Genomic DNA, 144,179 nt, shown 5'->3' with positions numbered 1-144,179 from the left:
AACTGAGGCTGAGATTAAGTGACTTGTCAAGGATCTCACAGCTAGTGACTGTCTAAGGGTGGATTTGAACTCATTTTCTTGATTACAGGTCTGATGCTATTGTTGATGCCCTTCTCTTAACACTCTATATTCTTTATTGTGAGTGTGAGCTCATCTTTTTAGATAGTTTCAATTATTACCTCTATGCAGATCACGTTCAATTCAATATTGCTGTTCTCAACATCTATCTAAAGCTAAGGTTCTGCTTTTTCAAAGATGTCTGCTTTAGATATCTCTACCTAGATGAGGAGGAGGATTGATAAGGGGAAGGGGCAGGGGCTCTCCTCCAGATTTAGAAGAAGCTTAGGAAAGGGTTAAGAAAGGAGAAAGGGGAGAAATGGTTTGTGTTAGGCAGGAAGGAGATGGCAGAACTGAAGAGAAGTCAGAGAGTAATTTGGTATAGTGAGAGGAATCAGAGAGCCAGAGTTTAATCTAGTGTCTGTTGGGTTTGATAGAATAAGTAAATGGGAGGGAGGGAGGCAGCTGGGTGGGTCAGTGGATTGAGAGCCAGGCTTAGAGATGGGAGATGCTGGGTTGAAATGTGGCCTCAGACACTTCCTAGCTGTGTGACCCGGACAAGTCACTTAACCCTCATTGCCTAGTTGTGACCTCTCTTCTGAGATTCTAAGATTGGAAGGTAAGGATTTTTTAAAATAAAGAAACAGACAAATAAATAAATGGGAGGAGAGAATGAAGGTGACTCTGAATGGAGAAAGCAAGGAGAATGGAGGAACCCAAGGAAGAAAGCACAGGACATTGGAAGCACCAAGAAGGAAAAACCTCCTCTCTTTAGGTGATATGGGAATGTACTTTATAAGTGCTTTGGGATCACTGGAAGCAAATACATAAGGATGATTTGGAGAGGGCAGGTGAGGTTTCAGAGCTGAGAAAAGTGAGGCAGAGGTACTTCGAAAACCTTGATGACTTGATGCCTTTTTTTAAACTGTCAGACAATTGATGTCTATGGTCAAACTTGTCAAAATTCACACATCCATCCATGTATTGAATGTCTTCTCTTTTGGACAAGACCAAGGATTGGTGGTAAATGTTCGCATATCTCAACATGTCTGGGCATATGTTCTCTTTTCTATGATTCTGTTATAAATGTGACCACTAGGTTTCTTTCACAATAGAAGCAAGTCAGAAGTTAACACAAGTAGGATTAATATTTAGGTTTACTATGAAGATAAACTATTTCCAGTCAAGGCTCTACACTAGTTTAATGGGCTACTTGGAGAGGCAGAGAAAGATGCTAGATGACCACTTACTGGATATGTTGTAACGGAGATGCTTTATTTTTTTTTAAACCCTGACCTTCCATCTTGTAATCAATACTGTATATTGGTTCCAAGGCAGAAGAGTGGTATGGGCTAGGCAATGGGGGTCAAGTGACTTGCCCAGGGTCACACAGCTGGGAAGTGTCTGAGGCCAGATTTGAACCTAGGACCTCCCACCTCTAGGCCTGGCTCTCAATCCACTGAGCTACCCAGCTGCCCCCAGGAGATGCTTTATTTTGGAGGGGACAGGACTAGATGGAGGACACTGAGAGTCTTTTCCAACCCTAAAACTCTGAAAAAAATTCAAGGATGTGCCTTTTTTATGGCTGGAGTTTAATTTGGTTTTAAACTTTATTTAAACATGTAATTAATCATTACTAGCCATAAAATCACATTTAACCTCATTTTCCTGGGTGCACAAGATAATGCAAAATGAATTATTTGAAAATTGCTGATCTTTCCCTCATTTTTATTAGGGTACCAGCAAATATCTTTTTTTAATCATTTAAATTCATTAATTCATAAATTCATTCATTAACTTTACTCCTTCTTCAACTAATACTCATAAGGCTTTTAGAGGGTAGGAAAGGGCTCTGATAATATTTGACCTGGATACATCAGAAGGTTATTGTGACAGTCCAATGAGATTGAGATAATGGATATAAAAGCACTTTAAATGTTTACAAGAATCTATAAATGTAAAGTCTTTATGTCTATGCCCTGAGGTTGCCTGCTAACCTACACTTTCTGAATCTGAGGTAAGGGCAAGGGGCAAAGCTAGGAACAGCTGTAATGAGATTTCTTGGAAACTCTGCCATATACGCCTAGAAACAGTTATCAGAGATGACCCCTATAGCACTTTCTTCAGAGAATTACTTTATTTTTTTTTTCATTCTTGTTATCACTAGCCCTCCACAGATTTGGAGGAGAATTCACTAATCCCCTTCATTCTCCAGGCCTGGTCAGCAACAGATTCTGTTCAACCTGATAAGGGTTAAATAGGTTGGCTGGAGGATTAGGGAGAAAAATAAAACAAAACTTTCCATTGCCTTGTTTGGGAAGATTAGCTCCCAATCCTTCCTTAGGAATGATAGAATAATGAACATGAGGAGAATCAGGATAGAATGATAGATTAGAATTGGAAGGGATACTAGAGATCATGCAGTCCAACTCTCTTATGGAAGAGAAAGGTAAAACCTAGAAAAATTAAGTGACTTGTCCAAGATCATACAGATAAAGTGGTGACAGAAGCTAGATCCAAACCAGAAGTTGAAAACTGGGGGTAGCAAGGTAGCTTAGTGGATTGAGAGCCAGGCCTAGAGACAGGAGGTCCTAGGTTCAAATCTGATCTCAGATACTTCCTAGCTGAGTGACCCTGGACAAGTCACTTAACCACTATTACCTAGCCCTCACCACTCTTCTGTCTTAGAACCAATACACAGTATTGATTCTAAGGTAGAAGGTAAGAGTTAAAAAAAAAGTCAAGGACACCAATCAAATACCCCTATCAAGCTACCTTCCAATAAGAACCATCACATATATTTATTGATGGTGTCCTTTCTGTATTCAAGAGGCAATTTAACCAATTGGATAGAATTCTCACATCAAGAAGATAATGAGTTTCCAATTCTGCTTCTGACACTTAATATCTATTTAACACTGGATAAATTGTAATTTTTTTGTGACACAAACAACTCTCTAGAATTTAACTATGAAATTTTAGGTGGGATGTGCTCTGGTTTGATGAAAGAAGTTTCCACACTGGAAGTTCTTCACAATGACAAAATCACATGATGTTCATGAATTCCAATGCCTAGTAGAGCCAGTCCTTCATGGACTAATGAACGGACCATCCCTGGGCTGCCCTCAGGGCTTTTCCAGCTTGGTAAGGCTTTGCAGAGCTTATACTCTGCTGGAGAGATCAGCTCTTCCTCAGTGAGGTCTTTGTGACATGTCCATACATTTTTGAATTATCGTTTTCTGACAGTTTTCCATCTGTGTTATCTCCCTCCCTCCTCCTCCCCCCAAGATGGCAGGTAATGTGATCTAGGTTGTATATATGTTATCATACAATCCAGATCTCCATGTTCATCATGTTATGAAAAAAGAAGACATATCACTTACTAAAGAAAAATGTATGGAGAAAATAAAGTAAAAAATGGTATGCATCCATCTGCACTTGGACTCCCTCTGTTCCTTTTAGGGTGATGGATTTCCCTTTTTGTCGTGAATCCCTAGACCCTTGCATTGCTAATAATAGTTTGATCATTTTACATTATTGCTGTTACTTCGTACAATATTCCCCTGTTTCTTATTACTTCATATTAGTCCTTAGAAGCATAATTTTTCACTTTTTAATTTTTCTTGTTTTTTTTTTTTACAACATAGATTTCACACATATAAGTGATAACTCATTTCTTGTCTTCACAATGGGTGGGGGAGAGGTGGAGTGGGAGGAAGAAAATTCAGAACTCAAAATCTCTGTTGAATGAATGTTAAAAATACATTTTAAAATGCAATTGGAAAAAATGTCATTGAGATGAATGACTAGTAAAAACCTCCAGGATATAGGAATATAATGCATATTTTGTGAAGTAAGAATGAATGAATAAGAAGAATTCAGAGAAACATTGGAAAATTTGTATCAACTGACCTAAGATAAAATAAGCAAAACCAAGAAAACAATATACCAAACGACTACAATAATGTAAATTAAATGATCACGAAGAGAGATGAACCCTGGGCAAAAACAACAACAACAAAAACAGTAAAAGTCCTGGAGAAGAGATAATTAAATCTATCTCTTCTCTTTTAGCAGAGCACTGGGGGACTACCAGAACAGAATATTAGTACATGTACATATGTATATGTATATATATATACATACATACATACACACACATCACCATCATCAAGTACGGCCCCTGTACAAGATGTATTTTGCTCACATGTTATTCTTTATCTCAATGGCTTCCCAACACCTCCAAAGCAGAAGTATAGTAATGGCTAGTCAATGGGGGCTAAGTGATTTGCCTAGAGTCACACAGCTAGGAAGTGTCTGAGGCCGCATTTGAACCCAGGATCTCCCCTTAGACCTGGCTCCCTATCCACCTGAGCCAGCATGACTTTATCTCAAACAAGTCATTCTTGTTCATTTCCTGTTTCCGCAGTTTCTACAATGGCAGATTCACAAACACTTGAGTTCTATTTTTCTCAATTTGAAAAGCATTTGATAAAATCTCTCATGTAACTCTTGTGGAGAAGAAAGAGAATTCTAGATTAGATAATAATACAATTAGATGGGTTGTATTATTCATCTAGGTGAAGGGCTGGCTGACTGGATTTTATTGCTTGTGGATTGTATTATTCAAATGGTTGAATCACTGGATTAATAGAAAAGTCATTAATGATTTGATGTTGAGATGAGGTCTCTAGAGAGGTGTCCCAGGGATCTGTCTTTGGCTCTGTGTTATTTAACTTTTTTTTTTCACTCTCAAATTAGGGTGTCAATAGCATACTAATCTAATTTGCAAATTGGCAATGTTAAGGGGAACAGATAACATGCTGGGTGACAATCAGGACTCAAAAAGACAATGAGTTAAAATATAAAATTTGAGATCTTTTGGGGCAACGTCGTGTATTGTTTTTGTCTTTATATCCCCAGGGAGGAAAGATGGACAAGAAGGGCACAGGATGAGAAGGCATTCCTGGATGGATTGCTGGCAGTTTTACTCACACTGGTGAGATCACAAACCCACTAAAGTAGGGGACTATTCCACATAGGGTATCCGTTATTTAGAAGCACCCCCCCCCCAAATCTAACAAGGGACAATTTAATGGAGATATTTGGGTTAGATCTTAAACTTTTGTTCAGAAATTCCATTTCCTAAGTAGAAAACAGGTAAATGTGGCCAGAGAGCAATCTTCTGCAAAGGATTTAGGGTTTTAACCATATGAGTCAATATGGCAGCCAAAAAGCTAATGCAATTTCAGGAAGCCTTAAAAGCTGTGGGACTCCAGGCAAGTCATTTATCTCCTCAGTTTTCAGTTCCCTCCTTTGTGAAGGGTCCAGGGCTAAGTTAAGTAGGAAGGAAGCTCCTTTCCTTCCTAGCAGATCATGTCTGGAATAACATGCAAGGCACTATATTTTCCAAAGAATTCCATTAAGTTAGAAAATACCCAGGGAAAAGAAAAGAGGATAGTCAAGGACCTAAAGACCATGCCATATGAGGCTCCGTTTTAGGTGCTGGGGATGTTGGTCTTGAAAAAAAGAAAGATAAGGAATCTGGGTTTAAGTATACGAGAGTCTATGCTGGAAATAGGAATCATGTTCTGTTCTGGTTGGCCAGCATAGGACAGAATTAGGACCAGTGGGTGAAAGTTGCTGGGAGGCTAATTTAAGATTAATGTGAGAAAAATTTTTCTTAACAATTTAATCTACTGAAAAGTAGAATGGGATATCTCTGAGGTAGGTTCTCCCTCAGTGTAAAAGCTGGATAGGGAGGGAGGATGTTGTAGTGAGGATTCTTTGAGGTGCATGGGTTGGACTAGACCTCTTCCCACTCTTAAATTTTGTGATTCTATTTCTGTGCATAAGATCACAAGGTGGTGCCATAGTGCCTAGGCATGGAATCAGGAGGACTTATCTTCCTGAGTTCAAATCTGACTTCAGATACTTACCAGCTGTGGGACTCCAGAGGAATAAGTGCATTTGTCCAAGCCTTAATGGGCTGCTTGGATAATCAGAAGAGATAATATGTGTAAGGCATGTTATCTGAGGGCAGTTGGATGGCATAGGGGATAGAGTTCCTGGCCTGGAGTCAGGAGGACCCAGGTTCAAATCTGACCTCAGATACTTCCTAGCTGTGTGACCCTGAGCAAGCCACTTAACTTCATTTGCCTAGCCCTTGTGTTTCTGTCTTAGAGTTGTTACTAAGACAACATATAAGAATTATTTTTAAAAGTACGTTGCCAATTAAAAAATCCATATAAACATTAGGTATTATCTCGAACTCATTACTCATCATTTCTCACCTTCAGTTGCCTTATCTGTAAAATGGAAATATTTAATAACAATTGTACTATCTACCAATAGAGTTGTGGATAAGAGGTTTTATGAATTGAAAAGTAAAATATAAACGTGAGGTAGACTCATATGGAGGGGATAGAGAGGACACACAGATACATGGGGACAGACATGGAAAGGATAGACAGACATATGGTGGGGACAGCCTATGGGAATTGGACCAAGCATTTCCTAAGTCCCTACTATGTACCAGGCACTATTCTAGGAATTTTACAAAAATTCTCCTTTGCTTCTCACAATAACCTTGAGATAGGTGTTATTATTATTCCCGTTTATAATTATTGATAGTTTTTTTGCTGCCCAGTGGGATGGACAGAGAAGAGAAAGACAAATGGATTTGGGTACAATCATACATGGAGAAAATAGACAGACAGATAGACACATGAGGAGAGCAGGAAGACATGGAGAGGCAACTGGGTGTCTCAGTGGCTAGAGCACTGGCCCTCGAGTCAGGAAGTTATGAGTTCAAATCTAATCTCAGGCAATTACTAGCTTTGTGACCCTGGACCACTTAACTTCTGCCTGCCTCAGTTTCCTCTTATACAAAAGGAGCATTTATTGGACACCCACAATGTAGTAGATATGGTGCTAAGCACTTTACAAATATCTTATTAAATGAGATAAAAATGAGGATCCTAATAACACCAATCCACCAGGTTGCTATGAGAATCAAATAAGATAATATTTACAACGAGCTTTGCAAACTTTAAAGTGCTATATAAGTGTAGCTATTATTTTTAGACAAAATATATCATGTATTACCTTTATGTCATGAATCGTTTCTTCAAAAAAAGACTCAATAGTCAATGAATATGTCAAGAACTGAATAGCATCACCAAAAATGAAATTAATTCTATTTTAACAAGACAGGAAATGATTCTTACTGATGTGGGTGTCATTGCTGAATCAGCTGTACAGTCAGACCGATGACTTCTTAGAGCAAAGATCAGAATTAGCAAAAAGCTAGAAGAAAGAATAATGATGGGGAAAGACACGACTTGCAATTGAAATAACTCAATCCTGAGCTATTTGAACATGTTAGTGCTCAGGAAAAATGGGTAATTGACAACATAAATGATATCAACATTGATTATAATAACTTCATGCAGAAGTTTAACCAATATGAATCAATCTGCCATAAAAAAGGAGATCAGAAGTGCCTAAAAAGTGCCCTCATCAGCAAACACTTGGCTCACTTGCTGAGCAGGGAGAAATGAAGGCCAAAGGCAACACTGGTTTAGAATATAAATGAATGTAAACTTGTTTGTAAAGTCTCATGGAGAAGGATGATGGATGGTCATAAGCAGCATGGCCTCATAAATCAGAGCGAAGCAGTAGAGGGGAAAAGCAGCTTAAAGAAAGCTTGGCAGGAGGCTCAAATAGGCAGAGTCATCTTTGATGGCATTTAAACATGAAAGTGAAAAGGAGACAACAAATAGTGGAAAATGGGAAGAGATCTACAAAGATTTAAAAAAAAAAACAACAAATTATTTTGACTGTCAAGGATAGTTGAACCATAACACTTGTATTCCTCCTTCATGAATATTAACATAGACAAGAGTCCCACAGGATGGGCAGGCATGGATGATGGTACCACTGAACATCATTAGAAAAAACATCCAAATCAATGAGATTACAGATGAACTTAAAAATTGGAGGGATTTTGAACAAAGAAAGGAAATTTGGAGGATGCCTTTCTTCTACCTCTTCTACCTTTGGGGGAGCAGGGGAGAGGCATGGAAGGAGGTGAAGAAGGAATAAAAAAATTCATTTTCTTGCATTCAGATTTCCCCAACCACATAGGTCAGAGCAAAGGACTAATTGAGCAAATGGTTTCTGCTCAGAACTGGAAAACTGAGTGGGTAGGTGCTACTCACTACTGGTTTGCTTGGTTGTGCTCATTCAAGAGTTGGACCAGTCTCTAGGTCATGGAGACCAAAACTGCCCTTTTCTGTGGACCAGAGAGTAAAGGTTTGAGAAGTCTATCAGTCCTTTGACCTCAGACATCTTCACCAACCAACACGCTCCCTAGGACCTGCACTTCTGTGTTGGATTATCTACTCCTCTCTTTTCTTTAGGCTGTACATGGTGTTTGAGAAAGGGAGTGCACTGAAGAGATAGATGGAACAGGAAGAAGAGGGGCCTGATGCTTTGGAAACAAAGTCAACCCTCTGCAAAACTAAAGAAGTCATAGCTTTAAAGCCACTCTTTCATCTCCTGGGAGAAAGGGAATCTAATCAGCATTCACAGTAAGATTAAATAGCTGATTTTTAACATACTACCTAAAAGTTTTCAAAGTGCTATCCATGGAATAAGTGCCTGGAAATTGTTATCATTCCCATTTTACAGGTGGAGAGGAGTAGGACCACAGAGTTATTAAGTTATGAAACCTACGTTTTAATGAACTGGATCTGAGACCAGTACCATTGGCAGCTAGGTACACTGGATAGTGCTGCGCCCAGAGTTCAGGAAGTTCTAAATTTAAGTCCAACTTTGCAATGTGATCTTGGGCAAGTCACTGAGCCTTTATCTACCCCAGCCTCCTCTACCATAAAATAAGGATTGTAATAGTACCTACCTCCCAGGGGAGTTGTAAAAATCAAATAAGAGATAATATTTGTAAAGCTCCCAACACCTTATAGGTATTTAATGCTGCTTTATTTTGCTTCCGATTAAGATTAAAATATTACTCATACCAAGAGTTTTTTTGCATAATGGAAGAGAAAGTTTATTTCTTAATAAATGAGTATGTAATGGTGGAATTTCAGGCATTTATTGGTGGGAAATTTTAAGGCAGAGGAATCTTTCTGAGTACCTCAAGTTTAATCTTAAAGGCAACATTTAGGGCAACTAGATAGCTCAGTGGATAGAAAGGTAGGTCTTGGGTTCAAATCTCACCACAGCCACTTCATAGATATGTGACCTAGGGCAAATCACTGAACCCCAATTACCTAGACCTTACTGCTCTTCTGCCTTGAAACCAATACTTAGTTTCAATTCAAAGACAGAAGATAATGGTTTAAAAATTTTGTTTAAAGCAAAACAAAACAATAAAGGCATCCTTCTACTTGACTTAACTGCCTGAACAGTTCTATCTCAAACTTCTATTCATCAGAATTCATTCAAACTTCATTCATCAGAAAGTAGTTTATATCATTTTCCCCTCTCTCCCTTAGGATAGAGGACTAAGTGTGGGGACTGGGGAGATCTTGATGCCAGCAGTTTGTCCCCCTGCTTAGCTGCTGAAGTGTAGGAAAAGATATGACCAATTTTCATCTTTTTCTCTGTCTGTCTCTAGCTCATGCATGTCTCTAGGGGTCCCCAAAGAAGCTTGGATTCATCCTAAGTACCCAGATCCTCAGGGCCTCCTCCCTTTCCTCCTGAAGATCAGCCCTTAGCTCCAAGATCAGAACCAGGGGACTCTAGCCAGCATCAATTGTTCTCTGGATCCATCCTTTCCCAGAATCCTGTGCTTGAAGTCCCTTCTCTCTGCCTGGTTAATTTAATTACTTTATCAGACTCCTTCAGTCAGGCTGAAGGTAATAGACTCTTTTCCCACACAGAGACTCAGGCCAAGCCTTTATCTGATCATTTAATTAGCTCATCCTAGCCTCCTGTGAGGGCTCCTCAGACTCTCAGATGAGCTCCTAGGTGGGATTAGGGGCAATGCATTGATCTTCAAGGACATTTCTTTGGGGGTGGAGGGAGTGCAGAATTTATGCTGAGGGTATGGTCCTGATTATACAGAGTTAGAGAAGGGTAGTCCTGGAAGTTTTTAAAATTAAAGAAAGGATTCTCACCCCACCCCACCCCATCTTCTTCTTAGCCTGCCCTAACTGGATAGAAAAAAAAAATTGGTCATAGACTTAGAATTAGGAAGGAATTTAGAGGTTCTCTGGACCAACCCTCTCATTCTACAGATAGGGAAACTGAGACCAAGGGAGGTTAAATTACTTGCCCAAAGCTGCAAAGGTAAGTAAATAGTGGTAGACCCAGTTGGAGTCTTTGGACTCTACATTCAGCACTTATTCTAATGCCCTGGCCTTTGGATGATGGAGGTGGGGAAGGAAGTACTAGGCACCTGGGATAAGAAACACAACCTCAGAAAGGTAGGACTCTCAGAATTTCAGTGTAGTTCCCCCTCCAGGGCCACTTCCTCAATTTTTTCTCTGAATTGATGGACTGAGTCTCCCGAGGACAGCTGCTATTGCTGCCCTCAATGTTCTAGGAGTAACCCTGAAGACCTGGTATTTCTAGTCCTGTCACTCAAAAGCCCCGCCAGTGTTTGCCACTGATTATTAGCCAGGGTCTTAATGAACTTCTAGAAAAGTATGTTTACTGAAGTGGAACAGTAAGAAGGTTTAGAACAAAACATCCCCTCCAAAGCAGGGAAGCATTATTATTAGAGCAATCTCTAATTTAAGGTTCAAAGGCAATGAGGCACACATTTTGGTAAAAGGTTTGGCAAAGATGTTCTTCAAAAGTTCTAACGCTGGGCCTTCTCCCTTTGTAGAGTCTTTAAGAAGTTCATCTTAGGTATAGTTCTTTACTAAATTCTTAATGATCTGTACTTTTCTAGAGTCCATAGCAGACATTCTTTCCATTACAGGGACTGCTTTCCCCCATGAGTGGGCATTGTCCCATATTTTTCTTTGTTTGTCCTTGATATATTTCTCTCCACTCCCAGTTTGTGTATTATCTCCAACTGGTCCCTTTTCTCCAATAATATGATCTAATGAAGGAGGGGTGGAGGGAGGAAGGGAGAAATTCTTCTCTTCTGAAAAAGTGTTCCCTCTCGGGAATCCTTTACCACTATATTTAACAGCCACACAACTAAGTGACTTCCAAACTGGCTCGCCATTTTTATACACAGCCTCATGGGTCATGACTGATTTGTCTTTTACTAATCACAGGATGTTTTCTGTGTAGAGTGATCTGCTTTCATTCAATGACTTAAAGTCTCTTGTCCTCTCAAATTAATTAAAAACTCATTTAAATTCAGTTATTTTGATTTATTGATTTAATATAGATGGCTAAGCATTATGGGATTGAGGGTTGGAATAGACTTCCAATCTTACAAAAGAAAATTTTTCTTTAAAAAATTTTTTTTCTTTTCAGTTAAAAATTTTCTCCCTCCCTCCACCACTTCCCCTACCTATTGGGAAGGTAAGAAATGCAATATCACTTATACATATGAAATCATGCAAGACATATTTCAGCATTATTCATACTCCCCCCCCAAAAAAAGGAAGGAAAAAATATGCTTCAATCTGTATTCTGAGTCCACCAGTTCTCTGGCGTTGAAAGCATTTTTCAGCATTAGTCCTTTGGAGTTTTGGTGAATCATTGTTTACTAAATCTTTCCTAGTTGTTTATCTTTATGATACTGCCATTACTATGTACATTTTTGTACTATGTACATTACATGTATTCCTGGTTCTCCTCATTTTACCTTGCATCAGTTCATATAACCCTTACCAGTTTTTCTCTGAAATCATCCCCTTCTTCATTTCTTATAGCACAATAGTATTCCATCACATTCATATACCATAATTGGTTCAGCCATTCCTTAGTTGATGAGGATTCCTTAAGTTTCCAATTCTTTGCCACTACAAGAAAGAACTGCTATAAATACTCTTGTACCTACAGGTCCTTCCTTCCTTTCTTTCATCTCCTTGGAATATAGAACTAGTAGTGGCATTGCTGAGTCAAAGGGTATGAATAGTTTCATAGTCCTTGAGGCATAATTCCAAATTTTTCTCTAAAATATTTGAACCAGTTCACAGCTCTACCAACTGTTCATTAGTGACCTATTTTCCATATCCCTTCCAGAATTTGTCATTCACTTTTTCTGTCATTTTAGCTAATCTGAAAGGTACCTCAGAGTTGTTTTAATGTGTATTTCTTTAATAAGTAGTGATTTATAGCATTTCTCATATGACTATAACTTTGATTTCTTCCTCTGAAAACTGCCTGCTCATATCCTTTGACCACTTATCAGATGGGGAATGGCTCTTTTAAAAAATAAATTTGGCTCAGTTCCCTATACTTTGAGAAATGAGACCTTTATCCAAGAAATTTGCTGTAAATTTCCCTCCTCATTTCCTGCTTTTCTTCTAATTGAACAGATAATTTTTCATTTTTAAATGACTAAATGATGGTACTCTTTTCTTTCTTTCCCTCCTGCAACCAATTTGCTGTGGGTGGAAAGAAGAAAAAGAAATCTTCCCTCCTCTTCCCAACCCCTTTCTTTCTAGACTTCAAGGTTCATAAAGTGCTGGCCAAGAGTCTCCACCAAAGGAGGGCCCCAAGGAAAAATTTGAACTTCAGATCCTGAAGAAAATGAAATATCTGCCAGATATAGAGTCTGAGGTTAGGGTTCAATGATTCCCCCTACCACTTAACACCTCTGTGATTTTGGACAAGTCACGTCCTTTCTTTCATCTACATGAGCCAGACTTGATGAACATTGAGTTCCCTTTGAGTTCTTAATTTATGATCCTGTAACAATGATTGTTAAAAAATCTATTCTCTTCACTTTACAGTTTTAAAAATATTTTAACATGTGCTCATTTTTCTTTCTTCTGATCAGAGATAGGACATGGATTATCTTCTAGATTTTGTATATTTTTTAAAATCCCCAACATCGAATGATGCTTAGAGACTTTATAAGATTCCCTCCTTTCCCCCATAGTAAATGGCAAGAATGAAACTAGAAATCTAGGGTATCCAATTCTTATTTTCATGATCTTTTCTCTGTACCCCACTCTCTTTCTGGGAAGTAGGATCGTGCTGGAGCCAGCTTGGACAGGTTCCAGAGAGACAATTGTTCAATTTTCAGTGTAAGCATTTACACAAAAGCTACAGATCAAAACTTGATTTAAGGTTTTGTTGGTTGTCTAGACTTTCAGAAGTGATGGAGAAAATGTTAATGATGTGGTACTAGTAATCTTTAAAAGTTGTTATGGGCATAAATTTATAGTATATACACATATTTGTGTAAACATGTATACATACCTTCCTCTCTCCCTTCAACAAAAGTAAATCTTCACTCTTATCCTTCCCATGACTTTCCCTTCCCTCCCTCCTTTCTAGGGTGTCCATTCCCTCCCCTTCCCTTAGTTGAGAGGGAGGAATCCTCCCAGTATTACCTTCTCTCCAGGTGACTTCCCTGGATACTAGAAGGTTTGATTTCATTTTTGCCCAGTAGCCTCTGAGGACCCTTCCAACTCCCATCTCTATCCACTATGGGAACTTTTTACCTACTACATAACTGCACCAAATATAATTGCATGTATTATTGATATATCATGAATATTTACATAATATAAGCAAATATACATATATTTATATGCTTATATATGTGTATATAAATGTGTTGCTAGTTATATTGCTACACTATATCATATTATATTGTATTTTTACGTTACATTGTATTATATCACATTTCATATATTATATTATGTCATGCCAAGCCATATCTCATCATATCACAGTATAACATATCACACCACATCACATTACCTCATATCATATCATATCATATCATAATCCTCCCCATCAAATCTGGTTGTTAAATATTTTCCAGTATACCCCAGTGGGAAAGAACTCTAGAGTTCATCTAATCCAACTCTTATCTGAAGTGTATATCAATCATATCCATAAAATTCCCCAGAAAATGGTCACAGAATCTTAAGAGGTCCAGTGACCAGAGATTTATGCTCTCAAAAGGCAGCCCACTCCTTTTTTGGACAGCTCTTATCATAAACTATTTCCCTCTACTCAAAATCTGTGTGCCTGTAACTTTCACCCATTGATTAAATTCTTTCCTTTAGGAATAAGCAGAATGAGGTGAATCCTTCTATGGGAAGAACTTTCATTACCTCTCATTCTAAACAGTATACTATTTAGGTATTTCAAAGTCTAAGAGAATTGTTTCTGGCCACATACTCATACTAAAAGCAGGAGTTTGGAAAAAATAATTCAAGACACAGAGCTATAATCTCAATACTGCTTCATGTAGCTTTTTTTGGTTATGTATTTCCATGTCCATTGGGAGACCTTGAGGATCTTAACATTGTAGGGAAAACTACCATGCTTAACAATCTTACAATTCTTGTGATATTTCTTTGGCAGAGTTCACCTCCTCCCCCATAATAGATTTCAAAAGCATAAGGTCATCATTAGGAACCATCCAGGTAACATGGAATTACTAATTCTAAGTCAGATATTGTAAGGAACAATGGGTAACATTTCAGCTCTAGATACTGGAGATTTGAAAGATAGGGGTGAAAGGGGCAGCTTCATATATACATGACTATAAATATGTTATATCATATTATATTATACATATCAACTGGTTTGCCTTAGTTTCTCCATCTATAAAATGAGCTGGAAAAGGAAATGGCAAATCACTCCAGTATCTTTGCTGAGAAAGCTGCCCCCCACCAAACAGGGTCACAAAAAGAAGGACACACCTGAAACAACTGAACATCAGATCTATAGAGTACCTTGAACTTAGATATGTGGACCTATGTGCAAAAGCAGATATCCCAGGATACAATATCCCTTTAATTTGGTCATTCACTGAAAAAGACTGGAAATAGAATCCATAGTTTACTATTGTGCCTTGAAACAACTTCTCTACCTAATTACCTGATGGAAGCCTAGATGGAAAAGGTTCAGGGGCAGGGAACAAAGTTATTGTTTAGGGGTGAGGATAGTGTATAGTTCAAATAACCCCACAGTGTAATTAGTACACATTTTATTTCCCAAAGTGTTATTATTTTACAGATTGAGAGGTGAAATGATTTGCCCAATGTTGTTGTTGATGAATTTTGTCATATTCTTTATGACTTCATTTGGGGTTTTCTTGGCAAAGATACTGGAATAGTTTGCCATTTCCTTTTCCAGCTCATTTTACAAGTGAGGAAACTGAGGCAAACAAAGTGAAGTGCTTTGCCCATGATCACATAGCTAGTAAGTGTCTGAGGCTGCTTCTGGTGTCTCAAGTTCATAAATTTAGCATTATCCTAGATTTGTCACTCTTCTTCCCCCCCCCCCAATATTCCCCATTGTTTGCCAGATCTCTCGGTTTCTAGCTTTACAGCATCCCTCATCTCAAATCCATTCTCTCTACTCACACAATTATCATGTTAGTTTATCACTTTTTATCTAGATGAATGGAGCCACCTCTTAATTGGTCTCCTAGCATCAAAAGAAGATTGAAGAATCTCTCCTCCCACTCCAATTCATTTTACTTGCTGCTACTACCAAAGTAATTTTCCCAAGTATAAATTTGGTCATGTGACTCCTCTACTCATCCAACCCCTGTTGCCTCTGGAATAAAATATAAACTCTTCTGTTTAGCTCTTAAAACTATATATAGGGGCCAGGACTCTATATGATCTGGCACTATCTTTCCTTTCTATCTTCATTGGGCATTACTCTCCCTCTTCCCCCAACACTGAAATCTAGCCAAACTGGCCTTTTCCTTGATCCTCACTCATGACACTCTATCTGATGGTCTTTGTGTTGGCCATCATCATACCTGGAATTCACTCCCACTTTATCGCTATCTCAAAGAGTCCGTTTTTTCCCTTTAATATGCAATTCAAGCATTATTTTCTTCATGAAACCTTTCCTGATCTCCCTAACTTCCAATACCTTCCCTTCTGCTCTATCTTGTATTTGACCACTTTGTATATGTAATCTAAGTCCCAAAGCCTCTCTCTACCAATATGAAGATTCTGAAGTGTCCTGAGCCTGCCTGAGGGGACAAGGCAGACAGAACTGGTGAGAGTGGGAGAGAGGAAGGGTGCTTCAGTCTTCTTTGAGTCTCCATATTTGGGCTCTGCATTGGCTTCAGATACTTCTGACTAACAGCTTTAAGAGACATGATGGAAAATGGCAACTCCACTTCAGCTTGCTGAAGGAAAGGACTCTGGGAGGAAGCCAACAAGAGAGGAGGTAGAAGCCTCCCTCATGGCCCTGTCCCTAGCTCATTACTCTAGAGACTTTGGAGAACTTCCTCTTGGATGTGATTTAAGACTCTCTCTTGTTTGAGATGAGTTATCTCTTTCAAAGTAAGAGAGCTCCCTTGCTTTTTATTGGCTAGTATATATTCCTCTATATTTCTCTAAATTCTGTTTTGCTTTGACTTGGATAAATGAATTTCTTTGCTAATTACTATGGGTGTCCATTTTGAAACTGGTATTTTTTCTGAGAAGGGAGTCAACTTGGGATATAAAACTTGAGATCCTGCTTAATAGCTAGGTGACTCAGTGAATTGAGAGCCAGGCTTAGGGATGGGGGGTCCTGGGTTCAAATGTGACCTTGGGCACTTCCTAGCTATGTGACCTTGGGCAAGTCATTTAATTCCATTGCCTAGTCCTTACCACTCTTCTGCCTTGAAACCGATACCTAGTATTAATTATAAGATGGAAGGAAAGGGTTTTTTTTTTTTAAGTTAGCTTGAAACTTTTAAAATCACATCTCCTAGAATAACAATATTTAAGGAAGCAGATAGATATAATCCCAGTCTTGTACCCTCTCTCTCTGATGAGAAAAAAAAGCCACTAGACCCAACTTCAGCTTCCCTTCCTGGAAGTAATTAATCACCCTTGGTGAAAGGTGGGAGAAGAAGGGGCTAGAGCTGTCTATTCTGCCACTCTCTGAGCTTCAGTCTTCATGGAATAAATTGTTCTCATCTGCCCATTCCACCAGAGGAAGTCTTCACATGACAGAGGTAGAAACCCATGTAACTCATCAATGGGTTGAGGCCTTTGGGTTACTCTCAGCCTGGTTTGACCCTTCTGCAGATATGGTTTACTGAAGTGTGACCACTGCTCATGCTACAGCTTCTTAGAGTCATAGGTGAAAGCTGGGTGGCAGGTGAATACCAAATGTGAAAAGCAGCCCCCAAAAAGGGCTAAACAAGCCCTCATTTCAGAGGTACTCATCTTCCCTGAAGACTCTGTATACCCCATAGAAGCAAGATATACTCAATGAATAATTAATTGATCATTTCTGCAAGCAGGTTTTTCCCCCCTCTAATTATACTGCTGGATTACAGCCTGTATCTATATAAGTAAGTACAAGGTAACTTATGGGAGAAGAAAATACTAACAACTGGTGGGGTGGGTGGAGAAATATCAAGGCTTACCATAAGAAGGGGCACCTGAGTTGAGCCTTTAAAAATAACTAAGGAATCTGAGAGGCGGAGATGTGGAGGAAAAGCATTCCAGGCATGGGGGACAGCCTTGGAAGAGGAATGGGCCCAGGAGATGGAATGTCAAGTTCTGAGAATAGCTGGTCGTCTAGGTTGGCAAGAACATAAAGGGGGTGTAATATGAAATAAATCTAGGAAGATAACTTGGAAATAAGATATCGAGGGTTTTAAATGCCATGCTGATTTCATATTTTATACTAGAGACAAAATGAGAGGCACGGAAGATTTTTGAGCAAAAGAATGACATTCAATTCAACAAACCTTTCTGAAGTACTTAGTGTGTGTAAGGAATTATGGTAGAAACTGCAGATGCAAAGATTAAGGAGAAGTCCTTGCCCTCAACAAGCTTACTTTCTCTTAGAGGAATGGGACTCAACTTTCGAGCTATGCTCCAATGACCCTAAGACAGAAGATAGGGTTTATGGGAATACTCAAAAGGGGAAGGAATTTCAGGAAGATACAGGAGAGGAGGGGGCTGCATGATAGAGGCAGGATTTGAGAGTTAGCTCTTTCATTTATTTTTTATTTTTTAATTGAAAATTTTGATTTAATTAGCTAATTTAGAATATTTCCCCATGGTTACAAGATTCATGTTCTTTCCCTCCCTTCCCCCCAACCCCTTCCTGTAGCTGATGCACAATTCCACTGGGTTTAACATGTGTCATTGATCAAGACCTATTTCCATATTATTGATATTTGCACTTGGAGTCTATATTCCCAATCATATCCCCATCGACCCATGTGATCAAGCAGTTGTTTTTCTTCAGCGTTTCTACTCCCACAGGTCTTTCTCTAGATGTGGATAGTGTTCTTCCTCAAAAGTCCCTCCAAATTATCATAGATCATTGCATTGCTGCTAGTAGAGAAGTCCATTACTTTCGATTGTACCATCTGTCTCTGTGTATAAGGTTTTGCTCCTTTCACTCTGCATCAATTCTTGAAGGTCATTCCAGTTCACATGGAATTCCTCCAGTTTATTATTCTATTGAACACAATAATATTCCAGCACCAACATACACCACAATTTGTTCAGCCCTTCCCTAATCAAAGGGCATCCCCTCATTTTCCAATTTTTTGCTACCACAAAGAGTGTGGCTATAAATATTTTTGTACAAATCTTTTTTCCTTATGATCTCTTTGGGGTATAAACCCAACAGTAGTATGTCTGGATCAAAGGGCAGGCAGTCTTTTAGCACCCTTTGGGCATAGTTCAAAATTGCCATCCAGAATGGTTGGATCAATTCACAACTCCACCAGCAATGCATTATTGTCCCAATTTTGCCACACACCCTCCGATATTTATGACTTTCCTTTGCTGTCATTTTAGCCAATCTGCTAGGTGTGAAGTGATACCTTAGAGTTGTCTTGATTTGCATTTCTCTAATTATAAAAGATTTAGAACACTTTCTTCATGTGCTTATTGATAGTTTTGATTTTTTTAAACTGAAAATTGCCTATTCCTTTCCCTTGCTCATTTATCAATTGGGGAATGGCTTGGTTTTTTGTACAATTGATTTAGCTCTTTATAAATTTGAGTAATTGGACCTTTGTCACAGCTTTTTGTTATAAATATTTTTCCAATTTGTTGCTTTCCTTCTAATTTTGGTTGCATTGGTTTTGTTTGTACAAACTTTTTAATTTAATGTAATCAAAATTATTTACTTATATTTTCCTTCTTTATATTCAAGTCATTCACCCATTCTGGATTTATCTTGGTGTAGGGTGTGAGATGTTGATCAAAACCCAATCTCATCCATACTGTTTTCCAATTTTCCCAGGAGTTTTTGTCAAAAGTGGATTTTTGTCCCCAAAGCTAGGATCTTTGGGTTTATCTTAGGCTGTCTTGCTGAGGTCACTTACCCCAAGTCTATTCCACTGGTCCTCCCTTCTGTCCCTTAGCCAGTACCATATTGTTTTGATGACCACTGCTTTATAGTATAGTTTAAGATCTAGTACTTCTAGGTCACCTTTCTTCACATTTTTTTCATTATTTCCCTTGATATTCTTTCTCTTTTGTTCTTCCAAATGAACTTTGTTATGTTTTTTTCTAATTCAGTAAAAAAAAAGTTTCTTGGTAGTTTGATGGGTATGACACTAAATAAGTAAATTAATTTGGGTAGAATGGTCATTTTTATTATATTAGCTCATCCCACTCATGAGCAATTAATGTTTTTCCAATTGTTTAGATCTAGTTTTAATTGTGTGGAAAGTGTTTTGTAGTTGTGTTTGTAAAACTCCTGGATTTGTCTCAGCAGATAGATTCCTAAGTATTTTATATTGTCTAGGGTGATTTAAATGGAATTTCTCTTGCTGCTGAGACGTGTTGGTAATATATAGAAATGCTGATGACTTATGCGGGTTTATTTTGTATCCTGCAACTTCACTAAAGTTGTTGATTATTTCCACTAGCTTTTTAGTTGATTCTCTAGGATTCTTTAAGTAGACCATCATATTATCTGCAAAGAGTGATAGCTTGATCTCCTCATTGCCCATTTTAATGCCTTCAATTTCTTTTTCTTCTCTAATTGCTACTGTGAGTGTTTCTGGTACAATGTTAAATAATAGGGGTGATAATGGGCATCCTTGTTTCACTTCTGATCTTATTGGGAAGGCTTCTAGTTTATCCCCATTTCAGATGATGTTTGCTGATAGTTTTAGAAATATACTATTTATTATTCTTATGAAAGGCCCTTCTATTACTATAGTTTCTAGTGTTTTCAATAGGAATTAGTTTTGTATTTTGTCAAAGGCTTTTTCTGCATTTATTGAAATAATCATGAATTTTGTTGGTTTGCTTGTTGATGTGGTCAGTTATGTGGATGGTTTTCCTAATATTAAACCATCCCTGCATTTCTGGTATAAATCTCACCTGATCATAGTGAATGATCCTCATGATCACTTGTTAGAGTCTTTTTGCTAGTTTCTATTTAAGATTTTTGCATCTATGTTCATTAAGGAGATTGGTCTATAGTTTTCTTTCTCTGATTTTTTGTCTGCTTGGCTTTGGAATCAGTACCATATTTGTATCATAAAAGGAATTTGGTAGAACTCCTTCTTTGCTTATTCTGCCAAATAGTTTGTATGATATTGGGATTAGTTGTTCTTTGAATGTTTGATAGAATTCACTTGAGAATCCATCTGGCCTTGGGGATTTTTTCTTCAGGAATTCTTTCATGGCTTGTTCAACTTCTTTTTCTGACATGGGATTATTATATAAGTATTCTTATATTATATTATATTATATAAGTATTCTATTTCTTCTTCTGTCAATCTAGGCAATTTTATATTTTTGTAAATATTCATCCATATCACCGAGATTGCCATAGCTCTTTCATTTATGACTTCAGTCAACTCAGGCAAATTACTTGACCTCAATGGCCCTCAGTTTCCTTATCTGCATATAAGGGTAATCCTAGAAACCCCTGAGGCTTTGGACTTGTTGTATCCATGTGAAGAAGCCCTAGAAAAATACCTCAAATACAGGGTAGTCTCAAATCAATGACCCTCAAGTGTTACCCATGGCTGTTTATCTTGGAACCTCACAGACCCTCATTGATTCTCAGGAACAGAATGGAATAGCCAGGTCTTCTTTCTAGATTTCCCTGACTTCCAATTACATACACTCAGGTTCTTAGATGTTCTTTTTACCCTCAACTGTATCACTTCCTTCTTTTCTCGCATGAGGTGTGTTTTCTTGCCTTGAGAGACTTACTGCACCCAAACCCTAATCACTGGGCCATTTTCCTCTGCCTTTTTTCCTGGGTGTTCCCATTTCACTCTTTCCCTCCCTCCCAGGCTTATATACCCCAGTGCCATTAACTAGTGTTCATTTCCAAAGAAAAACAGAATAAACAAATAAATGAATTCAGAAATACCTCACAGGGTAAAGTATTGAAAAGTACACACAAAAGGCCAAACAAGGAGTCAGGAGGTGTGTATTGTGTTCCTTTGTATCCCCTATGGTGCACAGTGCTGTAGAGAGTACAGTTCACTGAGTATATAATTGCTTAATTAAATTAATTAGAGTTCAGGGCAGGGGGAGGGGTAGGACCTGGAACCCACCACTCAATCCTTTACTCTCTACCAGTGTCCCAAATTCCTGGTCTGAATCCCAATAGCTGGCTAATGGAGAAGGAGGAAGATGGGCATCTTACCCAGGTGATGATGTCAAAACACTGAGAGATGAATGATGTCTCTCTAGAGGCCAGCTTATTTTTATTTTTAAATCTTTTTAAACCCTTGCCTTCTGTCTTACTGTGTATTAGTGCCAAGGCAGAAGAGTGGTAAGGACTAGGGAATGGGGTTTAAGTGACTTACCCAGGGTATCACAGCTAAGAAGTAGGTGAGGTCAAATTTGAACCCAAGACTTCTAGACCTGGCTCTCAATCCACTGAACCACCCAGGTGCTTTTCCCCTGACTGCACTCCCATCCCCCTGACCAGCTTATTTTTGTGGTAGATGGGTGAAGGTTTGGAAACTGGACTGAAGAGAGGTACTGCCCTGTGGAATGCTGCAAGTCTGAGTCCATTCCAGAACTGAGTCAGGGCCCTAGGAGAAACAGGGTCCTAGACATCATCTTCAAACAAGTCTTTAAGGAGGTCACAATCTAATGGGGAAGGCAACGTGTACATAACATAGCTGGGAGGTCATCTCAGAAGGAAGGTCTTGGAGGGGGGAGATTACTGGGAAAGCCTTTTTGCTGAAAGTGGGATTTGAGGGGAGCCTTCAAAGAAGCCAGAAGTCAGAGGTAAGTAAGGCAAACCTTCCAGGACTGCTGGGGGTCAGAGAAAGAGGTCTAGTGTTTTGAGGGAGGAACAGCAAACAGGTCAATCCTTCTGTTTTATAGTTAGTCAAAGGTAAGAAGACTGGAAAGGTAGGAAGAGACCAGTTGACTAAGGGTTTTAAAACCCAAACAGAGTATTTTATTTTTAATCTTTGAGATAATAGGTAACCCCTGGTTGAATGAATAAATGTGTTGACTGGATCCCTGGATTCCTACATTTTTATGGTCTCATGACTTTATAGGGCCTCAGTTTCCCCATTTGCTTCATTGGGAATAGAGAGAGATGGGTATAGAGAAGACCAGAGAAACAAAGGTGATACTTAGATGAAACAGCAGAAAAGAAGGGCTAAAAATTTTGACAGGCTTTTCTCCCCTCTGCTGGTCATGCCTAGAATAACTTCCTCTTGTCTGAAATTAGAAGAGACTTGCCCGGTCATAGTATTATTGAATTTTACCATTGGTAGGGGGTCTCAAAGGCTATCTCATCTCACTCAAACCAGACAAAAATCTCCACAGAACAATAATAGAAATAGTATTTATATAGTACTAGAAGGTTTACAAAGTACTTTACAAATATTATTTTATTTGAACTTCAGAACTCTGGAATTGCTATTGTCATTTCCATTTTGCAAATGAGGAAACTGAAGTTAGATGACTCGCTTAGGGTCACACAGTTCATAAGAGTCTAAGTCTAGATTTGAGCTGAAGTCTTCTTGACTCCTGATCCAGTGTTCTATCCATGGCACTACCAACTGCCTCTATATTAAATCAAGTGGTCATTTGGCCTTCTTTTAAAGATATAGTCTAGGGAGCAGTGAGATGGCTCAGTGGATTGAGAGTCAGGCCCAGATATTGGAGGTCTTGGGTTCAAATATGGCCTCAGACACTTTCTAGGTGTGTGACCCTGGGCAAGTCACTTAACCCCCATTGCCTAGCCCTTACCACTCTTCTGCCTTGGAACCAATACATTGTATTGATTCCAAGATGGAAGGTAAGGGTTCAAAAATAAATAAAGATGGAGTCTAGTGAGTGTTCTCACTGCCTTCTGAGATAGATTCTTCAACGTCTGAACTGCTCTCATTGCCAGGAAGGTTTTCCTTGTATTAAGCTCAAATCCATCCCTTCACATCCCCTATCCTTTGGCCAAAGAACAAGAGTAATCATTTTTGCAACATTCCTCTGCCATGATGGCCTCCATCAATGAGTTCCTTCCAAGGCCTCCATTTGGGGGATGAACTCACACCAGTCATACTTCATTCCTGACTCTCCTGCACTTTGCCACCATGGTTCAGTTGCCTTCTCATTCTAGAATATCCTGCTGCCATATTGGGTCCCTTCTCCCATTGGAGATTTCCTTCCTGGGTCTCGATTTTAGGGGCAGGGACAGGCTGACCATGCTTCATTTTCCTCCTGGCTGTTCTCACTCTCTAGAGTTTGCCACCATCCCCTTGCAGAATTTGCTTCCATGTGGGTACTCCCCCCCCTACCCTTTACCAATTCCTCTTCTTCCATTCAAATGTAAACTCCTTGAGGGCAGAGACTGTCCTTCTGGCACATAGGAAAGGCTTAATAAACGCTTCTTGCTTCCTGCCTGCTTCTCCCACATGCTCACTCTTCAAATCTTTAAAGTCATTGACTATTACTCCCTGAGCTTTCTCTTCCACAGGTCAAATGGCCTAATTCCTTCCATCCAGGACCCAGGTTCCCACTGTTCTGGGTTCCCTCCTCTGAATGTTTCCCCACTCATCAACCTTCTTTCTAAACTCTGATGCCCAAAATTGATCTCAATCAACACCAGGAGCCCTAGAACCTTAGCCATAGCTCTTGGCCCTCCCATTCCCACCTGGCCTGGTTGCTATGGCCAGAGGTCACTCTTGCTTCTCTCTCAGATGCTATCTGAGAGGTTTCATCCTCCTTACTCCAGAATGGATGGGGAAGCTCAGGTAGAAGGCAAGATCCCTTCTTCCAGCTATGTTTGCTCTCAGTGCTTGGCATAGAAGAGGTACTTAATTAGTACTCATCAACTCAATGTTTTCCCTCAGGGTCAGAAATCCTCAGAGAGGTGGAACCTCTCCAGTGTTAAGTATCATTTCCATATCTTAGCCCACACTATTATCCTGGAAGATTAGGTTATTGCTACAGAGAGACTTTACCTGGATTTCAGCAAAGCGTTGGTCTTTCCTCTTTGTGACACAGTGCATAGAGTGTTGGTCCTGGGGAAAGGAAGATCTGAATTCAAATCCAGTCTCGGGCACTTACTAGCTGTGTGATCCTGGGCAAGTCACTTACCCTATGTCAGCCTCAGTTTTCTCATCTGAAAAATGAGGATAATAATAGCACCTACATCTTAGGGTTGTCATGAGAGCAAAGAGGATGATACACAAAATATTTTTATGTAGTGGTATATAAAGTGCCTAAAATGTTATATTAATGCTAGCTATTTATTATGTTATCCTTATGGATAATATGGAGATATATGGATGTATATATCCACATGGACAATATAGAGATATATGAGCTATATGATTGTAAAATAGATTAATGCCTGATTTTAGGAGAAGAGGAATAAGACCTAGGATTTCACTGGTATAGGGAACTCCCAGGTCAGAAAACTCCCTCTCCCAATAAAGCACTTTCCCTGAAAGTTTAGAGTTCCTAAGAGCCTTGATCTTAGACCTTCCTGCTCCAGGACCAGTGCTCCACATGACCACCTCACAAATAATAAATGGAAGAGCTAGGATTCAAACTCAATACCTTTGAGACTAAGACTAGCTCCCTGTCTCCTGTGTCACACAAAACAAGTGGGCAGAGGAAGGTATGTGCTATTCTTATCCCCATTTTACAGATGAAGAAACTGAGACAAGTGAAGTAATTTGGCCAAGATGGCACACAATTAGTAAGTGTCAGGTCAAATTTGAATTTGGGTCTTCCTGACTACAAGTCCAGCACTGTATCCACTGCACCACCTAGTTGTTGCCTTTCTTTAAATCTATGATCTTTTGCTCTTCCCAGAAAGCCCCCAGAGGATTGCTGGGGAACCTTCCTAAGGGAAGTCCATTGATTATTTATTGCTGTTGATCACAAGACCAGCCCACCTTCTTTCCCAGTCCTGTCTCTTACAGGGCATTCTTTCCACTATGGCTCTCGTGAAGGCAGATCCTTTAGTCCTTTCTCCTTCTAACCTGGTTGGGGCACAGCTGGAATGCTGGGTTCACTTCTGGCAGTCATACTGCTTAACAAGCCTGAGTATAATCAGAGAAGAGGGGCCCCAATGATGAAAGGACTGCACTGAAGGAACTGGGGAAGTTGAGCCTGGTGAAGGCTGAGGGGGGCTTGTGTCTGCCGTATTTATATCTCCAAGAGAAGAGAACCAAGCCAGAAGAACTAAACTTCCTTTGCTTGGTCCCAGAGGGTAGGACTCGGTGGGCTCTGATGAGGAGATAGATTTGGGTTCAATATCAAGGGAATCTTTCTCACAATTAGGGCTCTAACAATTAGATGGCCTCTGAGATTCTTTCCAGCTCTAAGAATCAATAAGAGTTTTGTAGCCAGCTTTGGAGATGGGACTGGTGGAGGCAATCTCAAGACTCCAAAGCCCTTGTCCCAGCAGCCATTGCCTGAGGGAATCCTGGGCAAGCTCAGCCTTCAGCTCAGTCCTCATTGCATGGCATCTGTATGGATTCCCCACCCCATTCTACCTTCTTTTCTCATAGGATCACAGATTGAACTGAAAGGGGCTTTAGAGGCTACAGAGTCCAACCCAGAGAGATTTACTGTTTTGTCTCTGGTGACATAGATAGTGTGTGGTAGAATTAAAATTCATATCTTCCTCTTCCAGCCTCTTGTCCCACTGGTGACTTTCTACTGGAGCATCCTTCAGTTACCTCCTATTTCTTCAAGCTTCAGATGTAGTCTCACCCTGAAATTCCCCTCAAACCTTAGGGCTTTCTTGCCTTACAACATGCCTCTGACACTGACTCCTTTCTGCGTTTCATCTCCCAGTATTAAAATGTAAACTCCAGGCCAGAGAAGTGGGTCAATGGGTAAAGAGCCAGTCCTGGAGATAAGAGGTCCTGGGTTCAAATCTAGCCTCAAATACTTCCTACCTATATGATCCTGGGCAAGTCACTTAACCCCAGTTGCCTAATCCTTTCTACTTTACTGCCTTGGAACCAATACTTAATTTGGATTCTAAGGCAGAATGAAAGGGTCAACAATAAAAAGAATGTAAGCTTCTTGAGGATAGGGATTGTCTTTGTTTCTGCTTTATCCCAGAGCTTGGTACAGTATCCAACTCTTCATGACCCCATTTGAGGTTTTATTGGCAGAGATACTTGGAGTGGCTTGTCATTTCCTTCTTGAGATCATTTTACAGAAAAGGAAACTGGGTGAAGTGACTTGCCCAGGATCGAACAGCTAAGTTTCTGATCGCAGATTTGAATGCAGGATGCTGAGTCTTCCTGATTCCAAACCCAGTGCTCTGTGGACTGTACCACCTAAGCTGCCCAGCTGGTACAAAGTAAGTACTTCAATGTTTGTTAGCTTCCTGCCTTCTGATGCTCTCTCCTCTATGTGGCCTGGATCTGGCCCCTTCCCTGGTCCAGATTCCTATAAGATCCTTCTCTTTACAACCAGTTCCTTGGTGCTGCCTATCACAATCATTCCCTTTTCTGCTTTTTTGACTTCTTCCCCTATGTTATACCCCTCCTCAATCCCTCCAGTCCCCACAACAACTCTTCCCTCCCCAACCCCCCAGCCTCCAAGCAGGAAACAAAATTATTGAGAGCTTGGTAAGAACAGATACTTTATTGTGCCCCATTGCGGGGTGGCAGGGGGTTCAGAGGGACTGTTGGGTTCCCTCCTCCTGGAGTAGGGCAGTTTGTAATTAGAGCTCTGACTGGCTACCTCTTGGGGAGAGGGGATAAGAGAGGGGAGGGATGTTTTGGACTGAACTGGATTTAAACTTTGACTAGAAAACCAAGTGGCTATGAATTGTGTGCTTATATCTAAATATCTGTACAATAGAACCTGGGCGAGGAGACAGTGGCCTCCATCTGTCCTTGAGAACCTTCCTCCCCGTCCTAGTCCTGGGTCTCAATCCTAATTAGGAAACGAATCTGAACCCCAGAACTTGAGGATCTGGGAACAAGAGCTTGGACTCTCCTCCTGGGAGATTTGCTTGCTAATCCTCCTCAGGAAACCACTTTTAGCTGTCTCCAGGATGTGCAAAGAATTCTGGGCCAAATTCAGTATCTTCAACTGAGAAAGATCTTGAGATGGGTCATTGAGCTAGAGGGAGGGAGGTAAGCAAACAATGTTGGAGAGGGGTGTTAAATCTGGTAGCCTGGGGTAGAGGGGCAGGTATTAGGCATTTCTGAGGGGCAAAACCAAATGCCCCTCATTCAGAGCAGGTGGGCAAGCCAACAACTTTGGACAGGATTGAAGGATGGGGAAAAGGGCGGAAATGTGTTGATCATAGGAACCAATAGTAATACTGCAGGGCAAGCATTGGAGGCCAAGACCACCAGCAGCTTCTAATAGCAGCTCACAGGCCACAGATTACACAGCTAACATCAGACTCACTTCTAAGGGATTGTCCCAACACTATGGGGCACTTATTGCTTGAAAGCAAAAGGCTCTCTGGACTGGGAGCCTGTCCACACCTGCTCAGGCTCACTTGACTCCTGGGGGAGAGAATTAAGAAAAGGGAAGCCTCACCCTACCCTGTGTCCAGCTGTTCCCATTCAGGTTGGCACTGGCCCCTTCCGCATTCCCAATATCTCAAGAGAGCCTAGCCTTGGTTCTTGGCAGAGTGCCTTTGCTAGAACAGTGGAGGAAAAAAAAATCTCCCTGAGCAAGAAGCTGGTGATAGGAGCAGGAGGGGAAACAGGGATTTGCTCAGCTCCTGTCCAACTTTCTCCTCTGTGATGCTCTGGCCATGACTCCCAGTAGTGGGCTGGATGCTCCCTGGGCCGTCCATACCAAAGGAGAGTCCTCCGGGAAGATGGCGACCGTGGGAATAACGGGGAACCTGAGTAGGGGAGGGGAAGATTTTGTCTGAGGCCATCTGGTTACCTTTGGCTTCTTGCATATGAATTCTGAATCCTTAATGAATGCATTTGACCTAGTGGAACAGTAATTAGGGAAGTTGAGCAGAGGACACAAAAAGTAATGCCTCCCATTCCCAGGAACCTGTCTCCTAGGATCCCAGAGGCTAGTCTTCGGTCCTCATCACCCAAACTCTTCCACTCCACAAAGGAGACAAATTGGAGTTTTGGTTACAGGATAGTGTGGCTGCCTCTGTACTCCCCCACTCTTCCAGTCTAGCACTTTGTCCCCAGTAATCCAAACCACAGAACCTCAAAGTCTCTAATAACAGCAGAGACTCCTTCAATTTGCTTTCTACATACTCATGCCAACCTACCAAGCTAAGCTTACTTCACTGTCAGGGGCGATAAGCATGGAGGCAGGGGGATCAGTGGAAGGACCTCCCCCCTGTTTGGAGGGACTATGAACCTGACGGGAGTACCTAAGTTTTTGGTGGGAAGAGAAGGTTTAGGTAGGAAGAGAAGGTTTCTCTGTGTCTGAAGAGTGGCCAGGATGGTGATGGCTTACTCCACTAGGCCCTGTTCCTGCCCATGTACAAATACAAACCACTTCCAAACACACGGGATCCATAGAGCTCTAGCTCACTTTGGCTACTCACAGACAGACAGACAGACAGACAAATAGACACACAGTCACACATCACCCTGGGGTGAAATTTACTCTCCAGACTAAGGCCTTTGTTGTCCCAAGGCAAAAAAAACAAACCCAACCCAATAGGTAAAGGACACCCCACCGGTGGGGGCCTTTTTTCTCCCCTCATTTCTAGGATCTCAGTCCAAGGTCTAGTGTGGGACAGCAGCAGGCAGGAGGGGGTAAGAGGCCCGGAGAAGCAATAGACACAACGGATCACGAATCCTAACACACTCCTGCACAAACTTCCTACTCACTTAGTGAAGGAGCTCTAGGGCTAACACATAGCAAAAACACAGCTGGAACTGGGCCCCAGCCTACGGTGAATGGTCACAATGCAATACTGAACCCCACAGAAAACAAAAGAGTGGTTCCCCCCATGCCAGCCCAGCGCCCTGCCCCTGCAGGCTGCCAGGCTGGACTCTGACCCGGCCAAACACTAAAAAAAATTAGAAATATCAAATATACAATGAAAATATATCTGTACAGCACTGAGGATGAAAATAGTCCACTAACCACTGCTTTGGGCTTCTCATTAAACAGCATTTACACGAACATGTACAGATCATATATACAATAGAAATTGAATATATAGAATATTATATATATATTATATATAATGTATTGTCTCTCTTGGGCTTTTAAATTTCCTTTTCCCTGCCTAATTTCACTGGAGATCAAACTCAGGGCTAAGGAGGGGATGGGAAAAGGGAGGAATAATCAGTCTCTGGGAGGTGGAGGGCACTGTAGATTGGGACAGATTCATCCATATGCTCACTCTACCGGGGAAATAAGGTCCTCCTACCCAGGAGGCCCTAAGAAGAGAGAGGGGGAAACAAGACAAGGAAGAAGCAGTCAGGAAATGAGATTAGGGTAGGCACAATGGAAGATGAGAAAATGGAAGGGGATGGCCAAAGCGCAGAAGAGGGAGAGAGGAGGAGGGGATCCTAAGCTCAGTCTGTACCCCCCCCCCAATCCTGAGTGAAACCTTGGCCACATCCAGGGAAGGTACTTCAGGGACCTGGTCTAAGCACAGACACTAATATGCTTGCCTTGGAGGAAGTTTCGAAAGGCAGAGGTTCAGTCTCTAATCCAGGGAAAATTTTGGGGGGGATTCATTCAGTAATTTTTCAATTTGTGCATCAAATATCCCATTTCCAATTCGATTCTGAAGCACAGAGGATGTTTTATTCATCTGCACTATTCTAAGGTCCCTTCTCCCCACCATTATTGTAGAATCAGGAGCAGAAAAGGACCTTAGGGGTCATCTAGTCCAACACCCTTGTTTTGCAGGTTATTTTACATATACAAGTAGCAAGTGATAGAACCAAGTTTTGAACTCAGGTCCTGTGATTCCATGTTTGTGTTCAGAAATCCTGTCTCCCCTTGCGGGGCTAGCCCTCACCCAAGCAAGTCCAGATGAGAATACTGGGCATAATGTTATGTAAAGGACCTTGGATTCGGTGTCATGGGACCTGGATTTGAGTTTTGCTCCATAAGCCACTTTACCTTCTGAGTCTAAAGGAACTTACTCATCAGGGCAGGGTCCACTCTCCCTTGAAGCAGAAGGATTCTGTTAAGCTCCCTGTGAGATGGGACCTATGAGATGTGGGAGTGGTTCTAAAGTGGGGGAGGTAGAGGATAGGGGGAAGAGAGGAATTCTGCAAGAGATGGAGAGGGAGTCATAGTGACAGTGGTGTTGTCATTGGGCTTGTGCAAAGTCCTGAAGGGATTGTGCAGTGTGAGAGTGACCATCAGGGCTGAGGAGGCAGTGAAATTGGAACTCTTTACCCCAGACCTGAGGACTTCTCCACCCTGTGCCTATTTGACCAACCATAGGCAAGGCAGGTCCTGGGCCAGAGCCCCCCTACCCTCCTAGGAGCACAGAGAATTCCCCTAGACCCCAGGGTCCTCCTGCTCTGGAGGAAGTAGCTGCCAGTGGAGAGAAGGACTACTGTCCCCTGCCTGGAATGGTGGCAGTGGGGACGAGAGGGGAAATTGTGTGCTTCTCAAAACAAGTTTGGGAGCTGCCCTCTGCCCCCATCTCACCTCACTCCCAACTATCCTTGCTCCCTGGAGCAGAGTCTGGAGAGAGTCAGAGGTCACTGCCCCTAGGGGGAAAAGGGGTGTTTCCCATCCCAGATTTGATTCAGAGCTGACAGCAATATAACATGTGGGTAAAGCAGGGCATTGCCAAGTGGAGACACTGACCTGGCCCCAGTCAGAGTTATCCTCAAAGACATGAGGAGACAGACAGTAGGATGAATGGATGGATGGATGGATGTGTACACGCATGGTAAAAGTGGCATCCTACAATATTTCACTGTCTTTTTTCTCCCCCATAGGTGGGAAAGATCCTTATCCTGGTCCCTGAGTGAGATCTCGATCATTTGGGGCAATAGCAGGAATATTGCTGCTAGATCTTAGACACAGAATGGACTCCCCATTCCCCACTCCCCTCCTCTGTCAGGGTCAGGCACAAGGAGGGCCCTGCTCCTAAAACCTCAGGCCTGAAGACAGACTTTGAGCCCACCCTAGCCACTACCTGCACCTCTAAGGAGGGGAAAGGGGGAGCATCTTTCCGGAGGGTAACCTGCTGATCCCAAGAGAGGAATTTTCAGTCTTATTGGAGTCACTGTCTCATCAAGCTCTATCCAGGTAAACAGCAAGAAAACACCAAAAGAGAGAACCCAAGGTGGCAGAAAACAGGGAGAGAGTTGAAAGGGATGCCTCAGGAGTCACCTGGAATAGCTGCTGGGCTGGGAATCCAGATTCCTGAGTCATCTCTGACACAGCCACCACAGCACCTAAACTATTGTGATGGCACCTCCTAGGGTGCATAATTTGGCTAGAGGTATGAAAGGGGATGGTTTGAGTTAGAGACAGACAAACATGGGGGGGGGGTAGTGGAGAAGGGAACACGTTCCCAACCCCTTGATCCTTACACTGAGAAAGGTCCCAGGAATGATTCTATAGAGGCAAGGTGGTGGCTCTGAGAATCCAATAGCCAGTTGAATTGGGGATGGTACCACCACCGGTCAGGAATATGGGCAGTAAATAGGAGAGTAGACCAGAGAGGCAGGGCAGGGGAATGGAGGGTGGAAAGTAGAGTGACAGTGGTCACAGCTCAGACTCAGGGGTGCTGGCCAGCAGATATCCACTCCCATAGCGTCCATTGGGGGCGCTGCTCATCTCCAGGGGCGATGTGCTTCCTGGGCCAAGGTAGGATCGATGGGTTGGCATTGGGGAGGGAGTCTCGCTGGGCATCTTGCTCAGGATAAATCGGGTTTCATCATTTTCTTCCAAGTTGGAGATGTCCTTCATCATCCGGCCCTTCTTGTAGGACACAGAAAGGGTGTTGGAGCCATCTGACAGCAGGTGAAACTGGCGTAGGATGAAGACAACCGGAATGGGCAGAACAGCCAGGACGATGAGCGTGATCAGAATAGCCATGGCCCAGTTGGGGAAATAGAGATACCGTTCTGCCGCCTGAGAGAAGTGAGGGCAAGGTACACTAAGTGAAGACATCAGCTAGTTGGTCACCCCTGCCTGGTCTTCTCCCTAAGACTATAAGAAAGCTCTCTCTCTCTGACCCTCCTCACCAGTTCATTTTAGTCAATATTTGTTAAGTGCCTACTGGGTCCAGGGGACTGTGTTAGGCAACCCAGGGGGACATGGCTATCTGTCTTTCCTTGTGCCCTTACATTCCACAGTATTGAAGAGAGACCAAATGCCCTGGTCCATTATTTTACAGATGGGGAAACTGAGACCCCTGGAAGCTACATGATTTGCTCAAGATTCCCTAGGCAGCCATAGTCATTATTTGAACCCAGGTTATCTGGCTCCAGAACCAGTACTCTGAAATGAAACACCCTATAATGGCAAGAGTGGACTAGGAATCAAGAGACCTGAGACTGAGCTTTAACTCTATTACTAAGCTTACTTAATCACTGTGATTAACCAACCTAGCCTCCCTGGGCCTCAGTTTCCCCCACTGCAAAGTGCAGTATCAATTCCCCACTGAGAATGAATAAGGAATCAGATCTGAGAAATGAGAGTGACTGGAGAGGAATGCAGGGGATTCCATGGCTCCTTACCTTGAGGCGCCATCTGGCCTTGCCTTTTGGAACTGGGAACCCCATGGGAAGGGGAAGCTTGGGAAAAGGTGCCCTGTTTTCTCCTCACCTCCTCCTTGATCCAGGCACTGTAGCCTGGTGGGGTGACACCCAGCTGGATGATGCTGGCAGTGGTGAGAACAGCCATACACAGCGGGGACACATACTTCCACATGTAGAAATAGAACTGGTAGGGGCGGAAGCCCAGCATCTCCGTCAGCTCTTGCATGAACCTGACAAGGGAAGAAAGCAGAGAGGACAGGAAGAGATGGATTAAATGTCCAAACACCATCCGAGTCCCCAAAGCACACATGTGGGTATTTTTCATCACATCACTCAGGAACAAGGGACATTCTCCTCACACATCCGCCAGGCTCAGAACTCATCATCAGCAAGAAGCTTTCTCAGTGTGCTCTTCTTTACTCCTAGAAAGTAGGAAGCAACTCTCTCCCTTTCTGTTCTCTCCTTTACCCCAATCATCATAAAAATGATGTATTCAAGGGGGCAGCTGGCTCAGTGGTCTGAGAGCCAGGCCTAGAGATGGGAGGTCTTGGGTTCAAATCTGACCTCAGACACTTTCTAGCTGGGTGACCCTGGGCAAGTCACTTAAGCCCAATTGCCTAGCTCTTACTCTTCTGCTTTGGAACCAATACTTAGTGAGGATTTTTTTTTAATCACATATTCACAAGACCATCAAGCTAATATCAGAGCAGGAAGGGACTTTGGGAATTACCTCATCCATGTATGCCTATTTAACAAATGAGGAAACTGAGCCCAAGAGAAGTGAAATAACTTGCCCATAGATATGCACAGGCCATAATGGATAGAGTAGGAATTTGAACTCAAGTCCCCCCGAAGTCAGGTGTAGGGTTCTATGGACTACATTAATTTGTAGTTGTTGATATGACATTTAATCGTTCACCCATAAAAGTTTAATTCAGTTCAATATCCACCAATGAAGCACCTACCATGTGCAGAGTGCCAAACTCTCAAAGACAGATTTGAATTCTGACATGGTTCCTGCCTTAAGGACCTCACAATCTAATCAGGAACAAGATATCGATGCAAAACATTTGAGTTAAGAATGGGACACAATTCACGTGGAAGATAGGTGCAAACCAAGAGGCACAATGATTTACACCTAGATGAATCAGGAAGGCTTCATGGAAGAGATGGCATTTGAGCTGGGATTTATAGGGCTGGTAGGATTAGGGTCTTCAGTCTAAAGCTGGAAGGGATTGGTATAGGGAGGGTGAATACTGTGATTCTCAGGTACATGGAAAAGTCTTTCAGAGCATTTCTTTGGCCTCAGCTCACAGTGCCTAGCTCAGAGCTCTACATGCAGTCATAACAGCAATAGCTGGTGTTTATTCAATGTTTTTAGGTTTACAAAACACTTCACAAGTAGCTAAGTGGCCCAGTGGATAGAGTGCCAGGTCTGGAGTCAGGAAGAGCTAAATTCAAATGTGGCCTCCGGAACTTACCATGTAACTCTGGACAAGTCACTTAACCCTATTTATCTCAGTTTCCTCATTTGTAAGATGAGCCAGAGAAGGAAATGGCAAACCACTCCAGTATCTTGATCCAGTGTTAGAAAGACCTGGGTTCAAATTCAGCCTCAGTCACTAACTAGCTGTGTGACCCTGGGCAAGGTACTCAGAGACTGCCTACCTCAGTTTCCTCATCTGTCAAGTGAGCTGGAAAAGGAAATGACAAACCACTCTAGTGCTTTTGCTGAGAAAACCTCAAATGGTGTCTTAAAGAGTCAGAAACCATCGAACAAAGCAAAGCTTTACAATTACTATCTCATGCTATCTTCAGAACAACCCCAACAAGGAGGTGCTATTATTATCCCCATTTTAAAGATAAGGAAACTGAGGCAGGCAGCCTCCAAGTAACTTGCTCAAGGTCACACAGCTAGGAAGTATTTGAACTCAAATCATCCTGACTCTAGGAAGGCCCACTGAGTCACTTAGCTGCCTCTAATTCACAATACATAATATATAATAATATAGTTGAATCTTCTATCTTTCAACAATGAATCAAGAATTTATTAAGAACCTTGTGTTTCCTATCTTAAATCCACAATATCATTTGTTATTTTTTAATTTTTCCTTTAAAAGGAAAACCCTACATATGAAATGATGTTCATTACAAATGATTTCTATAGAGCAATGACATTATTCTCTCATTCAATGAACTCCTCTTTAGCTCTAGATGCCATGAAACGATGAATTAAGGTATTTGAGGGGGTGGTGAGAATGTTCAAGACTTAAGTATTTAATTGGACATAATATTTTAAAGCAAATGATGGCTTGTCCTTACCCCCTTTTAACCTTGGTTTTGTTTGTACAGTTTTGAATTTAATATAATAAAAATGATCTATGTTACAGAACAAAAGAAAAGGTACCGAGCTAGGTGCTGCATAGAAACCCAGCCAACTCTTCATTTCCCACCAGCTCTCCTCTATGGCTGCTACTCCACCATTGTCATGACCACCCCCGAGAAAAGCTCATCACCAGGAAATACATCATCCCATAGATTGCTTCAGCTTTTATTCTCATGTCCCATCAGGACCTCAGGAGCCTCTGCCACTGTGATTGGAAGCTGGAGGGAGGAGGACAACTCCTCTCCCAAACCCTCCAAATAAAGAGGGCTCAGACGCCCAACAAACTCTGCACACTTTGGATGCTACCCTACCATCATCGTGGTGCCCCAGCACACTCACCTGGGAGTACGCCCATTCCATCCCCACTTCTGAGCTTCCTTTTGGGGTCTGTGTCCCTCTAGTGACTATAAGCTCCTTGCGGGCAGGGGGGCCGCCTTTTCTTTTCCTGTCGTATCCCCAGCACTTAGCACAGTATCTGGCATGTAGTAGGTGATTGATAAATATTTACTGTATCATATCGTGCTGGAGTTTCAAACATTTAACAGTTCTTGCCCTCAAAAAGCTCACTTTCTAACCTAGAGAAAAACAATGTATACTTAAAAATACATAGAAGAGATATCCAAAGAAATACAAAGTAATCTTGGACTAGGAAGGCACTAGCGGCTTAGGAAAGGCCTTGTGCAGAGGGTGCCATTTGGGCTGAGCTTGGAAGAATTTTTTTAATTAAAAAAACATTTTTAACCCTTACCTTCTGTCTTAGAATTGATACTAAGTATTGGTTCCAAGGGAGAAGAGTGGTAAGGGATAGGCAATGGGGGTTAAGTGACTTACCCAAGGTCACACAGCTGGAAACTAAAGTCATATTTGAAATCAGAACCTCCCATTTCAAGGTCTGGTTCTCAATTCACTGAACCACCTTGCTGCCCCAAAACACAGGGATTCTAAGAGGTAGATGGAAGGAGGGAGGGCCTTCCAAATATGGAGCATAATTTGTATAAAGTAAGAAGTCAAAGAGCCATGTTTCAGGAAGATCAAGGTGACCAGTTTGACTAGTCTATTGGATGTATAAAGGGTAGTAATAGATAATATGGAGCATGTAGGTGGTGTAATGAACAGACCCCTGGGCTTAGAATCAGGAAGACTCACTTTCATGAGTTCAAATCTGGAGTCAGACACTTATTAGCTGTATGACCCTATGCAAGTCACTTGACCTTGCTTGCCTCAGTTTCCTCAACTGTAAAATGAGCTGGAGAAAGAAGTGGTAAACCATTCCAGTATCTTTCCTAAGAAAATCCAAACTGAGTTGTGAACTGATCCAACCATTCTGGAGGGCAATGTGGAACTATGCCCAAAGGGCGACAAAAGAATATCTACCCTTTGATCCAGCCATAGCACTGCTGGGTTTGTACCCCAAAGAGATAATGGACACAAAGACTTGTACAAAAATATTCATAGCTGCGCTCTTTGTGGTGGACAAAAACTGGAAAATGAGGGGATGCCCTTCAATTGGGGAATGGCTGAGCAAATTGTGGTATATGTTGGTGATGGAGTACTATTGTGCTCAAAGGAATAATAAAGTGGAGGAATTCCATGGAGACTGGAACAACCTCCAGGAAGTGATGCAGAGCGAGAGGAGCAGAACCAGGAGAACATTGTACACAGAGACTAATACACTGTGGTATAATCGAACGTAATGGACTTCTCCATTAGTGGCGGCGTAATGTCCCTGAACAATCTGCAGGGATCCAGGAGAAAAAAACACCATTCATAAGCAAAGGATAAACTATGGGAGTGGAAACACCGAGGAAAAGCAACTGCCTGAATACAGCGGTTGAGGGGACATGACAGAGGAGAGACTCTAAATGAACACTCTAATGCAAATATTATCAACATAGCAATGGGTTCAAATCAAGAAAACATCTAATGCCCAGTGGACTTACGCGTCGGCTATGGGGGGTGGGGGGGAGGAAAAGAAAATGATCTATGTCTTTAATGAATAATGCTTGGAAATGATCAAATAAAATATTAAAAAAAAGAAAATCCAAACTGTATATGGAGATTTAGACACAACTCAAAAATAACTGAAAACCAAAATAGAATATGTAAAGGACAATAATATACAATATACCTGGAAAGTTAGGCTGGACTTGGTTCATGAAGGACTTTAAAAGTAAAATAGGGAAGTGTAGATTTGATCCTAGAGCTAATGAAGAAAACCAGAATTTTCCAAGCAGGGAAGAATATAGTTTTAGGGGCAGCTAAAGGGCTGGAGATGGCCTCAGATACTTCCTAGCTGTGTGACCCTGGGCAAGTCACTTAACCCCCAATGCCCAGTCCTTACTGCTCTTCTGCCTTGGAACAAATACTTTGTATTGATTCTAAGATGGAAATTAAGGGTTAAAAAAGAATAGAAGAGAATATAGCTTGATAAAATTTATGGAGGATGGTTTGGAGAGGGGAGGATGGAGAAATCCAGAAGTTAGGGCAACAGTTAAAGTAAAAGGTGATTGTGGCTTGAACCAGGGTGACTGCCAAGAAAATGTTTAACTATCAGCTCTATGGAGGGGGAATATACACATAGAACAACACACTATCTAATTATCTCACAATCTCACCATCACTTTCTTAAATCTAGAAATCAGTAACAATTCTAAGATAAAAGAGTGGCAAGGGCTAAGTGGCTTGCCAAGGGTCAGCAGGGATTTGTATGTCATCTCTCTGGGACCCAATGAGTCTCTTCACTGGTGAAAGGAGGGAGGCAAGTCTAAACGACCTCTGAGACTCCTAGTCGCGACATAGTACTCGCTGCTGAAATCTGCTTGATTGGGCATTCGTGGGCTCTGGAGCCATCCCATAAAAAAGGTCAGAGAACGCCATTCCCAGTGAGAACTGGAGCTCATCCATATCCTCCATCTTCTTCCCATTTAGCCCGTGTGTGCCCTGGGCCAGGCTCAGTAACAGACAAGTGAGGATTACAAGATTGCCTAGATGGCCATCTGCTTATCCTTCCAAACCTCTTTCCCCCAAGCAGGTGGAGTCGATGCCTGCCCTTCCCCAGATGTAAGAGGGCACCCAGGAATAGAAAGTAGAACGAACAGGACCTGGGCTTGAAGGCAGAGGCTCTCAGTAAGAGGTTCTGGGTTCTGACATTTATGACCTCTGCAACCTGGGAGGCTCAACCTAAGTCACTTAACCTCTCCTGCTTTTAATAAGGAGCTAGTTATTAAATATGTGTCAGGTACTGTGCTAAACCACTGGGGTTAGCAAATACTTCAAAGAAGGGCAAAATTCTTATCGGTATGACATTGGGTAAGTCACTTAACCCCCATTGCTTAGCTCTTGCTGTTATCCTTGGAACAAATACTTAGTATTGATTCTAAGATAGAAGGTAAGACTTTTTTTTAATCTTCCATTTTGGAATCAATATTGTCTATAAAAGGTGGTAAGAACTAGGCAATGGGGGTTAAGTGGCTTGCCCAGGGTCACCCAGCTAGGTAAAATTTAAACCCAGGACTTCCCATTTCTAGACCTGACTCTCAATCCACCAAGCCACCTAGGAAAGAAAGAAAGAAAGAAAGAAAGAAAGAAAGAAAGAAAGAAAGAAAGAAAGAAAGAAAGAAAGAAAGAAAGAAAGAACGAAAGAAAGAATGAAAGAGAGAGAGAGAGAAAGAAAGAGAGAAAGAAAGAAAGAGAGAAAGAAAGAAAGAGAGAAAGAAAGAAAGAAAGAAAGAAAGAAAGAAAGAGAGAGAGAGAGAGAGAAAGAAAGAAAGAAAGAAAGAAAGAAAGAAAGAAAGAGAAAGAAAAGAGAAAAAAGAAAGAAAGAAAAAGAGGAAAAGAGAAGGAAAGAAAAAAGAGAAGGAAAAGAAAGAGAAAAGGAGAAAGAAAAAGAAAGAGAAAAGAGAAAAAAGAAAGGAGAGAAAGGAAAAAGGAAAGAGAGAAAAGGAGAAAGAAAAAGAAAGGCTGGAAGGAGACAGACAGACAGACAGACAGACAGACAGACAGACAGAATGGAAGGAAGGCCAGACAAAGATAGTCCTTCTCAGAGAACTCTAAATCTAATGGGGGAACATAACAGGCGACTAAAAGGCCAGATGGCCTCTAAAATCCCTTCTAGTTTAAACCCTAGGATCCCGCAAACCTAAGATCGTTCGCTCAGGCTCAGACGCCCTCTGCTGTGGAAGTTAGAGAAGTACAACCTCCCCAGAGCTTCCCAGGTTCAATTGGACAAATACTTACACAGTACCTGGATGACTTTTAGTGGACTACAAGTTCAACGTGAGCCAACAATCAGGCTGTATTAATAGAAGTACAGAGGAGTTAGCATTTTGTAGTGGAAAAAGCTCCAAACCTGAGTCAGGTTTAAATTCTGGCTCTGCTCTAAAGTCACTTTAATATTAGGCACTGTGCTAAATCACTAGGGAAATAAAGACAAGCAAAAAATAGTGCTAGGGGAAAGCGAGGGGCAGCTAGGTGGCTTAGTGGATAGAGAGCCAGGTCTGGAGTTGGGAGATGCTACGTTCAATTCTAGCCTCAAAAACCTAGCTGTATCACCTTGGGCAGGTCATTTAATCCCCATTGCCTAGCCCTTACTACTCTTCTTCCTTGGAACCAATATATGGATATTGATTCTAAGACAAAGGTAAGGGTTAAATTTTTTTAATTAAAAAAATCATCTTTTCATTTGCTTCCAAGTGCAACACTGTTTTCCCCTCTCTGTATACCACGGTGCAGATGACTCTGAAATCTACACGTCTCTAGCCCTGACTTTTCTTTCAACTTCCAGTCAAAAATATCTAGTTGCTTTTAAGGCATCTCTATTTGTATGGCTCATGAGCATATCAAATTCAACCCATCCAAAATCAAATTTATTATCTTTTCTCCTAAATCCACTCCTTTTTACCTTCACTATTTCCATTAGTAATAGCACTGTGATTCAATATTCTATGTTCAGAATATAGGTATTATTTTTTATCCTTTCTTCTTCCCTCACCTCTCTTATCTGATCTATGACCACCTCCAAAATAGCTCTTTTCTTCATTCCTTGATCAGTATTTTCATAACCATCACCTCTAATTTTTATTAGCATCTGGTTAGATTGTAATAGTCAGATGAATTGCATTCTGTGCGCTGATCCTATCTGTATCAGATCTATCCTGTTGGTATCTTGGACAGACAGAGATGGCTAATGACCTGGACCAGGAATGGAGTGGGAGGAAGGAAGCAGACTATCACATTTGGGAAATAACATAACATTTAACTTTGATCCTAAGCTACTTCCTGAAATAACAATCCATCTTTTAAAACAGAGATATTCTTCCAGGACCAGCATGGCAGAGTGGATAGAGAGCTGTGTTTGGAATAAGAAAAAGACCTGGGTTCAAGGTTTCCCTGTAGCTATGTGACCCTGACAAAGATACTTCTGTGTTCCTAAGACTAGAAATTGAAAAAAGGTGCTGATCTGTGTCGGGAAAGAAAGTTTCCTTATCTAAGAGTTCCCTATACCAAAGAAATCCACTTTTTATTCTTAGAATCCTCTCTCTATTCTTATCCTATTTTTTTAAAACCACTACCTTCCATCTTAGTATCAGGTCTAAGAAAGAAGAGTGATCAGGGTTAGGCAATCAAATAGGAAGTATCTAAGGCCAGGTTGGAATTCAGGTCTTCCCAACTCCAAGCCTGGTGCTCTATCTACTGAGCCACCCAGATGCCCCTCTCCTATTCTTTTAATGCTTCCAGAGAGCTATCTTGGAAGAGTCAAAGTCTGGGGTGACTTAAAGAGCAATAGAGAGACATGGTGCATGTAAATGGGCTACAACATTACCCCCTGAAGACGTATGCACTCAAATCTGGCCTCAGACATTTACTAGCCGTGTGACCCTGGACAAGTCACTTAACCCCATTTACCTAGCCCTCACCCTTCAATCTTAGAGTTGATACTAAGAAAGAAAGTAAAAACTTTTTTCAAAAAAGAGCTATTATCTGATTATTTTAGCTATGCCTCTTCTCTTTGACAAGGCTACTCATCTTGAATGAGAGTGGAAGCTTCCGATTTCAACCTATATTCTTCTCTAAGTACTTGAGCTCAGAAAGCCATAGGTGCTTAACAAATTCCACTGAATTCAGCAAGCATAACCTGAATTATTTTGCTGAAAATAAAGCAGGAAGCTGAGTGGCACCAGGAGGAAAGAGTCAGTGAGTTATCAGCCCACTGGAATCAGTTCTGAGAATGAAACACCCTCTTTATGTCCCCAGTAATTCCCAGGGCAGGGCCAGGAGACCCTAAGAAGGAATCTTCTAGGGACAGCTAGGTGGCTTAGTAAATTAAGAGTCAGGCCCAGACAAGTCACTTAACCCCCATTGCCTGGCCCTTACTACTCTTATGCCTTGGAACCAATACACAGTATTGATTCTAAAATAGAAGGTAAGTGTTTTATTTTTTTTTAAAGAGTCAGGCCCAGAGATGGGAAGTCCTGCGTTCAAATCTAACCCCAGACACTTCCAGTGTGACCCTGGACAAGTCACTTAACCCCCATTGCCTGAACTTTACCATTCTTTTGCCTTGGAACCAATACACAGCATTGATTACAAGATGAAGATAAATGTTTTTTTAAAAAAAGGAATCCCCCTTTTCCCAGGCTTCCCATCCCCAACACCCTCCCCCCAAGTCAGAGCCTTACTTCTTGGTCCCATAAATCCAGGATACAGCGATATTCTCTAGGATGACAATGACGGTGAGGGGCAGAGTAGCTGAGTAGTCATCAAACATGGTGACAAAGTAGTTCCCAGAGCGCTGGACAAACAGGAGTCCCACAAGAAATGCAAAGATGCAGCATCCAACTGCAAAGAGAATAGAGAATCCCAAGTCCCTAAAGTAAGCCCCCACAGAGAGGAAGGCAGTTCAGCCACTTCTCCCCTGCACCCCTCACTTTAAACTAGGAGTCAGCACCACCCTGGTCCAAGGAGCACTGATAGCTCCCATGGTCACCATCACCAAGCACCTCTGATGCCATTTGGTGGCACTCATCTATTGCCTCACTACTTGTGGTCTTGTAGAGAGACAGCCTGGGCTCGATTCAGAATCCCTCCATTAGAAGACTTTATGCCCTCTTTATCACTTCCAAGGAATGAGATGAGGCTGAGGTCTGGGGAAAGGAGAAGGTAGCCAAGTGGGTAATACTGTGCCTGTGGCCACCCTTGCTCTGACAGGCATCAAGCAAGAGTATGACTACCTATATTAGCCTGGAAAGGTCCTGAAGGGTTGCTGGGGAACATTCTCAGAGTGCCGTGGAAGTTCTTGATGGAATGGGAAAAGAACCCAAAAGGCCTGACTCCCAGCTCTATTACTTACTCACTGGCTTACGTAGGGAGGGACCCAGTTACTCATGGTAGGATTTAGGTAGAGCTGAGGCTCTGCCCTGTCCTATCGCACCCACACCTGTAGTCTGCCAAATGGATCAGGGAGGAAAGGAAACTTGTCATTGCCCAAGCAAAGCCTTGAAATGGTGCCCTATGACCTCCCCCAATTCCTCCTGGCGCTCTGACCTCACCAGCAGCTTCTTTCCCACTTGCCAAGAAAGGCATTGGCACAGATTCACAAAGGACATCATTACCAATCTCACATCAATTTCCCCAACCAAAGAAATGAAGTTCTGGTGGGGAAATTGAGACAGAGCCCAGCCAGCAATCAGTCACCCAGACTCACAGAGGAGATGTAATCTTTGACTGTTCACTCTCTCACCTCCCACATTCAATCTGTTGCCCTGTCCTGTCTTCAAAAAAAGTTCTCATATGTATTCTCTTCCCTCCTCTGCCACCACTATCATCCTGGTGCAAACTTCCATCACCCCTGCCCGACTACTGCAAGAGACTGCCAGTTGCTCTCCTTGCTTCTTCCACTCCAGTCCATCCTTCACTAAAGCTTTTGGTAATTTCCCTACCTGACCATGTCACTCCTCTACTCGGTGAACTTCAGTGGCTCCCTCTCGTCTCCATGTTTCAATATAAAAGCCTCTATTTGGTGTTCATAGCTCTTCATCACTTTCCTCCTTTTTCATTTTTCTTACTCTGATCCAGTGACCCTGACCTCTGTATGATTCCTTCCAAAGGATGCTCTATCTCTTGAGGCTGTCTCCCATGCCTGGAGTGTTCTCCTTTCTCATCCCCAACTCCTGGCTTCTCTGGCTTCCTTTAAGTTCTTGCTCAAATCTCACCTCCTCCCAGAAGCCTTTCTTAATCCCTCTTACTGTCATTGCCATTGCTCTGTTATTATTTCCAATTTATCTTATCTATATCTCATTTGTAAATAGTTATTTGCATGTTGTCTCTCCCATTCGGTCATGAACTCCTTGAATCCATCTCCCCTCCTTCCTTTGTATGCCCTGGACTCAATGTACATGAAATATTGGTGCTTATAAAAACAAGGAATCACATACAATCCTTCACTTAGGCAACTGAACCATGATTTTAGAAATAATCAGACCCAGCTATTACACGAACTGTTTTGTAATACTTGAATTATAATCATAGTTAAGAGGAATATCCATTGTATGGTGCATTAGAGTTTAGTAACAACTGCCAATCCAGAGAGCTTCTGCTGGAGGAATAAAACTTCTGATTTGGGTAGTAATCTAGGGGAACGGTAACTCGTGCAGCAGGAGATGAGCTGCGTTTCTTTGGAATTTGACTTGTTTGTCCTAAGAACAGGAAGACAACCTTGACGTGTCTAGGGTGATGCTTGCTCTTGTGAGGATTGATAGTCACTAGAGTCTCCTCAGAGTTGATGACCAAGAGATGCTCCTCTGGCTATCTTTAAATCTCCTCCCAGTGGCGGGGTGATGGATTGAGGCTGTTAGTTATAGGACCAATGAAAATGCCTGACAATACATCTTATCTTAACCATGCACTACAGGTTATTAACTCTTAGCAAATATCACCCAAATGTTTATATGATTGCTTTAACATTCTCTGAGCATGCGGTTCAGTTAATCATGGATGTTAATTAACCGTTGAAAGCCTATAAAACAAACTGTTGAATATCTAAATGAGATCTTTGCTACAGGCTGGGTGTGATGAGACCTCTGACTGTCCTCGCCCACAAATAAGGGCAGATCTTCAGTTCCAGATACTGGCCCAAATATTGTTATTTCTCACGTTGGCACAGAGTGATTAATAAGTGCTTAATTATTTGACTGGCACTTTCCCTGAAGGTACCAGCTCAACCAGTCAGGAAGTTTCTGGGCACTTGGGAACTCAGTGATCTGCCTGCAAAGGAATTGAGCAAAGCAACAAATATTGTTGAAGTCAAGAGATTGGGCACTGAAGCTGCTCATCTCTTGTCCTCCTGCAAGGGGACAGAGGATGCGGGACAGAAGGATGCTGTGGGGAAGGGGAACACAGGGCTGAAGAAAGAGGGAGAAGGATTTACCTGTGAACATTTCCTTTGGCACCTTGAAGGTATCGATGATAGGTGTGGTGATCCCAGCCATGGTCCCGATCATGCTGCCCAGGCCCAAGTTGATCAACATTAGGAAGAACATGACTGACCAGAAGGGAGAGGCTGGGAAGTGGGTCATGGCCTCAGTGAAGGCAATGAAAGCCAGGCCTGTCCCCTGAACAGACTGTCCAAAAGGACATGGAGGAGAAGGAAGATAAACAATTCAATATGCCTGTAATAGGAAAAAGTGAGTAAAACCAAGCCAACCCCTGCTAGCCAGCCACTAGCTGCCAAGCCCTCAGTCATAGAGCTGTGGGTATTCACTGTGCACACGTGGAATCCTAGAATCATAAACTCTTAGATTGGAAAGAGGGCTCTGAGTTCAGCAGGCTGACGACCTCCCACCCAGGTCATGCATCCATTCCATATCCATGAAAGACAGTCCTCTGCCTAAGTCTTTTCAGTGCCTCCTTTATTTCATAGGGTAGCCACCTCCATGACTGGACAGCTCTAACTGTTGCCAAGTTCTTCCTGGCTCTGAGCTGATTCGTCCTGGCAAGTGCTACCCCACTGGTCCCACTTCTGAATCGCAGAACAAAAATCTATTCTCTCTGTCCTATGACCACCCTTTAAGATTTGAAGACAGCTGTTCCCTATGTAAAGATAAGGGGTAAGGGATAGGAAGAATGTAAAGGCTGTCTCGAAGAGGACAGAAGAGAATTGAGCCACAAACCTTGGGAGAAGGTTCTAGAAGGGGGAGCACTGCAGAAGGGGGTTGGGGGAGTTTACTGAGAAAAACAGTCTCTCCTGAACTGCTTTCTCTCTGAGTTGGAAGGGAGAACAGCTACTCCATCAACTCCTGGGGAAAACTAGGAGGTTCTTGGGTTGGGAGGAATATCTGGGAAGAGATTCGTGTTTCTCTGAAGTGCTGGGAACAATTTGGCTGTGACAATTTGGCGAAGGTAAAGCAGAGGGTTTTACATCTAGGACTTTGGGTTTTACCCAGGAAGCCAAGCCCAGGCTTGGGGAAGGACTCAGACCACCTGGGAATTCTGTCTCCTCAGCCTTTTAGAGGCAACCTGGGATATTTAGTTTAGCAAGGTAGTCAGATGGTTTGGGGTTTCGACAGATCAGGGAGCTGTTAAGAAGGGCTTTAGAAGACCAGAAGAGCCTACTCATGAGGGGAGCATAGAAAAGTGGGTGGAGATTGAGCTTTTTAGAGACAGGGACCCAGTAGAGTTTATCTACCTTTTCCCTAACCTCAATAAGTAAAATAAGCTTGGTTTCCTATAGGCTCAAGGGTTTTGTGCTTTACTGGCTCTGGGTAGGTTCCTAATTGGGTTTTCCCCATTACCAAGCTATCTAGATCCTTTCCAATCAATCTTTCTCCTTTGGGAGGTAGTTTTATTTTTTACCTCCTCCTCTAATCCATTCCAATTTCCCCTTTAAAAAACAAACCCTTACCTTCTGTCTTAGAATCAGTCCTGAGTATTGGTTCTAAAGCAATAGAATGGTCAGGGCTAGGCAATTGGGGTTAAGTGACTTGCCCAGGGTCACACAACTAGGAAGTGTCTGAGGTCAAATTATAACCCAGGACCTCCTGTCTCTAAGTTTGGCACTCTATCCACTGAGCTACCTAGCTGCCCCACAGCATCACTTTATGTGCATTCATCCCCTATTATAATGCAAGTTCTATGAGGGCAGATGCTGCCATGTTTTCTTTTATATGTATTCTCCCTGCTTAGTATAGTACCTGGTGCACAGTAAGGGCTTAATAAATGCATTCATATTCTCTCTTTGTGTGTCTCTCTGTCTCTTTATTTCTGTCTCTTAGTCTCCCTCCTTCTCCTTAATGCTTGTTTTAAGATTTAAGATTTCTAGATCCCATCAATATCCTAGTCACATTTCATTCCCATTTCAGACTTTGCTCAAATTCTTCCCACTGAGCATGCTATCCCCTTCTTTCCTCTGGAATGGGTTCCAGATTAGCAATGCAATTCAAGCATTTCTTAAGTGCCTTCAGTCCTCAGAGAGCTTCTACTGATACTCTAAAACCATATTTCTGAGGCAGCTAGGTGGCTTAGTGGATAGAGCACCAGGTATGGAGTTGGTAGGTTCTGGGATTAAATCAAGTCTCAGGAACTTCTTAGCTGTATGACCCTGGACAAGTCACTTAACTTCAATTGCCTAGCCTTTGCTGCTCTTCTGCCTTGGGACCAATAGTTAGTTTTGATTCTAAGACAGAAGCTAGGGGTCTTTTAAAAAAATAAAACAAGACTAGAGTCCTTCAAATGGTGTGATCTCATCATCACAGGCTCCAGGGGAACAATTAAAGCCTAGGTCATACTGCTGACTCATTTAGCTGTGGTCAGCTAAAACCTTCAGGTCCTTTTCTTTTTTAGTACTTTATTTCCTCTCCCCTCCTCCCACTTCCATTAAAAACAATTTTAACATTCCTCCCTCCCTCCTTCAATCCCTTCCACTCTTTCTTTTTTCCTGAGATGATAAGTAATCTCATAGAGCTCTGGGTCCTTTTTGGTCTTTTTTCTTTTCTTTTCAACCCTTACCTTCTATCTTAGAAGCAAAGGTAAGTACTGGTTTCAAGGCAGAAGAGTGGTAAAGGCTAGGCAATTGGGGTTAAGTCACTTGTCCAGGGTCACACAGCTAGAAAATATTTGAGGTCAAATTTGAACCCAGAATCTCCTCTCTCCAGACCTGGCTCTCTACCCACTGAGCCACCTAGATGCCCTCCAGGTCCTTTTCAAATGGAACTACTATCAAGCCATCTCCATGATCCTGCATCATCCTTAGGTCATTGGATTTTTGAACCTAATTGTAGATCTCCCGAGATCTGGGCTTTCCCCCTCTCCAAACCAGCTGGCACAATGAAGTCTGATTATTCTCCCCACCATCTTGCTTTTAATTGCTGCTTGAATGACTGGCTATTGATGGTCTGAGGAATAAAATCCAAACAGCCTTTATCCAAACAGTGCCTTCTGTAGTCTGGCCCCAACCCATCTTGAAAACTCATTTTCCAGCACTGTAGAAGCTCTTGATTTATTTCCGAAAAACTGGTCCATTCGCTGTCCATTTCATTCCCATTCCAGCCTCTGCATATATTCTTCCCACTTAGAATATTTTCCCCTTCTCTCCTCTCTATCTATCCCAATCCTAGTCATCCTTAAGAGCCATTTAAGGTTCTCCCTCCTCTATGGAACCCTCCTCAAGCCCACTAAGCCACAGTGAATTCCACCTCCCAAGAACCACTAGCTTTTGTTGTCTACATAGTTGATGTACAAATAACTAGGTGACAAAATGACTCCAGCCTGATCTGGAGTTAGGGAGACCTGAGTTCAAAAGCTGCCTCAGACACTTACAAGCTGTGTGACCCTGAATGAGGTACATAACTTCTTTCTGCCTCAGTTTCCTTAACTGTAAAAAGGAATCATAATATCACCTACTTCCCAGGATTGTTGCAAGGATAAAATGAGGTATTTGTAAATGAAATATTTGCCTACTGCTTAATAAATGATTATTCCTTTCTCCTTCATGTGGCACAGAATGTCTTTCAGCCCCTCTTACATCTTCCCAGGCATATTTATTTAACTTTTCATTTGTGTGTCCACCCAACAAGATTGAAAGCTTTTTTTTTTTAAATCCCTACTCTCTGTCTTAGTATTAGTTCTAAGACTGAAGGGTAGCAAGAGCTAGACAGTCTGGGTTAAGTAATTTGCCCAGGGTCACACAGCTAGGAAGTGTCTGAGACCACATTTGAACCCAGATCTTCCTGGGTTCTTCCAGACTTCTACTGCTACCTAGCTGTCCCTGATTGTAAGCTTAAGGACCAGAACCTAACCTTTCTTGGATTTTGTGGAGTACTTAGCACATTTATTTTTGGAAATTTGGACCTGTGATTTCATTAACGCCAAGCACTCACCTTATGGAAACAACTTCCATCAAGGCTCAGTAGCAGATTAGTAATACGTCTATAGTTTGAGGTCCTAACAGTTGTCCGAGGCATCGAGAGGTTGCTTGTCCATCCATAACCACACAGCAGTATATATCAGAGGCAGAATTTGAATCCAGGTCTTCATAATTCCACAGTTTATCCCCTATCAGGCATGCTATACCACCTTTCACCTAACACAGAGTAGGTGCTTTATAAATATTTGCTGAATGAATTAATGGTGATATATCCGTCTTGCCTCATTTATTAGCCACAGAGTTCCCTAATGGCAAGGATCCTATCTAATCTCTTCCCTGTACCCCAAACCGTCTACTGCCCCTGACCCTGGACCCTTTTGTCACTGGTGCTGGTCCCTACAAAGGGAGAGCCCTGCCTCCAAACCTTATTGAGTTCATCCTCCAGGAGACAGGGATCCAGACCCAGCTCCTTGAATCGGTCCTCCTTGACGGTCATGATGACCTTGTACATCTCACTGTAGTCGTGGGCAGTCAGGTGGGAGAAATTGACGTGGGGTGGGATGAGATCGTGACTCAGGACGTTGGTGTTCAAGTACCCAAGGATCTTCTCAGCATTCCTGACCGTGGAGAGGTGGGGGGAGGAATGAGGAAGTTACTCAAGGTCAGCACCCCCAGGAGGGCAGTTTCTTTGTACTCCACCCCATATCTTTTACCCAGGCCAATGGAAGGTCTCTGACGTCTCTCCAGTATTCTGAGGGGGAGGGAAAGGGTTCTTCTGTTCCCCTTGCCATAGCCTAAGAGCAGGGGTGACTGTCCCTGGTCTCCTGTCCCAATGGAGGAAGGGAAGGTGGGACAGGGAGAAAGCTATGAGGAGAAGGGGGGGGGTGTCACCTACTCGACCACACACTTCTCATTCATGATGTTGGCCTTGAAGCCCAGCACAGCAAACACTACCAGGGTGGCCAGCACCGAGGTGAAGAAGTTGATGAAGGACACAAGAGCGGCATCAAAGTGGCAGTTGTTATCCTGTTTGTTGTAGCTGGAGAAGGCGATGACACCCCCAAAGCCCAACCCCAAGGCAAAGAAGACCTGGGTGGCTGCCTCTCGCCACACCTGGGGATCCAGCATCTTGTCTAACTGTTGGGTGGTGGACGACAGGGAGTAGGAAGGACGGGAAGAATGGAGATGAGACAAGGGGAAGGAAGAAGGGGGAAGGGGAGAGAATGGTTGTTTGGTTTCTGCTTATCTTCCGTCCCCTAAGCCCAAACCCATATATAGGTGTATATATACACAACCTCCCTCCCCCAGCTTCATCAGGAGTCTCTCCCAGCTTCACCCCTCTTCCACCCCATTCCAAAGCATCACCTTCTTTGCTGACCTACCCAAATCCCTCATGGAGACTTGGGAAACTCCCATATATCATTTGGTATTCCCACAGAACCCAGGAAATCAGGCACCCATCACCATTTCCTCCATCATACCCTTCCCAGTGAGGAGTGGTCCCTGCGTAATAGGCTCATTCCCCAAAGACCTCCCCAGTCCTTACAATGTTGTAACCTTTCACCCTTAACTCATTTAATCTTCATAACAATCTGGTACCTACATTGTTACCTTTATTAATAAAAAATATCTGACCAACACATTCATTGTTTCATTGGTGTTTGTACCCATAACAATGTAGAAGCAGAGAGAAGTTATGGCTTCATCAGGAAAAAAAAATGCTTGGGCAGTCAGGTGGCTCAGTGGATTGTGAGCCAGGACTACAGAAAGAAGTTCCTGGGTTCAAATTTGTACCCTTCCTAGCTGTGTGACCCTGGGTAAGTCACTTCACTCCAATTGGCTAACCCTTAATGCTCTTCTGCCTTGGAACTGATACTTAGTATTCTAAAAAAATTAAGGTAGCTAGGTGGCAAAATGAATAGAGTATTTGGTCTGAAGTCAGGAAGACCTGGATTCAAATCTAACTTTAGATACTTTCTGGCTATGAAACCTTTGGTAAGTCACTTAATCTTATTTGCCTCAGTTTCCTCATCTTTAAAATAAGGATAACAAAAGTGCCTATTTCATAGTTGTGAGAATCAAATGAAATAATAATTGTGAAATATTTGGCATAATGTCTATAATAGGTGTCATAAAATGCTAATCATTATTCCTAGTTACTGGTGGTCTCCAATGAATTAATTAATTATTTTGTTCTTACCTTTCATCTTAGAATCAATATTGTGTATTGGTTCCAAGGCAGAAGAGTAGTACGGGCTAGGCAATGGGGGTTAAGTGACTTTTCCAGGGTCACACAACTGGGAAGTGTCTGAGGCCAGATTTGAACCTAGGACCTCCCTCTCTAGACCTGAGTCTCAATCCACTGAGCTACCCAGCTGCTCCACTGGTGGTCTTCAAGTTGAGAGATGAGTACCCATCAGAAGGGATGCCAGTTCAGATTCAGGCTGGACTTAATGACCTTAAAAGTACCTCCCAGTTGCAAACTTTTATGATTCTCAGAATCTGTGGGGTTTGATTCTTATCTTTCTAACAGCTATGAGTAGAAGAGGAATAGAAAGGCTGGGGAACAGAGAAGGGAGGAGACCTCCATGGAGGTAATAAGAGGTAGGTGCCTATATTGATTCTGTCCTTAATTAGCTGTGTGACAAATTGTTTAGCCCAACTCTCAGTAATAATCACCCTTTGTCCTATCTACTTCATAAGGTAGATATGAGAACCAAAAGAGATAAGCGATGTAAAAATGCTTTGCAAAGTGAAAAAATGTCTCTGAAACACATGGGAGTTCTTATAGGGATGTGTTGGAGTTGGCTTGAATCAAAGTCAATTGCTAAATTTTCTATGTGGAGCAGTGGGAATCAGCCAATGCTACAAATCGAGGATTTATTTATTGTTAGGTTGATTGTCTAGATCTAGAAAGTGATGGAGAAAAACGTTAATAATGCAGATTCATCTCAAAAGCATGTCTTGTAAATTTATTTTCAGGGATCTGGTTGTTAAAAATTTACCAGCATATCCTTAGTTATTAGTCTTAATAAAGCAATAGTCCTAGCTGTGTGACCCTGGGCAAGTCACTTAACCCCCATTGCTCAGTACTTTACTAGACTTCTGCCTTGGAACCAATATTTAGTACTGATTCTAAGCTGGAAGTGAAGGCTTTTAAAAATATCAATAAATGAACAGTTAGAAGATTGCGCTGCAAACTGAGATTCCTGGTGGAGATGTTCTATTGAGAGCTTCCTGATTATAAGGTAGGTGATTAATTTCTATTACCCTATGGGTACCCAGTGATATGTTTCATTAGGTGTGTGACTGCCAAATCCCCCAATCAACAGGAATGCCCTAAGCTTTACCTTTGGAGTAAACATGTGCAGGATTCCATCCACAGCTCCCCGCAGCAACAGCCCCCGGACCAGGAAGCAGGCCAGCACCACATAGGGGAAAAGGGAGCTGAAATACATCACCTGGAGAGAAGACAAGGAGATGCCCTAGGGACAGGTCTGTGTGCCTGCTGGTAGCTGCCCTTCATCCCTTACAGCTTAAAATCTTATGATCCTGTAATCCTCCCACCTGCTCCCCAGGCTGATGGGTGAGGACAGGACAGCATCACAAGACAGGAAGCCCCCTCAGAGGTCTACAACAATGGGCACCTCCCTGGGGCATCAGAGCTCCTTGGCATAGTGCCAGGGGACATTGGCAGTGCCCACTATATGCCAGCTATGCCCATATTCCACCCCAGCTTTGGCTGGCTTGCCCAGAAAGTTCCCAAGGGGTGAAGTGATAGAGATTTCATGTGGGCATGAGCTTAGGGCCTCCAGGTAGCTTATAAAGCAATCACTCAGAGGGCAGCTAGGTGGCTCAGTGGACAGAGGGTTCAAATCTGGCCTCAGATATTTCCCAGCTGTGTGACCCTGGGCAAATCACTTAACCCTCACTGCCTAGACCTTACTGCTCTTCTGCCTTGGAGCCACCATCTAGTATTGAGTCTAAGATGGAAGGGAATAGTTTATTTTTTTTAAAGCAATCACTGAGTTACATTATTCATCTGGGCTTCTGAGGGTGACAATGTGGGCACAATGCACTCATTTACCCCCACAAAGTTGTTGTGAAGCTTGAATTAGATTGCATAAATGCTTCATATAACTGAAAAGGCTGCAGAAATGTTAACGAATATATTCAGCAAGTTAGCGGATTTAGCGCTGGTTAAAGAGAATCTGGCCTCCAAAACCAAAGGGTTTTCAAAATGTACTTGTGCCATGCAGAAGCTGGACGCCTCTATGGCTTCATCAGCTCAGCTCAGCTCGTTTAAGCAGGACCTACTGATTTTCTAACTAGAAAAGTTGGGCAGGGGAGACCTTTTGTGAAGTTTTTGTTTGGGAGTTTGAAGGCAAAGAATCTAGCCTGAGATCCGAGAGTTAATCTTTTTAACTTAGGAAGACACATAAGTTCAGTAAAGTCTCGAACACTCTATCTCTACTTTCATTCCATCTTACTGATCATTTTTATAATTTGGGCAGCTAGGTGGTTCAGTGGATAGAGTGCTGGGTCTGGAGTCAGAAGACTGATCTTTCTTGAGTTCAAATTAGGTCTCAGACAGTTAACTAGCTGTGTGACCTTGGGCAAGTCACTTATCCTTGTTTGCCTCAGTTTCCTCATCTGCAAAGTGAGCTGGAGAAGGAAATGGCAAACCTCTCCAGGATCCTTGCCAAGAAAACTCCAGATTGGGTCAGAAAGAGTCAAATATGACTGAATGACAACAACAACAAAGGATAATTTTAGGAATAGGGCTGTCTTATGGAAGAGGGAGAAAATAAATTTGTTTTTCATGATCCTACAGAGTTGGACTAGGAGTAGTGGGAGTTTCAGAGGGGCAGATTTTGCCATGATATAAGGAAAAATGTATAAAACAGAGTAGAACACACTGCCTTAGGAGAGAGGGATTTCCGCCAACCAAAGGTCTTTACATGAAAGTTGTTCAACCATGCGTTGGGAATACTGTAGGAGAAATTCTGATGGAGGCGCAAGTTGGACTGGGTGATCCCTGAGGTCTCTACCAGCTCTGGGGCCACATATGGGTAATTCTGAGCTCCTAGCTCTCAAAACTAGAGGCCATGGGGGCATTTGGTGGCTTAGTGGATTGAGAGGCAGACCTAGAGGCAAGAAGTCCTGGGTTCAAATCTGACCTCAGATATTTCCTAGTGGTGTGATCCTGGGGAAGTCACTTAAAATTCATTGCCTAGCCTTACAGCTCATCTGCCTTAGAACCAAATACATAGTATTGACTCTTAGAAGGAAGGTAAGGGTTTACTAAAATCAGTATTATTGTGAACATAATTTTGACCTGAAGGACAGCTTGAGAGCAATTGGCTCTTTGACACTGGTTCACCAGCTATTTATAAAGCCATGGCATGGAAGTTTGCTCATTGAAATTTTGATGACTCCTTACCCCATCAGGCAGCATCTCTGGCCATGGAATTATTCATTATGCACCCATCAAGAATAACAGTAGCTTATGTTTCTAGATCACTTGAATGTTTATGTCTTTGCTTCACAACCTGTGAGGCAGGTACTATGATATTATTATTCCCACTTCACATATGGGTAAATTGAGACCCCATAAAGGCACAGATAAAGGCAAACAGTGAATTAGTGCAGATTGCAGATGAAAACCCAGAGCATATCATTTCCCAGTTGATGTCCATGTCCCCTGACGCCTGCTACCCTTTACCCTTCCCACCTTTGAAGCCCTCTGCTCCTTACCTTCCCAGAAGACTGAATGCCCTTGACCACAGCCATACCCACAATGCTCCAAGCCACAAGGAGGCACAGGGTCATCTTCCAATTAAGCCCCCCACTCTCTGAGATGGAGTTGGAGATATCCAGAGCCTCTCGGTACCAGAAGTAGGTGGTAGCTGAACTCTTATCACACTCTTCTTCTACCACTGAAACCAAGTTCAAAGTCATGGAGTCCCAGTGCTTGAGGGGTACCAGCAGGTACCCTACATATGCCCACCCACCCAACGTCACCCTGTGGGGTGCAACAAAGAGCATCCTTCCGAATCATCAGGGAACAGATAGAGAAAATATCATTCTGAGTTAACCAAGTTGTCAGAGGTAAGTGATATGTTGGGTGCCAGGCACTCCTGGATTCCCATTAGATCCTAGAGAGTGCTAGAACATTCTGGTCTAATTAAATTCTTGCTTCACATCATCTTCCTGACATTGACATTACTGGCTCAATCTCTTTTGGAGAAGAACCCAAGTTAAAGGGCTCAGTTCTTAGCTCAGCTCTTCTACTAGCCAGGTTATAGCCTTCTGGGAGGCAGGATGAGGAATTCAAAAGATCACTAGATTTAGAGTTAATGGACCTATGTTCCAGTCACATCTCTGTTACTACAAGTGTGGCCTTGGGCTAATTAATTACACTCTCTGAGTCTCAGTTTCTTCATTAATAAAATGAAGGGTTAGACTGGATGGCTCCAGCTCTAAATTTATGATGCTATGATGATCTTGGCCAAAACAAGGGAAGGGAAGCTAGGTGGCACAGTGGATAGAGAACTAGACCTGGAATTAGGAAGATCTGAGTTCAAATTTGGTCTCAGACACTATCTGCAGAACCTTGAGCAAGTCACTTAATCTCTCTTTGCTCAGTTTTCTGAGGATAGGAATAATAATAGATCTGTACCTTGCAGGGTTGTTGTAAGGATCAAATGAGATAATGATTGTCAAGTGCTAAGCTGTACAGGGTCTGGTACCTAGTAGGTGTTAGCTGTTAGCTGTTAAATCACTTTTCCCTTCTGGGTCTATTTTTTTCAGTGTGGTATCTGGGTTAGAGAGTTAGCCTGGAACCCAGGCAGACTCTACTGTCTGTGGGACTGTGGACAAGTTAGACAATAAACTCCTCAGTGTTCTCATCAACTGTCTGAGACCATAAAGTGTACAGACAATGCCACCTTGCACCGATAAAGGGAGATTCTTTACCTGGGAATTTTTTATCTCCCAGAAGTCAAAAGTCCTGGTCCTATCCCTCTCCCTAAAATGGGAGCAATAATCCCAAGCACTATGAGGACTAAATGGGACAACAGATATTAAGGTGGAAGAGAAGCCTGAGGTGGTGGATGGTAAGAAAAAGAATTCTAATTAGCTAACATTGACTTTCCCCTTTGCTTTCCCATTAAGTGTCTTGCTGATTTTCTCTATTTTACAGATAGGAAATTGAGTCTCAGAGAAGTTAGTGTAACTTTGAAAGGGGAATTTGTTCTATTGATAGAGGTGAGGAATGAGACTCCCTATTTCCAATCTCCAACCTGTTCTCTGTGCATTTTAAATGGATCTGAATCCTGGGAGACTCCATCTCCCAGGACTCGCTACCCCAACTTCCTCAGACTCATCCCACTTCCTTTGTGGGAGGGGTCTGAGAAAGTATAAAAGAAGAGAAGCTTGGGTTTTGGCGCCCTTTTTCCAGAGAAGGGCCTTTTCCTGAGAAAGAGCCTTTGGTTCCTGCATAGCTGCCGGAGATCAAATTTTCTCTAGCTTTCCCAAACCTTTCTTTTCCTGGCCCAAATAAGCCTATCTAACTACCCCTAGAGTCTGGCTTGATTTAATTTAATTCCCTAGCCTAGTTATAGTTATCAAAAAACCAACCTGGTCAATTTCCATAGCCGACCTGGGGTGATCCAGCTATCTTCCTTCCCCTCCTTCCCCTACCTTTCCCTCCATTTTCCCAATCAACATCCCTTAGTTTACAAAGAACTCTTGCTCTTCAAGGAAGGGTAATTCCATTCCCCAGAATGGCCAAATTTGGCCATTTGGTGGCTGACGGGCAAGGATGCCAGGTCAGGCTCAGTGTACCAACAGGACCATGGCTTTTATCTCCATGTCCCTCGGTCTAGGCTACTAGAGACATACCTGCTGTAGTTCCATTCCTAATAATAGGGCACTCACTCCAGGGCAATGGATACTGGAAGGATTTGAAGAAATAAAATATACTCCAGCCGATGATCACATTGTAATACAACCCAACAAAGAGGCAGACCTAGAGAAAAACAGTTGGAGAGACCTGTAAAGACAGACCCTGTCCAGAGAGCTCCCACTGGGGAGAGAGACTGTCCCCCGAATTAGTCCCTGTCCTGACCTCTTTGATACCACCTGTCACATCTCTCGTGGATCTTTCAGGAACAGCAACATCATCCCCACTTCACAGTGGAGAAAACAGAGGCCCCCAAAAAGCTTGGCTAAGGGCCCAAACCTTGAATGAAAAGCAAATAATCTGAAATCATAAAATCTGTCTGTTGTGGATTTATTCGATCTTATCTTAACTGGACTAACCTCAGCAAGATAATTCTTTGGCTCTTTCCTAATTGGTTTCCTGTTTTGTTCCTCATGGAAAGCTGTTCTAAATCTTCTCTTTTACCCTCAAGTCTTCCATCCATCCTCTCGGCCAAGAATCTCATTTCACATTGTACTGAGATAATTAAGAGCAGCTGCCACAAACGCCTTTTTCCCCCTTCTCTAACATCTCAAACCCTTTGACCTCAGCCACTATTTGTAACTCTTTTAACTCTGGGCTTTGCCAAGGCCAACCCCACTCCCTGTTCTTTTGATCCCATCCCCTGCCCTTTTCTCCTACAGATAACCCCCACAATCATCTCTTTTCTCCCTAATCTTCAGGCTGTCAAAATTTACTGGTTTCTTTCCTCCTGATTGACAATGTCCCCACATTCCCCCTATCTTTAAAAAAAAAAAAAAGAACCCTCACGAGAACCTATTATACCTTTGAGAGGGTAGATAGATGACAGATGGCTCAATGAATAGAGTGCTGGGACTGGAGTTAAGAAGACTTGAGTTCAAGTCTGGTGCCAAACATTATAAATTCAGAATTGTAAAACAGGGATTATTTTAGCTCTTACCTCCCAGGATTCTTGTGAAGATAAAGTGATATATTTGTGAAGCACTTAGTATAGTGCTTGCCTGACACATAGTAGGCACTTCACAAATATTTATTTCCTTTCTCTCTCCTTACCCTCAAGCCTTTGTCTTCTATCTTGCTTCCTTTTCTCAGCTCTACTCCTTAAAAAAAGACTTTTATATCCATTGCCTTCTATTCTACTCTCCCTTGACCTTCTGCAATCTGGCTTCTAGACTCATCACCCAATTGAAATTTCTCCCTCTGAAATTACCAAAAATCTGAGCCTCAGTTTCTTCATTAATAACATGAAGGGTTAGACTAGATGGCCCCAGCTCTAAATTTATGATGCTATGATGACCTTGGACACAACAAAGGAAGGGCAGCTAGGTGGCACAGTGGATAGAGAACTAGACCTGGAATTAGGAAGATCTGAGTTCAAATTTGCTCTCAGACACTTATGTCTGCCATAGATATGATGGCCTTCTCTCAGCTTTCATCCTTTTTCACAACTCTTCAGTCTCTGACCCTGTTGATCATCCTCTTATTCTGGAAACCCTCTCCTCTTGAGGTTTTTATGAAATTACCATCTCCTGAATCTCATCCTACCTGTCTGACCCCTCCTCAATCTCCTTTTTCCAGGGTCTTTTCTCCCCTTTTTTTTGATAGGGCTGGGTCTTTTTCCAGGTCACACTCATTAACTGTGGCTATCTCCCAACACTTTGGCTTGGGCCCTCTTCTTTATTCCCTTTTATTGTTGTTCAATCATTTTGGTCACCAGGGACCTCATTTGGGGTTTTGTTGGCAAAAATACTGTAGTGGTTAGCCATTTCCTATTCCAGTTAATTTTACAGATGAGGAAACTGAGACAAACGGGGTTACGTGGCACACCCAGGGTCACATGGCACACCCAGGGTCACAGAGCTAATAAGTACCTAAGGCCAGATTTGAACTCAGGAAGATGAGTCTTCCTGACTCAAGGCCCAGAGTTCTATCCACTCTGCCACCTAGCTGCCACCCTTCCTTCTACATTATCATAATTGGTAACTGTATCCATTCCCATGAGTTTTAACATATCATCTCAATGCAAATAATTCACAGATCTAGAGATCCAGCCCTAATTTATCTCCCCTCCAGATTTGAGTCACTGAATATCTGAACTGGAAGGCTCATGGCCACCTCAATCTCAACAGGTCCAACAAAACTCAGTCTTTGCCCCAAACTCTTCCCTCTTTCCAAGTTTCCTATTTTCATCACAGGTATGTATAATTGAAAATCTGTTACCCTAAAAAAGAACTACATTTCCCGGGAGCCCACTGACTTCCTGTCTTTATCCCCTAGACAGGGGATATTAGGCAGGGATGTAAAGGGTCCCACCCTCTTTGGCATAATGACAGCAAGCATGGTGGTGGTAAGGCGGGCATTTGAACTGGCTGATCAGCCATGGGCATGAAGTCTTTTTTATTTGTTACCTTTTTATTCCTTTATTTCTAATGATCACTAACAAATCTCCTAAAATATATTTTATTATTTGAGATTTAATTTTAATTTTTACAGGTCTACTCTCCTCTGTTACCCAAATTTATAAACTCTGTGTTATCCTTGACTACTCATTCCATATATCCAATCTGTTGTCAAATCTATTTACTTTTACTTACATATGTCCCCTTGTCTTCAATTCACTCCACCACTATCTTTGCACCAGCCCTCATCATCTCTCACCAGGATTATTGCAATAGCCTTCTGGGACCCTGCTCCAATCCATCAGTTACCAAAGTCATCTTCCTGAAGTGCCAGCTGGCTATGTCACCCCAATATCCAATAAATTCCACTGGCTCCCTAGTAATTTCACAATCCTATGTAAAATCCTGTTGCATCCTCTATAATCTACTTAACCTCCTCCTGCCTTTATAGTCTTACACTTTCCTGCCCTCTTCATTCTCAATAATCCAGCTAAACTGGCCTCCTTCCTGTTCCTCCCAAATAGCATTCCATCTCCCAACTTGGTACACTTGTGATGCCTGCAATCCTTTCCCTCCTCAATTCTTCCTTCTACCTCTTCTGGCTTCCTTTAAGACTCAGTTCAAGAGCAACCAGGTAGCTCAGAGGATGGAGAGCCAGGCCTGGAGTTGGGAGGACCTAGGTCCAAATCTGGCCTCAGATACTTCCTAGCTGTGTGACCTTGGATAAGTCATAATACCAATTGCCTAGCCCTTACCATTCTTCTGCCTTGGAATCGATAGTATGAATTCTAAGAAGGTAAGGGTTAAAAAAAAGACTCAGTTCATATCCCACTATCTTCTATAGGAAGCTTTTTCCAAGTTCTTCCCTTCCCTTAGTCTAGTGCCTTCCCCATTAAGGGAATCCTCTGCTACTCTGTTCACATCCTGAATATATCTATTCATGTCGTGCATATCTCTATTTATGTCTCCCCTGAATGTAAGCTTGTTGGGGTCAGGGATTTTTTTTTCCTTTTTCTTTGTATCCCTAGTCCTTAGCCCAATGCCTGGCACATACATGATTAATAAACACTTGTTGGTTGATCAGTTGATAGGCTCCATCTTTCTTGTGAGTTGATCTACACCATGTAGAACTCCCTGTCTCTTTCTGCTTCACAGAACTATTCTGAGACGCCCACTAAGCCCCTGTAAACCAAATGAAGGAGGCCTCTAGTTTCTCCACGCATGTGTGGATGACTGATGAACCTTGGAGGCTGAATGACTAATCCAACCTCTCTAACTTTGCCCACTCCTCCAAGTAAAAACAGCAGATTTCTTTTTTACCAAGGGAAGCAAAGAAATAATGATCCGGGTATGCCATGCTCCCCTAGATTCCTGGAAAATATATCCATTTTTTCAGGATGGGGAAGAAAGATCTAGCTGAGGGGGGAGTCAGATGGCTCAGTGGATTAAAAGCCAGGTCTAGAGACAGGAAGTACTGAGTTCAAATCTGATCTCAGATATTTCCTAGCTCTGTGATCCTGGGCAGGTCATCTGACCCCCTTTGTCCAGCCCTTCCTGCTCTTCTGCCTTGGAACCAATGCACCATATTGATTCTAAGACAAAATATAATTGTTTTTAAAAATAAAAAAGATCTAGCTGAGTGGTCGGCCAGCTAGACTCAGTCTTCTTATTCCGCTCCCAGTCCTCTGGCACAAGAACCTTGATATAACCTCTCTGGACTCCAAAGGCTGCTCTTTTTCTGTCTGAGCTCAGGGGATGGCCTTGGTCACATCCTCCTCCCTTCCCACTCATCCTCATTGTTCTCTTCTCTATCTTCTCCCCACTTCCAACTCACAATGCAACTGGAGAAGCCAATGCCACCCAGACGGGGGCACACATAGTGCCACACTCCAATGCTGCCCCTGCGTATCCTTTGGCCCACAGCCAGTTCTAAGAAGAAGAGCGGGATTCCAATGATGATTAGCAGCACCAAGTAGGGCACGAGGTAGGCACCTGCGAGGAGAGAGAAGAGAAATCAGGGAGTTTGGGTTAATATGGCAAAGGTGGGTTAAGGTAGAGAGGGTGCTAGGTAGAGGAGATAAAGAGAAACCAGCAACTCCACTCCCAGAGATTCATTGGATTCCCTGACTTTTCTAGAATCCATTGATTCTTTCTTCTACCTACCATTACAATCCTGCTCCCTTTGGTTCATTAACTTTGGCCAGAGAGATAGTGATAGAAATGTAGGCTTAGAAAGGCAACAGATGCAGCCAAAAGCCCTACCAAGAGCCTCATTAGGCTCTGAGGCTTTGTGGTGATTGTTGCTCAGTTGTGTCTGACTCTTCATGACCTCATTTAGGGTTTTCTTGGCAAAGTTACTGGAGTGGTTTGCCATTTTCTTCTCCAGCTCATTTTACAGATGAGGAAACTGAGGCAAACAAGGATAAGTGACTTGCCCAGGATCACATAGGTAGGAAGAGTCTGAGGCTGAATTTGAACCCAGGGAAATGAGTCTTCCTGACTCCAGCCCTGGTGCTCTTTCCACTGTGCTGCCTCACTGCCCCAGGTCTTGTGAAGCAGCTTATAAATGTAAAAGGAGTCTAGAATTCTGGGCTGGCACATTCAAAAACTGGTACTTATACCCTGGTGGGAGAACCAGACATATTGATAGGCTAGCTAGCAATAGGCTAGGCAGCAGGAGAGTTAGGCGAGAGCTCATTCTAACCAAGCAATGAAGCTTCAAAGAGTCTGTTTCCCCGGGTGCATTTCTCTGTGGCTATATTTAGGTTCTCCGAGCTGGGTGCATCCCTGTACATACTGGGCTGTACTGTACTGGCCCCTCTTTTTGGTCTCAGATAAAGGATGGATCAAATGGCTGGGCAGGGAGGACTTTATCTCCCAAGATCACGATGCCATCTTCTCGATTCCTTGGGGGCATGCCCATGTTTACAGACTGTGGAAACTTGGCAGTCAGTGGACCTGGGGCCACAACATCTAAACTGTAAAATGCTTCCTCCTCCAAGGAAACTCCCTGAATTCATGTGCATCTCAACAAGGCAAGGGCTCCGAATTCCTTTCACAGGCCAACCCCAACATGGTGCACAGCCAGCACTGATGTAGTAGTAGTAGTAGTAGTAGTAGTAGTAGTAGTAGTAGTAGTAGTAGTAGTAGTAGTAACAATGATAACTAGCATTTATTTAGGTTTTCAAGATGCTTTACAAAACTTAGTTCATTTAATGCTCACAATAATCCAGAAAGATAGGAGCTATTTTTATCCCCACTTTACCGAAGAGGGAAACTGAGGCACATTTAGATTAAATGACTTGCCTAGGGTCACATAATTAGTCAATGACTTAAGCCAGATCCCTGACTCTAAAGCTAATATTTTATCCACTGCATCATCCATCTGCCTAATAGGGACCAAAGCCCTAAACTTGGAGTGAGAAAATGTGGTTTTCAATCCCAATTCTGTCATTTATTAGTCATAAGACCTTGGACAAGATATTTATACTTTTTCTCTTTAAAAAAAATTACCTTCTGTCTTACTATGAAAGAACAGTAAGGGCTAGGCAACTGAGCTTAAGTGACTTGTCTAGAGTCACATAGCTGAGAAGAGTCTGAGAACAGATTTGAGTTCAGGTCCTCCCAACTCCATACCTGACATTCTATGTACAGAGTCACCTGGCTATCCCAAGATACGCATACTTTCTTTTGAAAACCCTTATTTTCCATCTTAGGATCAATATTATGTCTTGGTTCCAAAACAGAAGAGCTTTAAGGGCTAGACAATGAGGATTAAGTGACTTGCCCAGGGTCACACAGTTAGGAAGTGTCTAAGGCAACATTTGAACCCAGGACCTCCTGTTTCCAGGCTTGTCTCTCTATCCACTGATACTTATACTTTTAAAAGCCTCAGTTTCCTCATCTATAATAATATCTGTACTTCCTGCTTGACAGAGTTATAGTAAGGAAAAGGATTTTGCAAGCTTCAAAGTCCTAAAGAAATGTCAACTTGTAAATAGAATGCTTTGAAAGCTGCAAAGGATTATATGAGAGTAAGTTGATATTGTTCTCACAGGCTAACTAACCCACACAGCAGAGCCTCCTGGGCAATTCCACTCCATCACCTACACTCATAAATGCGCACATGCCAGACACTCATAACACTACCTTTACTGCGTGGGCATTAAGTGCTGACACAGCACGATGGGCATCTTTGGGAAAGCAGAGGCTGGAATCTTTCCCAAGAGCAAAGGCCTCGAATAGAAACACTATTAATCTACAGTTAATTGGGGAATTTGCAGAGAAATTAGCAGCGCAGAAAGCATAACCAGGATGACCGCAAAGGATAAACCAGATCCTGCCAAAGATTCCAGCTGATGAATTAATCGCGCCGCCCAGGGCATCATTTCAGACACATTCCCGATTCTAAGTGACAGGGCGTTTAGCAAGAGAATTAAAACTGTGTTTGGTCACGGCCGAGTACCCTCAGTAGAGAGATGTGCCAACATCAGCCTCCACTGCCGTAAATACACTCTTGTCCTATGACTGTCCAAAGCATTAGCTGTCAATTCTGCCTGCCGAACAGCCACCCAATACAAGCCACCAAGACCTCTGCACCATGCCAAGTCTTGGGGCATCATGTTTTCTTGTGCCTCTCTGCCCCATACTTTTTTTTTAAATAACCCTGCATCATGCCGAGCCTTTGAATACCATGTTTTCTTGTGCCTCTCTGCCCCATACTTTTATTTAATAACCCTGCATCATGCTGAGACTTTGAATGCCATATTTTCTTGTGCTTCTCTGCCCCCTACATTTTTTTACAACCTTGCACCATACAAAGCCTTGGGGCATCATGTTTTCTTGTGCTTCTCTGCCCCATACTTTTTTTTAAATAACCCTGCATCATGCCGAGCCTTTGAATACCATGTTTTCTTGTGCCTCTCTGCCCCATACTTTTTTTAATAACCCTGCATCATGCTGAGCCTTTGAATGCCATATTTTCTTGTGCTTCTCTGCCCCCTACATTTTTTTACAACCTTGCACCATACAAAGCCTTGGGGCACCATGTTTTCTTGTGCCTCTCTGCCCCATACACTTTTTTTTACAACCTTATCTTCTGTCCTAGAATTGACACTATCTGTTCCAAGGCAGAAGAATGGTAAAGGCTAGGGAATTGGGGTTAAGTGACCTGCCCTGGGGTCACACAACTAGGGAATGTCTGAGGCCAGATTGGAACCCAGGACCTCCTGTTTCCAAGCTTGTCTCTCTATCCACTGAGCTACCTCACTGCCCCTCTGCCCTGTGAATTTGACAGACACAAATCCACCATCACCCTCACCAGTCAAGTGCATTTTTAGAAGGGGCAGTAGGTGACTCAGTGGATAAAGAGACAGGTTCAAATTTGGCTTCAGAAACTTCCTAGCTGTGTGACCCTGGGCAAGTCACTTGACCCCCATTGCCTTTCTTCTGCCTTAGAATCAATATTTTAAGATGGAAGGTAAAAGTGTAAAATATATACACATGTATATAGTTTTTTAAAAAATCTATGGTTTCTTGAGCAAAGAGAACTCCCTTTATTTCCTCCTTAACTTTTGATCTTAGAGTAGGGCAGTAAGAGATTAGGCACATGTTTGTTAAAGGAATGAATAAGTGGAGACATACTGAGAGGCCCCAGAGTGAATGAGTGTTTACCCTCTATATGGACTCTCTTCTAGTAGAATATGAGTTCCTTGAGAACAAGGGATTTTTCTGGGGTGTTGTTGTTGTTGTAATCCCAGTGCTTTCCACATTGTTAGTCCCTGTTTGATTGTTCTTCAATCATGTCTGACTCTTCATGACGCCATCTGGAGTTTCCTTAGCCAAGATATTGGAGTGGTTTGCCATTTACTTGTCCAGCTCATTTGACAGATAAGGAAACTGAGACAAACAGGGTTAAGTGACTTCCCCAGGGTCACAGAGCTAGTAAGTATCTGAGATTTGAACTCATCAAGATGAGTCTTCCTGAATCCTGGCCTGTAGTTCTAGCCACTACACCACCTACCTGCCCTTTTTCATTGATTCATTCATACATTCTTTCATTCATTCACAGCCCAAAAGATTTCATTAGGCAAGACTTCCTAGAGGAAGCCAGTTCACAAAGCTTTCTCCTCTGGTACTCCTTTCATTAAATACTAACTCCTTCCCCCAGATCTTGATAATAATGAAGAGGCAGGTGAGATTAGGCAAATTTCCCAGAGTCACACAGCCAGTCTGGGTCAGAGGCTGCCATTGAACCTAAACCTTCTTGACTCTGAGGTTAGCCCTCTATTCACCTGACCACGCTGCCAAGTAAAGCATATTGGACAGAGCAAGATCTTTCCTTGGTGATTTAGAGTCTTGGGGTCATTATTTTTAATGTCAGTGATGTTTCTTCAAGGTCTAATTCCAAAGATACGAAGTCTTCCCTGATTCCGTGCCACTTTCCCTCTTAACGTCTTTTTTAGAACTTCTGGAATTTATCTATCACTCCTCTGAGTTTCCATGGTATTTTGCTCTTCTCATATTGAAACTTCACATCCTACCTTGAATCATAATTATTAATCCAACACTTTACTGACATTAAACTTTCAGTGTTAGTATTTATACTTTGGAAAATCCAAATGCTACAAATCAGGCTATAAATTGGGTGGCTAGGTGGTACAATGGATAGAGTGTCAGCCTTGGAGTCAGGAGACCTGAGTTCAAATTTAATCTCAGGTACTTACTACCTGTGTGACCCCTAAGTCACTTAACCTCTGTTTGCCTCAGTTTCCTCATCTGTAAAATGAACTGGAGAAGGAAATGGCCAACCACTCCAATCTCCTTGCCAAGAAAACCCCAAATGGAATCACAAAGAACCAGACATAAATGAACAACAAATTTTTTAAAATGAGGTTTAGTTTCTTTTTCCACTGATTTCTGGACTTAAGAAAGTGATTGATAAAATGTTAATAATTCAGATTAAACTTCAACATGTGTCCTTCCTTTCCACCCCACACCCAGTAACAGATTGTTAAACATTTAGCAGCACATCCCTGCATAACAACACATTTGCTCAGCACTTTAAGGTTGATGAAATGCATTAGTTTATCCCCCTGGTATAATATAATGCACAGGAGGGTGAAGCATGTGTCTTCCTCTTCCTTATCTTCCTTAACCCCCATCCCCCACCTCTACCCTGGAGCTAATCCATTGGCTAACACTATTGAGTCAAACTCCTGAAGGACTTATGGGAAAGAACCCTAACCACATTGAGAGAAAGAACTGTGGGAGTAGAAATGAAAAAGCAAAACATATGACATCACTGATCACATGTATATATGGGTATGTGATTTGGGGTTTGGGCTTCAAAAAATCACTCTGTAGCAAAAATGAATAATATGGAAATAGGTATCAAGTGAAAAAAATGATTGAGTCAATAACTATTTGCTTAATGAAAATATAAGACCATAGTAATAAATAGCGAAGATAAAGGCTTTCTAGGAAAAGAGGCATTGTGAGTTTGTAGAAAGGGAGGTGAGTTTGAAATGAGGCTACCTTGATTCAAGCCCCATCTTTGATGATGATGAAGAGCTAAAGAGCTGTGGATAAGTCACTTAACTTTTTCTGAACCTCAATAATTTGCTGTTTAGTCATTTCAGTTCAACTCTTTGGGACCAGGGTTGTCATGGCAAAGATACCTAGGGTGGTTTGTCATCTCCTTCTCCAGCTCATTTGACAAGTGAGGAACTTGAGGAAAAGAGGGTAAAGTGACTTGCCCAGGATCACACAGTTGGTGAGTGTCCAAGACCAGATTTGAACTCAGAAAGAGGAGTCTTCCTGACTTCAGGCCAGGACACTCTTTCCACTGTGGCATCTAGTACTCTCATCTGTAAAATGGGCAGAGACATCTATGTTCTATTAACCTTATAAAGTTATTGTGAGAAAAAGCCCCTCTAAACCTTTTGGTGTCATGTCTCTGTGGGTGGTTATTATGTGCTAAGCCTACAACATACCTGAGGGCTGATCTTAAAATAAAACCTTGGTTTCAGCTTGTTCTCTTGCCATGTATCTCTCACAGAAATGAAGTGAAAATCCTAAGAGCTCTGCCTAACCAAGGTTTTACTGGAATTACCACCCTCAAACCACAGAGTGCTATTTCTCTTGCCAAAATGCTTCCTCATGCTCATAAATTCTATAACTGCTAGGTTTGGACTCAGAAAGATATTGGTCTGACCCTGAGTGGGTCACTTAACCTCCATTTGCCTCAATTTCCCCATTTGTAAAATTGGGATAATAAGAACACCTATCCCCAGGGCTGTAAGGATCAACTAAGATAATAGGTGTATAGCACAGTGCTTGGCACATTGTAAGTACTACATAAATATTAGCTACTATCATCATGACTATTGTTTTTCTTTTTAATACCCTAGAACTCGTTTTGTACTGGAGTTAGCCCACACCTTCTCTTGATGCTAAATGAAGTATGAGCATTTACACCTTGGAAATCTGCAAACTCTACAAATCAGGGCTTGATTTATTATTTTGTTGATTTTCTAGACTTCAGAAAGTGAGGGAGAAAATGTTAACGATGCAGATTAAATTTAAGTGTGACCTGCATAAAATTTCCCTCAGAGAGTTGGTATGCCAGCACACTCTTGCCTAGAGCACTGTTTCAATCAGTCAGCATTTGTACTAAGTCAGGAGCAAAAAAGGCCAAAAGGAAACCAGTCCTGCCCTCAGGGATCTTACATTCTAGTCGGGAAAGTGCACAGATAAATAGAATTCAAGGTCATTTGAGGAGGGGAGAGAAGCAACCACTAGATGTAGGAGGACATCAAGAGAGTCTCAATGGAGAAGATGACACTTGAGCCTTGAAGAAGTACATTTCAGGCATGAGGGACATCCAACCTATCCAACTGCACACGGATAGGAGATTAGAGTGTCAAGGTCAGGAAACTGATCAACTATAGGGAAATAATACAACATATGCTAGGAAAAACCCATGGGAGCCAGATTGTGGAGGGCTTTCAAATCCAAGCTAAGGAATTTTTACTGATATTCTTCTATAACTCAAGGGCAGGAGTTAGGGACTCGGGGGCCCCCAATCTGGAAAACCAAGGCAAAAACTTTGGCCCTCCCTTCAAAACAGAAAAGTCTGAATTCTTTTTCTTTTATGAGGTATCGTCTTGTAGAAACTGGGTTAAATATTTGGACATAGGCTGTATGTATATAGGTCCATCTGAACATTTTTAGCCTTTGTGTGTCATCTGCTGGCTTTAGCATTCTTTTTGAAAACTCTAACTTTTTTACTTATTTTACCTTTAAAAAAGAAAGCATGTATATTTATAGTATTGAAAGATAGAATATGTTGATATTGCTGTACAGTGCCATACATATATTTTATGCATTTATGAATTTCTAATCGTTTTCAGTGTCTTCTGCTGGCCTTCACGTGTTGTCTGCAGCTTCTATAAAAATCCTCCTCCTCCTCCCAAATCCTGTTTGATTTCCTATGTTCACCCGCAATATATCAAAACCATGATGGGGAGTCATGATATGGAAGAGGTTCCTATATTTTCTCTTATCAACAATGGAACCACAGAGGAAGACTACTGGGTATTTGGGGGCAGAATAGTGATGAGGCCAGACCTGGGCTTCATGAAGATGTTTAGGCAGCTGTGTGGCAGCTGAATCAAACAGAGTCTGGCAAAGTGGAACCAATGGGAAGGCTATTATGGTAATCCAAGCAAAAGGTTATAAGGGCCTGGGCTGGGTTGGTGACCATGTGAGTAAAAAGAAAGGGAGGGATATAGAAGAGAAGTCAAGACTAGGGGAGTGATTGGGTATGGAGGTTGGGGAAGAGGGAAGAACCAAGGGATAGCTCTAAAGTCACCTAAGTAGGTAAAGGGATGGGAGTGACCTGGAGGGAATTATGGGGGAGAAGAGGGCTTAGGGGAGAAGGTGCTGATGTCCATATTGAACATGTTGAGTTTGAGCAGTTTTCTGTTCTTCTAACCACAGCAATAATCCATCTTGCCCCTCTCCACTCTTGGAGCTGTCTCTTACCTCCGCCATTTTTCTGGCATAAGTATGGGAACCTCCAGACATTGCCCAGGCCCACAGAGAAGCCGATCTGTGCCAGGATGTACTGTAGCTTACTGTTCCAGGCAGGCCTATCCTCAGCCTCTAGGTCTTCCTCCACATCCTTCTGTTTGTCTTGAGTCTCTCCAGCCATGTTCAGGACACTGTGCTTGTAGTCCACCGGTTCCTCATGGGCCAGCAGGTCAGCCACAGACTCGGTGACATGCTCGTTACTGTGCTCCCGCTGCGTCACTTTGCTGTTCTTCGGCATTGGTGACCCCCAGGGCCCCAAGGCCCCCACCCCTGAGTTTGCAGAGAATGTGGGATGGGAGCTGCCTTCAGCTCCTTCTCATTCAGGAAACCTGCAAAACAAGGGAATGACAGATAGAAAGGAGTTAGACCAGGCCACTGAAGGAGAGCCTGAGAAGCCACAGGATTTACCCCATGGTATCTGCTTGGTGGATCATCTGTGGATCCTAGACTGACTGCTGATAGCTACCCAGCAATACTGCCAGCCTACATGCCCTCCTCATTGGCAAGGATGTGCTCAGTTCCTGGGATCCCATCTTTTGCCCAGCCTGAGCAGAGCATAACTAGGAAAGTGAATCTTCTGGAGGAAAATTCTGTGATGCAAACTAAAGTCAAATTGCAGGAATTTTGGGGTCACTCAAGGTTTTGGATTTTCTATGATGTTGTTCCCATATATAATATTAATTACAGAGAACTGACTAGAAGTCTACTTAATGAGGTCACAGTCTTTCCCCACTAAGATAGACAAGGTGGGGGTGAGCAGGGGTGCAACTAAATGGCAATTGGGTGGCTCAGTGGATTAAGAGTCAGGCCCAGAGATAGGAGGACCTGGGTTCAAATTTGACCTCAGACATTTCCTAGCTCTGTGACCCTGGGTGAGTCATTTAACCCCAATTGCCTAGCCCTTACTGCTCTTTTGCCTTGAAACCCATTCTAAAATATAAGGTAAGGATTTAAAAGAAATAGACAAGACTGGGTCCAGAGCTCACTATGTCTTCAGTAATTATTATTATGTAATATTTTATAGCACTTATTTTTCTTTCATTCCACCTTTCAAAAAGCAGTTTGTTATTAAGCACTTATTGGGTGTGAGGTATTGAGCTAACTACTCTGGATAGAGACAAAAATGAACCAGTCCTTGTCCTCAAAGAGATTGCATTCTATTAGGGGAAATAATATATGCACATAAAGGAAATACAGTGCTGCCCTCATGTACTACATGTGCAAGGGATTGGGAGAGGTGCGAGGAATAGGAAGACAAAAATAAAAGCATTTTACCCTCAGGAAATTTATATTCTCCTTGAGAATCCAATATATACCAAGCAAACACCAAACACTTTTAAGTCATTCAATTGCAAAAGGGGGCAGCTAGGCAGATGAGAGAGCCAAGTCTAGAGATGGGAAGACCCAAGTTTAAATCTGGCCACAGACACTTCCTAGTTGTGTGATCTTGAACAAGTCATTTAATCCCAGATGTCTAGTCCTTACCACTCTTCTGTCTTGGAACTTATACATAATATTGATTCTAGGAAGGAAGGAAGGAAGGAAGGAAGGAAGGAAGGAAGGAAGGAAGGAAGGAAGGAAGGAAGGAAGGAAGGAAGGAAGGAAGAAAGGAAGAAAGAAAGAAAGGAAGAAAGAAAGAAAGAAAGAAAGAAAGAAAGAAAGAAAGAAAGAAAGAAAGAAAGAAAGAAAGAAAGAAAGAAAGAAAGAAAGAAAGAAAGAAAGAAAGAAAGAAAGAAAGAAAGAAAGAAAGAAAGAAAGAAAGAAAGAAAGAAAGAAAGAAAGAAAGAAAGAAAGGAAGAAAGAAAGAAAGAAAAAGAAAAGGAGGAGGGAGGGAGGAAGAAAGGGAAGAAGAAAGGGAGGAAAGGAAGGAGGGATGGAGGGAAGAGTAATTACAAAAGAAGAGAGTTCTAACAAGTAAAGAAAGAGCTAGAATCATTCTTTGCCATGTCCCCTGCTCAAGACCCTTGGAGGGCAGTTTCACTGCTCCTGGACAGCTGCCTGGCCTCGAGAGAAGGCTGACCGTTGCAGAGGTAAGCTCCAGAACAGCAGAAGTCGCTAGAGCTGATGGCATTTGCTCTGTGCCAACAAATCCCAGGGTGATCTCTCACTGCTGACATTATCAGAGTACTGCAATGGCCAAAGAACTGGTACTTCATCCTTCAGTGACGGCTTTACAGAAGATAATGTCTGTGTGACACTGATGAGAGATGCAAAACCACCCCCTCCCTTGATCTCTCCTCATTTGTCTTTCACCCTTTTTTTTCTATTTGGGGAAATTAAACCTTTGAAGGCTCTCAACCTTCTGTTGCATTTCAAACTGCCTCCTCATTTAAGTTAGGAGAGGGGCAGCTTTTTAAGAGAAAGAAATACAGAAAATTGACAAACTGGCTTAGAGTTTGCCTAGTATCTTTCCAGGGGTATAATAATCTAGCTATGTGATCCCTTTTTTTAAAAGACCCTTACCAGATGTCTTAGAATTGATACTGAGGACCTGTTCCAAGGCAGAAGAGAAGAAGGGCTAAGAAATTGGGATTGTAACTTGCCCAGGATCATTTAGCTAGGAAGTGTCTGAAGCCACATTTGAACCCAGGACTTCCCATATGCAATCACTTTTAAAGCACCCCCCCCCCCTTGGGAGCTACTACTCCCAACTTTTATCTTTGAGAAATGACTGCTTCTAAGGTTCAAATGTGGGTTTGCACCACTAAAACTATAGCTCATAAGCCCCAACCAGTGCACTTAGCTTTAATAGTCATCTAGTAGCCCCAATTCCCTCAAAGCAAAGGCATTTATTAAGAAGGAATGGTAAAAATAGTAGCTACACAGTACTCTCACCATAAACCTGGGATGCATTCTTCCACAGCATCATTGGAATGGTGGGCACAAATTTAGAGTGGGCTGGTAGTAAGGCACATATTTAGAGAACACATTTGTGGCCAAAACAATTTCTGCCTCTAGTAGGAAAGAGCCCTAATGTTCTCTGTCTTCTTGTGGACCCCTTCAAGTATAGCATCTCTACTGGGGAAAAATAATAATAATATCTCATTTGTAAGATATCTTATGAGGAAGTTGTTATCCCCATTTCACAGATGAGGAAGCAAAGGCAAATGGAAGTTAAGTGATTTTATTAGGGTCATTCAACCAGTTAAGAGTCTGAAGACAGATATGAATTCAGTCTTCTGGACTTCAGACCCAGCATTCTAACCATTGCTCTACTTGGGCAGGTTGCTTAGCTAAACCCCTTGCAACTATTTATTTCTGTAGTTGACCCTTGAGTGCCAGGTCTAGCTTTCTCTTGAATTCATAATTGTCCTTCTTCTCTCCTTCTAGAGGTCTTGTCCCTTGAAGCTGCTCCCTACCCCAGTGTGTATCTGTCTCTGTTTCTCTCTCTGTCTCTATCTCTGTCTGCCTCTGTCTCTGTCTCTGCCTCTCTCTATCTCCATCTCTCTCTCACTGTCTATATGTCTCTATCTCTTTGTCTTTCTCTGTCTATCTCTCTGTCTCTATTTCTCTGTCTCTCTGTCTCTCTCTCTCTCTTCGTCTCTATCTCTCTGTCTGACTCTGTCTCTGCCCCTCTGTCTGTCTCTGTCTCTCTCTTACATAGGCAAACACACTTACTACTGGAGGAAGTGTCTCCTACTGAATGGGTAGCATCATCATCATTGGAGAAGGGAAGAGAGACATCTCTTCCCTGTTCCTTGTTGATGTTTGATAAAGGCTCAGAAGTCTTATTCCATAAAACTCCTTCCTTGCCAAGAGTCCCATTTGAATGCAGGGCCAGGAAACTGGATAGAGAACTGGGCCTGGAGTCAGAAGAACCTAAGTTCAAATTCAGTGTCAGATACTTACTCATTATGTGACCCTGGGCAAGTCACTTAACCACGCTTACCTCACTTTCCTCCTCTGTAACATGAGCTGGAAAAGGAAATGACAAACCACTGCAGTATCCTCATCAAAAAAAACCCCAAATGGGGTCATGGAGAGTCAGACATAACTGAAACAACTGAATACCTGGGATGCTTAACTTTTCAAAGGCCACCAAGAGTGGCAAGAGTGGGTAAATCTTCAATCACTTAATGACTAGCTACCCTTTCATTTCTGTCTCAGAAAACTTCACATTTCATAAAGGAATAACTGACTATATATACAGATCTTTGAAATTCATTTCATTAAAACCTCAATACCAAGATGACAGCAAAGGAAAGTAATAAATGTTGGAGGGGATGTGGCAAAATTGGGATACTAATGCATTGCTGGTGGAGTTGTGAATTGAACCAACCATTCTGGAGGGCAATTTGGAACTATGCCCAAAGGGTACTAAAAGACTGTCTGCCCTTTGATCCAGCCATAGCACTGCTGGGTTTATACCCCAAAGAGACAATAAGGAAAAAGACTTGTACAAGAATATTCATAGCTGCGCTCTTTGTGGTGGCCAAAAATTGGAAAATGAGGGGATGCCCTTCAATTGGGGAATGGCTGAACAAATTGTGGTATATGTTGGTGATGGAATACTATTGTGCTCAAAGGAATAATGAACTGGAGGAATTCTATGGGAACTGGAATAAACTCCAGGAATTGCTGCAGTGAGAAGAGCAGAACCAGGAGAACATTGTACATAGAGATGGATATGCTGTGGTACAGTCGAATATAATGGACTTCTCTACTAGCAGCAATGCAATGATCCAGGACAATTCTGAGGGACTTGTGAGAAAGAACACTATCCACACCCAGAGAAAGACCTGTGGGAATAGGAATGCAGAAGAAAAGTAACTGCTTGTTCATCATGGGTCAATGGGGATATGATTGGGGATGTAGACTCTAAATGTAATGATGTAAACATCTAAATGATGCTCACCCTAGCATAAATATCAACAATGTCGAAACAGGTTTTGATTAATGACACATGTAAACCCCAGTGGAATTGTGTATTGGCTATGAGAGTGGGAATGGCGGAGGGGAGGGAAAGAGCATGAATCATGGAAAAATATTCCAAATTAATTAATTAAATAAATAAACTTAATTTTTTTAAAAGCCTCACTATAGGGGGCAACTAGTGGATTAAGAGACAATCCTAGAGATGGGAGATCATGGGTTCAGATCTGATTTCAAATGTTCCTAGCTATGTGACCCTAGGCAAGTCACTTAATCCCCATTGCCTATCCCTTGCCACTCTTCTGCCTTAGAACCAATACACAGTACCTATTATCTGCCCCTTACTTTCTGTGATTAAATCAACTGGAAATTAGATTAAAATTTTATTTTAAAATTATTAATTTTATTTTATTATAATATTACTAAATTAATATCAAATTTAAATAAAATTTCCTAGATGAAATCTAAGAAATGGGTGGAAATTCTACACCTTATTAAGAAAAATGACCATTGGAAACAACCTATTTCTTACCAGTTCTCACTGTTTTCATTATCTAGGTCATTCTACATGCCCATTAACATCAGGAAAGACATAAGCAAGGACACTAGCATCACTTAGCCCATACAGTTCATCCCTTGGGTTAATTTTATCCTTGTTTCCTGACTTTCTCCAATAATCACCCAAGCCCAGGAATGAATGCCAAGGCAGAGCACATTAGACATGAAGTTGAACCCTATACAGGTCTAGTAGGTAGAGCCATAAACAGGGTATGGTTAGAGGGATTTGGCCCAAATGCTAACATATGGAGTGGCATACTTCTTTCCCATTGAGGTATGAAGACTGGCATTTCTGAATCCCAGCAGGGATGGAGTTGGGCCTCCAGAGACCAAGAGATTTCCCCTACCAACCCGCCTCCACTCTGGGGAAGATGGTTTCCACCATTGCTGACTTTGTCTCCAAGGGCCAGGACTCCAGGCTATGTTTCTGATAGGATGGGTGTTGTGTGGGAGTGAATCAGGACTCAACAACCTAGGTCTTGGGCCATGTTAGAGGGTGACAACATTCTGCCCTTTTCCCTCCACTTAAATTCAAGGGATGTTAGGAATTGTTAGTAATGCCCAAGAACAGGAAAGGATCCCTGGATTTTCATACTGGAGTGGTTTTGTCATTTCCTTTTCTAGTTTATTTGCTAGATGGGGAAACAGAGGCAATTTGTCCACGGTTGTACAGCTAGGAAGTATCTGAGGCTGGAATTAAACTCAGATATTCCTGTGACCCTAGCCAAGTCACTTAACCCTGTTTGCCTCAGTTTCCTCACCTGTAAAATGAGCTAGAGAAGGAAATGACAAATATCTCCAGTGTCTGCTGAGTAAACCCTAATTTAGGCCACAGAGAGTCAGACACAACTGAAATGACTAAATAACAAAGTGCAGAGCTCTCACATATGGTCTGTTATTCCCTCCTCTTCCCATATATTTCTTCACTTTCATCTTTTCTCTCTCCCCTTTCATTTCTCTCTTTCTCCCTTGTCTCTATCCAAGTTTTTCCCCTCCCTCTTCTGCTGGTAAAGCAGAAGTGGGCTAAAGAGTAGGGTGGCACTCCCCTACCCCAAACCCCTATAGGGAGGTCCATTCACCCTTAGACCCCTGGCCTTCACCAAAGCAGCCAGAAGTCACTGCCTTCATCAGGAGGGAGCCTGCCCGTAATCCCAGGTAACACCCCACCCTCACAGTCCCCTCTATCTCCAAAAAAATTCTCTTTCTGCTCAGTAAACCTAGCTCCTATTCTTGGGCCCCAGGAGCAGCTCCCCAGGGACTTGGGGAAGAATATGGCAGGGCCCTTGCCTCTGGAGAAACAAAAGCTGATGAAGCTGGAGATATCTGGAACCTCTCCTCCCTGAATGGATTTGAAGCTGGCTCATCCGGAAAGAGACACAAGCTCCATCCTTTTCCCAAGTCACCAGGCTCTGCCTTTCCACCAGAACTGGAGGGAATGGTCAGGACCCCTCTGGAGATATCAATCAGCAGACTACCCAGGGCCTCCGAACTCCTTTCCAGATCCCTCATCTGCAGCATGATTCAGGCAGGACAACTTGCAACGCATTAGACATGATTTACTATTCATTATGCTGCAACTGGAAAAAATCAAGCAGGATTCCAGCAAGTCTGCACGCAGGGTTTATGGGGATGCTGACTGACTAGAGTGAGACTTCTCTCCTTTAAATAGACCTGCTCTGGTCACTGAGATGTGAAGGGACCTCATTAGGTTTTACCCTTTGGGGAGCTGGCAGGTCAGAACACTCCCAATTAGAGCTAGAACTTGGGCCAAGCAGACACGCTGCATCCAGCACCAGGTGGCAGGATAGTCAGGCAGAGATGGGCTTCTGTGGTCACTTTTGGTCAGTCTTCCTCTAATGGGCCCTTCGACAATCCAGAACTGATAATGGGGCCAAAGAATGGAGAGATACAGCCTGGGGAACCCTGGGACTAAATGCGGGCCGCCATACCGCAGCTAGGATCAGCCAGGGGACTCAGCTAGATGCACCTGTGCCTTGAAGGGGACCAAGGTTGCTTCTCCTTCTGAAGATGCCTCTCCCCATTCCCTCCCATCACAGTCATCCTTGAAGTCAAGATGAGAACAAATCAAAAGAGCCTTCCCCTTTCCCGTAGCCACCAGCAGGAACAACAGCCTACATTGATGTAGCGCTAGATCGCGTTATATATTTATAGAACGTTACAAGGTGGTAAACTTCCATCGACAATCTCCTCAGATGCCTTGCTGCAGTGGGAACGTGACCTTGAGTGCTCAGAAGCTGGGGAAGCAAAGGGCAAGTTCTGGCAGGTCCCACCAAGCCAGGAGGGCTTCAGGTCCCAGACTAGCAATGACCCGTACCGTACATCTGCTGTCTGAGGACCAGTCTGACTAAATCTGTAAAGGCTCATTGCCAGAATGTTGACTGCCAGACAACATATTTTCTTTGGATGTAGTTACTCAAAAAGGGCAGCTACTGAGGGCAGCTAGATGGCTCAGTGGATTTAGAGTCAGGCCAAGAGACAAGGATGTCCTGGGTGTAAATCTGGCCTCAGATACTTCCTAGCTGGGTGACCCTGGGCAAGTCACTTAATCCCTATTGCCTAGTCCTTACTTCTCTTCTTCCTTAGAACTAATACACAGTATTGATTCTACAATGGAAGGTAACATGTTTTTTATTTTAAAGCCAACTACTCAGGGCTACAATCTGGATTAGTGGAGAGACTAGACAGAGAAGCAATCATGATAGATCTTCAAAGTTATTTATGTCTGCAAAGTGATTTACAAACATTTAGTCCTCGAGGGAAAGTACTACTTTATTTAAAAATTTTTTTCAATAAAACCCTTACTTCCCATCTTAGAATCAATATTAGGTGTCAGGTCCATGAAAGAAGAATGGTAAGGGCTTAGCAATGAGGGTTAAATGATTTGCCCAGAGTCACACAGCTAGGAAGTGTTTGAGGCTGAATTTGAACCTAGGACCTCCAATCTCCAGGCGTGATGCTCTATCCACTAAGCAACCCAGCTGTCCTGAAAACTTCCTTTTTATGTTTGTATCTCCAACATTTAACACAGTGCCTGGAACACAGTGTATGCTTTAATGATGTTTGGTGACTAACATGATCCTCTCAGCAAGTCTGTGAGGTAGGTAATGCATTTAAAGATGGAGAAACTGAGGTTCATGGAGATGGAGAGACATGAAAGCAATTTAATACAAATAAGAGCAATAAGTGGCCCTAAGAGGAGGCAGAAGGATAGAGTGCCACACCTGGCATCAGGAAGACCTGAGTTCAAATCCAGCATCAGACACTTAATTAGCTGGGCAGTTACTTAACCCTGGGCAAGTCACTTAACCACTGTCTGCCTCAGTTGCCTCACCTATTAAAATGGAAGGAATAATAGCACCTTACTCCCAGGATTGTTGTAAGGAAAAAATCAGGTGATATGTGTAAAGTGGCACATAGTACTCAATGAACAATTTGTTTCCATCTGTCCTACAAGTCCAGAAGTATAGGACCCATAGGTTTCATAGCCCCACCTTTCACTCTTACTAGCTGTGTGAACTTGAGTAAATCATGTGGGTCTCAGTTTCCTGATCTGTTAAATCTGAGGGTTGGCCTGCGTGGTTCTTGAAGCTAGCTTTCCATTCATGATTCTGTGATATGACCAAGGTCATCTGATGCAGAGTCCAATGCTTTTTCTACCATGCCCATACTTCTGCCCTATTTATCATTGTTGACTGTGCCCATATTCCTGGTCTATTTATCATTCTCTGTCCTTCTCCAAGTCCCCAAGACTTCTGTCCTCTGTTTTCATCATTCTATTTAACAGTAGTAACATAAAAGTATATGAACTAAATTTAGTCACAGTGTGAGGAAAATTTCTAAGCAGACGCTAGATTCATTTTCTTGCTATAATAAGTCACTGAAACAGATAAGTGCCTGGAAGATCTGAGTTAAAATCCTACCTCAGACAATTACTGGCCGGGTGACCCTAGTAAGTCATTTAACTTGCATGCCTCAGTTTCCTAAAATGTAAAATGAGGATCTTATTAGTACTTACCTTCCAAGGTTGTTGGGAGAATCAAAAGAGATATTTATAAAGTGGTTAACATAGTGCTTGACACACAGTAGGCTCTTTTAAAAAAAGATTCTTACTTTCTGTCTTAGTATGAATTATAAGCTATATGAGCAACAAGGGCTAGGCAATTGGGGTTAAATGACTTCCCAGGCTCATACAGTTAGGAAGTGTCTGAGGTCAAATTTGAACCCAACTCCTCCTGACCCCAGGGCTAGAGCTCTATTCACTGTGCCACCTAGCTCCCCCTAGTAGGCTCTTAATAAATGTCAGCTTCCTTCCTTCAACAAACACTTATTAAGTGACTATATGCAGGGCACCATGCCAAGCAGTGGGCATAAAGGATGATGAATGGCACCCTGCCTGGCATACTCTAGTAGGAGGGATAAGATATATAGACAAATAACTATCTGAAAAATAAAGCACCTAAGAAGAGTCAGAGAGAGAGGTAAGGAGGCAGGGAACGGATGTAGCTCGTGGGAGATCAAGGGTGCAATTTTGGTGGAGGTGACAACTAAGCTAGGCTTTTGGAGAAGAATAAGGATTTTAACAGGCAAGATGGGGAGGGAAAGGGAGACGGCATCTATGCCAGCCCTTAGAAATGGCTTGTGAAAGTTCATAAGGAACAAAAGGGCAATATGCAATGAGGGAACTACAGAAGACCTACTTGGCTAGACCATAGTGTGAATTAAGAGGTATCATGTAAATTAGTTTGGATCTTAATTGTAAAGGGCTTGAATGCCAAAGTAAGGAGTTTCTATTTCGTTTTGTAGGTATTACGGAGATAAGTGGCACAGTGGATACAATGCCAGACCTGGAATCAGGAAGACATCTACCTGAGTTCAATTCTCAGACACTTGGTAGCTATGTGGCCCTGGGTAAGTCACTTAGCCCTTTTGGCATCAGTTCCCTCATCTGTCAAATGAGCTGGAGAAGGAAATGGCAAACCACTACAGTATCTTGCCAAAAAAAAACCCAAACGGGGTCTTGAAGAGTCAGACACATGACTGAACAACATAAGTTTTAATGAAATATTCAAGATGATATGCTTGGCACACAGTAGGTGTATGATAAATCCCTACTGAGTTGAATTGAATTGAACTAAATTCTATAAAAAGATTCCCAATTATATTTAGCCACATGAATCTCCACCTGCTCCTTTTGGGTTCCATCTCTGTTTACTCTTTGGGAAAGAAAATGAATTTGTTGGTTGATTGGCTGGTTGGGACACCCACATTCCATCAATGTCCACTTTCACTGGTCACAATTGACTTCTTCCCTAAAGGCTGCCGGCTTCATTTCCTAGGTCACTCACTACCTCCTAATATCAAAGGAAAAAGTGGCAAGTCTTTACTCTAAAGCAGGATTTAAAGAGACTTCTCTCAGGGATTGATGCCCTAGAAGATGGATTTGAAGTTTCTTTGATAAAGGGTGTTGGCCCATGTATGGTTTGGAAATTCTTTAAGGCAACTTTGCCACCATAAATCCTCAACACTGTGGCACATTTGATCCCTTTGCTTTTGCACTTTTCTTCCTCAGCTGAACTCCCTCCCACATTCTTACTTTCAGGCACAGGGTGATTTGTCCAGTTGACACCCTGGGCCAACAATCAGTCACCACAAGAGGCAGTGCCAACTTGGATTTCCTCATTTCCTAAAGCTGAGAATCCAAATGCCAGCCAGGGGAAGCCACACTTCCATTTTCAGACTGAAGATATTAGACTAACAAAGTAATATGATAGGATTGAAAAGTGCTTTGACTGGTTTCAAATCTTGGATTCAAATTCTGACTCTTGCTTATTTATGAGTGAAGTTTGTCAAGTTACTTAGTTTTCCTGGGCTTCAGTCTCAACATCTATAAAATGAGGTGATTTCAATTGGCTTCTGAAGTCCCCACCATCTCTAGATCTATGATGCTATGAGAAGCATCTCATCTGAGAGCCAATGAAGCATATGGTAGGCAAAATTCTGCTAGTGAGATTAGAGGAGAAATAACCCTTTCCTTCTTTCCCCTTCCTCACAAGAGCTAGCACAGTATAGTTTTTCTTCTTCTTCTTTAACTCACAGAGCTGGAAGTCTAGGATTCTTGAAATCTATTCCTGACTGCCACAACTTGATATAACCTTGAGGAAACCATTAATGTCTCTGGACCTCATGCTCCTCATATGTGAATAAAAGAGCACTGGTGTACGAGGACCAATTCCTAGTTCTGTCACTACCCAAGTGACTAAATCACTTGGTTTCTCAGGGGGTGAATTTTCTCATCTCTAAAATGAATCAGGGATAGACTAGATGATTTCTAAGGTCCCTCCTGTCTCTGATTGTATTCTTCTACAAATCTACGTAATGATTTCTAAGGTTTTTTTTCCTACTTAAATTTCTGCATTACATTAAATTCAATTCAAACATTTATTAAGTATGTACCATGAGCTAAGTGCCAGGAATTCAAAGACAAAACTGAAACAGTATCTTTAAGAAGCTTACATTCCACTGGGAGCAGGGAGGTGTATGGGATTCTCCTTTTAGTCTTCTGATCTCATGGTTATGGTCTTCTATTCACTATTGTTGTTCAACTGTACTCAACACTTCATGTGAATCATATTGTCCATGAGTTTTTCTTGGCAAATAATACTAGAGTGGTTTGCAATTTCCTCATCCAGAAGATTAAGGCAAACAGAGGTTAAATGACTTGCCCAAGGTCACAGAACTAGTAAGTGTCTGAGGTTGGGATTGGAACTCAAGTCTTCCTTACTAGAGGACCAGAGCTCTATCCACTTAGCCACTCTTCCATCCACTAGAAAGCCTTAATGTTTGGGTGACTATTAGAGGTGCTGCCCACTGACCCCATAACCTGTTGTCAGTGAGACTCCACAAAGGCTGTGTAGAAGTTTCACTCTCAAAAGTTATTCAACTAAGAGGGGGGCATCTAGGTGGCTCAGTGGATTGAGAGCCAGGCCCAGAGAGAGCAGGTCCTGAGTTCAAATCTGGCCTCAGACACTTCCTAGTATAGCAAGGTAAAAGTAGCAAGAGAATGATTGACAACTCTTGAGACAGATTCTTTCCTGAGCTGGTTGAGTCAGAGTTCCAAGGGGTAGTTTACCCACTGACACTCTGGAGCTTAAAGGAGAAGGAGAAAGGTATGTAGTTGAGACATCTTGAAAATCCATCCATCAAGCAACTGGGCTTTGAGGATTGATTGGCTGTGGATGAGAGGAAATCTCCATTCTTCTAATGGACAGTTACTGGAGAGCAGACCTCTACTTTGCTGATACCATCTGAGAACACCACAACTTGGATTCCTGATATCTGACCAACCATTGACTCTGTGTGCGTGAGATTCTGAGTTTGCTGGGGAATTTAGTCTTGATAGTCTTTAGTTAGATAGTTAGTCAGAGTAAGCTTAATTAGATAAGTAAATATAGTGGATAAAAGTCAGATGCTAAACCCTTTCCCTATTCCATTCCCAAAACCTTTCCCTTACCTGTTAATAAATTCAATTTTATTTATATGTGATTCTTCCCTTATGTATACCCTTCCATTTCCCCCTTTCCTAAAAATCATAACACTAGCTGTGTGACCCTGGGCAAGTCACTTAACCCCCATTGCTCAGCCCTTACCACTCTTCTGCCTTAGAACCAAAACACAGTATTGACTCTAAGATGGAAGGTAAGGGGTTGAAAAAAAGTTACTCAACTAGGGGGAAAACCAGGTTGTTCAGTGGATAGAGTCAGGCCTGGAGACAGGAAGTCCTAGGTTCAAATCTGGCCTCAGACACTTCCTAGCTGTGTGACCCTGGGCAAGTCACTTCATTCTCAATTCTGCCTTAGAACCAATATTGTTTCTACAATGGAAGGTAAGGGTTTTAAAAAAAGAAGTTACCCAACTGGATCACATAGAAGGCTAGTACAAGCCCTCTTTAACCTGAGGCACAGAAATAAACAGACTTGCCCAGAGTCCCACAGCTAGATAGCATCTGAGATGAGATCACAACTAGCTCTCCTAGTTCCTATCCCAGAGCTCATACTATCTTACTACCATGTCGTTTTCATTGAGAATTTCAGGCAACTAAGCAAGCTGGGTGCCCATAATTCTCCCAGAGTGTCTCCATTGGGTTGTAAAGTCACCTTCATGAACGAGGCATCAGGTGATTAAATTCTAACTTAAAGGACTATCTCAATTACTTAAGACACACTTCAGAGGCAGTCTCAGTACAGTCGTGCAAGCCCCTGGTTCCAAAGCTGTCACTTAGCAACAAAGGCACCGAGGAGCCCAAAATAGCACATTGAACAGAAGAGATGAGTGAGTTTTCTCAAAGGGGAAAAATATAGCAAGACAAACAGGTAAAAATATCATCTGTTAGAGAGAGGGCTGCTCTCCCTGCCACATTTCTTTGCCATTTTACGCAGAGGGCTGACTCAAACAGCCAAGAATGGCTGATCTCAAATCCCTCGCCCCGGCTCTGTTTTGGAACCCTCTGTGTGACTGTGTAAGCCCAAGGAGGTGGAGGAAGGAGGGTCCCCGACAGCTGAGTCACATCCGGAAAGCTCAAAGCAGTCACTAGGATGCTGGTGATGGTTTGTGGGTTCTCCTCCTGCTGGGGCTGGGCTGCACAGCACACAGGGAATTGGAGGGCAGGAGGAATGCTTGCTACTTTTTAATTAAGTAGACCAATCGAAAGAGTAGACAGCCACCATCTTCAATGCACTCAGACAGATCTCGTGATTGTACTCCTTTCTCTAGTTCCTAAAACCATGACAGCTAATAATCTCCCTCTCTGTGAGTCAGTCCTGATCACTTGGAAGTGCTTTTATTTTCCGTTGTGTCCTTGAAGCCACTGTTAAACACCAGGTGTGAACAGCCCCTCCTGAGGGTCTGGACAGCTTAGGAAGCATTTGGAAATGACATGTTGTAACAGGACTGGAATTCATAAATAGAACTCTCCTGATATGGAAATAGAACTGGATTAGGGAGTCAGAAGCCCTGGGTTTGACTCTCAGCTACTTGCTACTTGTGTGACCTGGGGTAAAGTCCTCAGTTTCCACATCCGTAGATCAGAGGAATTATACAAGATGATCACTAAGGTTCCTTCCAGATCTAAATCTTATAAACTATGACCTTTAGGGAGGGATTGTGGCAGTGGAGAGGAAAAGGAATTTAGAGAACATCCAGAGTAACCTCAGTGTTTTACAGATGAGGAAATGGGGTCCAGAGATATGATTTACCCAAGTTCACACAGGTGGGAAGTGAAACTCAGGTCATTTAATTCTAAATTCTAGTAGTCTTCCCATTGTACCATGTTAAGCAATTCAAACTTCCAAAATCCCCTATGAATGGGGCTATAAGTAACAAAATGTCCAACATGCAGTTCCAAATATTGAAGATTACTTGAAGAAAATTTGTTAGGGGATAGGGAAAGAGTGTAGACCTTGGGACCTTTACTATGGAGGTAAATTGACAGTTTTCCAATATGGCAGGGGCAGTGATGTCCTGCAAATCTCTAATCCTGGCTGGGTGGGAATATATGCATGAAACACTTTAAAAGTTTGCTCTGCATTATTAACATCACCTCCATCACTTGCTTAAACCTAGGCAACCAACAGGACAAAAAAATGAAGCTCTGATTTGTACTTTGCTAATTTCCAAGATGTAAATGCTCACACTAAAAATTTAACAACTGGCTCTCATATATCTTTGGTGGGGCTGCAGCTTAAACTTTCCCTTCAGAACATTGCTTATTTGAAAGGAGCTTAAATTAGATCAATCTATAGATAGAGGTCAGGGGAAAATAGATTTTGAGCTAGAAGAGACATTAGAGATTGTATGGTCTAATGAATCCATTTTAAAGATGAGGAAGATGAGGCCCATAAATATTCAGAGATTTATGGTAGTAATTAGAACCAGTATGTGAATATATGTCCCCTAAAGCCAAATCCAGTACTCTATTCCTCCATCTTGCAGCCATTCCAAGATCCCTAAAAGTGGCACATAGTGGTACATGCAGTGGGAGGTGACTGTCAAATGTGGACCAATGAGATAATGATTCTAGGAAGATGTGAGGAATGGAGAAAAGCAATGGATTTGGAGTCAGATGGCATGGGTTCAAATCCTTTCTTTACCACTTGTTAAATCAAGTTTAGTCATTTTAGCAAAGAGCTAATAAATACATAATCTGTGGGAAGGAGAGCATATTGTAGTGGAAAGAATATTGGATTGTTCTCCTCATCTTGCAACTGAAGATACTGAGGTCCAGAAGGGATTAAGTGATTTGCCTGAAATTATACAAGAAGTATATGCAACCTCTGGGACCTGAGCTCAAGTCCTCTCATCTCCAATCCACCATCCTTTTGACTGTACCATGAGTAAAAAGACAAAGGTTTAAGCTTCAGTTCAGCTAATAATTGTGTGACCTTGAGGAAGTCATAGCCTCTCTGGGCCTCAGTTTCCTCATTTGTAAAGTGGGGATAATAGCAATACTTATTTACATGCCTTCTTCCCACCCATATTTACATACCTTCTTCCCACCCACCCATTGTGAAAATCAAATGATAGTTTTATGCACAGTAATAAAAATCCATTGATACAGATATATAGAAATACATACACATATAAGCTATTATTGCTGTTCTCAAACTGGTTCCATTGTTCATTGGTTTTCTTAAAACTGCTGACCAGCACTGGGTATAGATTGCCCCTCTCATGGATCTTTGTATGACTTAGCAACATTGATCACTTATACATTTTCCTGGCTTCTTCCACTCCCACCTTTGGAGAGTGGTCCAACTCTTATAATGGAGTTCAGATCATATCTACCCTGCCCATACTACAGTAGGGCTGTAAAGCTCTTCTGAGGACTTAAAACCACAAACTCTTCTAGACTCTACAAGAGCCTTGTAGTGTGGGGAGAACTCAGGACTTGCAGATTTTTCCTCAGTGTGAAGAGAGTCTCATCTGACAATAATGGATTCCCTGTGTTGAAAGGATCAGAGAATTTAATGTATGGGAAAGCTCTTTCAAAAGTTAACCATGCTCTACCCAATATGAGGGCTCCGTATTGTCTAACTCCATATCTCAGATCAATGTTTTTAACTGCTCTACCTTAGGCTCTAAAATCAAGCACAGCCCTTTGTGCACAGTAGATTTGCTCTCTGTCTTTGTCTCTCTCTGCATATATATGTATGTGTATGTATTATATATATAAAACATACAGATATATAATAAACAAATGGGTGAATAAAACCAGTGTTTCTTTACCTCCATAGATTTTGTAGGACCTGATCCTTTCCCCCACCTCCAGCCCCATTCTTCCTTCTGAATGTATTTTATGGTCCTAACCACCTTTTCACACTTAACAAAATTCTCCCCCAGGAGCCAAGAAGCCCAGTTCCATCACTGCTGCTTCCTATTTTCTCCATAAAGCTTTCTTTGATTCCCTCATCAGAAATGATCTCTTTCTCTTCAAACATTGCTTCTGATCTTTCTTATGCACTTGCCAAGTTGTATTGCATTGTGGTTTATTTGGGTACTTGTTATTCCCCCCATACCACTAGACTGTAAACTCCATGAAGGCAGGACTCATATCTCATTAATATTTGTTTTTTTTCTCACTACCTACCATTATATTTACATATAGAAAAGTGATAAGTGAATGCTAAATGAATAAACAAGTCATTGATGAATAAATCTAGGAGGTAGACACAGATCCATGACTTCAATGGTGTAGAGAAATTGCTCCACTCATGTAATTTCATGACTCATCTATAACTTAGCATTTTAGAGGATTATTTGGGGCACTTATCTTTTCCTGTTAGAATCTCTCATTTCCTTCCAAGGTTAGCTCAGGCACCATCTATTACATCTATATGAAGATGTGAGATGAGTGTCTTGTTTGAGGAAGAGATAGAAGGCTCATTTGGCTGAACCATGCAGCATGTGAAAGGGCATGGTGCATAGTAAAACTTGAAAGCCAGGTTAGGACTAGATTGTAAAGGGCTTTATGTGCCAAACAGAGTATAGGGTTCGAGAAAATCCCCCAGGAATGGAGACATGGAGACAATGCAAGTAAGCAAGGGGTCACCGTTTATTTCTAGTGTGCTACTACACTAAGGCTGCTCCAAAGAAGGAGCCACACTGGCTTGGCTAGGGGAACACCTTATTATAGTATAGGGGGTTAGCATGAAATGTTGAACAATAATAGGATGTCGTGATTTGGCAGTTGCAGCTAGCTGAGGGGTTCACAATACAGGGAGTGTCTGCTTAGGTGCTGGAATGGTTATGCTGACTTGGGCAACAGTTTACCCCTGTCCCCCAGAGAGAGATTGTTGTGACTTCCTTCAAGAGGAGTTTTTGGTGCCTTCTCCTAGAAGCAATAGGTGGCCGATGACATTTGTTGAGCATGAAAGTGACATTGTCACTATGCTTTAGGGAAAAGCACTCTGGAAGCTATTGTGAAGATGGGTCAGAAAGAAAAGAGACTTGATGGAGGGAGACCAAGAAGAACATTACAGGGGCAGCTAAATGATTCAGTGAATAGAAAGCCAAGCCTAGAGCAAGGAGGTTGTAGGGTTCAAATGTGGCCTTCCATACTTCCTAACTATGTGGCCCTGGGCAAATCACTTACCCCCACTTGTCTAGCCCTTTACCATTCTTCTGCTTTGGAACCAATATTTAGAATCGATTATAAGATAGCAGGTAAAAATGTATTAATTTTGAAAAAGAAGAAAGATATTACAGCACTTCAGGAGAGAGACAATGAGGATTTAAACTCAGAGAGTGGATAGATAACAAAGATGGGATATCATTGACAAGACTTGGCACTTGATTAGATTTGTGGAGTAAGAGTGAAGAGTTGAAGATGACTTCAAGGTTACACATCTGAGAGATGGGAAAGATAGTGATATCTTTGGCAGAGATAAGGAAGTCACAAAGAAGTAAGATGGGGGTGGGGGGAGAGTGTGGTGGCAACTTAAGTTCTGTTTTAGACATATTGACTTTAAGGTACCCATGAGACATCCAGTTGAAGATATCTAATAGGCAGTTGATAGTGCAGAACTGGAGCTCAAGAGACTGAGAACTAAATATCTAGATCTGGGAGGCACCTGCATAGAGTTGATAATTGAACCCATGGAGGAAGATGAGGTCACCAAGAGAAGAGAGAGAAGAAATTAGAGCATTAGTGTATATATGTAATAGTATATAATATATTATATATAATATAATAATTATAGTTAAGTGGATGATATGGATGATAATCTAGAAAAGGAGACTGAACACAGAGGGAGAGAAATCAGAGAGAAGAGTATATTGAAACTTAGAGAGAAGAGGTTATACAGGAGAAGAAAGAGAAAGGGACACATAGCCTTAGGAGAAGTGAATGAGAACAGGGACCAAAAACTGCTTGATCTAATCAACTCATCTCTCCCTTTTGATTGGAAGAAGTGTGTCCTCTGATTACATTTATAAAATAGGTATTTTCTTTCTTATATATCCCCTCTTTTGTCTGAGTATAAATATATTTGATACAGTTAGCAAGAAATGTCAAGTAGATTATTACCACAAAAGGCCATTTGCTTTGACATTGATATAGTCCCAATAATACCAAATAGCTGTGAATCAAAGTACATTATCAGGGCAGGTAGCTAGTTCAATGGATTGAGATCCAATCCTGGAGTTGGGAGGTCATGGACTCAAATCAATCATTTCCTGGCTGTATGACACTGAGCAAGTCACTTAACCCCAATTGCCTAACCCTTAACACTCTTCTACTTTGAAACTGATACATCGTATGGATTTTAAGGCAGAAATAAGGAAGTTTCTTTAAGAACATCATGTTCTCAAAAGAAATAAAATGGCAATGAACCCAAAGGACAATAGAAAGATGGTGTACACCAGCAGGCTGCACCATGTTGACAATAAGAGTATAAAAGACACCATCAAGTCCATATGACAATGGGTTGTCATGAGGGTGAAGGACAATAGAGACAGCCTAGTATTAAAAATAAAGCAGAGAAAGAAAGTCAAGTAGATATTCTTTGGAAGATTTACAGAAAGATATAGAAAAAGAATGACCCAGGAAGAGGAGATATAGGTGGGCTGAAGTCTATACTAGTGGTGGGGGTGGAGTAACAAGTATACCTACGTTATCTACATTAAAGGGATCATAGATACACTGAATATCCAAGAGGAACTGAGAAGCCACCTATTGGAAGCCTCTTCATCCTTTTACTTCATGCATGATGATGAATGGCAAAGAACCTGGACCCAGAGAAGGAAGTGAGGAAAAGGGATAGAAGAGTGGGTAATGTTAATACATATATATTCAACCTGACTCCCCATTCTCCTCACAATGGAGAATAGAAAATATCAGTTTGGAAAGTATGTGTATTAGACAAGTTTAGGTTTCCTTTAAGTCATCATAATGACATTTTCTATAAAATTGTTTTGGAGTGCATGTCTGTTTCCAAGCATGTTCTTCCAATTTGGAAGAAAGACTTTTTAAAAAAATCAAAAGCAAAGGAAAAATACAAAGTCCAATGAATACACTCTCTTCTTCTCTTACTTAATATGACAGTCCCTGTTGCTGATAAATGAGCTCTCAAAGAAACTGCCCCAAACCCTTTGACCTGAATTTCCTTAAGATGAATGTTTTCTCTAGACTCTGAGAAGGTGACAGGGGGAACAGTGGGTGTCCAATTACCTGAGTTATACAATGGACCAGTGAAGAGCACTTGAAGGAATATTTATCAGATACCCTTAATCACATTCCTTGCTTGATGTCTTTTCCAGACAAGCTGAGAGAATTAAATGCATCTTTTCTCAGCAAGGTTTTTTGATGGGGGAGGGGGGATTACATAAATAAGAAAACAATTTACAGAACAATCTTCACTAAGGTAGTAGTGAAACTAGGTCTTTTTATTCCAATGTTAGTGTTCTCACATTGGGTCCAACTATTTTCCTGAATATAGCTAAAGGAAAACCCCTTCCAGCCACTCAAAGGGCAGAAGGGTCTAGTCCTGATTTCAGGACCTTGAACAGCACCAAGTATTCCCCAAGCAAAGGAAAAGACTGAACCCCCTAACAGCAGCATAACCTTCACCTTCATCAGGAGGAGCAAGAGGAGGGAGTAAGAAACATCACTTTCATTGTTAAGTGCATATAAAGTATCGCATCCTAGAGAACAAGACACCAAGCATTACTTGCAATTCCCTTGATAAACAGTTTAAATATATAGCATTTAATCTCTTGTATAGCAAGTCTGGGTTTTTTTAAACTTAGGGTTTAGGTAATATTATAACAAAGGAGAAAATGCTTCCAGTAGAAAATCCATTTGAAGCAGAAAACCAGACTGTAAATTATTGAAACACAGAACCTAGCAGAAACTCAATTAAACCGGTAATTAGAAATGATGGAGAGGTAGGAGAGGCAACTTGTTATTTTCAAATGAGTTCCAGCATTGGACTCTGTAAGATCGAGTGACATCCTAGGGGTGATGACTACATCTGATAAGAATCATGTAGGACCTTGAGAGCTGAAGTATCAGTTTCTGCAAGTGGCCCTTCTTTGGCCTTCTATCTATACAAAAAGGTGACAGGACATACACTTTGGGACCCTACGATCAAGTCATTAATGGGAAGTCAATTCATTCTGTTTAAAAACTTACCTGTGGAGTGGGGCATCCAGGTGGATCAGTGTGTTGAGAAGTAGGTCTAGAAATGAGAGGTCTTGGGTTCAAATTTGACCTCAGATATGTTCTAGTTGTATGACCCGGGACCAATCACTTAACCCCCAATTGCTTAGCCCTTACTGCTCTTCTGACTTAGAATCAAAACACAGTATTGATTCTAAGATGGTAGGTAAGGGTTTTTGTTTTTTTTTTAATTTTACCTACTGCAGGGAGTCTTCATAGGTAAATCCCATATGGTTTTAGTAATTTCAGTTGAGCATCTTCTTAACACATCTATGCAGTTAAGCACAGATGCCATTTGCATTATGAAAATATACATATATGTATACTTAGCATGTATGTCCTTAGACATATGTATTTTTCTCTATTCAGTGAATATGCAGTACTCATTTGTTTATGACTAGGTTTGCCCTCTTCTGGAATGTTTCTTTCCAAGAAAGTTTTGGTGAGGAGGTCAGATGTGCTAAAATAAGCATATCTCCACAAAATGGCTGCTATCAAATGAAGCAAAGGTTTCTGGAAAGTTTTCAGTGTCCTTGTTGGGGCAGGAATTGGGGAAAGGCAGCTGTACCTTGTTAAAGGGATGGCAATGATGATGACTCTCATCATACCAACATCACAGGAAAATGACCTCAAATTCTCAGATTGGTCAGAGATGATAAAGTGGCCAAGATAGCAAACATCTATACTTGCTGGCATTGGTGGTTTCTCAGAGATATAGAAAACTAGCTTCCTGGGAATATCATATCATTCAGCCTTAGGAATGAGTAGAGTTGGGGAGGAAAGAGCAAGGATGTCTCCTCCTTAGGCTTCCTCTAAGTGTGTTACACATGGAGGAAGCTACTTCCTACCCAGTGATACAAGTCAACACCTGCTTATAAATACCCTTAGATCATCATCAGTTTAACTTTGGGTTCTGGGTTGTTAGCACAAACTGCTGCAAATTCTTGGCACTCATTCCTTCAACAAAGAAATCTGACACACCATGGGCCCTTACCAGGAGCGAGCTGTGCCTTGATAATGCAGACTCAGAAGTTCTCAGGAACAATATCCAGGATCATAAGATCATAGAATTGAGTTGGACAATATTATAAAGGTCATCTAATCCAAATTTCACCCTCCATTTTACAGATGAGGAAACTGAGGCTTCAGAGAAATGGCATGACTTACTTATTTTTATACAGACAATATGGGAGAACCATAGGTGTTGAACTTCTAACTCCAAATCCAATTTCCCAATGTTCTTTCACTTGGACCACAAGCCAGTCCCCAACCTCCTCTGATTCTTCTATTACTCCTCTTGGTTGTTATTGACTCAGGAAAGGTTTGAGAGAACAATATTAGTATGGACTGGTGAGGAGATGAGACAAAGCAGAGAGGACAGTCAAATATAGGTCTTGTTTCAAACAATGGGATTTAATCCAATAGTTCTGGGTGCCCAGCATTTAGCACCTGGCACACAGGGATTGATAAATCCTTATTAACTTGATTTGTCTGGTCCCATAGACATCTGAATCCAGAAACAATGTATCCCATTGCTCTCTGCCTATTTTCCACATAAGGGAGACTCACACTCACCTCTAACACCTAGATCCTGAGAGATAGCTCTCATTAACATTAAAAAACCCACTCCCACTTTTCTTTTCATCAGATTTTTTTTAATTGTCACTCATAGAAATCCCCAGAATCTCTGGGCATATGTCTGGGCCAGAAGACCTCACCTAAGCAGTATTAGGAAATGTCCAGGTCACCAGCCTGAGTTTTCAGAGTTTCATGTATCTGCTATCTTTCCCCCTCCAAAAAGAATTCAGAGTTCAAGTTCATCTAGAGACAAGAAACTATCAATCTAATATATGACTGTCCTCTTTGGTGTCTCATCCATTCCACACAGTGATAACAAAAGCCCCTTTCCAAAACATATCTTGCCAAGGTTGATCTCTAGCCAAACAGGATGCCTGGAAAAAGAAAGAGCCTGGGGTGCATGATCTGATAGGTCCTTCCTCCATCCCATCATTTGCTTGTGGTGTTTGCCGGACATCTGATTATTTGAGAACACCTGCAGCCTTGGCTGGAAATGAATGATAACCAGACAGGATTATGGAGAAACTCACTGAGGAGCCCAAATCCTTTCTCCTCTTAGATTTTTCTGCTGCTTATCTCTGTGGCTTTAAAAGGGATTAGAGATGAAATTTCCTACTGCGGCAAAACTAGATGGGAAGAACTACAGGGGAAAGTGGGGAAAGGAGCCCAATTCTCTGGGAATCAATATTCTTTGCACTATCTCCTTACTTCCCTCCCAGATCAGGATTCCTCTCCAAGGGTTAAGCATGGAGCATTAAGAATAGGGGAGGGGTTTCCTAGGGACAAATGACTTTCAATCCTTCCCATCCCCTAATCTTTAATTTAGCAAGCACTGGTTCTTTCTGGCAATATGCACAATTACTGACCCTAAGGACATGTAGATTAATTAACCGGCAGCACCATCAGAAACAGGGAGGGAGGCCTCCTCATTCCCTCCCTGGAGGCCCAGGATTCTTCAGGAAGAATATTCACAATTTCCTCCCCAGGAATCTCCCATCTGGACACTTCTAACAACCCCCTCTCTCCTTGGCACCCAGAGTCCTAATTTTATCATGGAGTAGTAGAGAATAAAATGAAAGAAGAGTCCAAAGTGGTGAATGAGATTCAAAGGTTCTTGGGTGTGGGCTCCCAGGTCAAAGACTTGAACAAGAAAATGGTTAGGGACATTTAGGGAGTACCCTAATGCCTTTTAGAAGGAACCCAGACCTTCCCAGGTGAATTTGGTTATGTCCCCAAAACATATGGAGTGATTCATTTTTCTTACCATAATCCTTCCCTGATACCTGCATCTGCCTGGAAAAACGTGAAGGTGGAGAAATAGGTCACATTGATGCAGTTACTGACCTTTCTCTAAATCATAGGAAATTCTGCATTTTTACATTTGCCTCCCTTGAAACAGCATAAGGACTCCTTTCATTCCATATTATAACTGGTAAAGGTTCCGAGAAGATGGTTACTTTGGAGGGAGAACCACAGACCCCTGATCCACAAAACCATACGCAAAGGTCATTAGACATTTTTGACTCAGTAGCAGCACTTTGGACAGTGACTCTAGCCTCTGGAAACTACTTGGTGGTCGGATACCCTGGCATCTTGAGGACATGCTCAGCATTCTCTAGAGAAACATCCCACATCTAATCCCATGGTCTGATTTGGAAGTTTTAGCCTTTACAGATCACACTATTTCCCCCCTCACAAATCATCTCTGCTAAATGATTCCATTCAGCGAACACACACACACACACACACACACACACACACAAAGATTGAGCACATGACTGAGTGTGACTCAGGGTAAACAAACTCTCTCTAATCAGAACTGGTGGGCACAATTTAGCTTACACACTGAGTCACCCTCTGGGCTGAGCCAGGAGAATTTGGTGAAATGTAACCACGAACTTGGCCATTAAAGATGCAAACCAGCTGAGGAGTCAGAGTCAGAAGAGGAGGTTGTCAAGGACAATCAAGCACACAATCTGAAAGCTTTCTTTTTTTCATTCATACAGAAGCCAACTAGCCTAAAAACAGCAAAATGTTTCACTCTCCTCTAATAACCAGAGAGCCTAGTTACACCCTTCCTAAAGAGTTTTCTATGTCCTAGACACATTTTTTAAAAGCTCTCAAAGTTAACACTGGAAGTCTCTTGAAAATAAATTCTTCCTTTTCAGCAGCACCTTCCCAAGCTTGCCACATTCCTTTCTTTCCACTATCTTCAACTACTTCGTGTCCACAGGTTGAATGCCACGTTTGAATAGTTCTCTAACTAAAAGGCCTTAGTGATGTAACTCTCAAAAGAAATGCCAGGGCCACAGGAGAAAATCTGGGACAAATCACACACACACACACACACACACACACACACACACACACACACACCAGTGAAACACAATCAAAGAAGGTCCTTGTCATTGGGATTTCGGGATGTTCACTGCACTATAAAGCAGTTTGGACTTAATAAGTTTGGCCTTCTAAAAAGAAACAGCAGGTTTCTTTTCCAAATCAGTCAAACCTCTGAGGTACTCCTGGAGTTACAGGAAGAACCCAATTGCAGTTACATTTTAAAATAGAATAAAAGTCACTCACCCCTATACCATCTCACCCCATCAATCACAACCCTTTCACAAACAGAAATTTCTCAAGAGGATAGATCCCTGCTCTGAATCAGGAAGGGCTAAACTCCTAGGCTAAACATTAAATATTCATCACAGTGGCAAGCCTTCAGCTCCCCTTGCCAATTCTTTCGTCAAGGTCAAATGGATCTGAGGCCAGGAGGCTGAAGCTGGAGTCCCTAGGGTTTGAGACCAAACGGTCTTGGTGTTTCAGGGTAGCCCCTGTCCCTCCCAGCAAAGGAGATGCAACCTCAGAAGCAACCTCTTTGTGTTGAATAGGCTCCTGGGTGCAATGGTCCTGCCCTTGGGCCTGGGCAATTTTAGCTGCCCTTTCCAGGCTCCTTGAGAACCCAGGCACCCTCAACACTGCCCCCCCAAACTCCCTGCCCGACATACACACACACCCGCCCCAGAGAGTGCTTCTGTGCTCTGTCCCTTAGAGAGCGGTCAGCTCGGTAACTAAGCAACAGAAGTGAGCAGCTGGAGAAGGACCACAGGCCGAATAGCCAGGCACCTGGCTATGGGAGAGGGCTTCCAGCATCTCCATTCCTAGGCCTGCCTGGGCAGGTTCAGGAAGAAGGGCTGGGAAGGGATGCACCTTGGGCTTTCCTAGGGGAGAAGGTGGAGTTATGGACTAGGGGGTGGGGGTGGAGGACAGTGAATGGGATCGTGCTAAGGCCCAGAAGGAAAGTTGCTACGGGAGACCTATGCAAAGGCTCCAGAGCTCAGAGAAATGCCCACTCCAGCTCTGAGGAGAGTCTGAGCTGAGGAAGAGAAGGAAGAAAGGAGGAGCACAGCGCCGCAGCCATCAACTCACCTGTCCGGTGGACTCCGTGGAGCCTCCGCCCTGGTGGCCGGCACCCAGCACAGCCGGGGCAGCCCAGCTGGGTCCCGAGTCCCCAGCTCCGAGGGCTCGCTCACTTACACCCGTGTCCAGCCGCCTGACAGCCTGGGTGCAGTGGGGCGCTAGGAAGACTGCCCAGAGCTGGGGCTGCGTTTCCAGGCGGAGCTGGCGCGCCGGCGCACGCGACAAGCACTCCCGCCCCCCTCGCCCCCTTCGGCCCCCCTCACTTCACTCCTCGCCTCGTTCAGTAGCGCCAGTCCTTCCAGTCAAGCAATCTGGGCCCTCTGCTCCTAGGGCTGCTGCACAGAGCTCGTGGAGGCTCGCTTGGGGTGGCCCCACCTTGAAGTCACCAGGGTGGCAGAGCCAGATAACGGTGGTGGCGAGGTCGCCCCTGGCCTCCGTGCCTTTCTCCCTGCCAGCGCCGACGGGAGGATACCTAATCTGGCGGCCCGCGCCCTAGCCTTTGCTCAGCTCAGCCCTGCCCTTCGCCCTGGAGTCGCGCCTGGATGCCCCGATCAGCACTGGGGACAGCAGCACTTTGCACTGTCCCTGGTTTTCCGGAAGGCCACTCTTTCCGCTGAGCTCGTGACGCAAGCTTGACTCACTCTCGGTCCCGCGTCAATGGGAGAGGCACGCGTGCTGTAGACGGAACTCGGATGAGGGCAGGAGTCTGAGGAGTGGGAAGAGAGGAGGGGTGCGCTGGGCTCCATCTGTGGCGAGAGATGCCCAGGCTGAGGCCAGTATCTGCTGTTCTTCCTTTCTCAGCAACAGGAATACATCCGCGACTCTTCAGAGGGTTGTCCTTGTAAGCACAAGCCAAGAACCGCCTGGGTGCACACACACCCGGCAGGTGCCAACAAGGCTAGCTGTACCTGTGGGGCCTCCTAGCCTCCAGAGAGAGAGCAGGCTCTGGTTCAAATCCTGTGCCTTGCTGATCAGAGCCCTTCAGGAAAGCTAACTTCCTATTTCCTGGCCCTGGACTTCCCAGACTTGTACAAATCCCTCCACTCTGGCCAAACTGAAGCATTTGCCAGCCTCTTAACTGATTTATACATTTTCAGTTCCCTGCCTCTCCTCACTCTCCCTCCTCAGGCTCTCAATGCTCCTTTCCCTCCTCGCTCTCTCCACCTATAGAGATGATGTCTGTGCTGTAAGGACCAAATAAAATCCTTTTCCTCACTGTTTTTCCCCTGAGCATCCATCTACCTGCGGGTGATCTCTCCTCTCAAAAACACTTAAGATCTGTACCACTCCTTTGACTCTTAGGAGGAGCTGCTCATCTAGGAAACTTTGCATGAGTCCATTTCTTCATTTTCCAACTAAAGTATAAGCCTTTTGATGGTGAAGTTTGGTCCCTTCAATGCAAGACTCGTTAGGGAAGAATCTTGGCTCTCATTTAATAAGGGGGGGAGGGGCAGGGGATGTTATTCAGTTCTGTCTTACTCTTCCCCATAAAGGCTAAATCACAATCTTCCTGTGCCTCAGTTTTCCTCATCTGTACAATTGGGGTAATTATGAGGTGTCTCCCTCACAGGATTGAGGTGAGGTTTAAATGATATCCTGAATGAGTGAGAGGAAGCACCTAGGAGAGTCTAATCAAAGCAGGTGGGTTTTCGACTAAAATTGAAAAGTACATTGAAAAGTAAAGCCAAGGCAAAATAGACATTCTCCACCCCGGAAAGCTCCACAAGCTTGAATTACTCAATTGTGTATGAGGAGATCAGCTAGACAAAGAATGTGCCTCCAGGGCACAGACTTCATTCATACCTTTGTTCCTGGTCACTCTTCTGAGTTAGGTACGAAAAGAAGTAGAGGAAGCAGAACTGACTGAATTGAGAACAACAATCACCCTAAGGCAAGGGGTGTCTTCCAAAGGAAAAGGCTTTTGAAGTATCCAGGATTGTCTGGGTAAGGAAAGTTAAACTTTTTCTGGAGAGCTAAGTGGCTAAGGGGATGGAGTGCTGGGCCTGGAGTTAGAAAGATTCATCTTCCTAAAATCAAATCTGGTCTCAGACATTTATTAGCTGTGTGACCCTGGGCAAGTCACTCAACCCTGTTTGTCTCAAAAGAAATGGAAAGCCATTCCAGTCTTCTTGCCAAGAAAATACCAGAGAGAGTCACAAAGAGTCAGACATGACTAAACAACATCGAATCTTTCTCAGTTCTTTAGTCGTGGTAGAAAATAACCTGAGCCAAATGCATCTCTGAAAGGAATTCAAGAGGAAAAAGAAGAAGATTCTGCCAATCCAGAAAGGTTGTGATTCTCCAGCTGAAGAAAATGCAGCTCTTAGCCAGTCTGCCAGTCTGGCAAAGATGCAGCATACTGGGAAGAGCTCAGTGGCTGAGCAACCTACCAGGCTTAACCAGGGCAGCCCCCAGCCCTCACCCAGGCCAGCAGCACACTTGTCCACCCAATCCACAAAACCCTGAAATGAACCAGTTCAGCTGAGTAATAAAGCAATTCTGACATTAATGGCCTGCTTCACCACAAACTAGCAAGCTCCAAGGAAAAACAGCAAAGCCCTGCATATGGACCTCAAGGCTCCAAAGACTCCGTATTTGAAGAAGAACTTTCTTTTGTTTGGTTGTTCCGTTGGTTTTGTCTGGCTGGAGGAAGAGGTAGAAATGCTTTGTAATTACTTTTCTTTTTTTTTTAATCCCTTACCCTCCATTTTAGAACTAATACTATGTATTGGGGGTGACTCAATGACATTGAGAGCCTGGCTTGGAGACTAGAGGACCTAGATTCAAATCTAACCAATACACAGTATTATTATATTATATATTGTATTGTGTTGTGTCATATTATATTACATTATGTTATGTTATATAATTATGTTATATCATATCCTATTATGTCCTAACATATCATATCATACCACATCATATAATGTCATCTATCATGTCATGTTGTATTATTATTATATTATGGTAACAATACATAGAGTTTTTAAAATCCTTATCTTCTGTCTTAGAATCAATATTGTGTATTGGTTCCAAGGATGAAGAGTGGGAAGGCAGTGGGGGGTTAGGTTTGCCCAGGGTCACAAAGCTAGAAGTATCTGAGGTCAGATTTAACCCAAGACTTCCAGTCTCTCCATTTGGCTCTCTAGTCATTGAGTCATCTAATGGCTCCCTTGTAATTACTTTTCTTAATGTGCTATTTGAGTAAATACCTTTGCTAAAGAACTGAGTTTTATTGTTTGATTGTTTAAGAAACTATGCTGAAGGCAGCACTCTTCGACCAACCACCCTTCAGGGGACCCAATCTTCCAGGTTCCAGTTGGAGTAGAAAAAGTGAGCCCAAAGCAAGGTGTTGCATATTTATAGTGCTTTGCAAACATCAAATGTCTATATAAATGCCAATTCTTATTTTAAATTGCTTTGTATCTCCTATAGCACCTAGTACCTCAATTGGTATACAATTCCATACTAATTGGGCTGTTCTTTATGCATTGGCCTTACATACTTAGTCATTTTTCTCAAGTCTTGAGTGTCATCCCTGGGAGAAGTAGGATGTTTGTCCAGTCTCCTTCTCCTGGCTTTCTACTGTTTTCTCTGGATCTATATCTCTGATCAAGCCTACTTTAATAAGTACCAACTCAGAACTTAGTTTTTAATCTCTCTTTCCAAATGAAGCCTCCCACACTTGCTCCAGTTGTTTTCAGGAATGATAAATTGCTAGGAAATTTTGGGTATGGCTTTCAGTCAAGAAAAGTTAGAACAAGTCAATTTTGAAATTTAACTGTTATATTTGAGGAAGGAGGGAAGGAAAGGAGGAAAGGAGGAAGAGAGGAAGGGAGGGCCAGGGAGGGAGGAAGAAAGAAAAAAACATTTATTAAGCACTTACTATGTGAAAGGCACTGTGCTATCTAGCTGATTGTAACACCGCCCTCCCCATTTTGAAGATGAGAAAACTAAAAGAGCAGCAAAGTGTTTTATGCAGAGACACATATCTAGTAAAAGTATCGGTCAGTATTTGAACTCAAGTCTTCCTGATTTAAAACTCACTGCACCATCAAGGTGCCTCTAGTCCAATTTTACTAGAACATAAATTACATGGAGAAGGATAATATGAAATAACACTGAAAAAGAAAAGTGGTGCCAGATTGTGGAGGGGCTTAAATATCAGTCAAAAGAGTTTGAACTTTATTCAAAATACAAAGGGAGTGGAGGCAGTTCTGTGGATAGAGAGCACTCCTAGGGGTTCAAATGTGGCTTCAGACACTTCCTAGCTGTATGATGTATGGGCAAGTCACTTAACCCCCATTGCTTAGCCCTTATTATTCTTCTGCCTTAGAACCACACACATTGTTTCTAAGACAGAAAGTAAGGGTTTACAATAAACACTACAAAGGGAGTCACTTATTATATCCGAGTTGGCGCCGGACAGAACCAGAATCCCACATGAGGAAGATTAATTTGACAGTTACATGAAGGATTTGGGTCTGACTTGGACATAATAATGACTTATGTGGCCTGCAAGATATCAATGAATCCCACTCATTTTCTGATTGGTATCAGATTAGAAGCCAGAATAAGCACATAAATCCATGAGATAATCTAGCCAGATCAAGTCCCTCTCTCAGTAAAGATGAAGATTAAAGGAAGATACAAAGAACCAACTAAAGTGATTGGTAGAGCTAACCATAGGTGGAACTACTGAGTACCACAGGAATTTTTCCAAGGGTTTGCTTCACCTAACCTGGTATATTTATAAAGATGTCCAGTTCCCTTTGTCCTGAGTATAGAGCAATGTAAGGTTCAATATTCAGGGCGATTGAAGGCAGCTCTGCTGATCTTGTAGGGCTAAGCAGATCCTAGGTGAACTTTACCTGTGTTGTAACAAGTGCCAAATCAAAAAGTATCCAAGTAGCCATGCTATAAGCCTGCATATATTCTTGTAATAACAATAGTTAGCATTTATATAGACCTTTAGGGTCTGTAAAGCATTTTGCAAGGATTACATCTTAAAAAAAAAAAAACCCTATCAGCACATGAAAAAGTGCTCTACATCTCTTATAATCAGAGAGATGCAAATCAAAACAACTCTGAGGTATCACCTCACACCTAGCAGATTGGCTAACATGGCAGCTATGGAAAGTAATGAATGCTGGAGGGGATGTGGCAAAGTAGGGACACTAATTCATTGCTGGTGGAGTTGTGAACTGATCCAACCATTCTGGAGGGCAATTTGGAACTATGCACAAAGGGCGATAAAAGACTGTCTGCCCTTTGATCCAGCCATACCACTGCTTGCTTTGTACCCCAAAGAGATAATAAGGAAAAAGACCTGTACAAGAATATTCATAGCTGCACTCTTTGTGGTGGCCAAAAATTGGAAAACAAGGGGATGCCCTTCAATTGGAGAATGGCTGAACAAATTGTGGTATATGCTGGTGATGGAATACTATTGTGCTAAAAGGAATGATAAAGTGGAGGAATTCCATGGGAACTGGAACAACCTCCAGGAAGTGATGCAGAGCGAGAGGAGCAGAACCAGGAGAACATTGTACACAGAGACTAATACACTGTGGTACAATCGAAGGTGATGGACTTCTCCATTAGTATCAATGCAATGTCCCTGAACAATCTGCAGGGATCTAAAAAATACTATCCACAAGCAGAAGATAAACTGTGGGAGTAAAAACACCAATGAAAAGCAACTGCTTGACTACTGCGGTTGAGGGGATATGACTGAGGAGCGACTCTAAATGAACACCCTAATGCAAATACTAATAACATGGAAATGGGTTCAAATCAAGGACACATGTGATACCCAGTGGAATCACGCGTCGGCTATGGGTGGGGTGGTGGGAGGGGGGGAGGAAAAGAAAATGATCTTTGTTTCCAATGAATAATGTGTGAAAATGGCCAAATAAAATAATGTTTTAAAAAAAAACCCTATCTTCTGTCATAGAATTCATTCCAAAAATCAGTGCCAAGGCAAAAGAACACTAAGGGTTAGGTCATGGGAGTTAAGTGACTTCCCCAGGATCACATGGCTAGGATATGTCTGAGGCCAGATTTGAACCAGGACCTCCTGTCTCCAGGTCTGACTCTCTGTCCATTGAGCCACCTAACTACCCCAAATTTTCCCTCTTCTGATCCTCACAATCCTAGGGGTTAGGTACTATTAACTCCATGTTTATAGATGCAGACAGTGTTTAAATGACTCAGTCAAGTTCATCTTGCTAGTAAGTATCTGAGGCTAGCATCAAACTCGTCTTCCTCACTCCAAGTCCTGTGCTCTGTCCACTTCACCATCTAGCTGCCTATTGACATCAACACAGTGTAAGTAGGCAAATTCTTTGTCTTCAAGGGGGGGTAGGATTCAATGGAAATTTAGCCAAAAGATGAGAGCTTTGGGTTGCAGGGGAAATGACTACAGCAGGAAAAACAAAGGGATCTGGTGAAACCCAGCCTATCTGACCTAGCACCCATGTCCTACAAAGGCTCTTATCACTTTTGTTTCGTTTCAACACATCTGAATGGTCAGCAAGGAAGAAGAAAGGATAGTTTAAATTTTACAGAGCTCCAGACTGACTGGTTTTCCACTTCCTGTGTTCTAGGCCAAGTACTGCCAATTAATGAGCAGAATAAGCTGTAGAAGTTTTTATCCTTTGCAGCCTTATTTCATATTACTTCCCTTCCCAAATCCTATGTACCAGCCAAACTGGACCATTACTTGTTCTCAGAACTCAACATTCCATCTGCTGCTTGGCATTTACCCAAGTCTTTCCTCATGCCAGGAGCACACTTCCTTCTCAATTCTACTTCTCAGAGTTTTTATCTTCTTTCAAGTCTCAGCTTGGGTGTCATCTCCTCTGTGAAGCCTTCCCTGATTCCCCCCCAGGTTATGCGTGCACTGTTGCTCCTCAACTTATGTTCTATCTGCTTATCTCTACTCACATCATGTCCCCTGGTGGAACATAAGCATCTTGAGTATAGAGGGAGGTGATTTTGGTAATCTGGGATGTAGTTTTGGTGTTAGGTGGCTCAGGGTAGTAGTAAAGATGCTTGATGTCCCAGCAGCAATATCCTGTTCTCTGGATCAGAAGCTGAAGCAGCAAGCTTAGTTGTTGGTAACCCAGGCAGTCAACACCAGATTGAATCTGATATTACATTTTCACCATAACTCAGCCTCCAGATTTGTAAATGCTACATTGAAAGACTCAAAAACAACATGAGGCATAACCCAGACTAATGCCAACACTGCTGAATAGTTGTATCACAGCATAATGATGATGAAAAAGAGAATGCCCAAGGCAAACACTATGGGCACTTGGCTACCCTGGTCTTCCAAACTCTTAGTCTTCCTTTCTTCCTTCCTTCCTTCCTTCCTTCCGTTCCTTCCTTCCTTCCTTCCTTCCTTCCTTCCCTTCTTCCTTCCTTCCTTCTTCCTTCCTTCCTTCTTCCTTCTTCTTTCTTTCCTTTCTTTCTTCTTCCTTTCTTTTCTTTCTCTTCTTCCTTTCTTTCTTTCTTCTTTCTTTCTTTCTTTTCTTTCTCTTCTTTCTTTCTTCTTTCTTTCTTTCTTTCTTTCTTTCTTTCTTTCTTTTCTTTCTTCTTCTTTCTTTCTTTCTTTCTCTTTCTTTCTTTCTTTCTTTCTTCTTTCTTTCTTTCTTTTCTTTCTTTCTTTCTTTCTTTCTTTCTTCTTTCTTTCTTCTTTCTTTCTTTCTTTCTTTCTTTCTTTCTTTCTTTCTTTCTTTCTTTTCTTTCTTTCTTTCTTTCTTTCTTTCTTTCTTTCTTTCTTTCTTTCTTTCTTTCCCTTACCTTCCATCTTAGAATCAATATTGTGTATTGGTTCTAAGGTAGAAGAGCAGTAAGGCTAGGCAAAGGGGGTTAAGTGACTTGCCCTGGGTCACCCATCTAGGAAGTGTCTGAGGCCAGATTAGAACCCAGGACCTCCCATCTCTGGGACTGGCTCTCAATACACTGAGCCACCTAGCTGCCTCCCTTAGTATTTTGTCAAGAAATTAACTTTTTTCTAAATGTTGGCCAAAGATTCCCTCCATATCAAATTGCTCTCAGACACCCCATAAATCTCATAAAGAGCACTGAAGATGGGGGAGGTGGAGCTATCCTACTGCTTCATAAGTTTTATGAGGATTGGTGAAAGAATAAGTCTGTGGGGGGGACAGCTAGATGGCTCTATAGACTGAGAGCCAGATCTAGGGAGAAGATCCAGGTTCAAATTTGACCTCAGACACTTCCTAGATAGGTGACCCTGGGCAAGTCATTTAACCCCCATTGCCTAGTCCTTACCACTCTTCTACCTTGGAACCAATATACAGTTTTGATTCTAAAATGGAGGGTAAGGGTTAAAAAAAAGGTTAAGTTCCTATGGGTTTGGATAAATTGAGAAAAAAACTGGATGGTGGGCACATAGATTTAAAAGTTGGATGTTCCCATACAACCTTTGAATTCAACAAATTGTATTCACAGATCATTCTGGCCAGTGGAAGATTTTCCCCCAGAGAGAGGAGGGAAGGAAAGAAAGAATGAAAGAGGGGAGGGAAAATGAAAAGACATTTCTTAAGTGTTTAGTATGTGTCAAGCACTGTGCTAAGCATTTAGAAGGAAAGAGAGACAGAGACAGAGAAAGACAGAGGGGGGGAAGGGAGGGAGGGAAGGAGGGAGGGAGAGAGAGAAACAATCCTTACTGTTAGGGAGCACATACTCTAATTAAGGGAGATAGGAAAGATATGCCCCCTCATTTTGTATTTACAGGAAGCAAAGTCAAGTTTACTAGAAGAACTACATCCCACTGAAACCACCTCATTCTCTCATTGGCAGATTATATACAAACCGTCCATGAGGTTTTTTTGGCAGAGATATTGGAGTAGTTTGATATTTCCTTCTCCAGTGGAGGTCATAGTGTCAGTAGGCAGCATCTCTTATATCACCTGAACTTTAAGGCTTCCTAGGGGATAGAAGAGGCAACCAGATGACTCAATGGATAGAGCTCTGAGTCTTGAGTCAGGAAGACTTGAGTTCAGATCCCTACCTTAGACACCTACTTGCTGTGTGACCCTGGACAAGTTATTTTTACCTCTGTTTGTATTAATCCTCTGGAGAAGGAATTAGCAAACCGCTCCAATATCTTTGGACAATTTGGTTCATAGGGTCCTGAAAAGTTGGACATAACTCAGCAACAACATCTCCTACCCACAATTGTGAGAGGTATATAATCTGCTTCTCTTTCAATATTTTCATAGTCTGATTTTTAATACTAAAGTTACATGTCCACTTAGAACATATGATGGAATCTGATATAAAATGTTGGTCTAAGACTAATTTCTGCCAGACTAATTTCCAGTTTTTCCAACAGTTTTCATCAAATAAGTTTTTTCTCTGTAGGTAATTTATGCTTTCTACTTTATCAAACTATCACGTTCCATTGTTTCTGATTCTCCTTGTCTAGTCTGTTTCATTGACTTATCTCTTAATTTTTTCACCAATACAGATGGTTTTGATGACTCCTGCTTTATAATTTAATTTGATTTCTAGAAACTTTTTCCTCTTCATTTTCATCATTGCCACTTTTCATCATTTCCCTTGGTATTCCAGATTTTTTTCTATTTTCATTTTCTTATTATTTTAGCAAGTTCCATAAAGTATCTTCTTGGTAACTTAATTGGTATAACATTAAAAGAATATATTAGCTTTGGAAGTCATCTTTATTATGTTGGCATGACCTAGCCATGAGCAGTGAATATTCCTCCAGTTATTTAAGTCATAATACATTTCTTTAAGGAGCACTTGTAATCAAATCTTTTTGTGTGTTTTAGTGGGTCAATCCCCAAATATTTTCTGTATTTTGTAGATATTTGCAATGGGATTTCCCTTTCCATTTTAGTTTGATAACTTTTGTTTTTGTATAGAAGAGTATTGATTTGGAGGATTTATGTGACTGGCCACTTTGCTAAAGCTATTAATTGTCTTATTTAGTGTCTTTGCTGATTCCCTAGGATTTTTCAAGTAAAGCATAATATCACCAGCAAATAGGAAGTTTTATATTCTCTTTATCTACTTTTATGCCTTTAATTTATTTCTCTTGTCTTATTGCTGTTGTTAGCATTTCCAGAACTATATCAAATAATAGTGGAGAGAGGGGACATCCTTATTTTACTCAAATACTTATTGGGAAAGTTCTAGTAGATCCTCATTGCATAGGATGCCTAACCTGTGCAGTGTTTTTAGCATAAAAAATGCTGCACTTTGTCAACAGCTTTTTCTGCATCTATTGGGATGACCTTATAGTTCTGTGTATTGTGGTTTTAAATATGATTATGTTCATTGTTTTTCTAATGTTGATCCATTTACATCCTTGGTATAAATCTCAATTGGACATAATGCATGATGTGTGGAATAAATTGCTGCAATCTATTTGACAGGATTTTGTTTAAAACATTTGAGTAAATATTACTTAATGATAGTGGCCTATGGTTTCCTTCTGCTTTATTTTAACCTAATTTAGATATTAAGATTATATTTAGGAGGCAGCTAGGTGGCTCAGTTGGTTGACAGCTGGGTCGAGAGATGAGAGGTCCAGGGTTCATATCTGGCCTAATACACTTCCCAGCTGTGTGACCCTGAGTAAGTCACTTAACCCCCATTGCCTGGCCCTTACCACTCTTCTGCCTTGGAACCAATATTTAGTACTGATTCTAAGATGGAAGGTAAAGTTATTTAAAAAATAATAAAGATACCCCAAACTATCAGAAGGCCAGAAAAAGATTGTAAATAACCCAGTCTTAGAAAAAGAAATAGAACTAATTATAAAAGAACTACCAAAAGGATTGGGAATGGGAAACAAAACTCCTAGTCCTGATAAATTCACAAGAGAATTCTAAGTTTTAAACAATTAATATCAATACTTTACACATTTTTCTTGAAAATTGAGGGGGAGGAAGCACCCTACCATAATTTTTTTGTGAGATAAATATAGTTTTTTTTTTAATATCCCTACTTTCCACCCTAGAATCACTATCTCTAGGCCTGGTTTTCTATCTATTAAGCCACCAAGCTGCCTTTCCATATTATTTTTAAAGTAACATTATTTCTTTTCTATTATCCATCCTGTTAGAATGAAATAAGTTCTCATTCTTTTTCTTTTTTTCTGATTTTGTTGGGATTTCACCTTGTCTGTGTTTTTATTTATTTTATTTTTGGTCTTCTTTTTAATCAGGTTAATGAAAAGTTTATACATTTTATGAGTTTTTCCAAAGAATTAGTTTTTAGTCTTACTTATCATTCATATAGTTCATTGTTTCCAACGTATTTATTACTCCCCTAATTTTTAATATCTCTTCTTTAGATTCATTTATTGTTGGCTTTCTAATTTTTTTATTGTATATTTAGCTCACTAACCCTCCCTTTTTCTATTTTTTTAATGTATGTTTATAGAGATATGATTTTTTTCTCTTGAGGACTATTTCAGTTGCATTTTGGTATATTGTTTCATCATTATCATTTTCTTTCATACAATTGGTTAATTATTTCTATGATTTGCTCTTTGAACTATCAATACTTAAGACTTAATTGCTAAATTTCCACTTAGATTCATGTCATTTGTAAGTCACAATACTTAGAACTAAACACAGTATTCTAGATGAGTGAAGACCCTCCCTATTTCTAAAAACTATACTCCTTTTAATGTAGTGTAATATTGAATTGTTTTCTTTGCATTTCACCACTCATTCCCATTGACATGGAAGTCTAGTAAAGTCCTAAGACCTTTATTAGTTCAACTGGTGTTGGTTCATACCTTTCCCATCTTATGTTTATAAAGTTGACTTCTTTGCACCCCAGTACAAGACTTTACGTTTATCCTTCCTCCCTATGTTAATCTCAATAGCAGATGTTTTTTTTAATAATATTTTATTTGATCACTTCCAAGCATTATTCATTAAAGACAAAGATCATTTTCTTTTCCTCCCCCCCATAGCCAATGCGTGATTCCACTGGGTGTCACATGTGTTCTTGATTCGAACCCATTTCTATGTTGTCAATATTTGCATTAGAGTTTCGTTTAGAGTCTCTCCTCTGTCATGTCCCCTCAACCGCTGTATTCAGGCAGTTGCTTTTCCTCGGTGTTTCCACTCCCATAGTTTATCCTTTGCTTATGGATAGTGTTTTTCTCCTAGATCCCTGCAGATTGTTCAGGGACATTACACCACCACCAATGGAGAAGTCCATTACGTTTGATTATACCACAGTGTATCAGTCTCTGTGTACAATGTTCTCCTGGTTCTGCTCCTCTCGCTCTGCATCACTTCCTGGAGGTTGTTCCAGTCTCCATGGAATTCCTCCACTTTATTATTCCTTTGAGCACAATAGTATTCCATCACCAACATATGCCACAGTTTGCTCAGCCATTCCCCAATTGATGGGCATCCCCTCACTTTCCAGTTTTTGGCCACCACAAAGAGCGCAGAATAGCAGATGTTTTAATGAACAGGTCTGTCAGTGATCTACGGACAGCCCTACTTTATCATCCTTCTTCATTTGACCTCCACTGTGCACTTAACTGAGTAGCTGGATGGTGCAGTAGATAAAGTGCTGGATCTAGAGTCAAGAAGATTCTTCCTGAGTTCAAATCTGGTCTCACTTACTGACTGTGTAACCCTAGGCAAGTCATTTAACCCCATTTATCTCCGTTTTCTCATTTGTTCAATGAAGCAGAGAAGGAAATGGCAAACCACCCCAGTATCTCTGCCAAGAAAACCCCAAATGGGGTCATGAAGAGTTGGGCACAGCTGAAAGACAATCAAACAACAAAAATGCACTTATCACATTTTTGTAGATTGTAACCTTCTGGAAAGCAAAGACTGTTGTTTTACATCTCTAAAAAGTACCTTCCACATAATGGGCACAATCAAGTCTTAGATGCAGAGTCTCTATGGCTGAATGCACCTTCCTTGCATTAGAGTTAGGACTGAAATGAGTGTGTGACTTTGGATCCATTTTCAGGAAAGTGGTGTCCACCTATTACTATAGCCTCAGCACCTTTCCTGCCCTCTCAGGATTTCCAGTCCCTAATGCCTGGACCATTTTAAGCAAATCCTTTTTATCTCTTTCCAGTCTTGGTTTGTCCATCTATAAAAGTCAAAGCCTACCTCCAAAGACACCAGATGTGTGTTGGAGAATTTGGAATTCTGAACTAAAATCTACTAGTCAGCAGGGCAGAAAGAGAGACAGGAAGTCCTTTGACTGGATTTATTCAGTATAAGGGAATCAATAAAAAGGATGTGGGGAGAAGTCAAGGGAGAGGGCAGAGGGTACTGGAGAAGTAGGGAGCACAAAATTATAAGCCTGACTCTGCCTCTGCCTCCCTCTGTGACTCCAGACAAGTCATTCAACCTCCATGGTCTGTCATCTCCTTTGGAAGCATGAGGTCAGCCCTGCCAGATGACTCAAGAAAGAGTGGGGAGAGAACTGTGTAGGCACAAAATCTGTCATAATATATAGATCACAAAGTCATAGACACTCAGGGGTCATTCAGTCCAAACTGTATCTCAACAGAAATTTTCTCTATGACATTTCAATAACCATCTCCCTGTCCAATCACTGAACTTCTCTTGGCTTTAGTTTGATCATCCATAAAATGAGTGGAAGGACAATCAGGTGACTTAGTGATTAGAGCTCCAGGGTTGGAGTAAGGAAGATCTAAGTTCAAATCTGGCCTCAGGAATTCAGTAGCTTGGTGACCCTGGGCAAGTACTTTACCCTATTTGCCTTGTTTTCCTGATCTGTCAAAATGAGCTAGAGAAGAAGGAAGTGGCAAAGTACTGCCCAGAAAACCTCAAATGAGGTCATGAAGAATCAGGCACAGCTGAACAACAAGAGCAAAAAATGAGTTGAATGGCTTTAAATCACCTGAATACATCCAGTGATGAGGGGCTCTCTACTTATAATTAATTCCATCTTTTGGCATCTCTAATTGTTAGTAAGTTTTTTCATTATTTTGAGTTGAAACCTTCCTCCATATAACTTATCCCGATTCATTTCAGTTCTTCCTTTTGGACTAAACCTTCTAAATGTAAACTTTCTAACTCATAACCTTCCAGTAATTGAAGAAATCATATTCTTTTTTTTAAACAAATTAATCAAATCTTTGATTCCTTCCATCAGTCTGGTTGCTCTTAGAGACAGGGTAACACTTAATATACTCTCAACAGCTTAGCTCCTTCCTAGCAAACACCAGAGGCAACCCTAGAGAGCCAGGAAACCTCTTAATCAAAATAAGAAGTAAACAGAAATCTGGGTGGTTATACAGATTAGGGTTGGTGGTAGAATTTGAAGGTGTGAGCTGGCTTTCCCCATGTCTGTAGCTCTGAGAAGATTTCTAGCCTCCCATTCATAGGTTTGGATTTGCTTAGCTCAATGTCTCCCTTGACCCCCTTTTCTGAAATGTGTCTGCTTTTTTGCAGTGACTTAGCTCCGAGTTCTTTCAACCAATCAGAAATTAAAGCCTCCATCTTTGTGGAAACATCTAACCCATGTGAGTTGAATCATAAGTTTTTCTTTTGCGTTTCTACTCCCATAGTTCTTTCTCTCAATGTGGATAGCATTCCTTCTCATAAGTCCTTCAAGAATGTCCTGGGTATTGCTACTAGTAGTAAAGTCCATTACATTGGATAGTTCCACAATGTTTCACTTTTAGTGTACAATGTTCTCTTGGTTCTGATCATTTCACTTTTGGATCAGTTCTTGGAGGTTCTTCCAGTTCATATAGAAATCCTCCAGTTCATCACTCCTTACAGCACAGTAGTATTCTATCACCATCAGATACCATAATTTGTTCAGCCATTCCCCAATAGAGAGACACCCTCTCACCTAGCTAGATTCTCTGTTGGAGGCTGATATTATCCATATTATATTGTATTATAAGAGCTGGGACAGCTAGACATCCTAAAAAAGTCTAAGATGTCATGTCCAGGTCTGCATTGTTAAAACTCCATAATTTGTTCAAGGCCTGACTCCCATACCAGCTAACCACCAAAAATCAATTAATGTGTATTGATCACATTAGTCTAGGTGGCTTAGTGCCTAGAACATTAAACTTGGGACCAAGAAGATCTGAATTCAAATCTAACCTAAGGTACTTAGTAGTTGTTTGATCCAGGGCAAGTCACTTTATCATTGCCTGACTTAGTTTTCTCATCTGTAAAATGGAGATAATAATAGGACCTACCTCCTAGGATTGTTGTGTAATCAAATGAGACATTATTTGTAAAGCAATCAGCAAACCTTAAAGCACTATGTAAATGTTAAATGTCATTGTTGTCAGTCTGAGTAAGGCACTCTATTAAGTACCACTAAGAATTTTTAAAAACTACTGTTATTTGAAGATCCAAAAGATCTTACAGTTCTCTAAAAGGCAATCATGGTACTGCAGAGCCCTAGACCTAGAAGGGACATCAGAGTTCATCTCATATAATCCCATCATTTTATAGATGGAATTATTGAGATTCAGGGAAGTTAAGTGACAGTAAGCATCAGAAGTAGGATTTGAATCTTCAACACTAAAGATTTGGCTTCAATTTGATTATAAACCCCTTGAAGACCAAACCTACATTTTATTTTGTCTTTGATTCCTCAAATTCCTCCTGGACCAGTCCTTAGCTTTCCACAGAAAACACTTAGGCATTATTTGTTGAATATAACAGCTGGGGTTCCTTGGATGCCATGCCAGACTGCTTGTTTTCATTAGAGAACATGTGTAAGTCATGTAAAATCTCTATAAGATTGCTTACAATCTCAATGGGGATAGGGTGGGATTAGGGATGGGGCAGGAGGGACAGAGAGGATTTGAGATTCAAAATTCTTTTTTAAATGTTGGAAACTGTTTTTACATGGATTTGGGGAGTGATAATTTTTTTTTAATATTGGTTTAAAAAAAGAGAAAGAACCTATGCAAGAATGACCCCCCAATACCATCATACGTCACAAACAAAGCAAATTCCCACCCCCAGCCCCCCACTATTTGGGAGATATTTGCTGGGGCCCCATTTGCAAGGGGAGAGATAATAGCCACCCAGGTACAAACTGCAGGACTGGTGATGGGGAGGGGGTATATGGGGGACCCTGAGAGGATATGACGGGAATAAGAGAGGGTTTATTTTTCTGCCTAGAAATAGGGGAGTCATTGGTGAGATCAATTTCAGATGGCATGTCTTGCCACACCCTACTAGACAGTGCCTAAGGGGGTAGGGAGAGACAGAATGGAGGCTTTGGTACCACAGTCAAATATAGACCCATTTCCATAAAGGCACCAGCAGCCTCCCATTCTATAAATATCTCAGCCAATTTTCCATGGCTCTCATGTGACTTTGATGCCTGCATCTTCTGCTGGGACCCATTGTCATGGTAACGGAGCCATGTGACCATCCCTTCTTCATTCATGATGACTTGGAGCTATCCCAGGGAGGGAGGGAGGAGGTGGGCTGGGGGGAGGAAAGAGAGATTGATTAAAAATAATAATAATAAGGCTAAAGTTTCCATCCGTTGCAAAGCTAGGGCTTATGGCAAAATATGCTGACAAATAAGCATTATCGATCTTCCCTGATTGTTAAAGAAAAAACATGTTTATTCCAGAGGCAATAGGGGGAGAGTATCTTTGAAGCAGATACTGTTAGAGCTAGAAAGGACTTCAGGGCTCAACTAGTCCAACTCCCTTATTTTAAAAGATGAGGAAACTGAGGTGAAGTCAGCCAGTTTGTATCAAGATCCAGAACTAAAATCCAGTTTTCCCAACATTTAGTCTAGATGGTTTGACTCTTTCTTCATTGTCCTACAGCCTGTGCTTTTGGCAAGGTGATAATCCAAGAGTGCTGGGAGCTCTGGTGGACCAGTTGGCCCCAGGAATTTTATGTTTCCTCTGACCTTGAGCCTTGGTCCTATGCTTCCCTCTAAGGAGTGTGGGTGGGGATGATGAGCCCAAGTGGGCAGAAGATCAGGCTTAGGTTGGATTTCTTATGGAATTTTAATCAAAGATGGCAGAAGGGAGTATCTCTATGTTCTGAAATAGTATCCCCAGTACAGGAAACAGGGGGAGGAGAACCACCTCACTGCTGGGAAGTAGCATGGCAGTAGGGAAAGAATAGTAGCTGGGGAGCCAGGGTAATCTGAATCTGGATCTCATCTTTGCCTCTTACCACCTTATGTGACCCTGGATAGATCTCGTTATCTATCTCTGGACCTAAATTTTCTTCCCTCTAAAAGTAGGGTATTGAGTAAGGGGACCTCTAAGGATGTAACCAATTCCAAAATTTTGATCCTTTGGAATGGAACTGGAAATAATTGGCCTAGAGAGAAGACTATGAGGTGGTGGTGGGGAATGTTAATAGTCTTCTAATATTTCAAGAGTCAGCCTGTGAAAAAAAGGACAAATGATAAGTCAACAAACATTTGTTAAGCATCTAGCATGTACCAGACCCTGTGCCAAGTGCTAGGGGATACAAAACAAAGCACACAGAGGGGGGGGGGGGGATAGATTTTGCTCTCAAGGGGACTCACAGTCTAGTAGATAACAATAAAATGGAATATGTCCAGGGGAAGGACCATAGATCTGGAGCTGGCAGAACAAAAGTCATTTATTTAGAGGGGTAACTAAGTGGTTCAGTGGATTGAGAAGCAAGACTGGAGACAAGAAGTCCTGGGTTCAAATCTGGCCTCAGACACTTCCTACCTGGGTGACCCTGGGCAAGTCACTTAACACCCATTGCCTAGCCCTTACTGCTCTTCTGCCTTAGAACCAATACATACTTTTGGTTCTAAAATAGTGCATAGGGATTTTTTAAAAAGACATCTAGATCAATCCTCTAATTTTCTAGATAGAGTATTGGGTTAGATGACCCAACAACCAAGTTGTTGAAGGCATGGGAGACCATAATATATGAGGACAAGTAAGAAATGGGGGTATTTAGTCTGAAGTAGAGAAGTGGAGTAGGGTTGGGAGAAGGGAGGGGAAGTGGGAACACGTCTTCAGGTTGAAGAGCTTTAACAAGAAAGGTGGAATCAGAAAGAGTTATTTATCTTCATGAGTTCAAATCTGGCCTGGCACTTACTAGTGTGACCCTGGGCAAGTCACTTAACCCTGTTGGCCTCCAGTTTCCTCATTTATATAATGAGCTGGAGAAGAAAATGGCAAATTATTCTGTTGTCTCTGCCATGAAAACCCCAAATGGGATCACAGAGAGTTAGAGGGGACTGACAATGACTGAACAACAACAAAGATTTCAAAGGACAGAATTATAATGATAATAGCTAGCATTTACTATGTGTAGACACTTTAAGGTTTGAAAAGTGCTTAAGGGGAGCAGTTAGGTGGCTCAGTGGATTGAGAGCCAGGCCTGGAGATAAGAAGTCCTGAGTTCCAATCTGGATTCAAATACATCCTAGCTGTGTGATCCTGGACAAATCACATAACCCCCATTGCCTAGCCATTACTATTCTTCTGCCTTGGAACCAATACTTTGATTCTAAGTATTGATCCTAAGATGGGAGGTATGAGTTTAAAAAATGGAGCTAGACATCTTGCTCAGGGATCAATGGGAAATTCTAGTGTAGTCATGGAAATGCCAAGCTTAACTCTTGCCCATCTAAATTTCCATCTCCCTGGTCCTCAGTTTCTTCATAAATGAAGGTCCTGAATTTAATCTCCTGAAGTTCCTTCCAATACTTTGAATTTGGAGTCTCAAATTTGAGTTTGAGTCTTAAATTTGCCACTCTTGTCACTTGTGTGACCTTGGGCAACCTTTATGAGCCTCAGTTTTCTCATTTATAAAATGGAATTAAACTAGGTGACTCCCAAGACTCCTTCCAATTTTCAATCTATGATCCTAGAGGGGAGGCCCTATGCCTTTGCATACCATGGAGAGAGCCCTCAATTGGATCACAGATTTAGAGCTTGATGGGGAACTTACAGGCTACTGAGATCAATTCCCTCATTAAAGAAGAGGAAGCTGAAAAACAGAGGATAAGTGACTTGCCCAAAGTCATGATGGTAGTAAGTGGCCACATATGTTTGCTGGATGGTTTATTGCCACATCCCTGGGAGGTAGGTAAGTAGGGCAAGTCAATCATCATTCCCATCTTACAAAAGGAGAAACAGAGACACAGAGACATGAGGTGATATCCAGGGTCACTGAGCTTCTTTCTATGGGAGGGAGCACTCAGCATCATGGTCTCTGTATTCCTGGCCAACAACCTGAGCCTCATGTGCTGTTATATTCCCTAAAGACCAGCAATTCCCAGGACTCTGTGAGTTGGCTTTGGGCCTCGGCATGATCCCAAGGAGCTTTAGAACACAGGAAAATTTGCTTTCGAAGCCCGGGGAAGAGAAGCAAACTTGCTGGCAGGAATGAGGAATTATTCCATTTTCTACTCCAGACAAGCACGAGGCTGCCTCCTCCTCAGTGATGAATCTTTTTTGTTAAAGATGATACATCACTGGGGGTGAATTATAAGCAAGGTGCCTTGGATGCCTTACAAGTCAATTACAGAGGCTGAGAGACCTCTGCATTCAGATCCAGAGGAGAGGATGGGTCCTTCAAGGTGCTGTAAACTAACCAGGGCTTCCCCTTGGGCCCCACTTGGATGATTTTATGCTCCAGGGTCTATCCACTGGGTGACTATAAAGTAGCCAGCTTCCTCTCCACAGGCTCCATGCCGAAATCCATCTCATCTTTTTATAACCCATTACTTTGCCTCCCCTGCCAGGGAGACCAGAATGCTGGCCAGGCTCCTTCTCTCTGCTTTATAGAAGAGAAAACCAAACCCCAGAGAGGGTCTTTTCCAGGAGCATCCAGCTCAAATGGGCCCCAGGGTCAATTCTCCTGAGGCAGCAGGGTAAACTTAAAATTGTGTAAAGGACATTTGTCTTTCTTCCTCTTTCCTCCTAAACTTTCACACTTCCCCTCCCCTAAAAAAGTCCTTTGTCCTGAACCTCCAAGTGGGATGGATGGGATAGAGAACATAGAAAAAAAGGAAATATTTCCTATCTTAGGGGGCTTTGCCCCAGACTCATCTAAGGTTCCTGTCTTGGCCCAAGGCACTGAACTCTAAAAGTAGACAGGGCAGCAAGGTGGCTTGGTGGATAGAGAGCCAGGCCTGGAGACTGGAGGTCCTGGGTTCAAAACTAGCCTCAGACCCTTCCTACCTGGGCAACCCTGGTCAAGTCACTTAACTCCAATTGCCTAGCCCTTATTGATCTTCTGCCTTGGAACCAATACCTACTATCTAGAAACAATAATAAAATAAAAGTTAAGAGTTTAAAGTAGGCAGAGAACACAGTTCTACTATGAATTCTTTGGGATTTAATGAATAAATAAGGAAGAAAGAAAAAATGTTTATTAAGTGCCTATTGTGTACTAAACACTTTACAATATTAGCCATGACAGCTTATGATATTCTACTCCAAACCTATAAAAAAAGGATCTATATCTTTTCACCCCACTTCCTGATTCATGAAGATGTCATTTTCAAAAGTGTTTATTGCCTGTGGGATGAGGGGAATGTCACATACTGGGAGTAAGAAGACCTGATATCTTTTCTTAGCTCTGTCATGAACCAGAAGACCCATTTCTTTCTCTGGGACTTGGTGTCTCTTCTATAAAACAGAGCCATTGAGGGGCAGCTAGGTGGCTCAGTGGATAGAGCATCAAGCCTGGAAGACCTGAGTTCAAATTTGACCTCAGACTCTTCCTACCTATCTGACCTGGGCAACTCACTTAACCTTGTTTGCCTCACCCTTTCCCTACTGTCTTAGAGTTATTATTAAGACAGAAAGTAAGCATTTAAAAAAGAATGAGTTAATGGGAGGAGAGAGGGAGGATATGGTGAAAATAAATGACTGTTAACTTAAAAAATTTAATTTAAGAAGGTAGAGAGGTTTAGATAGATGACTTCTATCAGAATGAGCAGGATAATTTAAAACAATAACATTGCAAAGACAAACAATGGAAAGACTTAGAAACTCTGGCAAAGTGATGATCAACCATCAACTCTGGAGGACTAATGATGATAAATACTACCTGACTTCTGAGAGAGAAGGAACAGACTCAAGAAGCACAATGAGACCTGTTTTTAGACATGGACAATGTGGAATTTGCTTTGCTTGACTGTGCATATTTGTTATGAGGATTTTCTTTTGTTCAATCTTCTGGGAGGAGGTAAAAGAAAGGAAATAAATATTGATGGACTCAACTAGGTGGCTCAGTGGATTGAGAGCCAGGTCTGGAGATGGGAAGTCCTGAGTTCAGATCTGACCTCAGATACCCCCTAGCCTTGTAACTCTGGGCAAGTCACTTAACCCCCATTACCTAGCCCTTTTCACTCTTCTGCCTTGAACCCAATACAAAGTGTAGATTCTAAGATAAGAGGGAAAGGAAGAAGGAAGGAAGGAAGGAAGGAAGGAAGGAAGGAAGGAAGGAAGGAAGGAAGGAAGGAAGGAAGGAAGGAAGGAAGGAAGGAAGGAAGGAAGGAAGGAAGGAAGGGAGGGAGGGAGGAAGGAAGAAATATTGATGGGGAGAAGAAAAAAACCAAAATGTTGGTTTCATTTTTTAAAAAGTGGGGGAATAATCTTGCTTGGGTTATCTCTGATTCCAGTGACTCTTGCAGGGAGTAGGGGAGAGTAAGCCTCCACAAACATACCTGCTGGTTGAAGGTGAGGGGCAGATTAATCACCCTCTTCCTGGCTGCTAGTGTCCTATGGACAGCTGTTGGAGAAGCAGGTGGTCTGGGCAGTGGCTCACTAAAATAGGAACTACAGAGATAGTGTGGAGTAATGAACAGAGAACTGACCTTTAGTCAGCTAGACTTGGTTCCAGTTCCACCTCTGAAAAAGCAGGCTATGTGAACCTGTTCAAGTCATTTTTAATGTTATAGACATCTTGGAGCTGCTAGATGGCTCAGTGAATAGAGAGCCAGGTCTGAAAATGCAAACAGAGAGGTTCTGGATTCAAATTTGACTTCAGATACTTCCTAGTTGTGTGACCCTGGGCAAATCAGTTAACCCCAAATGCCTACCCCTTAGCACTCTTCTGCCTTGGAACCAACACAGAATCAATTCTAAGATAGAAGGCAAGGGCTTTAAATCTATCTGCCTATCTGTCTATCTATCTATCTATCTATCTATCTATCTATCTATCTATCTATCTGTCTGTCTGTCTATTTATCTATCTATTTCTGTCTTTCTTTCTATCTGTCTATCTCTGTCTGTCTATCTATCTATCTATCTATCTCTCTATTTATCTATTTCTGTCTTTCTTTCTATCTGTCTATCTATCTATCTATCTCTCTATTTATCTATTTCTGTCTTTCTTTCTATCTGTCTATCTATCTATCTATCTATCTATCTATCTATCTATCTATCTATCTATCTATCTATCTGATAGAATCTATCTCTCCTAGGCAGCTTTTTAGAAGGTGAAGAGAGGTGCCAACTTGAACTGGTAGAGAGAAATTCCTCATCTGGGAGTTTCCTATGTTACTGAAATTGTAGATCTACACTCTGTCCACCAGGTTTGTCCAGGACAATAGAGACCTGTCAGTGGAAAAGGGGGCATGCACATTCATGTAGATTTGCAGCAGAAATAAATGTATGCCCAGCCTTGCATATTCATACCTTGTTCCTTGGCTGTGCATGACTAATAGGAAAAGCACTGAACTTGGAGGAAGAATCCTTGACTGAAGTGAGGGCTTTGCCCCTTACTTACTTTGCCACCTGAACACTAAAGGCATCATGGTGGAGGTGGACACTGTGCTGGGGCACAGTTCAAATATCAGCTCTTGTTGTTGTACTTCAAGCCTAAATCTGATCCCCTCTAAATTTTGCCCACTGGCCCTACTTCTTTCTACCCTTTGGGCCCAAGCAGAGTAAGTCAACAGGAATTTAAATTGTTGTTTGGCTCTTTTCAGTCGTGTCTGACTCTTTGTAACCCCATTTGGGGGTTTCTTGGCAAAGATACTGAATTGGTTTGTAATTTCCTTGATAAATGAGGAAACTGAGGTAAACAGGGTTAAATAACTTACTTGTTCATGGCCATAGAGCTAGTGTCTGAGGCTGAATTTGCACTCAGATCTTCTTGACTCCAGGCAAACACTCTATGTACTGTGCCACTTAGCTGCCCTTTACTCTATGTGTGACCTTGTGGTGGTCATGTCTCTAGTCCCCAGCTCCACTTTAGTAAAGTGAGAGGTTAATGTCCCACAAGTCCCTTCCATTTCTAAGATTCTACAATATTTAGTATTTAAATAGTTTTTATTTATTCATAGTATTTTAATGTATTAGTTTAATTAATTAATATTTTAATTAATATTAACATATTAATTTATTTTAAAATGTAATTAAATAATTAATATTGATTTAATTAATTTAGTATTATAATTTAATGTTATAATATATAATATTTATTTATTTATTTATTTATTTTATAGTATTTTACTTATTTAGTATTTGTATATATACTATAGTATTTATAAGCTTTCCCCCTTAAATTGCAGAGATTTCACAGACTAGAGCAGCTAGGTTGCACAGTAAATAGACTCAGGAAAGTTCATCTTCCTGAGTTCAAATCCAACCTCAGATACGTACTAGTTATGGTCCCAGCTAGACTGGGACAGCTTGCCTCAGTTTCTTCATCCATAAAACAAACTGGAGAAAGAAGTGGCAATTCACTCCAATGTCTTTGCCCAGAAAATTCCAAGTGGCATCAAGAGTTGAACATAACTGAAATGATCAAACAGCAACCACAATAATTTCAGATTCCTTTTGATTTACACTTATCTCCATAAAGAGCAGAAGTGGGACCAGTAAAGTGAAATTTGGAGAGAAAGAGATTTAAGCTTAAAGTAAGGAAAAACTTCCTAATAATTGCAGTTATTCCAAAATGGAATGGGCTGCCTATGGAGGCAGTGGGCTCCTTTTCAATAGCTATCCTTGAGGGCAGCTAGGTGCTTCAGTGGATTGAGAGCCATTCCTAGAGTTGGGAGGTCCTGGGTTCAAAGCCGGCTTCAAACATTTCCCAGATGTGTGACCCTGGGCAAGTCACTTCACCACCATTGCCTATCCCTTACCACTCTTCTGCCTTGGAACCAATACATAGTATTGATTCTAAAACAGAAGATAAGGGTTTAAGAAAATATTCTCAAGCAGAAATAGATGCCACTTTTCAGGGATGTTGTAAAAAATTCCTATTTAGACCTGAGATAGTCTCTGAAGTCCCATTTAATTGTTCCAGATTCTAATCAAGTCAGCTCCCCATGATTCTTCTTCTCTTCCCTTATGTCCTATTCCCTAATCATAGAGCCACCATTGTTCTGCTGCTTTAGCTCATATTATACCTCACCAAGCACTTTACACATTAGTATAACAGGGATATTTTTTTTTTTGTCACACGCTCTTACACTGTAGCTGAACAAATCACTCTATTTCCAAATATGCCTTGTATTTTCCCACCTTTGTACCTTTGCTTGGGGTGTATGGGGAGTTCCTGGAGGACTAGCTCACCCTCTGCTGTGAGGGATTACGGAGCCCTTTTCAGGGCTGCTCATCCATCTTTGGGGTCTACCTTTCATTCAACTCTCCCCTGCAGTTCCAAGATGCAGCCACACTCCAGGAAAACTGTCTAGGCAGATGGACTAAATGAGGTTGAGGGGCAGCAACTGGCCTCAAACCTATTGGTAAGTTAAGGGGGGATGTCTACTCCAAGCACTTGAAGATTTCCCTCAGAGCATAGTTAGATGAACACACTTTGTTCCAACAGCTATGAAGGTGGCTCAAGTAGTTGCTCTGGAATACTCAAGAGCTTGAAGGGACATCAAAGACATTAAGATCATCCAATGCATGCCAGGCCATAACCAGTTGTCCTGACTTTTGTCTCAATGCTGGACTTCCATGACTCTGGAGGAGATAGTGAGGCTGATGACTTTGTGTAACTGCCTCACTTAAATCCAATTCATGCACAAGTCAAGACACCACCCCTTCAAAAACAAAGGAGGAGGGGAAAGCTAGGTAGATTGAGAGCCAGGCCTAGAGATGGGAGGTTCTGAATTCCAATTTGGACTCAGACACTTCCTAGCTGCATGACCCTGGACAAGTCATTTAACCCCCATTACCTAGCCCTTACTGCTCTTCTGCCTTAGAATTGTTACTAAGACAGAAGGTGATTCAACAGTTAAAGATGGAGGATAGAGGACAGATGGGCTCAGAGAATAGTATATGCAAAGACAGAAAGATCAAAGGATCATATATTTGAAGTCAGAACAGCACTGAGCATATTCAGGAACCAAAGAATGGTCTATATGTTTTAATAAATATTTCCATTGCAACCTGCATTAATAAATATTTGTTGACTCAAATTTCTTCCCCTTCCTTTATCCTTTCCTATTCTCTCCTCTTTTTCCCGTTATTTTTAAAAACTTTTACTTTCCATCTTAGTAACAAGTCTAAGACAGAAGGGCAAGAGGTAGGCATTTAGGGTTAAGTGGCTTGCCAACACAGCTAGGGGACTTCTGAGGCCATATTTGAACCCAGGACCTCTTGTCTCTAGTCTAGCTCTCTATCCTCTGTTACCTATCTGCCCCTTTCCCCTTATATTCTGTTCTTTTTTCTTCCCCTTTTCTTCCTTCCCTTCTTCTTTCTTTCCCCTCCTTTTCTCCATTTCCTTCCTTCCCTTCTCTTCCTTCATCATCTCTTTTCTCCTCCTTTTCTTCTTCCTCTCCTTTTTCTCTTCCTCTCCCACCTCTACTTCCTTCCTCTTGTTTGCCCAGGTTCCCCACATCCCCTGACAGAGGAAGTCCCTTGAGCTGCTCCAGCCAGTGTCCAGCACTTTTTGGATAGCTGTGATGAAGATAACTGTTTCCCAAACCAAACCATAGCCGCCTTCTGTCTTTTGCCAATGATGTGACTCACAGACACTCTCTGTCTCTCTCTGTCTCTGTCTCTGTCTCTGTCTCTGTCTCTCTCTGTCTCTCTCTGTCTCTCTGTCTCTCTCTGTCTCTCTCTGTCTCTCTGTCTCTCTCTGTCTCTCTCTCTCTCTCTCTCTCTCTCTCTCTCTCTCTCTCTCTCTTTATCTCTCTCTCTCTGTTTCTCTATGTGTCTCTGTGCCTGTCTGTTGGTCTGTCTCTCCCCCATCATGTAGACTTGGGCTCATTGGGCTTGTCCCAGCCACGTGCAGCCGTGCACTCTCCTTCTCCCCTACCCTTGCCCTACCCTTCCTAGCACTCATCTCCAGCAGAGAAGCCAGCGGCAGGCTGCAGGGGAAAGCAGGAGGGGCTCCGATGACCGGGAGCCTCTGGCCTCAATAGCCTGGAAATGTACAAGACAGAATCCCCCAGGGACTAGGCGAGAAAGTGACGTCAAACGGAGGCTTAAAATACAGCCTGGAAAAATCACATGGCAGCTGTGAAATATGAGCCGCCCTTTGGCTGAGGTGCGGAGGGAGGGAAGGAAGGAGTGAGGGAGTGGGGGCTTATAAATCCAGGCTTTTTACAGGCTCCCGATCTGCAGGTACCTCCTTGGTCCCCTTTTCCCACTGGCTCTGACAGTACCTTTTGGGGGGGGGGGGGGTGCTTCCCAGTGTCCAGGGCCTCCTCGCCCAGATCCCAGCCTCGGGCTTCCCGCACCCCTGGCTGGCCCAGAACAGATGCTCGCCAACCCGCCTCGTCCATCCCTGCGGTTGCTTGGACCCCGCCCGCACCTCGCGCCCCGCGGGTTCCCCCTCCCCCCTAGATGCCTCCCAAGGATGATAGCTCCTCAGAGAGCAGACGCGCAGACGTCAGAAGCAGACACAGAGACCCAGGAACGTGCTTACCCTGCAGCAGCTGATTTCAAGCTGCTGCATTGCCTGCCCTGGGCGGGCAGAGCTGCAGGAGTTCCTGTCTACCTTACCTTTCTCTACGCTTTAGCATCCCAAACTGGCCATTAAAGAAACTTCAAGGGAGCTCATTGGATAGAGGGAGGTCCTGGGTTCAAATTTAACCACAGACAGATCCTGGCTGTGTAACCCTGGGCAAGTTGCTTAACACTCATTGCCTGAACTTTACCCCTCTTCTGCTTCAGAACCAATACATAGTATTGATGAGGGACAGCTAGGTGGCTCAGTGGATAGAGAGAAGCCAAGCCTGGAGTTGGGGGGACATGAGTTCAAATGTAGCATCAGACACTTCCTGTGTGATCCTGGGCAAATCGTTTAATTCTCATTGTGTAAATCTTACCACTTTTCTGCATTAGAACCAATACATAGTATTGATGAGGGATAGCTAGGTAGCTCAGTGGATAGAGAAGTCAGGCCTGAAGTTGGAAGGACCTGGGTTCAAATCCAGTATCAGACACTTCATAGCTGTGTAACCCTGGGCAGTTTACTTAATCCCCATTGCCTAGCTCTTAGAGGGGGAGAGGGGAGGAGAGGAGAGGAGAGAACAACTCTGAGTGAGAACTGAGTGGAGAAGTCAGCACTTAACAGCTGAGACTTTTCTTGACATTTTCAAGCCTGTGTTAGATCAGATATAACCCAAGACCTATTCCTAATTAGGTTCACCCTCAATAGTAGAAATCCCCATTTTACACATAAGAAAACCAAAATCCAGGGATTTAAGTGACTCCCTCCAGGTCAAATAACAAAGCCCAGAGTGGGGGGAGTCAGTGAATAAACATTTCATTAAGTGCCTACTGTATGCCTACTCTTAAACGCCAATATAGGCACTGTGTGAGGTGTGTGAGGTTTGTTCTTTTTGTTTTATAAACCCTTACCTTCTGTAAGGGTTCCTTTACAGGTGGGAAAACCAAAGCCCAGAGATTTAGGTGACTCCCTCAAGGCCAAATAGCAAAGTACAGAGTGTGGAGAGTCAACTCTCTAAACTCTAAAACAGAAGAGAGGCAAGTGCTAGGCAATCAGGATTAAATGACTTGCCCAGGGTCACACAACTAGACCATCTCTGAAGCCAGATTTGAATCCAGGTTCTCTCTACTCCATGCCTGGCACTGTGTTAACTATCTTCTCCTCAGTCCCTATTCTTTTTTTTTTAATTTTCAATTTAAAATTATTTTTAAAATCATTACATTCAGTCTTAGAATCAAATATTGTAAGACAGAAGAGTGGTTAGGGCTAAGCAATGGGGGTTAAATGACTTGCCCAGGGTCACACAGCTAGGCAGTATCTGAAGCCACATTTGAATCCAGGACTTCCCATCTCCAGGCCTGGCTGTCCACTGTGTTCCCTAGCTGCCCTATTCTTGAGGAACCCACGATTTAATGATAGGAAATAATACGCAAAGACACACACAAGATAAATTAGATATTCTCAGAGGGAAAGCAGCAGCATTTAGGGGTACCAGAAAGGTTTCTGGCTGAAGATGGGCTTTTTGCTGAGACAAAGAAAGCTAAAGAAGCAAGGAAGCACAGATGAGAAGGGAGAGAGTTTCAGGCAAAGAGGAACAGTCAGAGAAAATTCACAAAGCTGGAAGATAGAGAATCTCATGAGAAGAGCAGCAAGAAGGTCGGAGACACTGTATTGTAGAGGACATTGAGGGGAGGTAGGTACAATAAGCCTGGAAAGGTAGAAACATTCTCAGTTAGAAAGGACTTTATTTTATTTTTTTAAAGACCCTTACGTTCATTCTTAGAATCAATATTGTGTATTGGTTCCAAGACAGAAGAGTAGTAAGGGCTAGGCAATGGGGGTTCAGTGACTTGCCCAGGGTCACATAGCTGGGAAGTGTCTCAGGTCACATTTGAACCCAGGACCTCCCATCTCTAGACCTGGTTTCAATCCTCTAAGCCACCTAGTTACTGCCCTTGTGAAGGACTTTAAAAAGCAAACAGAGTTTTTATACTTGACCCTGAAGATAATGGGGAGGAGGATGTTACCATTGGGATAGGGTATTGCATAGGGGTAATATAGCCAGTATGTAACAGAGGCAGGACTGAAACCAGAGGCCAGTTCTGCTCTCTCTATTCTCTCTATCTTCAGGGTCATCTGGGTGGCTCAGTGAACTAAGTGCCAGGCCTAGAGATGGACGCTCCTGACTCCAGACACTTCCTAGCTGGGTGACCCTACATAAGTCACTTAACTCCAATTGCCTAGCCCTTACTGTTTGCTCTTGTGTCTTAGAATCAATGCTTAGTGTTTATTCCAAGACATCAGGTAAGAATTAAAAAATATACACATTCTCTACCTTTGTCTCTATCTCCCTCTCTCTGTTTCTTATCCTCTTTTTCTCCACTTTATATACATAATCTTGTTTGAACATCACAACAACCCTGAGAGAAGAATAGTAACATTATTGCTATCCCCATTTTACAGATGATAAAACTGAAGTTTGAGGTTGTGAAAGGGTCTGCCGTAAGGATGTATCCTGCCATCTTTGGAGACCAAATTTCAAATCAGCTCTTCTTTGTGGACATAAATATTCCTTGAGAGTTCCAGGGTGGAAGGATTCTATCTTGGTTTGTAGCCACGCATGTTCCACAGACCCTCTCGAACCCCAAAAGGATGAGTGCCCTTGTCCTGCCAAGGAAGTTCTCCTGCACCACTTGTGAGTGGATCTTGAACCAGGGGTCCTGCTCTTCTGAACCAAACCCCCAATCACCAGCCACAAAAGGAGCCTCTTGTCTGACCTGTAGGATGTAGCATAATTTGGATCCAGCATTAAGAAGTCGGGAATTGCTGCCAGGGGTGGATCCACGTGGCAGAGACACGTGGGAATGAAAATCCCCATGGCCAGGGCATCACTGCTTTAGAAGGAGGGTATGTTTGATCTCTACACGTTTCAGAGGTCCCAGAGAGAGAGCCACCCTGTGGGTGTCTGAGAAGACCTCGGCAACACTTTTCTAAATATCATTAAGGCCAGTTTCCTTCTTTGTCCACAAAACCAAGTATAAAAAAAAGAATAACAATTTGCATTTACTATAGCATTTTATAGTTCCCCCTAGAAGGTGTGTGTGTTTAAACCCTGACTCTCTGCCTTAGTTACAACTCTAAGACAGAAGGGCAAGGGATTAAATGACAGAAGGCACATGGGGTTAAATGACTTGCCCAGGGTCACATAAGTAGGAGGTTACTGAGTTCCGATTTGAACCCAGGTCCTCTCAACTCTAGGTCTGGTGCTTTACCCACTGAGTCACCTGGCTACCCCCAAGAAGGGTTTTTGTATTTCTTATCTGGCCTTGGACACTTACTAGCTATGTGACCCTGGGCAAGTCATTTAACCTCTGCCTAGGTTTTCTCAACTGTAAAAAGAAGATCACAACAGCATCTATCTCTTAAGGTTGTTGTATCAAGTGAGAGATTTGTAAAGTGTTTAACACAGTGCCTGACACATAGTAGGGATTGTATCATAGGAGGCTACATCTCTATCATACTTCCTAAAAAAGACTTTACTGTAATACTATCTGCATTTAATCTGTATAAAGCAGCGGTTCTTAATCTGAGGATCATGGGCAGATTTCAGGGAATCTGTGAATTTGGGCAGGAAAAAAACAAACTACAATTTTATTTGTACTAACCTCTACCTGAATTGAGTATTTCCTTCAATTAATTTTGTGCATTCAAAAATATGATTCTGAGAAGTGGTCCAGAGGCTTCATCATAGACTGCTATAGGGATCCATGGGAAAAAAAAAAGATGAAGGATTGCTGTTATAGGGGCAGCTGGGTGACTCAGTGGATTGAGAGCCAGGCCTGGAGATGGGAGGTCCTGGGTTTAAATCTGACCTCAGACCTAGCTCTATGACCCTGGGCAAGTCACTTAACCAGAACTGCCTAGTCCTTTTCACTCTTCTGCCTTGGAACCAATACCTAGTATCAATTCTAAGGCAGAAGGTAAGGGTTAAACAAAACAAACAAAGAAAAAAAGAATCCCTGTTATAAACAGTTATCCTATACAAGGTGTCCCAAAAGTCTTAGACTTTAAGAAGCTTAACCTGCACCAAGACATTTGGGCCAGTCTATATAATATAACAAACAGTTAGGAATATGCTGGTGAATGTTTAGTTGAATTACATACTTTTAAGCCTAATTTGCATTATTAACAATTTCTGTTTCTTTCTTAAGACTAAACAATCAACAAAACAATAAATAAAATCTTGATTTGTAACATTTGTTGATTCCCATGAGCCCAATGAAAAATTAGCAATCAGCTCTCATAAGCCGGGATGAGCAGAGTCTAGTTACATTTCCTATAAATACCACTCTTTGGGAACAATTATGAAAATTTTAAATCAAGAAATTAGTTCAGGGGGAAGGAAGCTAGGTGGCTCAGTAGATTGAAAGCCAGGCCTGGAGATGGGGTGGTCTAGACACTTCTTAACTGTATGACCCTGGGCAAGTCCCTTAACCCCCATTGCCTAGCCCTTATTGGTCTGCCTTAGAACCAATACATCGTATTGATTCTAAGACACAAGGTGAGTTGTTGTTTTTTCATTTGGGTCCCAGTGTGGCAGCATTCAGTCTGCTGATCCATCCCTCTCTCTGGTCTCATGACTAGCTCACCTCCTTCCTCCAATCATTTCCTGGATGCTATTTTATGGCTCTTTTTGTTGGCACTAAGCTATAGCCTACTTATGCCTATCAAGTGCCATTCCATGGCCCTTCTAGTCTCAGTTAATATTTATTCTCTCTAGAATCTAGTGTCCCTGGGATTTGCAACCATACAGTTGAGAATAATAGTCATTGTTCCCCCCCAAAAAAAGAGTGACTTTTCTGGGTTATTAAGGGGAAAAGTAAAAGAAAATAAATATAATGTGCAGAGACTTGAAAATGTCGAAATACAAAGACATTCTCCTCTTCAGTTAGCCCTGCCTGACCCTGTCAGTAGAGTTATATTTTTTCTTTTGATCCATCTCTGTCTGGGTCAGCTGCCTAGCATACCCTCTAGACACAGATATAATGAGTTCTTCATTCACCTTCACTTAGATGAAACTTAGCTTTGTAGAGTAAACTTTTGTCAAGCTCTTATTCTATGCAGAGCACTATGCTTCAGGCTGGGAGAAATACCTGGCCTCATGGAATTTATAGTCCAGGAGGAGTATAAGAAATTGACACAGATAGCATATATATACATACACACACATACACACACACATAGAGAGAGAGAGGGAGAAAGAGAGAGATGTATATATATATATATATATATATATATAATATAACAATAATGTATCAGAGAATTATGAAACAAAATGTAATGTGGGCTCTGAGAGGAGAGTTTGTTACTGGAGGGAGGGGGAGACAGAGAGGGAGAGAGAGAGTTTTTGGTAGAAGTGAAAAATCAGGGAAGAATTCTTGGAGGAGGTGGCATTTGGATTGAACTTTAAAGGACAGATAGGAGTCCAACAAAGAGGAAGAATGAAGGTGTGTAAGACAGAATTGAGTGTGCTATTCTCAGAATGGGCATTCAGTTTACAAAAGCTAATTTGTTACATTTTGAAGATTGAGGACTCTGGGACAGTCTTGGGAGGGAGACTGATGAAAAACAGCTTGGTTCCTCCCCTAACCTCACCTGAACTGGGTTAAGCACAGGTATTTTGGATTTTAAGTCAAAACCTGGTGGGGATGGGGGTGGGGGTGGGGGTGGAGGTGGGAAGGGGAGAAGGAGTTCTCAGCTTTGTGTTGGGAACTTGTATATATTGCCTGTTTGTTGCCTGGTCAGTCAGCACTTCTTAGCCCATTACTGAAGTGCTCTCTTTCATGAAGGGAATAAACAACTGCCTCTTTTTACTCCTACCTTCTGACTCCAGGTTTTTTTTTTAATTTAAGTGAATGGGGCACTAGTGCTCATTTTTATCTCACACAAAGGTTAAAGGGAAAAGCATGAGCAGAGGCACCAAGATGTGAAAATGCAGTGTGTGCTGGGTAGAGAAAGTATTCCAATTCACCTAGCATAGAGTGTGTGGAAGCAGTCATAAAGAGTTAACTAAAATTGCTAAAGTTAAGTAGCTTTAAATAGTTTTTAAAAAGAGTTAAGTAAAAAGTTCAATTGATAAGAAAGCAACACATTGTGGAAAGCCTTGAATTCCAGGAAGAGGAACTAGCATTCTTCTTGGCAAAGAACAAAGAGCCACTAAAAATGTTAGCAGTCCAAAAGTGATGGCCAGATTGATTAATAAAAAAGTTCTGGGAATGGTACAAAGGATGCAGTAGAGAAGGAGGGAATGGAGGCAGGAAGAGGAATATTGTCATAATCAAACCTGGGGGTAATGAAAGATGCTATTAAGATGGTGGCAGTGAGAATAGAGAAGAGGGAATCTATGAGAGAGATGCTGTAAGGGTGGAATTGACATTGGTTGGTAACTGACTGGACATGAGAGATGATAGAGAAAAAAGAATCAAAGATAATCCCAAAATGACAAATATGAGAGCCAAGGTAAGTAGTCATGCCACAAACAGAAACTCTGAAGTCAGAAGCAAGATCAGGAAAATATAACTATATATAATTTATTTGTGATTTTTATTATTATATTATAATAGATAACATAATATATTTTATATTTAAATATAATGTATAGAGGTATATAATGTACATGTGTGTATATATGTGTGTGTGTTGTTGAGCTTGGTTTTATGGAACCCCCAAGTTTTCCTCTGTCCCTTGGGAACTTGCTTTAAGGGAAGGCCCAAACTGACCTTGTCTTAGACTGAACAATAAACCTTAAAGCACCCAATGACCTCAGTTTAGACAGAATTAGTGGATATAATCAAATCTTGAATACCCTTTTATCTTAGAAGTTTCTCCTATTATATCAGAGGCCTCTCACAGGCAGTCCTTGGCTAAAATCATTCTTCCCTTGTCTCCATTGTAAGCCAATCAATTGAACCTTCCTGTCCTGTATTCCCTCAATGGTATATGAGGCCCCAAGTTCTTCAGTTCATTGGAAAATCTCCTTGCAAGATGCTTTTTCCCAGAGACGTTGCTTCCAGAGTCCCAGAGCTTTGTCTCTGTGTAGTGTCTAGTGCTTGGCTCTGTGTAGTGGCCAATGAGAGCATTGTCTTCCTTGTCCTGATTAAAGACTTGTTCTTTCTAGCTACTTTAGTGGTTCTGTGTTTTTCAAGTGTGTACATATACGTGTACATATATGTGTTTTTCAAGTGTGTGTGTGTATAGATATATGTATGTGTGTATATATAAAAATTTATGAATGCTTTTGAGGCATGAGATTGCAGATGTTCTAAGAATAATTGAAGAGGGGGCTCTGGAGCTTATAAGTTGGTAATGGAGATGCCAATTTGCAGAAGTGATGGTTGAAGTCACAAGATAAAGAAATGGCCAGGGTAGGGAGTGTGGAGAGTATCTAGAGAGGAGAGAAGAGGACCAAGGAACAAACATTCCAATAAGGGGGACAGGAATAGGAAAGATGAAGAGCCAGTAAAGAAGATGGGCAAAAAATGGCTAGGGGAAGGAAAAATAGAATACACTATTTCAGGAGGAGAAAATATTCAATAGGAACAGGTGATGACGAGTGTCAAGAGCTTATGAAACAATAAGGAAGATAAGGGGAAAACTAGGAGTCTTATAAATAGAGATCCAGGTCTAGAGATGGAAGGTCCTAGGTTTGAATCTGACCCCAAACATTTCCTAGCTGTGTGACCCTGGGTAAGTCACTTGACCCCCATTGCCTAGCCCTTACCACTCTTTTGCCTTGGAATCAATACCTAGTATTGATTGTAAGACAGAAGGGAAGGGTGTTTTGTATTTTTTAAGCTGTTAGATTGGGGACAAAGAGATAGTGACATATGAAAGGACAGTTTAAAACAAGGGACAAAAGATCTGTTGCAAAGGATTATTGAGAGAGTAAATGGTGAGAAAGAATGAATGGGCATAACTAACTTTTAAAAGAAATTTAGTAGTGAATGAGAAGAAGAAGGGTAGGGGTAGAAGGGTCAAAGAAGAAGCTTTGGGAGGGATTGGAGAAGCTTCAACATTTGGAAGGGATGGGAAGCATGCCCTTCCCACCCCATTTCTGCACCTGGGGCAAAACTTGGGCTGCCCTGCTTCTGTTATGATGCCTGACTGAAGAGGATCTGGAGGAATTGATTGGAGGAGGGCAAGTAGTGAGCAATAGCAAGGATATGGCTGAGGCTACAGTGAATTGTGAGGCAGTATGCTATAGGGATAAGAGTGCTTGATTTGGATTCAGGAGGAAATGAATTAAGATATTTACTGGCTCTTAAGTCCCTTAATTTGTTTGGGCCTCATTTTACTCATCTGTAAGATAAAGGAGTATGAACATAGTGGCATCTAAGGTCCTTTTCAGTTCTAAATTTAAGAATCTGCAGTGAGCAAAGTCATGATTTTGTCCTACAGTGTTCAGCAGCCTTGCTACTGGCCTGAAAAACTGAATTTTGAGAGGTTACTCAAGAATGAGGACTGGCAGGTGAAGAATAGAAGATCAAAGGGGCAAAGTTTCTAGGGTGGAGGTGTAGAATGACAGATCTAGTTGTCAAATCTGGGTATGAAGACAAGTAAAGCCAGTGTAAGGGAGATAGAAAGACAATAAAGATTGGTGCAGAGGACTCAAGGTCATACTGAAGGCAAAGAGTAGACCTAGTATGAGAGGAGTATATTGCTAGGACTTGGAAATCAAAGAATAGAATTTCAAAGTTCTAGATTTTGGATATAGCATCATTCTGGGTCAGTGATGGTTAACCTTTTAGAGATGGAGCGCTGGACCCTGCCCTGCCCCCCCCACCCCCCCCCCCATGGAATGCTGTGCCCTCCACCCTTACCCCACTAGAGGAAGGAGGAAATAGCAGCCACAGGGCTGCTGAGAAGAGGGGTGGGTGAAGTAAGAAATGTTCTCAGCTCAGGGAAGTGGCCCGAGCTCTGGTCCCCTCTAGCTCTACCACCTGTGAGCTGCCCATCTTACCCTCATGTGGGCTCCCACTGGGCTGCTGGGCAGATGAAGTGAAAAAATGTCATTAGGCATGCTGGAGAGGGGGAAGGGAGCAGCTTCACCCAAGTCCCTCTGCCTTTCCAATAAGGAACTGGGTGGGAGGGAGCTGCATGCTGTGCCGAGGGGATCTTATCCTCTCCCCCTCCTGGGTTGCTGACCTGGTCCATTCTTCAAATGCCAGCGCAGCATTTGGGAACATCAATAAAAGAGTGGGTTTTTTGTGTGTGGACGGTGGGAGAGAGACAGGTAACAGGGGAGAGGAAGATACTTGGAGGCTAGGCACACATGGTCTGAGAACTTAGAGTAAAGCAGAAACTTTAACTCTTTGCTTATCTACCTTTCTATTAATAAACTTTATAAAAATAATAACTAAGAGATATATTAATTTTAGATATAACAATGCCCACAGAGAGCACTCTGTGTGACACCTTTGGCACCTATGCCATAGGTTCATCATCACTGTTCTAGGAAATGAGCAGGCCTAAAATGTGTAGATTTAGGGAGGCAGCTAGGTGACTTAGAGAGTCAGGTCTAGAGATGGGAGGTCCTGAGTTCAAGTATGACCTCAAATACTTCCTAGCTGTATGACCCTGGGCAAGTCACTTAACCCTCATTGCCTAGCCCTTACCACTCTTCTGCCTTGGAGCCAATACACAATATTGATCCTAAGATGGAGGGTAAGGGTTTTTAAGAAAAAAAAAAAAGATGTAGAGAGCCTTGATTAAGAATTTTTTTACCTAGAACAGCAGAGAATTGTCTAACCTGTGGGAATAATTGCTCCAAAAGTGGGGGAAATCATTCCCCTAAGTCCTGTGACTCAATGGGGATTGAGAGGGAATAAAAGTCAGGGTAGAGAAACATGCTGATGGGATATTGAGTTGGGGTATTAATGAAGGCTATAAAAGGACTATGAAGTGCTCTGAAGCACAGAGGGGAATGAATGTCCTTTTTCAATAAACTTGTCCTTTCTACCCCATTTCAGCATCTGGTGCAAAATTCTGGCAGTCCTGCCTTTGTTATATTGTATGACTGAAGTGGGATTGGAGAAATTGACTGGAGTAGGTTACATTGCTAGAGATCATCAAAAGAGACTGATGATCATACCAAATGAAATCTCCAGATTTCTTAATTTTTAAGCATACTGATGGCTTAAGAACATCTAAATAGCCAATAGACTCCCTCCATAATCCAAACAGATGCCAAGAAGTAGGAGCAGAGTTTAAAAGGGTGGCAAAAGAGAGTGACAGAACCATATCTTTACTTTGGGCCAACTGAGGAAGAGCAGCAAAATAGACAGATCTGAACTGCTGCTGCTTTTCCTAGAGTTCCTATGGTGCAGCCCCATATTTACTCCTTGTGATGCCACCACTCAGACTCTCCCCAAGACATTTCTCATTGGAAAATCATCACTGAGACTGTGGATCTAGAGACCCCAATTCCTCCCTCATCATTGCTTAATCACAGGAAGAAGTAGGTCTTAAGGATGCCAAGAAGCCCCTTCCTCCCCACAAAGTGCCTTGGTCACTGCAATCCAAAATGGTGGCTAGAGTTTGCTGACTTCATCCCCAAGAGAGTTCTTGTTTACAGATAAATAAGGAGCAAGTTTCCACCCTACTGGTTACAGAAACCAGCCCAGTTTTTGTCCTTTTTATTTTACTTTAAAATAAAAAAAAATAACGAAGTCTGTTTCTTCATTTTGCCCATGGCTTTCTCCTTTTGCTTCCAAGTCCCTTCATCTCACATGGTATTTTTTTCCTTTCAAGCTTCCAAGTTCTTGCCCCATCTCTCTTCCCTGGCCTTAGAGATTCTTTCCTCATCCTTGCCTAATTCCTTTTTTCTCAGTTCTCCCTTTCTTCTGCAGCTCACTCAGAGACAGTGAAAAGTCATTTTTTCATTCCATTGCTTCCAACAACAGAATTAACTGAACTGAAAAGAAAGGTTCCTTTCCCTTTGAGAGGCTAAGTGGCTTAAATGTGACAAACTTGCTATATTTCCTAACAACTTCGGTCTCTTATCTTCTAGTTTAGTCATTTTTCTCTTGAAGCCAGGAATTCTGTTACCAGCTGGACAAGTTTTTGTCCTGAAGTTTGGGAGCAAATTACTTTAACTTGGAAGTTGGCTGACTTTCTAAATCTAAGGTTTAAGAAAGATTTCTATAAAAATCATTACAGTCCAATATTAAATTTTTTAAACCCTTACCTTCCATCTTGGAATCAATACTATGTATTGGTGCCAAGGTAGAAGAGGGGTAAGGGCTAGGCAGTGGGGGTTAGGTGACTTGCCCATGGTCACACAGCTAGGAAAATTTGAACCCAGGACCTCCCATCTCTAGGTCTGACTCTCCATCCACTGAGCCACCTAGCTGCCCTCTCCAATATTAATTTTTTTAAGAGATGGAGTAGTGAAGAGAACTTAGATATAGGTACTGAACTCCATGAATGTCCTGGAGGCTCTGACTTGTAACTATCATCTCAGTGCAATGTGGGCTTTATCCCCATAATTACAAATGGCGCTGATTTTAAGCCCAGAGACATCTCTTGTCTCTCTTTTGTCAGTGCCCCTTGGATGTGACAGACCTAAGGGTTGGCTTGTTATTTTTTATGATTTCAAAGCTTCTCACGAATCTTACCAATTTCACATTTCCAGGGTGATGCTTCACACTTAACTCTTGAGCTAAAATGGAAAGATTGTGGAGAGAGTAACAAGCTTGGACTTAGGACCTGACTTCATCATCCAGCTCTGCTTACATACTATCTTTGTGACAATGGGCAATTCACTTTCTCTGTCAGCCTCAGTTTCCCCTTCCATAAAAGGAGGGGGTTGTACAAGATGACTCTCTAATTCTAAATCTATAATCCTGTGATTTCTTCCTTCTAATTCTCAGTCTGTGATTCTAAGGCAGATGCCCTGTGGGATCAATGAGCTTTTCTCTCCTGCCCCAGCTCCGCCCATTTCCCTTAGTTGACAGGTTGCCAGGGGATTGGCCCCCTAAGACCCATCTCACCATTTTGGTAGCCTCACACATACTTCACACATATAGTAATAATACCAAGAGTTTCTAGCCACAGACAAGTGATCTCCTCACAAGGCTGGTCCAGGTTCAGCCTCTGGTGCTGTTTCCTTCCGTCCTGCTGGGAGCATTTCCTCCCAGATGATTCCTAGGGGAGCATGTTGTTAGGGGAAAGGAGGGCAGACGAGGATGCTCAAGGCTGGCTGCTGCAGGTCTCAGATGAAAGTCTCTCTCTCACCTGGAGCAAGGTCTTCCCTGACTGCATTGTTTCTATTGTCTTTTCTTTCCACCATGGCTGCTATTTCCTTTAACAAGATCCTAAGGGAGGCCCTCTAGAGATTTCAACCCTAGGGGAGGAGGTGGTTCCTGCTTGTGTTAATTGTTCTCTGAGACTTGTGCAGGTTTCAAGATCATTCCTCTCTCAAGAAAAACATAAAGAAAGAGAAAAAAATAGGAGGAAGAGGAGGAGAAGGGGGAAATTAGCAGAGGAGGAAGAGGAAAGGAGAGTGGTAAATGAAAGGAAGGAGAGAGCAGGAAAGAGAAAGACAGAGAAGAAAGAGGAAGAAGTGGAAAGAGAGGGAGGGGGGAGGAAAAGAAAAGGATCTTTGTTTCCAAGGAATATTGTTTGAAAATGACCAAATAAAATAATGTTTAAATTGAAAAAAAAAGAAGTGGAAAGGGAGAAAGAGGAAAGGAAAGGAGGAGAGGGAGACAGACAAAAGGAGGGAGGGAGCTGTGAAGAGAGAGGCAGGAAAGAAGAGGGGAGAAGATAGGAGAGAGGTGGAAGGGGGAGAGATGAAGGGGAGGGAAGGAGAGGGAGAGAGGAGGAGCCTGAGTGGAGAAGAAAAGGCAGGGAGCAATAGGGAGGAAGGGAAGGGAGGGAAAAGGAAAGGCAGAGAAGGGGAGGCAGTAAAAACAGAGGAAATCAGCCCTTTATGCTGCTTCTTAGAGACTATGATTTATTGCTCAGCAGCAAGCTGAAGGCTATAGGGAATATAGTAAAGGAGAATGATCTTCAAAATGCCCATTCATAATCTAGTCCACTACCTCAGTGTGAGAAGACTGGTATTAATCCTGGAAGGAAGTCAATAAATGAGGATAGCAGTCTGATCTGTGCCCTTTATGTGTAATTAGGGCATCAGGGACCTCCCACCCATTTTATACAAGGATCCTCAACCTAGAGATGGATGGAAACTTGGAGTTCATCTTGTTCAACATCTTTTACAGATTGTTCTCTTTCATATTACAGATGAGGAAAATAAGAGCCACAGGAATGAAATGACTTGCTCAAGGTCATGAAGGTAGTTTATAGTCAGAAGAACTAGGATTAGAACCCAAATCCTCCAGTGCAAATTCTAGAATTTTTTTTTCAAAGGCTTCACTCATTCTCTGAGTTTCCTTCTAGCTACAACTCAGTTAATCAAGGCTCTATAGAAAGGAAGAAAGGAATAAAAGTCACAAAATCAAGAGAAACAAATTTCCAAGTAAAACAAAACCAAAGGGAACTCAGATGTTTACATTAGCACACATATACAATTCACACATGTTTTTTTTTTTTAAAAGGAATGAAGGAGACCTTTAAAATGTTTGTGCAACAGTGCAAAACGACTTTGAATCAGAAAACTTGAATTCCATCACCCTGAGGTCCACTGTGTGACCTTGGACAAGGTATTCATGCTTTCTGAAGCTCCTTTTCTGTCAAAGGATGCTCCCAGTGCCTCCTGCCCAGGGCCATCATGAGAATCACATGAAATAATAATCATAGCAGTTAAGGTAACTCTATGGCACAGTAGATGGAGAACCAGGCCTGGATATGGGAGAGCCTGTGTTCAGATCTGGCCTTAGATTCTTTCTAGTTGTGTGATCCTGGGCAAGCCACGTAACTCCATTTGTCTAGTCCTTGCCCTTCTGTCTTAGATTTGTTACTAGGCTAGAAAGTAAGGGTTTTTCATTTTGTTTTAAACCCTTACCTTCTGTCTTTGAATCAATACTGTGTATTGATTTTAAGGCAGAAGAGTAGTAAGGGCTAGATAACAGGGTCAAGTGACTTGCCCAGGGTCACAAAGCTTGGGAATGGTTGAGGCCATATTAGAACCCAGGACCTACTGTTTCTAGGTCTAGCTTGTAGCACACTGAGCCACCTAGTTGACTGCAAAAGTAATGGGTTTTCATAAAAATAAAAACAATACTTCACATTCATTGAATGGTAGACTCATTGCCTAAGAACTGGAAGGGAACTTAGAGGCCATCTAGTTCAATTCTCTTCATTTTAGAGATGAGATAATCCAAGGAGAAGAGATTTTTGCAGGTTTATTCCTTTCTGAAGTGTCAGAGCTTGGATTTGAACTGAGGATTTTAATGGGGAAGGGAATAAGTATTTTTAAAGAGCTTAATATATGCCAAACACTTTACAAATATTATCTCATTTGAGCTAGCTTCACAACAGCCCTGAGTAAGGTGCAATTATTATCCCCATTTTACAGATGAGGAAATTGAGGCAGACAAGAGTGAAGTGACTTGCCCAGGATCACCCTGTGTCCAAGACCAGATTTGAACTTGGGCCTTCCTGACTCCAGATACAACACTCCATCTACTGTCACCACCTACCTCACCATGCTTTGTAATAATAAAAGCAATTCAAATTTCTAGAGCACTTTATCACTTTAACTTTTATCAGTGTTTTCCCAGCAATATCCTGGTGAAGCAGATGGTGTAATTATTTCCATTTTGCAAGGAAACTGAGACTTAGAAATGACTTAAAAATAGTCATCCTGTGGGAGCCCTGGGCTACTAACTGTCCAATACACCTTTCTATTGAAAATATTTGTAACTACAAAGTTGTTGTTATTCATCCTTCATCCTTCATTTTCTTTTTTTTTCCTTAAAAAAAATCCCCTTGCCTCCTGTCTTAGTATCAGTTTTAAGATAGAATAGCAAAGGCTAGGCAAGTACAGTTAAGTGACTTGCCCAGGATCACACATTTGGGAAGTATCTAAGGTCAGATTTGAGCCCAAGACCTCCAGTGGTTCTTTTTTTCAAAGAGGACCAGTGACAGACATCATGGGGTGATGTCTTGACTCAATTGTGAATTAGATTTAACTGAGGCAGAGTTGCACAAAATCACTCTTCCAGCATCATTGGAAGCCAAGTGGCAAGACAAAAGTCAAGATGGCTGGTGATAGATCAGGTTGCAGTGGACGACCTTAGTGTCTTCGATGAATGATGAAGCTCTAAGCATTCCACAGCATTGACTGTTGGAACCAATTGTTCTCAACTGCCCATTCCCTCGGGAAAAGTCTTCAGTCTTCACATGCTTGAGTGTAAGTTATTCTTATATTCTCATACCTTCAGCTTAGCTCAAGGTAGAGCTTAATAATGCTTATTGAATTGAATAATGTTTAAGGAATTAAATACATTCCCCCATTTGTTCATTGATGCTTTTAGCCCAGAAGTCTTTTATTGCTTTTTTATCGTATTCAGTCTTTTTTTAGTCTCATCAAACTCTTCATGACTCCATTTGAAGTGTTCTCAGCAAAGATACCAGGGCAGTTTGCTATTTCCTTTTCAAGCTCATTTGATAGATGAGGAAACTGAGGCAAACAAGGTTAAGTGACTTGTCCAGGGTCACACAATATTAGTGTCTGAAACCAGTTTGAACTCATGAAGATGAGTCTTCCTGACTCCAGGTCTGACACTTTATCTACTGCATAACCTAGCTGCCCTTCATTGCCTTAGAGAAACAAAAATAAATAAATACCCTTGGAATAAGTAAAAACATGTATTCAGTAACCATCAAGGTATAAATGATGAATAATATCCTTTGGGATGGAAGGTTGAGTTGGTGGGAATGGGAACTGGGAAGGAAGAAGTACTGACTTAAGCTCTTCCACAATTATGTTGAGGGAGAAACCTGAATGACTGCTGGAGAAAGATGCCATGAAGGATCATGGAAAACACAATGGTTAGAGAGCCAAAGGGAGTTGAGTTCAAATCCTACCTCTGATGATCACTGCCTGGGTGATATTTAATTCTTCGGAGCCTCAGATTCCTCATATGTAAAATAGAGGGTTAGACTGGCTTTCTGAGGTCCTGTCTAGCTCAAGACATAGAATAAGAGAGGAGTGGCTTGGTAAGTGACAAGGGAAGACAGTGAGAGCTTCTAGACTGGGATCCATACTATTGAGCCAAGAAAGAAGAGAATGGACAAGAGAAACCTTACAAGTCCCTTCCATGAATCCTTTTAAGTGTTTGCCTGATCTGAACCCTTCCTGAGTTGTCCAAAGGTCCTTACAGACTATATAGAAGGTAGAGCAGGAAGGGATTTTAGGAAAGTAGGATTATCAGTTGTCATGGCTTCAAATCCTGTCTCTGACATTCATGGTATAAGGGGCAAATAGGTGGCATAGTTGATAAAGGGACGCAGGAGGATCTGGGTTCAAATCAGTCCTCAAACACTTACTACCTATGTGACACTGAGCAAGTCAATTAACCCTGTTTGCCTCTGTTTCTTGATCTGTCAAATGAGCTGGAGAAGGAAATGGCAAGCTTTGCCAAAAGAAAAAATGGAATAATGAAGACTCAACAACACTTCTTGCCCAAGTCCTAGTGCCTGCTTGGCTTTAGGTCTCCTCTTGTATCAAATGACAGGGTCAGAGAGAAGAGCCTACTTCTGAGATCCCTTCCAACCTCAGCTCCATGATGGAGGCAGATGCCTTCCTTGGTCTCAGAGCCCAGACTTGGATGGATGAGGCTTCAGCCCTTTCTTTGCAGGCATGCATTCCCTACTTGCCAGTTTGCTCCTGGCCCAGCACTTCCAGACTGAGTTCACACCCCACATCCACTGGCACTCACTTATGCTGCTGCTCAGTCAGTGTGTTCTTCAGCAGCTTCATATGTCTGGCTCATGTCTGGCTTCTGGCTCCCAACCCCCCAACCAGATGGAGGGAGACAGCCTTCTGTTTCCTCTCTAACCCTTCTAGCCTGGTGCCCAGGGCACTTGAACACCCAAATGGGAACTTGCTAAATGTTGCTGGAATCGCTCTCCCATTTCGATGAAGCTTCCAGAGATGCCTTCCTCAAAACTGCCCGGGCCTTGGGGATTCCAAGCTTTCCTCGCTCGCCCCTTCTTCTGCACTGAGAAACTAAAGCTCGTGGGTCCACGGGATTTAGAGCCAGAAGGGTCTTCAGGGCTCATCGAATCCCATGTCCCCATTTTACAGAAGAGGGAATCGAGGCCACAGAGGGGAAGTGATTTGTTTAAAATGACACAGCTAGCTCTCAGCAGTGCAATGATCTGGGACAATCCTGAAAGACATGGCTACCCAACTCCAGAGAAAGAATTGTTCACAAAGCAGACATCAATGTATTTACAGTTTTATTTGGGGGGGGGGTTCTGTATGGATTTGCTTTTCAAGCAATGACCAACATGGAAGTGTGTTTTGCATGATAATAAAAATAAAATAAGTTTAACAATGACACAGCTAAGCTTAGAGATGGGAGGTCCTGGGTTCAAATCTAGCATCAGATACTTTCTAGCTATGTGGCCCTGGGCAAGTCACTTAACCCCCATTGCTTAGCCCTTGTAACTCTTCTGCCTTGAAACGGATATACAGTATTTATTCTAAGGTGGAAAGCTGGTGCTGAGCAGAGCAATAATTCAATTGCCTTTCTATTATTATATTTTTGCTGCCTTTTTCATGTTGAGTTTGAGAAGTCTATGGTCTATCCAGGATAGCTAGGTGGTGCCATAGTGTGTAGAGTGCTGGGCCTGGAGTGAGAAAAACTCTTTTTCTTGAGTTCAAATCTAGCCTCAGATATTTCCTAGCTGTGTGACCTTGAACAAGTCACTTAATCTTATTTGCCTTAATTTCCTCATCTGTCAAATGAGAAGGAAATAGCAAACTATCCAAAACAGCAAATTGGGTTACAAAGAGTCAGACATAACTAACTGGAAAATGTGTGAATTGAAATGGTTTTTCCAGAGAGAGATGTGCTATAAGTTATTATTTAGTCAAAAAGGGGAAGAAGGGAACAAGGATTTATTTAGTGCCTACTATGTGCCAGGCCCTTCACACATATTATCCCATTTGATCTTCACAACAGCCCTGGGGGATGGGTATTATTATTATTCCTATTTCAGAGATGATGAAACTGAGGCAAACCGAGAGGAAATGAGTTGCCTAAGTTCACACAGCTGGTAAGCATCTAAGAGAAGATTTGAAAACAAGCCTTCCCAACTCTCTCCACTGTGCCCTCAGATGCTTTACAAGTATTTGCAGAGTGAAGTTGAAGATAAAAGTGGAGTTTTTAAGAGAAATCAAGACCAAACATATCACTGGTTCTGGAGACATAGGACTCTTGGATTTGTATCTCCTTTTTATGACTGTTATTCAGACCTCTGTCTTTTTAAGGATGGCAGGAAGAAAATTTGAAATAAAAATGTTTAGAAATAAAAAAAATGGGGGGGTGGGGAAGGGTCCCTTGCTGGGGTAGTGGTAGAAACACTGGGAGTGGATGAAATTAATAATTTTATATATCCAAATAGTTTGGGTTTTGTTTAGTCATTTTTAGGTATATGGAAATCTTTGTGATGCTATTTGGGGTTTCCTTGACGGAGATACTGGAGCATATTGCCATTTTCTTCTCCAGCTCATTTTCTAGAAACTGGGGTAAAGTGACTTGCCCAGGGTCACATAGCTAGTAAGTACTTAAGGCTGGATTTGAACACAGATCTTCCTGACTCCAGGCTCTGCCTTCTAGTCACTTAGTTACCCAGTTCCAAATAGTTTATTAAATCTTATCATCTCTGTCCCATAACATCTCTTGAACCTGTTCCCTTTCTCCCCATTACACAATGTACACACCTTTATTGCCTCTCCTCTGTATTTTTGCAACAGCCTCCTAATTGATCTCACTGCCTCAAATCTCTTCCTTCTGTGATCCATCTTCCTATGGGCTTCCACAGTGTTTCTCCTAAAGCACAGCCCTGATCACAACCATATCCCAGGACCCAATAAACTCCAGTGGCTCCCTATGAGCTCAAGGATCAAATATAAATTCTACTTGTAAACTGGTCCCAGTCTACCTTTCTAGTCTTACTACATGACTTCCGTTCACATACACACAACCACAGTCCAGCCAGATTGCCCTACTTCCTGTCCCTCAGACTTTTATTTCCTACATCCATCCCTCTGCAAAAGCTGGCCCTTTGCCTAGAATGGGACCCATTCTCTCTTCTGCCCCTTAGGATCCCTGGTTTCCTTCAAGTCAGAGGTATCTTCTATTTACTTTGTATTTGCCTACATGTTATCTCTTCCAGTTCAGCTGTAAGTTCCAGGAGGACAGGGATTCTCTTTTGCCCAGAATTTAACATAGTGCCTGGCACATAATGGATAGTTGTTGTTGTTTGCCCTTTAAAAAAAAACCCTTACCTTCTGTCTTGTGTGTCTGTATTGGTTCCAAGGCAGAAGAGTGGTAAGGGTTAGGCAATGGGGGTCAAATGACTTGCCCAGGGTCACACAGCTGGGAAGTGTCTAAGGTCATATTTGAACCCAAGACCTCCTATCTCTAGGCCTGGCTCTCAATCCACTGAGATAACCAGCTTTACCCTTGTGTGTATTTTGGAAGAAAACCAATGACATCATAGGGTGGAGTCTTGAGATGTAAATTAACTAGATTTAAGGGAGGCAGAGTAACACAGAGTTGCCAGCCTCTCTCTTTCAGAGTCATCAAAGTCCCCTGTTAAGACAAAAGTCAAGATGACCAGTGATAGTTAGGATGCAGTGGATGGCGTTGGCATCTGCAGACATTGACTATGCTCTAAATGCCTTCGTGACCCATTGGAACAAATTATTCTCATCTGCCCATTCCACTGGGGGAAGTGTTCATGTTTAAGGTAAATATCCCCCTAAATCACCAATCGGTTTATGGCCCAATGGTAGCCCTCAGCCTGGCTTACCAGAGTGTGGACACTGCACATGCTACAGGTTCCTGGAGCCACAGGTGGGAGTTGAGTGCCAGATGAACACCAAAGGTAGCTGAGCAGCCCTAAAAGGGTTTGGCAAGCCCTCACACCATTGGTGCTAGATCTCACCCCAATAGGTCCTTGGTAAATGTTGTTTGATTCATTAGAGAGTGATTATATAAAGAAAAGAAAAGAGGTCCAAGGACAGAGCCTTGGGGAAATACTAACATTAAAAGGTCAGAAAGAAGATCAGACAAAGAGGTTAATAGCATGGGGAGTAAACAACACTAGGAATGAATCTAAACTTGATATCTGAGCCCTGTGGGGAGATAGAAAAAAAACATAATTCCTATCCTCTGTCTATGGAAAATGGGGAGTGGTCTGGGACCCAGATGGCCAGCAGAAATTTGCCAAAGAAGGAAAAAAGAACAGTTGGAAAAGAACTCACTTTGATGAATATAAACATGCTGTGTACATTAAATTTAGACAAGCTGTGGAAGATCAGTGGAGAGACTGGTATCTGGAGTCGGAGTATCTGGGTTCAAGTGCCAGCTGCCATTTACTCCTTGTGAGACTCGGGCAATAGTTTTATTGAATTAATACTTCATCTCCCACCTGGGTGCTTTTACACTGGCCCAGCCATCCCCCCATATACTCCATCTTCTCCTCTGTCTCATAGAATCCTTCTATGCCTTAAAGAGGGAGCTCAAGTACACCTTCAACATGAAACCTTTCCCTGAATCCTCCCAAATGCTAGTGTTCTCCTTTCTTAACCACCTGGGACTTTCTTTTGTTTTGATTCTTTTAATGCTTATTTTATACACATACACATACATTGTTGTTGTTCCATCATTTTCAATCATGTCTAACTCTTTGTGACTCTTTGTGGTATTTTCTTGGCAAAGGTACTGGGGTAGATTTAATGAAGGAGACGCAAGCTGGGAACTAAGATGGTGGAGTAAAGGATGCTCCATTTGCCTAAACCACCCCCCCACACACACACACCCCACAGGAAAATAAATAATCTCAAAACAAAGGAAAGTAGAAAGAGCATGTTTTCCTGGGGTGAAAAGGGAGAGTAGCCCAAGGAGCATAGCATCCATGGGAACAAATACTCCAGCACCATGTACAATGAAGTAACAAAGTCAGAAATGGTCCAACATACTCCCATGTGGTCTGGGACAATGAAGTGGTAGCTTCCTAAAAAATAAAAGTAGTCAGATGGAAATGGAGGCACAAAAGTACACTGAAGAAAAAAAATGCTTCCAAAAGACTAGAATGGGCCAAATGGAAATGGAAACAAAAAACATTGAAAATACAGCTCTTGAAGGAGTAGAATTAGCCAAATAGAAATGGAAACACAAAAGCTCAAGGAAAAAATAACTTCCTAAAACTTAGAATTGGGTAAATGGAAGCTAATTAATCTATAAGACATCAGGAAACAATAAGAAAAAAATCAAAAGAATGAAAAATTAGAAGAAAACCTGAAATTCCTCGCTGCAAATACAGAATGGTTTGAAATTTCTTTCTTATGTTATTTTTCAATGAAGAAACTGATGACAAATAAGGTTAAGTGACTTATTCTGGGTCACACAGCTAGTAAGTGTCTGAGACCAAATATGAATTCAGAAAGCAGAGTCTTC

General features: G+C 42.0%; 1 protein-coding gene and 1 long non-coding RNA gene across 2 annotated transcripts; one reads left to right on the top strand and one right to left on the bottom strand.

The window, feature by feature from the left end:
* Positions 1–26,651: 26,651 nt before the first annotated feature.
* On the top strand, positions 26,652–31,811 carry LOC130457505 (uncharacterized). Its single transcript, XR_008916762.1, has 2 exons — positions 26,652–26,934; positions 31,499–31,811. It is a non-coding gene; the product is annotated as an uncharacterized LOC130457505 (long non-coding RNA).
* Positions 27,203–99,494, bottom strand: SLC6A17 (solute carrier family 6 member 17). The gene is made up of 12 exons (XM_001372607.4): positions 95,642–99,494; positions 69,427–69,803; positions 61,214–61,371; positions 56,920–57,046; positions 54,772–54,953; positions 52,365–52,475; positions 49,910–50,151; positions 49,439–49,631; positions 45,082–45,274; positions 42,335–42,494; positions 33,339–33,501; positions 27,203–32,642 (listed from the first exon to the last, which is right to left on the bottom strand). Exons 2-12 carry the CDS (start codon positions 69,710–69,712, stop codon positions 32,274–32,276), a joined length of 2,184 nt encoding a protein of 727 aa, XP_001372644.1. The 5' UTR covers positions 69,713–69,803; positions 95,642–99,494; the 3' UTR covers positions 27,203–32,273.
* Positions 99,495–144,179: the final 44,685 nt, after the last annotated feature.

This window comes from Monodelphis domestica, chromosome 2 (genome assembly GCF_027887165.1).
Source record: "Monodelphis domestica isolate mMonDom1 chromosome 2, mMonDom1.pri, whole genome shotgun sequence".
NCBI lineage: Eukaryota > Metazoa > Chordata > Mammalia > Didelphimorphia > Didelphidae > Monodelphis > Monodelphis domestica.
Note: the sequence above shows the minus strand (reverse complement) of the source record. Positions and strands in the feature narration are given on the sequence as shown.

Coding starts and splice junctions, on each gene's coding strand:
- SLC6A17 (XM_001372607.4), bottom strand. CDS start 69,712: ATGCCGAAGAACAGCAAAGTGACGCAGCGGGAGCACAGTAACGAGCAT. Junction 57,047..61,213: donor TTGGCTTCTCCAGTTGCATT/GTGAGTTGGAAG, acceptor GTTTTTCTCTAG/GTCTGCCTCTTTGTTGGGTT. Junction 33,502..42,334: donor TGGATTTATGGGACCAAGAA/GTAAGGCTCTGA, acceptor TTCCCTTGTCAG/GTTCATGCAAGAGCTGACGG.